Raw genomic sequence first — 126,857 nt, 5'->3', positions numbered from 1 at the left:
TCATTAAAATTTCAGGCTTGCTGCCCCTGAAATCTTCATGAGTTGGTTGTTCACACATGCTCAGGTGAGAGGTGGGCGGAGCCTCTGGAGGTGAGACGTGATCAACACAGAATTGGTGGATGGAGCAACAGCATCCACGCTCTTTTGTGGTGACGCTCTTTTTGCTTTTACTGTATATCAATGCCATGTGAAGTAAGACCCCAGAGATCCCACTGATGGCGCGCTGGACAGTCTATGGTCGTGCGCCGGTGTCAGGATATAAACATTTACGTGTCCTCCTGTTCGCTCGCCAGGCATTATCCTGAATATTTTCTGCTGCGTTCTCAGATGAAAACTCCCCCCAGCTTCACGCAGAGTCTAACTAGGGGGCTTGCAGGAACAAACTGGGTGAAGTCGATTGAAAAATCTGGCTGTTTGTGTTCACACATTGAAAATCTCAAGAAGTTTTCAGGATATTTGTGCAAGTGTGAAATACCGCCCCCCCCAAACCCCCTCCCCCCAAACAGACACACACTTTTCCTGAAATCACAACCCCCCCCCTCCCAACCCGTGTCTCCCTCAGAGAAGCATAAAGGGGCTCGATCTCAAGTTTCCGGTCTCTGAGATGTAAAAATTAGCGAGCACTCTTCAGGATCAGATGTCGTCTTCAGAGCCCCCCAGGTCCTTCAGGTCCCCCTCGCTCCCCCTCAAAGCGCCGTGCTGTGATGTGACAAACAGCTTTTTGGGGTAATTGGAGATCATCTTGACTCTGTACCTCTGTGTAACAATGATGGCAGGACCTGGACAGTTTTCAGTCGAATCAAAGGGGGAGACGGAGAGTGAAGTCATTGTCAGCTCTGGGAAACGTGTGTAAGGAGACACCTTGGGTCTGAGTGGCAAAGTTTCGGCAGGATGAAGGTGAGGAGGAGGCTTTGTCTGCCCACTGTATGATTGGACAATGGATGTGCAAATACATCATGATGATGGTGAGCTCATCACACAGCGTAGACTGCATGGGATCTGAACTTAGATCACACAGCGATAAAACTCATCTCGCTGCTAATTCATTTAAACCCACAAACAGTTCAGACATCAACTTTTAAAGAGGAAACATGTCAGCTTCATACAATCAGAAACATTCGACCCATCAACTGTCGCTAGGCCGAGCTTTCATTTGACGACGCGAGGTCGACGAATGCTGTTCACCCCAAGCAGCAACCTCCAGTGTGGGAGTGCAAAATCCTGCAGTTCCTCGAGTGTCCACTAGAGGCTGGCTGCAGAAGCACAGGAAGTCACATACACACCCATCAAAAAAGCCTGTTTTTACAGCTTAAATTAACATGTTTACAGCCTGGTACAAAAAAAATGAAATAGGTCTGATTAGCTCATGGCTCGATCAGCACACACTGTACGGGGGGTGAATGTTTTGACGACTCGTGATAAATGGACTTGAGCTTGTCTTGATACTCAAAGCGCTTTTACACCGCAGGTCACACCTACCCATTCACACACTGATGGCAGAGGTTGCCATGTAAAGTGAAGTAACTAATCCCATTCATACGCCCCCGACAAGGCAGCGGGGGCAACTTGGGGTTCGGTGTCTTGCCCAAGGACACATCGGAAATGTGGCTGCAGGACACGACCGACTCTGCCACTGAGCAACAGCCGCCCCTCACTCATTTTGATTTGGTGAAGGATAAGAGTTATTCACAATGTCTGACCTGATTGACAGGCGTGCACGACGGTTTGTCAAGAGAAGTGATACTCAACCCGAGGCTCTCGAGCCACATGTGGCCCATTTGGGACTAGTTGTGGCTCTTTTAGGTCCTACTTGGAAAAAAAAATCCTTAAAAAAGGGAAGTTTTTTCTTTGCAAGTCATGTCACCGTGTTTCCCACACACATTTGTGGCTCTTAAGTCTAACAAGGCTGAGTACCACTGGTCAAGAGGGTTAAAACCCTCCCCAGCTCTCAGTCTGTCATTAGGTTGACTGAAAGTTAGGGTGAGACAGCATTTCCAGTATGGAGACCGCCATCGATGGGACTCCAGCGCCCCCTGCAGGAACAGACGGGTGACGTCCCTCAGGCTTCAAACATTCATATTTACAAACTATCGTAAAAAGTTTTGAACTGCGATGCATGATGGTATATAAGATTTAAGATTTACTTTTATTGATTTCAGTTTTTACACTCTGTAAGTCATGAACACACACATAGGCTGAAATATATGCACACATGCAGAAACAGGATCCTGTGGACATGAACTAATGGAGAGAAGCCAGAGTGATGGAGCTGCCCACAGCGGGTGCTCCTGAGCTGATGGTGGGGAGGGCGTTTGGTGCCTTGCTCAGGGGCACCTTGGCAGTGCTCAGGAGGTGATCTGGCACCTCTCCAGCTACCAGACCAACTTCCACATTTGGTCTGCACTGGGACTTGAACCGGTGACCCTCTGGTTCCCAACCCAAGTCCCTACAGACTGAGCTACTGCCGCCCTAGATAGGCTGTATATATTGCTTGGATATTGACCATCGGTTGAACACTACTTTTCACAATGCAGTAAGGGATACAATGGCTCAGTGAGTGCAATAGATAGGGTATGAAGAACTGGGACACCACTACATATTCGTCTTTGCACCATAAAGTGATAAGTGTGATACGGACAGTCTGTGTGTTTGATGCTCGTGTTGAAGCTGTGATGTTGTGTTTTCATCCTTATGTTACAGCACTTTTATTCTTTGTGAGACCAGCTGAAGATTTGAGGCAGTTTTGATTCACTGAAGTATTTTTACATCACCCTGTTTTACAGTGTAATCTGTATTTTTTTCTAACAGAGCCTGTTGTTGCGTGTTGCTGCGTGTTGCTGCGTGTTGCTGCCTGCTGTTGCACGTTGATATGAGCTGAGTTTTTGTGTTTTTAATGCTCGCTGTGTTTTGCTCTTTCAGTCCTCTGAGTTGTAATTTTAGAGCATGTTGCTGCTAATGGACATTTCCAGAAGGTGAGATCATCCAGAGAGCGACAAGGCTATCGAGTGCAGCCGAAGCCTCACCTTACACCTGCTGAGGAACAAACAGTGCAGCTTTTATATCTCCTGTCTGCAGGGCTGTGTGTGTGACAATAAGAAACACTGTATCCTTAATGGACCATCGAGGAGCTACAGTATCAGCTACACATATTCCTGCTTCACTCCTGATGAGCAGTGACCTAATGGAAGTTGTTCAGTTTATCAATAACTATCATGTCAGTCATCACTTGTTGCTATTTTTTCATTGAGGAATCTTTTTGGTTTCCTGGAGATGTTTCTAAAAACGTTCTCTGTGTATCTCAGAGCTCTGAAGGCTCATCATCACTTATATAGAATCCCTTGTGGGACGCTCTTCTTTGTCCACACACAGATCACTGTTGTATTCTCCCTACATCAGTCAGGAACTTAAAATTGTTGGTCTCAGAAAAGTCTCCAAAAGTCAGAACTGAACTGGAGGAAAAAAGGTGTTTAAGTTTGCTCCCTCAACTAGGAACAAATTAGAAAAAGACCTAAAACTTAACAAGCGGCCTTCATTGGATTATTTTAAGAGTATGTTTAAAGACTTATAGGCAGACACATCTGGCTGTAGATGTTCTGCCTCTCAATACCAGAATAAGGACTTAACCCTGTTTCTGAAATCAGGATATGTTTTCTGCCTGCCCGCAGAAATGTCTGGGCCCCTGAAATCAATGTAGTACATAGGTACTGTTAGCGTTAGCCTCCTGGCTAAAATTAGCTCCCATCAGCCTTTGGAGCCGACTGAAATAAGTTTGTCCACGAGTTCTTGTCGGGGTCAAATGTCCAAGCCAGCGCCCTCCTCTTCTTCTTCTTTAATTTCTGGCATCCCCACTCTGTACAGGACCTGATTGGTTGCATTGTTTACAACATCACAAAACAGTTATGTTAACTGGGTGCGGACAAACACAAAACGAGATGCTCAAGTCCATGTCAACGCAATCATTTAGTATTTTTTATTCCATACACGCACAGCAGATGAAGACTTTAAAAACACTTTTGGGACTGACAAAACTCCTCTACAGTACAAATCTAGAGTCATTCAAATCAAGAAAAGTAAGAACTTCATATGCCATGAAAAACAATGTGCTAATGCAACATTCTGTTCAAGTTTTAAACCCTAAAACAGTCGAGCACAGTGATTAAAATGGTGTTTATTCTTGTCTCCCCCCTCCATAATAAGACGAGAGAGAGAAGGCGTGTGATCCTGCCTGTCTTTGTTTGACGAGGTTTTCTGAGCATTTCTCCTCTAACATCCTGCCTGAAAGAGAAGCACAGGTGTGTCTGCAGCACAGAGATTAACCTCTCTTTGACTGTTTGAGGCTTTTGACTGCACTGCACACATAAAGACAGACATCCAGCAGCAGAAGCGTTTCACAGCGTCAGGCCTCGGGACACTCGACTAAATGGACCTTTGTATTTTTCTATTTTGGTCTTTTTGAGCATGTTTACAGAAGAAGAATTTCTGCAGCGTTTCATGTGGCTTCCAGCCTCTCTTTGATGTGAACAACAAAACAAAAATGTCCCGCTCTTATGATTCATAGTAGAGGAAAAGGAAGATTAACACTTTGGGTTGAGGGCTTTATAACGTGGCTGTAACTAACAGAGACACAATAACATCGCAGTGAGATTTACTGCTGCTTGTTCTGGTCGGGATTGTTGCGCCTCTACTTCCTGACTTGTGATGTTTCATCTATAAACTTTAAGAGGGGAGCTCTGTCACCTTTTCAGACTCATGGGAACTTTGCAGGAAGAGTCTTTAGATTGTTGTGTTCAAAGACAAACAGTTGTCTCTGTAAATCTGAGACACCAGGATGTGTAGATCAATAGACATTTAATTATAGGTTTAGAGAGGTTTCAAAACCCTAAAGCAGAAATGTGTGAAGTCTAACTCACACAGGTAAGGATATTTTGTACCCACAAAGACCTCATCCTGACTCAACTTCAACGTCTGCCAACTCTGGAGTCCCTGCTGACACCTCAGCACTCCGCCTGTTGATCTCACAGTCTCACTAAACTTAAGAATCAAAGACAAGAGAGAACTCTGACAGAGGACAACATCCATTAGGAACATGTCAGAATTGATCTCGGAGGATTCAGGTTCTTCAGGGACTACGACCTTGAACCTCATAATTCCTCAGAACCCCCCACATGACCCCCAGGGGACACGATTGTAGGTCTTCTCCAGGTCCACAGACCACATGCAGACTACCACCACCACCACCTGAATGTAGTCCACAAGGGCGTTTTTAAGGTTTGGTTAAAACAAACTTTAGTCCGTTTGCCAAGTTAGTTCGGTTCATTTTGCGCCGGTGTGAGAGCTGTCAATCAAACCCTGGTGTGGACCAAACAACCGTACAGAGACCACTTGAAAAGGTGTACATTCATCCATCATCCATCTAATGATAAGTCCTCAGTGCACACCAAAGTTAGCCATGGAGTGCCACAAGGTTCAGTGCTTGGACCGATTCTTTTTACATTATATATGCTTCCTCTGGGTAATATTATGAGGAAACACTCCATACAGTTTCATTGTTATGCAGATGATACTCAGCTTTAAGTATCAATGAAGCCCGATGGCACCAGTCAGTTATGTAAACTAGAAACGTGCCTTAAGGACGTTAGGACCTGGATGACCAGAATGTTTTTGCTACTTAACTCAGACAAGACTGAAGTTATTGTGCTAGGCCCTAAAAACCTCAGAGAGACTTTTTCTAAAGATGTGACTGTCCTTAATGACATCAGCTTGGCATCTAGCACCACTGTTAGGAATCTAGGAGTTCTATTTGATCAAGACGTTTCCTTTAACTCTCACATCAATCAAATTTCAAGGACAGCCTATTTTCACCTTCATAATATATCTAAGATCAGGAATATCCTGTCGCAAAAATGATGCAGAAAAACTAGTTCATGCATTTGTTACCTCCATGTTGGATAATTGTAATTCTCTTTTGTCAGGGTGCTCTGGTAAGTCTCTAAAGACTCTTCAACTAGTCCAGAACGCTGCAGCTCGTGTACTGACCAGAACGAGGAAAAGGGACCACATTACTCCTGTGTTGTCTTCTCTGCACTGGCTCCCTATACAGTCTAGAATAGAATTTAAAATCCTCCTTCTCACTTACAAAGCTCTGAATGGCCAGGCACCATCTTATCTTAAGGAGCTACTAGTGCCGTACTGTCCCTCGAGAACATTACGGTCCCAGAATGCGGGCCTGCTCGTGGTACCTACAGTCTCTAAATGTACTATGGGAGGTAAAGCCTTCAGTTATCGGGCTCCTCTCCTTTGGAATCATCTTCCAGCCGGGGGCCGGGAGGCAGACACAGTCTGTATTTTTAAGAATAGACTTAAAAAATCCTTTTTGATAAATCTTATAGTTAGGGCTGGCAGCTCCTAGTTATGCTGCTATAGGCTTAGACTACCGGGGGAATTGGCACCTTGAGCTCCTCTCTCTCTCTCTCTCTCTCGCTCTCTCTCTCTCTCTCTCTCTATCTCTCTCTCGCTCTCTCTCTCTCTCGCTCTCTCGCTCTCTCTCTGTGCATATACAGTACATCATATTACTGCATGTATCTATCTGTAAATCTCAGTCACTAACCACCTATTTTCCTGGGAGCTCTTGAGCTCTCTTAGGCTCCTCGAGATCGTTGGTTGGCGGCCTGACCCCCCCCCCCCCCCACGGGATCGTTGATGGACCGCTTGCCTGAACAACTCAACGAGTTGACGCTATACAAATAAAAATTAATTGATTGAAATTGATCTATACATCCATCCGTCCATCCATCTATCCATCAATCCATCCATCCATCCATCCATCCGTAGGTACGTCCATCCATCCATCCAGCAGTTATTTTCTGCTACAATCACACATATCAAAGTTTGTCTCCTCCTGTTATTCAACATTCATGAACGTTTTGTTTTTAAACCTGTGGCACGTTTTTTTCACAGAGACCCATGTTCTCCCTCTCTCTCGTCTGCAGGTAACTTCCTGAATCTATTCACAGCTTTCAAAGTGACTAACATGAGCGGAAACAGGAGACAATGGAGGGTCTTAACATGTTACCGCAGCTGGAAGCCACCCAGCAGCCTGGAGGGGGGAAAGCTTCCCTTTCAAAATGAGACAAATTATGAAGAGCGGAGGTTTCCCTTTAAAACAAAAACACAGTATGAAAGACTGCTCCATTATGTTCCCGTTACATTTATGACACAAAAACAAACTCACAGACAATTTTCATTAAAATGTTTATTCATTAAAATGTCAAAAATATTAAAAGAATTTGAATTGTTCTGGTTAAAAAAATAGATTACATAACACTCGCTTTGAAAAAACCCATAAAAGTTTACCACCATATTCACACTATAGACTAAAGACGTCACTCTGATATGAAGAAACTTCACATTTATGAATCAATTCTAACTTGATATTTTACATTTATTTAATCTTAACTGTTAAGACTCTGAGTTAGGTTTTATTTTTTGTTTTTGTTTTACATGAAGATATTGAACAAAATACACAAAACAGCATTCTGTACAGACACAATCTGTCAGTAAAATGTTTCTTTTACAGTAAAAGTACTCGATTTAAACTTATGATATCATGTATCCTGCACTCTGTTTGACATGAAGAACAGTCTATTTTTTTTATATGTTTCCCCCTCTTCTTCTTGATAAAAACACTTCACTGACATAACATCATGCCAACACGATGCATCAATCAGAATCTTTCATGTTAAACCCGCAGACAGAATATTAGAGCATGTGGTCTTCAGACTCTGTGTTTCAGGTTCTGTGGTCGCTCCAGCTTGCAGGTTAATAAAATGAAGTCAACTACAGATACAGATGATTAAAAAACAAATCAACACATCCGGGACAAACATCTTTCACTGCATAATGTTTTACAAAATGTACATTTCAAAATAGAAAAAACCTTTGAACAGCTTCATAGGGGAGTAACGTGTCCATCAAAAACGTACAGGCAAACTCCCCGCACACTGTCTAACCTGCAAACACACATTCATTGGAAAACATTTCCGCACTAGACCTTCATCAGGGAAACTTGTGCGGGAGTTAAACCTGTACGTTTTTAATGGACGTAAAAATATATACATCACTGTTTCATATCAAAGTAATAGTTCAGGATCCTCTTTGCGGATGTGATTAGCCTAGCTTAGCATAAGACAGGAAGTGAGAGGATGAGTTCGCCTGGCTCTGTTTGACTATTTAAAAATGAAAAATTAAACTGAGCTTTTTGTTACTGTAATCTAAATCTGCAGAAACAATCTACTCAAACCCGCTCAAATTAAACAAGATAATATAATAAAAGAATAAAATGAAATATTAGTATAAGGAGTATCTGACTCCACTTGGATCACTCTGGCTCTTGGATAATAGAGATAGTTTCATTAAATATCATTTAGTTATTATTTTCACACCTAATTCATCCATAAACAGATGAAGACAGAATTGGCTGATGTCTTCTTACTACAGTTTACTACATTTTACGTCATTTTACTGCAGTTAAATACAGTTTACTTCAGTTTACAGCATTTACTGCAATTTACTAGTTTATGGCATTTACTATAGTTTACTACAGTTAACTAAATTTTACGACATTTTACTGCAGTTTACTACATTTCTCTTCTTTACTATGGTTTACTGCAGGGTGCGGTTTACTGTTTAATTTTACTACAGCTTACTACGGTTTACTGCAGGACTAAAAGTTTTAACAGGACAACAATTTACTCAGTTGACTCTATTTCACTGCAGTTTACTCAGGTTACTTTAATTTACTACAGTTCCTGTAGAACTTCCTGTAGTTCTCTAGTCTACAGGACTACAGATCTACAGTTAACTACAGTTCTATTCAGCAGTGGTTCCCAAACTGGGGGTTAGGACCCCCGGGGGGGCCGCGAGACAACAGAAGTGATTGAAAATGGCACATTATTGTAATAATATACACACAAGTACTTAAGGACTGAAGGACTTTAGGACTACAGGACTGGTTTAGTCTTGGTTGTCAGACAGTGTCTGTGCTTGATCTTCTGGGGTGGCAGCCTTCCTCTGACTCTTCCTCTTTTTGTGGACTGGCGTGTCTTTGTGTGCCGAGTGGTTGTGGTCTCTGGAGTACCTCTTGCACTTGCAGGATGTCACCACAGTGATCTTGTAGGTCCTGGAGGTGCCATCCTGGCACTCCAGCCGGATCCGCTGTGTCCTGCTGCGGTCTATAACGCAGCGCCACTCCTGGGCATCACTGCGGCTCCAGTATCTCCCTTTATAACCCCTGCCCCCGATCCAGTTTGGCAGCAGGTGGGCTGGCAGACACTCACCAGCACAGACCAGTTCTTTGATGGGGTTGCTGCTGGTGCACTGACCGTCTGAGATGTACTTTGTGGACCGGAGCTCCCTGCAGCCCACCTGGCTCTGGTCCGGACCTGAGAGACAAAAACAGTATTTAAGAGATGCAGAGTTACATGTTTATTCAAATAAATGTGAAGTTGTATCTTTGTATTCTAACTGAAATCAGCTCGAAGTGATGAAAGAGTTCTCAAACTAAAGACTTAGACCATAAACGCTGATCATTATTCATTTTCATCAAACTTGTTACCATGACTACGGCCTCCAAAAACTCATCAGCTGGCCCAAAATGCTGCTATACTGTACTGCCTAGAACTTGTAAATAAAGATCACCAGATTATCTTTCTCTGCACTAGCTCCCTATAACATAATAGATTAAATTCTTCTTCTCACTTACAAAGCTCTTCCTGATTTAGTCACCAACATATTTTAAAGAGCCCATATTCTGCCCTTTTTGGGGTTCGTATATTTAATCTATATACCTATTTTTGTACGTCACAATAGCTAAAGTCTGAAAAAAGTGTCTGTTTTCATGTACTGCTCCTCCTTGCTCCCTCTCCGCTCAGAGTCCGTCAGCTACACTCTGCTGAGCCCACACTGTTAGACCCCACGTGGGCCAAGTCTGCTCTGATTGGTCTGCCGATCCGCTCTGTCGTTATTGGTCAGTTGTTCAGCACGCGTCTCGGAAATTTCAACATGAGCTGCTGGGCTTGCCACAATGAGCCAATGGACTTAGATCAGTGATCTCACACTGACAATGACGTCACACTGACAAATTTTTATCGAAGGGGGCTAGAACCGAACGTTACATGCGGCTAATGCTACAGCTAACAGGAGGACGTAGGAGAAGCCGCGTTTCCGCGGACTTTGAATTTTTGCACATAGATGTGCCTAAACATACACAGGACACTTGGAAAACACACTAAAGAGCATATAAAACCAGAAAAAGCATAATATGGGACCTTTAAAGAGCTCATGGGGCCATTTATTACCCCTCCCAGAATGCAGGCCTGCTACCTATAGTCTCTAAATGTAGTACGGGAGGTAGAGCCTTCAGTTATCCAAATCCCTCTCCTTTGGACTCATTTACCAGTCAGGGTCTGGGAGGCAGAAACTAGTGTCCTGGTCTTGTCTTGGTCTCTGAGCAATCTGGTCTCGGTCAGCATGGTCTTCACTACAACACTAGCAGACACACTCTGCACTAAGAGTTGGCTCATAAGTTTCCTTTTTGATAAAGGTTAGGGCTGGGTCAGGCTTATAGCAAGGTATAGGCTTAGACTGCCAGACAGGACACAGTGAACTCCTCTCGCTCACTCTCTCTCTGTCTCTCTCTCTCTGTATGTCACACTAACTTTAACACTAACCTTAAAATAGTTTCACTACATTTAAAGACAATACGCTCTACCTCCAAACATTGACTCACCTAAAGAGAATCTGTAGTTATACTTAATACATTTGTAAAATGTAAAGCCAAATTTGATTTGTTAGGTTTTGTCATCATCATTAATCTTTCTGTCAGTTTTGTCCTCAGTGTTCTGCATCTGTTCCTGCAGGTGACCTCACCTGCTGTTAACTCTTAATAAAGCACACTTTTGTATAAATGATTTAATAATGAATTGATGTTATTGTTTCTTAATTTATATTTAAAATGAGAATTAATATTCTTAACAAAGGGATTACATTTCCTCCGCCTGTTTCACACTCAGAGTGACATCATTAATACTAATCCTGGAAATATGACGTATATGTTGTCCCCTGTGTCACAGTTTGGACCAAAGACTGTAAACATTATGGTTTGGACTCACCTGTTTGCACAGGGTCAGGTGACTGTCTCCCACCGTTCCGCGCCTGGTTCAAGTCTTCCTGGACCGGATCCTCCTGGGTCTCCTCGACCGGGTCAGAACTGACGGACTCTGTGGCGTCATTGTGAACAGCTGAGCTGCACGTGTTCAGCAGCAGCAAGAGCGCGACGAGCCAGAGTCCACCTGCAGGACTGAGCATGATGCACACCTGTCTCACACCTGTCTGATCTCAGAGGATCTCACCTGTCTGATCTCAGAGGATCTCACCTGCCTGATCTCAGAGGATCTCACCTGTCTGATCTCAGAGGATCTCACCTGTCTGATCTCAGAGGATCTCACCTGTCTGATCTCAGAGGATCTCACCTGTCTGATCTCAGAGGATCTCACCTGCCTGACCTGAGAGCTGCTGTCAGGGACAGAAAGACACCTGAAGAGTGACTCACCTGCTGCAGCTGCAGCTTTATATACTCTTCACTGTAAAGAGCTTTATGAATGAATCAGGGCGGGAACACAGGAGGTACACCTGGTCAGCACCTGAAGGTAGGTGGGGGTGGGGGAGCTTCAACTACTACATTCATTAAGATTTTTTTCTCTATATTCAGTCAGCTCTATAATTTTTTTAAATAATTAAAGTGTAATGTTCCTTATTTAAAGTTTTGATCCCATAACACACGTTACCAGAATAATTGACTTGTTCCACTGAGGGAATGATTATTGTTATGGTTCATTATTGATTAAAGAATCTGAGTGATAGAAACAGAAACAGTTATATCTTGATGTTTCTATTTGTGCCGCTCAGTCACAGTCAGGATTCAAACCTGTGGCGTCTTCATCCTCATGCCTGATTGTCCTCATGTTCCCCTCTTGCTCCTCCTCTTCATCAGAAACTGTGGATCAGATTAAACCTGTCTGTCTGCAGCTCACACAGGTGTGTGTGTGTGTGTGTGTGTGTGTGTCTCTGTGTGTGTGTGTGTGTGTGTGTGTGTGTGTGTGTGTGTGTGTGTGTGTGTGTGTGTGTGTGTGTGTGTGTGTGTGTGTGTGTGTGTGTGTGTGTCTGACTCCAACAGGAAACAGACGAGGGTGTTTGTCTCCACCTGGTGGCAGAATATGACCATGACTCATCCAGAATCTGTTCACTTTTGCAATGTTTGATCTGGAGGGCTTTTCCCATGTAAAAAAAAATGTAATTTTTTTAATCTTGTTGGCATACAGTTCGACAGGAGTGATTAAACACCTGCATGCAGCATCAGGTGAGCGGGTTTCATCAAACTAACAGAGTCCTGATCTGACCTCAACTGGACCTGAACGAGACATCATTGTTCCTCTAAATTAATGTACAATATGAAATTAATAAGAGGAGTCAACGTCAGCTTGAGTTGAAGGCCATGGAGAAGAGATGCGTCTTCAGTGACTGTTTTTAAAGACTTGTTCTCAGGACTTGAGCGGTTGGTTTGTTGACCTAAGGGATCTAACTCGTGAGTGTTGGTGCAGGAGATGACCAAGACAGGAAGGTGCTAATCCATTTAAAACCTTAAAAACAATCAAAAACACATTAAAACTAACCCTGAAACAGACAGGAAGCCAATGAAGAGAGGCCTGGGTGTAATGTCGTCAAATTTCCTTTTCCCAGTTATCAGACGTGCTGCAGCGGTTTGTACAAGTTGGAGACGTGGCAGGGACGATTGTTTGAAGAAGGATAACCAGCAGAATGTAAATCTTCAGTATTTGTAAGTTCATCATCTGATAAAAGAGGCAAAGTGCAGCTCAACATTCATCAAGTTAAAGTAGATAAAAACTCAGAAACAGGATTTATCTTAGGCCGCAGGAGGACTGATTGATTCTGAGTGGGAAGAAAAAAGGAATCTCGTCTGTTTAAGTCTGCTTAAATAGTTTCATCAGTCTGAATGTAAAGACTTCAAACTACCGTAAAACTTTAAATAAAAGTCTATTCCAATTTATGGCTAAATCTCTTTCACTAGCCTGGTGTTGCTGCACGTTTTGATCAATAAAAGCAGCTCTCAGTTAAAGGCCCCTGTGCATTTAGTGTGTATTAATTTGCAGATAACACGGTGTCTTACAAAGAAAGATCAAATCAGTGATTTGTAAGTTAATATTGTTCATCAGTATCCTCATTTTGTACATGTCTAGATATTCTTTCTGGTTTAGATGTACATTTTCATAGTCTTTACCATCTTTGCTGTGCACATGTTTTGTTTGAGAATTATTGAAGGCCCTCCTCATTTTGACGCCATGTCCCAAATAAAGGGAGGATCATCTGATGTACAGTAAATAAAAGTGGGACAGACAGAGATTGCTTAAATTCAGATGATTGATCTTAAACCTTCAAGTTAAGTCTCATATTTATGAATGTTAGGTCTAGGCGTCTATTTGCCCATATACTGTCTGGCTACATAAAGGCATTAGCCCTGTTCCTGCCTCTGGTACTCCCTCCCACCATGTCCACAACACTGAATCTCTCTATATTTTCTAATGTCATCTCAAAACACTTATTTTTAAACTGGCATATTCTACTTGACCATTATCCATCCTGTCTCTCAAATCATCTTCATAATGATTTTATAGCCTACACTATAAATTTGTATTATTAGGCTACTTTGTTGTTTTATCTCTGCTTTAAAAGCGCCTATGAATAAAATGTATTATTCTAATTATTGTTATAGGCCTGTTTAATACAGGATGTCAATACTCAGATGTCACGATCAGAAGAAATATAAAATAAAAATTAAAAAAATGTAAAAACATATAATAAACGATCAGAAACAGTTCCGCTCCGGGACACCAGGGGGCGCTGCGCTGTCTGCACACTTCCGTAAGTACACGTCATGCAAACAGCAGCCTTAACCTTCTGAGCATGCGCGGAACCAACTCCTTCAACGGCAGCGGTCTGAAGAGGAGCAGTGAACGGTAACTCTCTGTCCTTTTCTATGTGTTTAAACTGTAATTACTGCTGTAATGTGATGATTTTATGTGCTATAACTATGTACCCAAACACATCTGATTATTTAATGTACCTGTTTGTGACGTTATCGCTGTTTTTGAGGTTATTGTGAAGATAATTAACAGTAAATGTCAGTGAACTGTCCACGTCAGCGTCAAACAGAGAGCTGCTGATATCTAAATAACATTAAATATTATTGTTCATATCTGCTTATTAACACTGTTAAACTATAGATACGTGGGTATTATAAGTTAAATGTAAATTTAAAATATGAATTAAACGTGTTGTAATACTATCTCCGTTTGAAGCTAACTGTTAGCACTTAGCATTTTGACCTTTTCTTCACAGAGCAAAATGTAAATAATGTAAAATAAAAACGTATTCAATGTTACCTTTACGTGTTTATCACTGTAAAACATTTATATGAAAACTATACTCTTCACCTATACCTCTATACCTGACGGAGTCTCTGATCTGTGCTCTCTTTAATGTGGTCCATCTCTTCTCTTTGTTTCCAGATGATGAAGATGCTGAACGTGGTTCTGGTCCTGGCTCTGCTGGGTCTGGGTTCAGGAGAGGAAGGAGCTCGTCTGCTGGCCTCCAAGTCTCTGCTGAACCGATATGCTGTGGAGGGTCGAGACCTGACGCTGCAGTACAACATCTACAATGTGGGCTCCAGGTGAGAACTTCATTATAATGTTTTATCAACTTATAATAATATTCTAATAACATTATAACTTCATTATAATGTTTTATCAACTTATAATTATATTCTAATAACATTATAACTGTATTATAATGTTATATCAATAGAATTACTTTATTGATCCCAAACTGGGAAATTGTGGCGTTATAGCAGCAGGTTATCCAACACACAATATGAGTAAAAAACACAATGTTAGTAAATTTAAACACAATATAATATTAACTACAAAGTGAATAAGTACTAAAAATATCAAAACTAAGAATGTGAATATATACAACCAGGATTTAACTAAGTATTACTAGTCTTAAATAGGAAGATTAAATATGGAAGATTAAATGTAAAAGTGCAAAAAACAGAGTCGTAAATGGTTGTAAATTAAATATGTAAGATTGAATGTAAATGTGCTAAAACAGAGTTGTAAATGGACAGTATTGACATAAGTTAAAGTGCATGAGTGTAGACATATTATAAGCAGAAGCTATACAATATAACGGCGAGTAGACAGACACATGAAGTGAACTGGTAATTATATTCTAATAACATTATAAATTTATTGTAATGTATAAAGACTCAATGTTATTTTTTTTGCTTTCTCTGTATCCCGTCTGACTGTTATCTGTGTCTGTGTTACCTGTGTCTGTGTCGCCTGTCTGTGTTACCTGTCTGTGTCTGTCTGTTACCTGTGTCTGTGTCGCCTGTCTGTGTTACCTGTCGGTCTCTGTTGACTTTCTGTCTGTGTGTTATCTGTGTCTGTGTTACCGGTCTGTCTCTCAGTGCTGCTCTGGAGGTGGAGCTGTCTGATGACTCGTTTCCACCTGAGGACTTCGGGATTGTTTCAGGGATGTTGAACGTCAAGTGGGACAGAATCGCTCCGTATCCTTTTAAAATAAAGTCTTCTTAACTTCCTGTCACCTGTCAGGATCTGCAGGCGTGTTTGACTCACTGAAGGTAGTTTTAACTTTCAGACGGGTCATCGAGCACACCTCTCTCTCTGTTCCTCAGGGGGCTCAGGTGCTTCAGTGACGCAAACAGAACCCTCACAGCGTGAATACAGCTTTTAGTTTTTAAACTCCTGATGTTTGATTTAACTGATGACCTCAGAGCGAGTAACGTCTCTCACACCGTGGTGCTGCGCCCCCTAAAGGCCGGGTACTTCAACTTCACCTCCGCCTCTGTCAGCTACCTGGCCCAGGAGGGAGGGCAGGTTGTGGTAAGACCATATTATTAACCAGATTATTAACCACTTAGTTATTAAACAGAATCAGTGTAAAGGTGAAGCTGACTTCTCTGTTTGTCCTGCAGGTTGGATACACCAGCGCCCCCGGACAGGGAGGCATCCTGGCTCAGAGGGAGTTCGACCGCCGCTTCTCCCCCCATTACGTAAGTGTTTGATTCTCTCGCTGTGTTTGATTCACTCCCTCACGTGTGTCTTCATGTGTCAATCATTTAATCAGGACAACACCATTTTGACATGTGCAGAGCTGTCCCACTGCTCGTACCTGTCACCCGGAACTTCCACCAGATACGTTTGTGTTGTGTTGGTTGTCAGCTCCGCTCCGGTACGGCTCCGTGCTCCCTCGTCCGTCAACACCCACAGACTTCATTTTAAGTCAGAAACGGCAGAAGTAGAAGCTGTTCCTTCCTGTTAAGTCCTCTAACATGTGAGACTTTGATCTCACTTTGAATTGCGCTGGCATTGATAAAGTACGAAAAGTTCAGAAGTTTTTTCTGCCAATGGGCGCGCGTGTGTCAATAAAGCTTTTGTCCAGAGTGAGTTCAAGATGAACTGATGCCCTGCTGTGTGTTTATTCCCCCATCATTATTCTTCTGGCTTCTGCACGTGTTGTAAACAAACACCGCAGTCGTTGAACGTCTCCAGATGTTGCTCGTCCTCACTGTGTCAGAGACTTTGGATTTATTTTTTTCTCTTTCTTTCTTTAAACAGTTCCTACATAGTGTGCTGGAAGGGATTCTATTCACTGTTTCTCTAATCAAGCTCCAAGCTTAGCAGTTCATACTTGTCCAGAAATCTATAAATAGGGGGGTCGTGTAGGAGGGTCTCCAGACATGCTCACTGAAAGAGAGAGCGAGCGAGGCAGACATATACGCAGTGAGAATAGTTTTGCTTCAACCACACGGCCAAAGACAAGGCCACATCAAGTGTGTGCATGGATATTTATCGGAATAACAAATGCCATTATCCATCCCCTCGTTCAGAATGAACATGTCTTTCCGACTGGCACGGATTGTATCAGGTGTGTTTATATGAAGCAGTTTTATTCTGAATATTTGTGTCCATGTTTGATTCTCTGGCTGTGTCAGTGTTTGTTTCTGTTTCCTGTTAAGTCCTTGATGCAGCGGCCGTTAGTTGACCTTCTTCTCTCTCTCCTCCCCTCACTCCTCCCTTACTTCCTGTCTCTCTTCAGGGTTCAGTCAATAAAGACTTATAAGGAATAGGGACGGTTGTGTTTTACGTATTTTCTGACTGTTCCTCCATGTTTTATTGTCTCTGTGGTTTAGTTGGACTGGGCTGCGTTTGGCGTCATGACTCTGCCCTCCATCGGCATCCCGCTGCTCCTCTGGTACTCCAGCAAGAGAAAGTACGACTCCCCGAAGGCCAAGAAGAACTGATGTCACACACCTGAGGGGGGGGCGGGCTGAGGGATTTTGAGGGGGTTGGGTAGTGGGCTGAGGGTTGTGCGGGAGGGGGGTCTGCAAGGAGCTTAATAACCCATATTGGGGTGAAAGTTGAATTAAACACAGAGACCAATAAAGTGACGATTTGATTTAATGTGAACACATTCAGAGTTCAAATCAAACTTTGAACGCACACACTCACACACCTCTAGGTGTGTGTGTGTGTGTGTCGCTCCTTCACGTCTGTAAACAGAAACTGTTTATTACTCTAACACGTGATGATTATGTAGTGTTGTGTTACTTTAATAAAAAGTATCGTTTGTTTTGAACTCTGACGTCAGGAGTCAGGAGACGGTTTGTGGATCTTTGAGATAAACGAATAAAATCGAGGTGTTTTTTTCTAAAGTTGTCTGAGGTGACTTTGTGAAACTTTAGAAACATTTAACAAACGTCATGAATCCTCCCCTCATCACATTTTATGGTTTTTGGATTAGAGCTGTTATAGATGAGTTTGAGTTTTAGTTCAGATTAATTAATATTAACGTTTGTTTTTGTTTCCTAATGAACTTACAGCATCTTTAATTTCTTACACAAAGAGTGAAACACCATCAGACTGTATTTACTTATATAGAAACACCTGGAGGGAGCACAAGAGAGGCCAGGTATGCTCACACACACAAAGTAAACTGAGCTCTGTATGTGCAAAAGTATACCATAAAATATTAACAATGTAAATAAGACAATAGTGTGGTGGGTGAGTAATGCTGAAATTAACATGATAACAAAATATTTGATTATTATGATTAATAGAGATGGGTTTAATTAACATCAGTGTTTCTCAACTGGGTCGGGACCCAAAAGCGGGTCGTGGGGTCGTTCTCAGTGGGTCCTGAAAGTGTCAAAAAGTCTAAAAATCACTGATTTAAAGATTCATTTTCGAGATAGGATAGTGGACAGATCCGAAATTTAGGGAGAGAGAGAGAGAGAACGACATGTGGGAAAGGAGCCACAGGTCTTTTGTACATTCACAGTGTGTGTTTTGGTTTCAAGGCAAGGCAAGTTTATTTATACAGCACATTTCAACAACAAGGCAATTCAAAGTGCTTCACACAAGACATCTAAAGCATCATGACAGAGGAAAGAAAAGAAACACTAAAATTGAGAATTGAAAAATCACTGAAATTATTAAATCTGAAAATATGTTCAAATAAAAATAATTCAAATGAAATTAATTGAAATAAATAAAGTAAAAATATAAAAAGAGTTAAAAGTTACAGTGTTAAAGTTTAAAATCTTATTAAAGTTGTTTAATGAAAAGCAGCTGTAAACAGGTGAGTCTTCAACCTCGATTGAAAAGAGCTGAGAGTTTCAGGGTTATTTCACAGCCACAGTTCTGACACTCTGAGAAGAAATAAAGGCTTATATTAAAATGTTATTCTCACAAATTTGGCTTTTAGTTGATTTTACAATACTAATCATACAATTGTATTAAAGATCATTGGATTTTATGAATACAAATCAATATTTGACATAGTTCTTAGTTCTGACTGTTTCAGTGGTTTCTTACATTTTTATTTTACACATTTAAAAACAACAATAAACATGTATTATTTAATAATTCCGTTTTTGTTTAAGGCTGACCACGGCCCGGAAATCTTTTTTTATTTTTATTTTTTTTTACATTTATTAGTCAACGGTGATCATGTGGCGCATGCGCAGTTGTCTCGAACGTTGGAGTTGAGACTTGTGAAACAGGTGGAGGAATGACTGAAGAGGTGGGAGTTCCGTGAACGCATCTCCAGTCTGAAACTCTAAGCGGCGAATCGGACATGACATCAAAATGTGAGTCTGTTCCGCATTCCTCAAACACACACACACGGACACACACACACACACACACACACACACACACAGCAGCAGCACACGGACACACAGTCCGGACTGGGATCGGGAGCAGACCAGGATCACGTCCATGGGTTAAGTCTGCGGTTCATCGGAGCATCAGAACCGGAATGTGAGGTGACTTTCTCTTGTATTCACGCTTCCTCCTCCAACTTCACGTTCAGACCCCAGTTCTCCTTCAATGTCCGTGTATGTGCAGGCTCTACGTCCGCGCTTTCCCAGGATGTAATACCTGCGTTTTTCTCTCTGATGTCCGCGTTTTCCATACGCTGTACAACATCTGCATTTTCCATATAATACACACGTTTTCCTCTATGCAATATCCGCGTTTTCCTATTTAATATCCGTGTTTTCCCTTAGGCTATTTCACATCTGCGCTCCTCTATATTATATCTGCGTGTTCCCCATATCTGCTATAATATTCGCGTTTCCCTCTGATTTATATAGATGTTTTTCTGTCTTCATGTTCTCCCTCTGTGTTAAAGTTGTTTTGATTTTTCACATTCGTTGTTGCTGCATTGAACCCTGGGTTTATTCTAGTTTTGGGACTGTGTTAGAGAGCAGGTTTGTAAAAGCATTTCACAGTTTTGTTGAACTCTTAAAACGTCAGAGATGATGATGATGATGATGCTGTTGAAAGCGCAACGAACCAGATGTCTGTCTGTCCAGCCTGCTTATCCCTATACCCATAGGCACACTTAGGGACCGTCTCAAAAGCGCAATACAGCTCCTCAGCGGGGGGGAAAAAAATCGTTAATTTTCTCCGTAGCAAATTTGATAATTAGCCATGATATCGTAACCATCTGACCACGAGCTACCTGAGTGTGAAACGATCATTTATGCTCCTGTAGAAGTTTTACATGTGTGTACGACATTCCACCTTGTTTTAAGAAAGACACGGTTTATTCAGAAAATAAATACACTACCCACAATCCTAGAGTGTCACAGCGATGTCTCTGATTGCTGGAGCTCGCCTTGAAAAAGTGTTTACCCCCCCCCCCCTGTAAACATCTGCTGTCAGCTGTTACAATATATAAACACAAAGTACGAGATATGACAACATTATTATGAACAATAAAAACACGACACTAGGGATAAATATGGAAAGATGGTCGACATCCTAACGACAGGCTTAGATCCCGCCTGCCTGTCAATCGGGTCAGCTATACGCGCCTTAAAATAACTAATCAGACCTTTTCATTTTTTTGAACTAGGCTGTAAACATGTTAATTTCTGCTGTGAAAACTGGCTTTTTTGAATGAGTGTGTATGTGACTTCAGCCTCTAGTGGACACTCAAGGAACTGCAGGATAATTTTGAAACACTAGAGGTTGCTACTTGGCCCCGCCTCTTCCTTTGACAACAATTAAACCGTTTTAATTAGATCATCTTTTTAATGTCTAATCCCAACGTGACGGTTGGCGCTGAACAGCAGTGTGCCACAGATTTACAGATTAAAGTTTGTGAATTATTAAACTTCATTCAGGCTCAGGCGTCGGAATACATTTCTCATGAGCTGTAAGAGTTGATGAAGTTCAGCAGCTATGAGGAAATCTCAGTGATGACAGGTGGAGATGTACCTGTGTGTCAAGTCATGTCATCATAGTGAAAGCTCCGGTGGTGACACCGGTTTCACTATGCATGAGGGGAGTTTTGCTGAAGTTATTTTTAGAACAGAAATCTGTCAAATGAAGTTCAACTGAATGAAACCTTTATCGCCCAGAGAGCGTAAAGTCAAGAGCTCGACAACAATAAAGGACTTCACATAACCTCACACGATTACATTTAATTCAATAAAGTGCACTGTGCCAAGTTCATACTGTATGATCAGAGCTCCTCCCTCCTGTAGGTAATGAAAGACTCTCTTATGAAAAGCTTTAAAATAATCCATAAAATCGGCAGCAGCTGTCCTGACATCCAGATGATGGCAGAAATACTCCACACATATGCCGTGTTAGAAATACATTAAGATAAACAAGGGGTGTTCAAAACAAACATTAAGGAGCAATATGTAGTGAGTGAAATGACAAAGTGATCTTACTATATGATCAGACTTTAAGGAAACATGCTCTGTTGAAGTGCTGGCTTCTCTGACAACAATGCAGCAGCCAGTATGTCCTCCTTCTAACTTTAGATTCTGGTCCTGAATGCTCTGGATTTGTTTGGACCAGAGAAGGTAGGCGGTTTTAAGGCACCCCCCACACGGCCGTTTTGGACGCCCCTCGGTTTGCCAGATATGAGAGCAGTTATCAGGTCAACAGGTGTTGCAGCGATGGAAGCGGGCAAGAGAACTGGTTCAGATAGAAGTGATTGTACCCGACCTAAAATAAGTTTCTAATAAGCTCCACGAGCAGAAACGTGTCAAACTAGGATCAATATTGGAGATGCTTTTTGAAAAATGGAGAGAGGTTAGAACGCAGAAAGGTTTACAGACCGATGCAGAGCTGGATAAACACTGAAGCTTCAGAGTCCACCACATGGCGACCTGAGAGAGCATCGACTCTAGAGAGGAGGGGGCGGGGGGAGAGACAGCTCTCTACAATGTTTAGAATTTAGACACTAGGTGTCAGAGCTACATACTGCTCCTTTAACGACCAGACAAACTGAGCTCTCGTGTGCGTGTCAGCCGCAGTGCAGCACCACTGAGTCTGAGTCAGAAATTTAGGTAAATATGATCTTAAGCAAAAATGGAGGAGACAGGCGAGGAGAGTGACATGTCATGTTGTAATAATCGATATCTGTTTGAATCCATCATTTAATCCTGTAGATTTTAAAAGTATGAAGTGGAGCTGCAGACGTGTGAAGCTGGCTACACTCTAGACGATTTTAGGTTTGATTATTATTGAAGTATTTAAATCTAATTTTAATTTCAGGATAGAACCAATCACTAGATAGAATGGGTGCAGGGTGAGTCATCAGGCATTTCAAGATTTCAAAATACTCAGATAATGTTTGATCGGCAGATACATGAACATTTAAGAGGAACGCTGGATTCAAACTTTAAAAAAGTGTTTTTTATTTCATCGGGATTGAACATTAAAAAAAAATGTATTCGTCTCATTTACTTCTTTAAATAAATGTCTGGATTAAAAACTGTGTGGATTTTTCTGTCGTCCGTCTCTCAGGTCAAACTGAAGAGGATGAAGAGTCAAAGTTCTCATGATGATGACGAAAGAGTTAACGATCTGATGAGGATGAAGTCCAGCTTCAGATAATCTGTCGGGACCATTAGAGAGATCCAACATGGCTGCCTTCAAACCTGAAAATGTGGAAGACTTTTATGAGATGGGAGAAGTTCTGGGGAGGTGAGAACGACTCGGATGTGTTAAAAGAAAACTTTATTCATCTGTTTAGTTTTAACTGTGTGATCAGAACATTTCCGCTAATAATCAATATTCCGATTCTGACCCGATTCAGCGGGCACTTCGGTCAGGTCCGGCAGGTGCGGGAGCGCTCCACTGGGACTCTTTGGGCGGGAAAGTTCATGAAGATCAAGAAGAGTCCGTGCAGTCTCCTGGGTCTGGATCGGGGCGGCGTGGAGCGCGAGGTCGAGATCCTGCAGGCGGTTCAACACACGAACATCGTGACTCTCCGAGACGTGTTCGAGAGCCGAGCGGAGGTGGTGCTGATCCTGGAGCTGTGAGTGTGTGTGTGTGTGTGTGTGTGTATGTGTATGTGTGTGTGTGTGTATTGTTTGTCAACTTAAAATTCCCTATATTAATATTTAGTGGGGCTTTTTTTTACGATTACATTTTTAAATCATGATTAATCGCTGAATGTCAATAGTTAATCACATGTTTGAAAACAGTCTTTGTTATGCTTTTATTTTGAAATCCTTTATTTATAACCAAACAATACTTCCTGTTTGCATACAAACCTGCTTTTATTGTGAAATAAAATAAGGAGTCATAATGGTCGAGCAAAGGTTACGACATTAACTTCGTTAACGGATCGATAAGTAAATGAAACCAGCTCAAAGGAACGGTAACAAAGGTGTGATGTCATAGGTCAATGTGTGATGTCATAAGGTGGATATTACTTTGGACTCGTCAGCTGAGCTGTCTGAGAGTTTGTTAAAGTGAAATGAGACATTCAAAGATGCAGCAGTGTCCTTCTTTTACATCACTGAGACTACAGGGAGACACTGAGGACCACTATCTACGGTGAGCCTGAAGGGACAAAATTTGATGTCTATATTTATTGTAATGGTTTGTAATTTATTGTTTCAGAGTGAGCGGAGGAGAGCTGTTCGACTTCATCGCTGGGAAGGAGAATCTTCTAGAAAGTGAAGCCATCGAGTTCATGAAACAGATTCTGGAGGCTCTGCGGTTCATGCACAGCAAGAACATCGTTCACTTCGACCTGAAGGTGACCTGAAAACACTCACCTGACGACGAGAACACTGACCTGTGTTCACCTGAAGACTAGAACACTGACCTATGTTCACCTGAAGACTAGAACACTGACCTGTGTTCACCTGAAGACTAGACTCTGACCTGTGTTCACCTGTAGACTAGACTCTGACCTGTGTTCACCTGTAGACTAGACTCTGACCTGTGTTCACCTGAAGACTAGAACACTGACCTATGTTCACCTGTAGACTAGACTCTGACCTGTGTTCACCTGTAGACTAGACTCTGACCTGTGTTCACCTGTAGACCCTGACCTGTGTTCACCTGAAGACTAGACTCTGACCTGTGTTCACCTGAAGACTAGACCCTGACCTGTGTTCACCTGTAGACTCTGACCTGTGTTCACCTGAAGACTCTGACCTGTGTTCACCTGAAGACTCTGACCTGTGTTCACCTGTAGACTCTGACCTGTGTTCACCTGAAGACTCTGACCTGTGTTCACCTGTAGACTCTGACCTGTGTTCACCTGTAGACTAGACTCTGACCTGTGTTCACCTGTAGACTCTGACCTGTGTTCACCTGTAGACTCTGACCTGTGTTCACCTGTAGACTAGACTCTGACCTGTGTTCACCTGAAGACTCTGACCTGTGTTCACCTGTAGACTCTGACCTGTGTTCACCTGTAGACTAGACTCTGACCTGTATATATAATAACAGTGACTTGTGTTTTCAGCCGGAGAATGTGATGCTGTCGGACAACTCTTCTCATCCAGTCATCAAACTCATCGACTTCGGCCTCGCTCAGCGTCTCCGTCAGGGGGAGGAGTATATCAGCACGAGTGGAACGCCGCAGTACATCGGTGAGAATCGACAGCTCTTCATTTACGTTCACAACCAACAGTTAAACAGGAGAGAGAAATATTTATATATTTATAAATATCAAAAGAGGGTCACCACGGCAACGAACACACTCCCCCCCCCATACGTCCCACATCCACCACGCACCCCGCCGTGTTACACAGAACTCCCTGCTAATTCTATATGTGTTTAATAAAGATTTAATTTCATAGAAACATCTCAGTTTGAGCCTTTTTGTGGTGTGAGTTAAAAAGAGCCAATTAGAAACATCTATGACATCATCAGGTCCGTCTGCGTCTCTGTATTCACAGATTTATTAACTTGTAAAAATGATGTTGTTAAATTAGTGTTAGTTATTTTGAAGATATTTTAATGTGATGATAAATACGCTTAAATCATGTTAACGTTCTACCAAGGATTAAAACGTGTTTTTAAAGTTCTGTAAGAGATGGTCTGGGCGGTTTTTAAACTGAACTACCCCGATCTCTTTCAGCCCCCGAAGTGATCAACAGTGAACCTCTGAGTACAGCTGCAGATATGTGGTGAGACGCACACACACACACACACACACACACACACACACACACACACACACACACACACACACACACACACACACACACACACACACACAGACGGCGCAGAGTAAATTCTTCAGTCAGAGACGAGTTCAGACGTGTTCTGATGCAACACTAACGACACATTCAAACTGAACAGTCAGACTGTGTTTGTGTATTCAGTGTTTTAATCTTCTCCTGACTTCCTGTTTTGTGTTTGTTTCTTCGACAGGAGCATCGGAGTCATCACCTACATACTGTGAGTGTGTGTTTGTTTTCTGACATGCGTGTGAGCTGATTTACGATCAGCTCACACGCCTCCACGATAAAGAGATCTGATTAGTCAGTAGATTCGTACAGTTTGAGCTCTAACCCTCAAAACCTGCTCCGAGGCAGCTTAGGAGGATACTCCTCTAACCCCTTTAATTACATGAATACTCACTGACGCTCCCAGTGGCCACGCCCCAATAACAGATCACACATGTTTTTCCCTCTTTGTGTCCTCAGTCTGAGTGGTTTGTCACCGTTTCAAGGCTACACCGACGAAGAGACTCTGAGGAACATCCTCGCCATCGCTTACGAGTTCGATGATCAAGTTTTCAGCACGACGAGCTCGATGGCCAAAGACTTCATCCAGAAACTGTTTGTCAAAGATCCAAGGTGAGAAGGATGTTGAAGTAACCACACGTGATTCAATTTACAATGAGACAAAAATTAAACTCATCCAAACAAAGAATGTTGGGATCAGTCCATTTCTGATTGTTTTTGATATTAGACAGTTTCTGTTGTTAAAGGAGCAGTATGTAGCTCTGACACCTAGTGTTTAAAATGGGTACTGCCTCCTCTCTAGAGTGGATGCTCTCTCAGGTTGCCATGTGGTGGACACTGAAGCTTCAGTGTTTATCCAGCTCTGCATCAGTCTGTAAACCTTTCTGCGTTCTAACCTCTCTCCAGTTTTTCAAAAGCATCTCCAATATTGATCCTAGTTTGAGCACGTTTCTGCTCGTGGAGCTTATTAGAAACATGCAGAGGCTTTTTAGGTCGGGTACAATCACTTCTATCTGAACCACTTCTCTTGCCCGCTTCCATCGCTGCAACACCTGTTGACCTGATAACTGCTCTCATATCTGGCAAACTGAGGGGCGTCTAAAACGGGCCGTGTGGGGGGTGTCTTAAAACCGCCTACCTTCTCTGGTCCAAACAAATCCAGAGCATTCAGGACCAGAATGTAAAGTTAGAAGGAGGACATACTGGCTGCTGCATTGTTGTCAGAGAAGCCAGCACTTCAACAGAGCATGTTTCCTTAATGATCATATAGTAAGATCACTTTATCATTTCAGTCACTACACATCTTACTGATTGCTCATTTCAACTCCGTTTAACGCCTGCGTTAAAACGATGAAAGGGGAACCCTCAAAACCACAAAAGAGACCATTTCCTCCAGGTCAGTTTGGTTCTCGCGCCAGAAAAGCTCTAGTTTCTTGAAGTATCTTTTCAGGGTCCTGATACTCATGACCATATGACGCTGATGCAAAGTATTTCCTTATTTGGGAAACCTTTACTAAAGTTTAACTTCACAAGATGCTCCACGTTCCTCATTCTCGAGCAGCTGCTGCTCTTCTGAAATAATGACTTTCGATCTCGTAAATGTATGACTTTATTACTCTCTCTAAATCTTTAATGTGGCCCTGATACTTTTTTGTATAGACTGACTTGATGTGACTGGTTATATCTCGTTGTTGTGTGGATGTTTGCTCTCTTCATTTGTGTCTTGTTTGTGTTTCAGAGAGAGAATGACAGCCGACGAGAGTCTTCTTCATCCCTGGATCAAAGTAAAGACGACTTTTCTTCGTTTTAGACCTGCCGAATGTTTCCGAGCTTTAAATCCTGTTTTCTCTCACCCTGTGTAACCGACTCTGATTCCTCCTGTTTATTTGTCATTTCATTAGTTGTCTCTTGGTGCTGTTTGTTTTCAAACTGACATCAGATGTTTTGCGTTGGTTTCAGCCGATCACTCGTACTCAGGCGACCAAAAGGAATCGCTCATCCATCAACATGAAGAACTTCAAAAAGTTCAACGCCCGTAGGAAATGGAAGGTTTGTCTTCATGTTTAGGATTTGGCTTTGTGTATCCCAAAGAGCTATTTGGCAGCATTCCTTTGATTCTTCATAACAATATGAATCGTATTATTGGCTGTTTCCCCCTCAGATGTCCTATAACATGGTGTGGATGTGTAACCGCTTTGTCCGCCTGAAGCTACTGTGTAAAAGCGCCAACCCGGATCCCCTCCAGGTGAGACCTCGTCAGGCCCCAGGGCCACAAGTTTTAATAAACTGAATCTTTAAAACTTTACTCAGAGAAATAAATTCTTGTTAAACTTTAAAAATGATTTGAAGAGGAGACACTGAATCTAATGTTTTTATTTCTTCATCTAAAGAAAAACTACAAAAAGAGAAGTCACTTTCTCCCTGTGCTCATAAAATGTGCATTATTAACGTGACTTGATGCAGTTTGTAAGGATTGGGTTTCTTTTAAACTGAGCTGATGTTTTGGCGTCTGCAGAGGGACTGTGAAAGTGATGCCGAAGACACAGAAACCAAACCAGCTTCCCTGCTGCGACGACGACTCAGCAGCAGTTCGTAAAGGTGATGATGGAGAGCTGAGGAAGATGAAGAGCTGAGAGGAGGAAGAGCTGAGAGGAGGAAGAGCTGAGAGGAGGACGACGAGGGGCTGAGGATGATGAGCTCAGAGGATGAGATGGAGAGCAGTTTGGAGGACGCGCTGCCCCGTCTGATGAGACTCTTTACTAAAGAACTTCAACAAACTTCTATTTTCTATAAAGTCTTCCGTCACTAAACATAATAATATTTTTGTAAATGTCGTCCTGTGTTTGTGATACGTCGGTCAGTGAGTAAATATCTGTAAAGTACACAAACATATAAACAACCATGAAACAAAAAAAAACAAGAATCTGCGTCACTGAAGTTTTAACTTAAAGGAACATTTTTGGTGCTTTCACACTCGTACAAAAACTCCTGAAAACTCCCGAAATTTTCAGGTTGAGCTGCATGTGTGGACGCAAACAGACTTCATTTTTTTTCCCTGCCAGCCTCGTTTTAATTTTTGTTGCATGTGAGCCGGGGGGGGGGGGGGGGGGGGTGAGATGATGTGTGATCGCCGCGGGGAAAAACCCAGGGATATTCATCTCCAGCGAGTGGAAGGGGGGTGAAGATGTTTATTCCCCGACGCAGGCGCATGACCATAGACTGCATGCAAGCAATCTAGGATAGTCTTCGCTTTGAGGTGCATGTGTGAACGAACAACTCAGGAAGATTTCAGGGGCAGGGAAATTGTCAAGACATTTGCACGTGTGGAAACGGTTGATGTGTTACTACCTCTGTCTCACATTAAGAGCTCTCGCTGTTCATTGTTATAATAAAGTCGAAGTTACTTCAGATCTGGGAAGAAAGATGTTTTAGTTTTATTTGGGTGGTTTGTTAATGTGACCTTACTTTCTTTATCATCTGTTTACAGTTCAATCACAGGATGAAGCACAGAGCAGTGAATCTAACGGGATGCAGCTGCAGCATCTTTGATGACTGTCACGGGTTAAGACAATATCAGAAAATATTTTATGTACGTTACCTGGTTTAAAGTGGTGTTTTAATAAATGGTGTTTTGGATTGATATGAAAGTGACTTGGTTCATGTGTCTCTCTCTCTGCCTAACGTGATCTTCTATCACAACATTTTGCAAGGGAGCACCAAAAAGTATCTTGTTCACATGCAGGGGTGTGTCCAGAGGGGCGGCCCTTTGACATCTGATCTGCCAACCCAGAATCCAAATCTATGATTGGCTGTTTGGCTAATCAGAGGCGGGACTTCAGATGAAATCAGCTACTCTGGCTGTTTTTAACAGGCTGCTGATAGTTTTCCTTACAAGTTAATTTTGTCTTTGTTTCTGTGCTTTCAGTTGTAAATTAATATTTTTCCCTTCACATACGAATTTCCAAGGAAAAGATTGTTGCACGCGGTTTAACTTGCGATGGACTATAAATGTATTTCTGCAAGTTAGACAGCTCACAAGAGTTTGAGTTCAAAGTACTGTAAATTATTATAAATTATGTCGAGTCCCTAAAGCATCCAGCTTAGACATGTTGCCAAATTGTGTTACTTACAAGGACATATCATTAGTGGGGTTTGCCCCCTTTAACTCCATGCCACCCCTGCTTAAGGCAGTGCCATCTTTAATCTGACCAGCACAAATAGTCTCTGTGATTGTCGTACTATATATGGAAAGTTGCTACACGTACAAACAGCTACATTTTTCATGATTTTGAAGCTTAATTTTGTAAACTTATGTTTTTTTCGTTGCTGAAATTTGGCCCGGTGGTTAATAATACATTCTTCTTTTGTATAAAAAACTAATATATTTTTTTGGTTTACAGGGACTTTAATACATTTTTTGTTTGTGTATATAGTGACTATATTGTAACAGCCCTACATGCAGGAAGGTTCTGCAAGAATAGCATATTTTGGATGCCCAGGAATCCTTTTACAGGGAACTGAAAAATAGGAAGCATCATTTTTACATGCTGGGGGAAAAAAAAGGTCAGTGTAAAGTTCAAATGTGGGCCTATTGTTTTTTTTGTTTAACACATTATTATGAAACACTAAGTTATCATATTATTACTACAAACCTTTCATGATAAGATGCCTGATCAGGATTGTGCATATACAACTCTTAATAGTGAAGAAAGCAAGATGGGTCAGTGTGAGATATTTCTACCATCAGCTCTGGGAAAGCATAAAGTTTTTTTTAGAAAGTTATTGAGACTTTGTGTTGTAACATTTTCAGATTTAATGTTGTTTGTTTTACTTTCTTTGGCTGACTGCAATATACTGCAAACTTGTCTTTGATTGTTTATGTTTTGACTTTTGTTTAACTGTGTTGAAAATGTATATCATATCAGAATATAAGATGACACATTTACTTACTGAGATTTTGAGCAAATGGGATCTTGAGAAGTGCTTTAATAACAGTCGTTATGCCTTTTTACAGCGGCAAGTATCCATATGGCTTTATTAGACTTGATTATATCCTTGCAGCTTTAACTGCCAGATTATCATGCTAAACTAATTTTATAAATGCATCCATGATACTCACAACCAGCTACTTAGGAGAGTAGAACTGGGCAAAACTTCAGACTTCACATTCTGAGAATCCTCTGAGAGAGCTCCTAATTTAGCTTACAAAATCCTAGCAGGATTTTTTTAGCCTAGAAGTGACTAAGGAACATTCTCAGAGCAACTCTGAGCAAGGTAGAGACAGAAACATTTATCTTATTGACAGGGCGTAGTTGATCCTGTTGCTAGGTATGACACATTGTTTGAAATCACATGTCCACTGGTGCAGCAGCTTCTTCACATGCTGATCGTTACATCATCATGTGAAGAGCCTTAACTAGTCTTAACTAGTGACTGGATGCACCTGTAAAGGTAACCACATTCAGAGAAGTCAACATGCATGTCTCACTTTGCACATTAAAAAAATCGTTGTTGGCTTGAAATGCCTGCACAAATCTTTTTTTTTGGCTGTTTGGCACAACTATGATTCAATAATATTCTTTATGTCCTGTTTTTAAGAACATTTCTCTGTTTTCTCCTCAGCTTGAGAAACTCTTAAGTCTGTTAAAAGGCCTCCTCACTACTCCTCACAGTTTTACACCTGAGGAGCTCTCTTTGTGAATAACTTTAATCAAGTCAATAAGAGCAACTCTTAGTACTTAGGAGGCTTCATGAATACAGCTCCAGATGCTGTGGATAGTCTGTGTTTTGCAATAGACTGTACTTAAATAATACATTTTCTAGTCTTCTGACCATTTAGAGCACTGTGCACTTAAGAATTTAATACTCACTTACACTAAAGACTACGCCTTGTGAAGCGATTTGGGGTTCAGTATCATTCCACACTGATGGGTGGAGAACAAGCTCAGAACAGCCTGGGATCTTAACTTAAAAAAATCAAGGTAACACTTAAATCAAACATCAGATCTTGATAAACTAATCATTCAATTTGAAAATCTTTACTGGTGTACTTTGTAGAATATTTGTCCAGAAAATGACATGACAAATCATTGATTGATTACAATGACTTGTGATTTCTAAATGGACAGATTGATATCCATGAAGTTTAAGTGACTTGGTGTTATACTGTGATGAATAAGTAGTATAGTTGATTATACTGAGCCACAGTAGGTAAAGTTACAGTTTACACAGTGTGAGAGTGCCATTACATCTTTACGCGTCAACATAAGATAGATTGGGGAAATATGATATCCTTCACTGTGGTGCTCAAATGTTAGGCAACAATAACTTAGAGGCTAGAAGTTTTCTTGAATAATACTCAATATATGGGTTTATGTTATGAATCAGTACAGAACAGAACCTGTGAGAAAGCAGGAAAAGGGTCAATTGGCTAATTTGATATAGTTAAGATTTATTTTTCTATTTTATAATCGGGTGTGTACTCTGGAGCAGAATGTTTACGCTTACCGGAAATGGACTTGAGCTTGTTAGACACTTATCTACTGTAGTCTTCTGACTACTCAGAGCACTTTAACTCCGCAGCTACCACCTACCCATTCACACACTGATGGTAGAGGTTGCTATGGAAAGTTACCATCAAAAGTAACTAATCCCATACATACACAATCACATGCCACTTGGGGTGAAGTGTCTTCCCCAGCGACACATGGGACATGTAGATATGGGGATCAAAACTTCCAACCTTCAGGTTTGGAGTTACCGCCAACCCACTGAGCCACAGTTTGTTGTTTGGTTTTCCCTTTTAAACTGAGAAGGTGCTTATGAAAATACAATTATGAAATACAACTCACTAAATACACAAGTATAAATAAAAAGGCAACTTTGAATATTTATCTGAGATCTTCAATGTTTCATAGTTAATGATATCAAATGTCTGACAGAAACTGATTTTAATTTACCACTTCACCATTAGTGTTGCCAATGCCTCCAAAGGTATCTATGTAGTTTCTATGTGTGTTTATTTTCCCATAAAGTATGTTTTTATAGATCACTACTCTGGAAGTAGGCAAGCCTTTTTAGGCCCCGTTTTGAGCACATGTAACCGTTATCAAAGAGATCCCTCGTTATATACGTCTCGTTCTCTCTGAACTAGATGCCTTAGGGTATATTGAGCAGAAAACGAAGGCCAAACACAGTCAAAACAGTACTTCATAATGCCAGCTATGTTCAACCAAAAGTGTGTTTATATGTGCAGAACAACATAACTGCTGTAAAACAACAAGGAAATCATATTCTATTGTGAGTTACTGCATTTTTTTATACACAATTACAAAGAAACCAAAATAGAAAACTTGGCACCTGCTTTGCTTTTCAGATACACAAAGGAATACTGTGTGTGGCATATCAGCGTGTAAAAAGAAGCTACCTTGGGAAATAGTTGCTAATTCATGTATTGTAGGGTTGGTTATACAAGATACCTATCAGTAAAGAGCGTACTATGTACGAGTAGATGATTGTGATTATGGCCATTTGGAGAGGAGTCAAAATCAACAAATCCTGTGTAAAGTCTTTCAAACCATCACAGTTTCAAGGGTCTAGAGTAAGCCCTGTGATGAGACTTCAAAGCCCAGACATTGTGAGACACTTAAGGAGGGCTTGCAGATGTGTTTGTCAAAAGCTAAAAAAAACACTATTCAAAGACCACACCAACAGCTCCAAATACCCAAGTGTCAATAAATCCGTGTTGAATTGTTGTGGATAGGCAAAAGTGAATATAAAAAAGATCATATTTATATTATTAATTTGTTGGTTTTTTTCAGTTTGCCCTTGATGATGTGTATGTGGCAGGATGTCCATTCTACTGTAAACAGCGGTTTACAGAAGGGGGGGGGGGTCGGCTGTTCTAGTTAGCAGAGTTGAAGAGGTCAGTGATGCTTTCATCCTTAGCCAGGCTCAGGAAATACTCCTTTCCATCAAGAGAGAAGGCTAGAGGTGAAGTAAGACAGACAAAACTTTGTTCACCCTCAGATGGGGAGAGATGAGGTACGGTCATTGTGTCAACAGGGCGCTCAGAGACTGGTGATGAGTGTTTTGTTGTCTCGGACAGCGGGTTGCAGATACTACTGACTCCAGAGGTAGAGTAGGCAGTGCCTGAAACATAATGGAAACGTAGATAAAGAGACACAGGGGGGAATTAAAAGAGCATAATAAACTTTAAAAATCTTAAATTAGGGTTTTAACAGAGTATTTCATTGTTCCTGTTTAAAAAAAACACTAGGTGCTTCTCAGGTTATCTTACGCAGTTTAGCAAGACCAGCCTGATTGAGGTGCCACAAGTGATTGTAAAGTGGAAGATGCACCTCTGCAAGACACCTGCTCAAAAGGATGAGGAAGGCAAGAAGGGGGCAGAGCGGTTACCGTCGGTCGAGCTTAAGCTGCTGCAGTTCACTAAAGGGCCGAGTGTGTCTTCCATCGGTACGGCGGGGTCGTCAGAGCAGAGGAATACTTCAATGGGCCCTTGTGTGCTGCAAAGGTGGACCTGTAGGCTCTGAACATAAGAAGCAAAAGGAGTGTTTTACATCATGGTCTCTGATTATGCGTAAACAGTAGACTTGGAGCAAGAAAATGTCATTAGGATATTTGAAAAAAATTAAATAAATAAATAGCTGAAGTCAATGCTGCACTATTTAAAAAAAAAAAAAAAAAACATTAAATCAGCCCATTGTCAGTGACAGATGTGTTTTTTTTTTTTTATGTCCGAGATACTTTACAGAAAATAAAAAGTAAAAAAATAAGTTAACTATGTATTAAAGTTTACCTCTTCTGGGTGTGGCACCGCCAGTTTGGTCTCTGCAGGGGCTTTGATCACAATCACAGTCTGTTCTTCCAGATTTGGTAATCTTCGGACATCCTCATAAGTCAAATATGCAAATGTGATCATTGATGTTAAGGAATACACAATTAATAATGGAGGATTAAAGATTAAACCTGAAACTGTCATTTTAAGTAAAACCGTTTTGGAGGACAGCAGAGGAAATCATTTGTCATATGCCCAACAAAATCTTAACCCTGGCGTTGGTGATTGGCCAATAGATGCCTCAGTAATAGTTTTGACAACCCACTTGGGGAACACCTGTTTGACCTAACTGAATCAATTGTCCAAAGTTAAACAGAATTTACAAAATAAAAAGGATATCTTTGACCTTGATGGTTCTCACACATCTGGTGAACCTGCCACGTACAGCTTTGTATCAACTCGTCCAGCTTCTTCTCCTCCTCATTTAGATCATTCAGTTCCTGATCCATTTGAGCACTGGTCTGACCGCCCCTGGTTGGCAAACCAAAGCAGCAATACACAGGAGAAAAACACAACTCAACACATCAAGCATGAAATAAATATATACAATAGTCTGAACTGAGAAACAAACAACAGAACACAGTTTACAAATTCACCCCGAGTTCATTTACTGCTTTTATCAATATGCCTGCAGCAAACACATGTGTCCTTATGCAAGACACTTATCCCCAAAGTTGCTCCCCCTGCTTCATTGGTGGCCTATAAATGTGTATGAATAGGATAAGCTAATTGATTTATACTTAGTAGCCTTTCCCGTCAAGGTTTGAATGGGTGTGACCTGCAGTGTAAAAGCACTTTGAGTAGCCAGAATACTAGAAGATCCCTATAAAAGCTAAAGGCCATTTAACATTTACTTTGTTTGCAACATCAACATTCTTTATCAAGGTCTTTTAACGAATGCCCGAAAACACTGCTAGTTGCATTTTAAGTTTTAAGCTGCATTTTAGGTCACAACAGTTGCAACAAAATCTTGAAAAACGCAAGGACGAGCTATTGATAAAAACAGTGTCACTAATGCCAAATCCAGGTACAACTTTGTTCTCATGATTCTGGTAAAAAACAAAAAAACAGAGATACAAATTAAACATGCCAACAAAGCTAATTGGCCATAATTTGAATATAAGCTTTGCACTACAAGCTTCATCCACTCATACTTACATCCACTGAATGTAGTTTTTAGACTTCTTCTTGATTAGCTGGATTCCTTCGAGGACATTAGTGACATCATAGACACGCCTCTTTGGGGCATTAAGCTCCTGGGCCACCAGGTTAAGGTCCAACACGCCATCAGAGGATCTTCTCAGCAGCTCTGCGAATCTCCTCGTCAAGAAACCAAGTGAAGTGTCATAGCGGGATTTCTCCCACGTGGATTTTGGTGTCATCGAATCGGTAGCGGAAGCTGGAAAAAAAAAGGGCGAGCATGGTCAAGTTTTGAGCTGTGTGCTTCGGCAAAGAAGAAAACTTCCCCAACTCTTGAGTTTGACAGTCTTGGGGGGAACTAGAGGCTGCACTTCGATCTCCCTAGTCTCAAGACTGAACTGACGGTCAAACTTGGAGGGAAGGAGCTCAGCGGACCTGCTTCATTTCCGTACACAGAAGGAGCTGACTGAGAGCACGCAGCAGGTTTATGGTGTTGACCATCCCTGTATCCACCTCTTCCGTTTGAGCGGATTTTCCCGGCCCTCAAGCGCATCAAGACGCACGCCAGAAACACAACAGGACAGGATCGACTCGGAGCCTTGGCACTGATATCGATCGAGAAAAAAAAAGGACTTCTCTTGGAGCGGAAATCTAAGGACGAACTTTATGACAACCCTACCATTGCCCCATTTTACCTGCTGAGTCGAGAGGGGAGGTTTTTCATCTGGTGTGTACACAGCATAACAGTGACAGAGGGATAAAATATGGGACCAATATAAAATAAATTCCTTCTCACTTCCTTATTATCATTAACTAATTTAAATACATCGCCTCACTCTTCCCCATGAGCTCGGGGGTTTTTCATGCATGAGTGTTCAAGTTTTCTGTGATCTTACAGAAGTAATCCTGGCCATTAAAATCCCTTTAAGTATTTCAAGTTCTCAGCACCTAGTAATGTGTAGACATGCTTACAGGCTGTTTGAAAAAAAAAAAAACAATGATGGAAAAAACTGTATTTTTCACTGTAAAATATTAGCAAGCTGTGGTTGCCAGAGCCTCAGCATAAACAATATGGTACAAGTTGTTCTACTATTACAGTAAAAGGATATCAGTACTGTTGTTTTTGTAGGGTTAAGGTTTGAGTTGCATTGTGTTCACCATCGAAAGAAACATTGTCTTACTCTTACCTCCATCGTGTGCTTGAGGGGCCATTGGCTCCTTGGCATTTGAGAGTCCGCCATCGTGGTGAGGTTCCTGGGGATCACTGCCTTCCAGCTCCAGCCTGAGTCAAAGAAACCAGCATGAACATCCAAATCACAAGCCAGGCTTTCAGCTTGCAGCTTGCAATGTGAAGAAGAGAAGTGGCAATGCTCCAGTATGAACTATGAACCCACTGTGCAAAGTGCAAAGACAGAAAACATAGAAAACCTGCATGTATTTAGAAAGAATTAATTGCATTTTACATGTTTTGGATATTTGGGGTAACCCACCCCCCCCCACATGCTCACTCATGGTCATATTTACTAACTCTATATCTGTAGATTGCACAGTGGAAAACAAATAACAATACCTTCTTGCAAGTTGCAGTTTCAGTCCGTTGAACTGTCGATGACTTCGATGCCAAAGAGCTTGAAGAGAAACACTTCTTTTTCTTCTTCGTTTGAGAAACACTTATTTTTCTTCTTCGTTTGAAAGTTTCTTTTACTTCTTCCTTTCGAGTTTTATGGCGGTTTGCAAACCAGCTTATTGGTGCATTACCGCCACCTGCTGAACCGGAGTGTGGATCAAAACTTCTGGCTGAGATAAACAATAATAATATTTATATTTTTATGTATTCCTACACACGCAAATGAGGAATAATAATAAAAAAAAACTAAAAAAAAAACACTAAATTCTGCCTATCAATCCTATATTAATTGTGTTTCTCCATACTTGGAGAACGCTGATGTTTAAAAGGAGATATAATGAAAGGTAGTTTGTATACACAACTTTTCTGTGACCTAGTCCATAAATATAAAACATTTTCTGGAAACAGAGTTTTAAAAAAAGAAGATCTGTCCAGATGAGCATTTTAGCATCACTTAAATGTTCTCTCTCCTAAGTCTACCTTTTATCTAGCCCCTGTAATGAACTGTATTGGACTTTATAAATCAAACTTTGTACCATCTGTTACAGACACAGAGCGTGGATCTGTACAAGGAATGGGTTCTCAAACATTCACTCGACATCTCGCATGCTGCAAAAGAATTTGGGTAAAAAGCTAAATCAGGTGAGGCTTTTTCTAAAACGAGTTCTTACTTAACTGTTCTCTCATTCGTTTGCATTCTAAATATTATATTTTCACATGTTCAAACTGAATAAGAACATTTCCCAGCAGCACGTGCTCTCATCTTGTAGTTAGGCTGAGGCACTGAAAGACCAATCATCAGTCATGGCCTGCATGAACCACTTCTGGTATTTCTCCAAACAGGCAACAGCAGAAGAGAAGTTCAAGGTTTGTTGGTTTTTGTGTAGCACCAAACCCAACTTTATTTGTTGGTATGCTCATGCTGAAATGCAAAAATAATGTGTTTCAAAAACTTTATAATAAGTGTATAATGATAATTGAAAATATATATTTCGCCTTCATCACCTTCCAGTCATGCAAATGCTTGTATTTGTAATTTATACAAACAAGTTTTCACATCGACACTGACTGCATGATGCATCACTGTTATTTAGAACCTAATATTTGAAATGGCACACTGCATTTATATTGTGACTTGTTATATCTCTCCAGCTGATTTTCAAGCTGAGGACTCTGCTCACCTTGATGTTATTTGGTGCAGGATGAAGTGGAAGTGAGACGTATGTCACTTTCTGCCTGTCTGTATCTACAGCTGTGCATCATCAGAGCTCAGGTCCATCACCACAAAGCTCCAGGATAGTGTAGAAATTGGTCTGATGAGTTACTGTCCTCGTGGACACACCCTGTAAGGGGGGGTGGATTTTTTTTATTTTTATCAAGCACCCGCTTTGATTTTATGAATGATACGTGTTATCCATAGTTAGCCGTTTAGCTGACCTGATGGAACAATTCCTAAAAAAGCAGCAAGACAAGAAAGATACAGCAACATACTAATTCAACAAAACGTTTATTCAATCTTCAGGTGATCACCTGAACAAGACCTCTGGTTAAAACATTTTGAAATAATGAACATCATTGACATTCCTGATTCATTTTATAAACACATCAATTGAGTTAATATCTTAACTTTACAATTCTTCACCAGTTTCTAACACAAAGGGCAAATTCAGTTTTCCTTACACAACACCACAGTGTTAATCATAAATACAAAAAAAAACACAGAATATTTGGTGATGCATTTTACAGTTTACAATTCAACAATATTTTGGAATGAGAGTAATTTAACGTTTTATATTTAATCTCTTTTCCAGCCATAGGGATGAAAAAGCTCTTTACACTTGAGAAAACATCTCAAGTAGACAGAGATAACCACTTGTTTTGAACATCTATCAAAAATAAGTAAAGCTGACTTGAAGCACGATGTAAGACTCTTAATGAATAATGGATAAACAAAACAAGGTTTAGTCATCATCATCAAACTTGATCTTCTTTCCTTGGAAAGCCAAGATTTGTCCTTGCTGCTCCTTTCTTTTCTTACTGGCCTCCCAGGATGGATGCAGGGTCTGATTTTGTGCCTGATGGTAAGGGGCGGCTCCGTCATAGCGCGACTTTGGCTTAATAACGTCCCCTTTCCCTTGACCCCCCCATCTGCTCTGAGAAGGAAAGACCCTCTGTTGTGATTCAGGCTGGCCGCCCTTATGGCAGGGCTTTTTGTACTTGGACCCTGAATTGTATTGTGTTCCTTTCCCCTGATGTTGGTACTTGGATTTTTTAAACTCACTTACCGGACTTGTCTCTTGGGCCCTTAACGTATCCCCATCTCTCCCTCTGGTTGCACCTTCCCTCGCTGCAGGCTTGGGCGCAGCGAGGGAAGAACAGAAGACAGACTGAAGCGAGGCCTTTTTTGCCTTCAACCTGGACTCAACAACTCCAGGTTCTGTTGGGCCACCTTTTACGTCCCTCTTCTTTTTCTTGAATTTTCTCACCTTTCCAATAAAGAAGTCATCATCGTCATTGCTCTCTTCGGATGGCGAGGACTGCCTGAGGAAACGTTCCTCTGTGCTGTCATCGAAGTACTCTCTGTCTTCATCTTTAAGAGACTCTAAATCACTCTCTTCCTCGTCTCTCTTCTGCTGAGGCACCTTAAGATCGGGTTTCTTTCCTGCATCCTGACCTAGAAGATTATTTTTCACAGTTTCCACACTTCTTTTTATCGATGGTGGCCTTGCACACTTATATTCTGGCGTTTCTTTTCTTTGACTATCAGTTGTGTCAGCCAGATGAGTTGCTTTACTCCCTTTCCTCTCAGGTTTAGCAACAGTTGCATCTTTCACGTCTTTACGCACACCGTCTCCTTCCTCGTCACCTTTGATTTCCTCTCGCCTCGATGTTATCTCCTTTCCACCGGGTCTTTCTCTCGGTTTGTCCGGCAAACCTGGAGTTGTGTTTCCAGGTTTGTTTTGCCCTTCCAACTTCCCTTTCTGCTTTCCAGTCTTCATCCTCTCTTCTTTGAAGGCTTTTAAAGCCATTTTTATGTCTCCAATCTTTTTGTTAAATTGCGGGTGGGTGGCGATGCGTGCCACAGCCCGGTCAGAAATAGTAGACATGGGGTTTTTACACACCTGTTCGAAATTTAGATTCTTTTGCAAGGCCTTCTTTGTCACCTGGAAAATTGGGAAAGTCGTATTTCAGATAGTGTTTTTACCTTTTCAGGAAAAAGTCATTTATTTGAGTAAATGTTTGTGGAATTAAATGATTTATTAGAAGTTTTTACAAAACCTACCAGGTCGGGTGCGAGTACTTTCATGGCATGGATCTCCTCCAGCAGTCTGGTCGCTCTCCTTTGATTCCTCTCAGTTTCTGTGTCTTTACCCTTCTTCTTCTTCAGGGCCCCCATCTGTCGTGTCATCTTCCTGATGACCAAAGCTCTCACCCTCTTCACCTCCTTTCTCATCTTAACCACTTCATTGTTAAGGTTCAGGCCTTCAGCCGGCTTTTTGACGACCGGCTGAACAGGTAACAGGGTTTTTTCCTCAATTTCATCTGCAGCCCGTGGCTTCTCTTCTCCCATCTCTTCCACATCTTTACATTTCTGTACACTTTCTTCTTCCTCATCTTTAGTTTCCTCTTCTTCCACATCTTTACATTTCAGGACACTTTCTTCTTCCTCATCTTTAGTTTCCTCTTCTTTCATATCTTCACATTTCAGGACACTTTCTTCTTCCTCATCTTTAGTTTCATCTTCTCCTTGTTTATTCTCAAACTCCACCTGAGACTTTTCTTTTTCCTCAGCAGATAGCAACTCTTTCCCCAACATGTCCATGGTGATCTAAAAAAGATACATAAATCAGTTATTACTGTTTTTAACGAACAAACACTAGAAAAGTTAAACAAACAAATAACAACACATCACATTAATTAAGCTTTATAGAGTTACTCCACTATATTTCAACTAAAGGTCTACCACAGGGGTGGGCAACTGGCGGCCCGGGGGCCACATGCGGCCCCCATCAACCCTCAACGTGGCCCTCAGGTCAATTTGTACATATCAATGAATTAGAAACATGAAGAAAATGTGACAAAATCTGCCATGAAATCATGAAAACCAGAAATACATCCAAAATAATATTTGATCACTGGCATATGTTGAGTTAAATTTGAGACATAATTGATTTTTTTAAATAATTGATTCATAATTGATCGTTTTTGTATACTACAATTTGGCCCTTTGGCAGGGAGAATCAATTGAATGTGGCCCTTTCTTTATTGTAAATATTACTGTTTTCTTCTGTGCTGAGTATCTTCAGGGTGGACGTGGTCTTCAGTAGGGTCAGTAGTGACCAAAGTTGCCCTTCCCTGGTCTACCACAACCCTTCTGGTGACCAGAAAACAAGTTATTTAAAAGTAGGCTAATAATAATTCGTCACATCACAAACCCTCCCCAAAACATATTCGTATTTAACCCACATATTACTTGTGGAAATGCTTTTCCACTTTAAAATGTAACGTGATCAGATCGGATACATTTATGTTACTAGAAAGAAGACTTTGTAAAATGACTCCCAAACAAACGTGGTAGAGGCAGCATGGATGTTTGACCAGGTAACATCATGAAGGTGAGCTTATTTTGAATACGAACCAGAAGTGTTGTCATATCAAACGGAAGAGATAAAGCAGGTCATCAGTATAACAAAACTTACCGTAATAATGTGAAAGTTAAACAGTTATAATTGACGGAAATGCCTCGATCCGCAGGGCGCAGCCATATTTCTTTTCGCTCCTCGCAGCGCCGACTGTCGTGTGACGTCACACCGCCAGCAAAGAAGCGACGTAATGTCGCGAAAAGGGGGGAGGGCCTTCCGCGGGTGTTTTTATTTATTTCTTTGTTCATGTGCTTAAAACAACAACAATGGTGGATAATTGAAGTGTTAACTTTAGGGCAAGCGAATTGCATTTCTTGTTCCATTTCCAAGACCGATATAAAAGCTAAACCAACAGGGGGAGGATGAAGCGGCGCAATGCGGACTGCAGCAAACTCCGACGGCCCTTGAAACGGAACCGAATCACCGAGGGTATATACAGCAGGTAGGAGAGGAACAATGACCGAGGAAAGTCTGCGAGCCTCTGCTGGTTATGTTTTACCCGCTTAGGGTTTTAGCACAAGAAGCAGCTGAAATGCATACTGTCAAACCAAAGGCCTTTTAACGTTACTTGTGTGTGTGTGCAATAATAAATCCCTTCCTAGTTGATAAAATTCAAATGTTTGCAATATTGCAATGACACGAAAGTCATTAAGAATGTAGTTTAAATTGTGACACATTTTTTAATGGAAACTCTTGCAGCTAAAACACATGCAGCTGAATTTGTGACAAAAGCATACTGATTCACTAGAAGCACTCGTTTTTATTTCGGGGTAACGCCGACGGCGGTGTTCTAGTGTCCTTTTTATTTTGGAGAGGTCTTTCTTCCTTTAAGTTAGACTTACTGCTACAGGCCAGCAGAGGAAACTAACTGTGACTTACATTTTACATGCCAGCTACCTTTCTCTCCCCACCTCTTTTTAAACCTGTTACAGCTTTTCACTGCTCCTAAATTAAGTGAAAGTCTATATTCTTATTTTATACATTTGAATATTAGATTATGTCTTGATTATTATTGTTTACATTCATATGAGTTATTTCCATTCGTTTATTTTGCTACTTGGGGCATAAGGGTGGAGTCTGTACATGGGTGTGTCTATGTAGACAGGTAGCCAGGTGAGACTCAGGTAGGCACCTAATGGGTTTTTTTTACCAGGAAGCCAGGGCGCAATGACAGGATGACAGGGCAAGAGAGACAGCAGTGTTTTTTGTAGTTTGTTGCCTGCTTGATGTCTCTGGATAAAATAAACCACCCTAAAACCTTCAATGATCACCTGGACAATGGACTTATTAATATATCCTCTAGGTGCCTCAGTGGCTTTATTATGACTTTGTGTTTGTGAATTTTTGTTATTTATAGACTATAGGTATCGCCACTACGATTCCTGTTATCTTCTAATAAATCAAAATTGAGTCGTGATCCTTATTAAGCACCGACTGCTGTTTAAATCTGAAGTCTGTACGTTTAATGTCTACCCCATTCAGTATCCCATAACTGTTTATTAATGTTTTTCCTCCATATAGTCATTTCTTTATCTCGCCTTCTTCAACAGTACCTTCCTGTACCTGAAGTTTCTGCTGGTGTGGGTGTTAGTTTTGCTGGCGGACTTTGTGCTGGAGTTCCGGTTTGAGTATCTGTGGCCCTTCTGGCTCTTCATTCGTAGTGTCTACGACTCCTTCAGATATCAGGGATTGGTAAGAACTTTTTTTTTTTTTTTGTAACTACCTGTAAAGTTTTAATTGTGAATGTTAGAGAGGTATTCATTTGACTTGACTAGTAAAAGCCCCTGGCATCAAGTGTCCCTGGCCTGAAAGAAGTGACGTTTTTGTGTGTGTTTGAGTGCATTATGTATTCTAAAATTACGACAAATGACGATGTCTTTGGAAATTTCTAATCGTGGAGGTGATTACAAAACATTAAATTCCCCATTAAATGGAACTTCGAGAGTATTTAAATGCCGTATAGTGACGTATTTCCAACTTCGGGGGCGGCAGTAGCTCAGTCTGTAGGGACTTGGGTTGGGAACCGGAGGGTCGCCGGTTCAAGTCCCGGTGCGGACCAAACATGGAAATTGGTCTGGTAGCTGGAGAGGTGCCAGATTACTTCCTGAGCACTGCCTATCCACCACCAGCTCAGGAGCGCCTGCCGGGGGCGGCTCCGTCTCTCCATCAGTGCATGTCCACAGGATCCTGTTTGTGCATGTGTGTGTTCATGACTTACAGAGTGTAAAAACAGAATTTCCCCTCAATAAAAGTAAAATCTTTATCTTAATCTTAAATAGTTTAGAACCAATCACAAGATAGAAGGCTCTATATTTTGGGTAACTTAAATATGTAATCAATTATCACTTCTGTCAGGCCGGGGTCTGGGTCAGGCCGGGGTCTTGTGCTCCGGGGCTGCAGCTGGATAGTGTTGACTTGTCTGCATTGATGTGTCTGTGTAGCTCTGAAGTACTCCACCTACGAACACTAGTTGGCAGTCCAATTTCCATGATTATTATTTTGCCACTTTCTGGTTCTGCCACATTCTCTGCTTTGTGTACAGAAAACCATGGCAACTGAAAGCGGTCTGTTTATGTTTCAGGTGATGAATATTAAGCGGCAGTTGATTACACTGCCGGTGTTTTTTAAAAATATTTTTCTGATACACTTGTCCACATGTATTTGTTTGTCTTTTCCTCCTACAATTAGGCATTCTCTGTCTTCTTCGTATGTGTGGCATTTACATCAGACACCATCTGCCTTCTCTTCATCCCCGTCCAATGGCTTTTTTTTGCTGCCAGCACCTATGTATGGGTCCAGTATGTCTGGCACACAGGCAAGTTAAAGTTTTCTATGGACTGTTATATATACCTACTAGGAAAAACAGTTATTTTCACCTTGTAAAGACTTCAGGAAATCCATGGTTGACACTTTCCCTGTTAGACCCAACAGTGCTCATGTTTTCTTCCTTATTGTCTCCTAACACAGAAAGGGGAGTCTGTCTACCCACTGTATCCCTGTGGATCCTGTTTGTATACATTGAGGCTGCCATACGGTTCAAAGACCTGAAGAACTTCCATGTAGATCTATGCCGACCCTTTGCCGCTCACTGGTAGTGTCACCGTAAAGTCTTATATCAAGGCCCTTTATTGTGTTTTGATATGTAAATTATAGGTAGCTACATATCATAATCAAATAGCAGTTACAGATTACCTAAAATTATAAGGATAGCCTTTCATTCAACGCTAATTTTTTCTCCTCTCCTCACAGTATTGGCTATCCTGTGGTGACTCTGGGCTTTGGCTTTAAGAGCTACGTTAGCTACAAGATGCGGCTGAGAAAACAGAAGGAAGTGCAGAAGGAGAATGAATTCTACATGCAGCTACTACAGCAGGCGTTACCACCTGAGCAACAGATGCTGCAGAGACAGGAGAGGGAGGCAGAGGAGGGTAAGACAGACACATGAAATACACAACTTCTTCAAAAAATATAAAAGATTTCTAAACATTTTGTATTAGTTAAATGTAGTGAGCTAAGCTACTAGTTACCCTTCATACAGCTAAGCTTCACTACCTCAAAGCTATACCAAAGAGAAATGTTGCAAGCTCGGCTATAGCAACCCAGCTAAAGTAGCTAGCTATATAATGATAGATATAATTTCATTTATCATTATATTTTCATTTTATTTATTATTATTATTATTATTATTATAATAATAATAAATAAAATATCTTCTTTCACTTCTTGTTCTTATTATTATTACTAAAATGTTATCAAACCAATTTTAGTAAAAGTCAATGCTCTTTCTGTAAGTTTAGTTAGACAGCTCTGTACTGAAATAAAGAGCTTTTTCTACATACATTTCAAGCAAATAGTTTTGGCCAGCTACTGAAAATGAACCTCTTTCCCTACGATTGAGGAAGCTAAACAACTCTCTGCACGTTCACTAGCAACAGGGACATCATGAGCATCAAGTATTAGACGATGATGTCACTGTCAACCAGAAATGTGTCTGCTGCATCTTCTACTCATTTTGAATTCAGACCAGACCGGCTTTTTTATTCAGAATACACAGATGCTACTGAAAAATGTAGTTTAACTACTAACACTGGTATTTGTAGTTCCCTTACTGCCTTACACTGCATTATACAACAACAAGACAAAAAATAAAAAAAAATAAAGAAATGCAAAATGAAATTCTTAACATTTTAACTTCTAAAACACTGAGGGGAAGGGACTAAGGATGACTAGGATTTCCACTATCAGTATTATGGTGTGAAAACATCAACATGAAAATGACAAGCTGAGGTAACATACATTAAACTTTGCATTTGCTGTGTGAAATGACATATAGTGTTATAGGTCAAAAATGTTTCTCCTATCATCAAGGTGTTTTAAGTTGACCAAATATTTTAAATTTTGATGATATAATTTGTTTTTATGAATAAATAATTTATTTAACATACATACAGAAATATCCTAAATATTATTTCCTCCAGCAGATATTTATCTATACTTGAGTTCTGCTGTCCACAGGTAAAAATACCCAAACCAACGAGGGTCAAGAGTTTCTCTTTCTTTAAGCAGACTGTAGTTCAATCCATTGTATGGTCAAATGTTCTTTGGAATATGGTTAATGATTATTCATTATAATTCATTATAAATAATTTACATTCTATTAATTATAATTTCACGTCTTCTAACACTGTCCACATTTATCTTTTTTTCAGCAGCTTTAACTAAAGGACTCTCAGAAGTAGAACCCTCATTGATATCCCAAAATGGAGCACCTCCTGGAAAGAGAACTACCTCAGTGCCCTTGCCAGAACTGGAGTACCGGGAAAAAGTAAAGGACTGTACTGTTAAAGAGCGTGAGGGGAAAAAACAAAACACTATTGGAATCAATAACAACAGTATCATACTGGACTCCAAACCACAGGAGACAGAGTATATAGAGAGCTATGTTGGGGTGAAGAGACTGAATAATGACCTAGCAGGAGACAATACAGATAACGATATCAACACACACTCTACTTCCAGAGATGATTTGGGGGGGACGGGGAAAAACTACAGAAATGCAAGTGGGTTCGTGGGTAATTTGTCTCCAAGGAATCACTGTTCTTCAAATGGCGGTGTGCCACCAGTTTCTTCAAGCAGTAAGAATGAAAAGAAGCAGAAGGGCACAGGGAAGGGGCAAAAGGACCCTACAGAGAACTGCATTCCCAACAATCAGTTGTGTAAATCCGACGCTTTAATTCGGTAAGATAAACGCTTTTCTACCGTTCAGATTTTTCAATCTTATTGCCTTTGTTGTCTTGGGTCTGGTAGCCTCCTTCTGATGCTCCTTTCTGTTGTTGTTTTTTTTTTTTTTTTTGGAAGTCTGGAGCAGGATGTGAAGCGTCTGAAGGTAGATCTGCAGACTAATAGGCAGCTGGAATCAGAGCTGCGGAGTCAGCTTTCTTCTCTGAGCAGTCAGGACCGCAGCCTTCGCTCTGAGTTGGGCCAGCTCCGTCAGGACAATGAGCTGCTAGAGAACAAGTAGGTACACGTGAAGTATACTGTTTAGCTTCCAATGAGGAACTTTATTTTAAACTGGGCAACGTTACAATCGTCATGAGTGCCGTGACATGTGTTCCCTTGGTCTCCATGAACAGTTTCTTCCTTCAGTTCGTAAAACCTGGTGCGCATACAGTACGTGCATGACTCAGCCATCATAGAGGTAAACACGATCTCCATCCAGACTCAAGCTGCCTCAGTAGCTCCTTGAATTGGCGGTTCAGTGTTTCCCCTACGATGGAGTTGTAGCAGCGGAGGTGAAGATGAACAATGTTTTAGTTACATTTTTACAATTAAAAAAAAAAAAAGTATTTTCTTTAAAATAATTATTTTACTCTTTTTTTTTGACAGAATAGTCAACCAACAACCACCCAATACAGTAAAATTACATAACCCAATCAGTAAAATCCCAAAGATCTGTGCCTTCAGCCCATGCAAGAAGTAGCCCACTTGGGGGGGGTCGGGGGGCATGCACCCCCGGAGAACATTTTTGGCTGTAAAAGCCCAAATCATGTGGCACATTTTAATACCACTATTCCCTCAAACTAATCTTAAATGTTTCATGAGGTAAAACATCTGCCTACTCGATTGTTAACATGTAGCCTAGTGAATTGTTGTAAAGGAGAATTAGGCTTCTTTTCTTTTGAACCAGTGTTTGACCCCCTCAGCATGCAGAGGTTTCACTTAGCAGAGAGAAAATAAAGCCTACGACGACACTTCCTCAGACCCCCTCTGTAATCCTCTGACCGAACATCATGATGCTGCACTGTTGAATACAGATGTCAGTGCTTTGGGAAAGTTTGTTTTGTCAATTCAATTGTTCTCTTCACTAACTGCCAATTAAAAAAATAATAATAATAATAAAGCCCATCCTATGACGCAAACAGACTAATAAGAATAGTCTCACATTCAGGCTTTCTGGTGCCATTATCTTAGTCATCTTCCTCTTTAGTGGATCAGATCTGGGTAATTGTCATACTTTTTACAGCTTGTCTTTATCCCAAGGGTTAGGGTTCAGTTAGGGCAAAGCCACTCAACATTACTTGTTGCAGTGACAACATTTCCTCCCTAGTCTCAAACTCGGCAGTAGTCACATGCACAAAAATCGCTTGTTTAGCATAAAGATAAACTTTATTGATCCCCATGGGGGAAATGTTTTTGCTCAAGAAACAGGAAACAGGAATATAATTATCAAAAATAAGAAGTTAAAAATCAAACATATGTACATCAGCTAAATAAAGGGAGAAAAAATACAATAATAGAATAATACAAGGTATGTAAATGGTAAATGGACTTGAGCTTATATAGCGCTTTTCTAGTCTTCCAACTACTCAAAGCGCTTTTACACCACCTGTCACACCCACCCATTCACACCCTGATGGTAGTGATCGCTATGTAGTATCATCCATCAGAAGTAACTAATCCCATTCATGCACCGCCACCGAAGCAGCGGGAGCAATTCAGGGTTAAATGTCTTGCCCAAGGACACATCGGACATGTTGCTCAGCTGGGGATCGAACCCTTGACCTTCCGGTTGAGGAGCAACGACTCTACCAACTGAGCCACAGCCGCCCTTTATGTACACTTCCACTTGTGGAATTTCTTATGTCTGTAGTTTTGTGGCAGGCAAGGAAGAAGAACTTGACATTTCTTGCAGTGCCCTTCTGCCATATCAGTAACCCAATCTTCGACGGTTCTTCAAGACAAACTTAAACTTTGAAACAATTTGACTTTATCCGTTGCTCTGGGGCAGCAACAAGGCGCTCCTTTACAAATTCTACCTTTTTACGTTACCTATTAGCTAGCTCGGCACAAAAATCACCTGCAAAACATTGTTTCTGCCTCGTCTCTTACTTCCACAAAAAAAAAAAAAAATGGTTCCTCCATTTCCCTTGAAAAGTGTGACATTCTGCATCTACTTCTCTTTTCTTGACAACTGTCATGAAGCTTGTTAGCGGCATGTGTTGTGTTGAAGTTTGCTCCCATGTCAGATAGCGCCCCCTCCCCTCCCCCCTGAGATTTTCCTGGAGCGATCTCTCTGAAAAACTTTATTTGTGTTTTATTGTTTCTGTGTCCTCAATTGAATTTATGAATTGCCTTGTGGGTCACACTTAACGGTCTTTGGGCCATATATTGCCCGGAGGCTGGATGTTCCCTCTCTATACTAGTGTGGCTTTGTTCAGGAAGAATTTATCAAAATTGTATACTGGCTGTATTTTAAGGAAAGTGTTAGTTTTGGTTTGCATTTGAATATATAACTAGTGTAAAACACTGACTTCTGGTATGTGCCTAGCTTGGACACAAAGGGGTCAGTGTGAGTCTACTGAAGCACTTCTTGGATGGTTTGAATGCCGTCAAAGAGAGACTTTAAAGATGTCAACCTCTTGTATGTGCAATCTATGACAACGTGGTAGCAAAATAATACCAACGAGACCTTCAAACTTTACGGAGACTACTAACTCCATGGAAGACTCAGAGGTCAAACTACAGTACCTCCTGCAAAGCTTTAAGAATCCACAATCCATTCATGGTGACTTGTAAACATTTAAACTGTTAGACTGATTTTATACTGAACATTCAATTTGATCCAGGAACAGGTTGAACTAAATACTTGAAGAGTCAGAACACCTATAGAAAGGAGAAGACATCCCACAAACTATGTTCTTCTGTATACTGTATCTCAGTATAAGGGTTTTGAAAAGCATTGAGTCAATGACCTTTTATCTGTAGTTGTGAGCTTTTGCAATAACAGTAGCTGGCACCTTCTTTTGAGGTTGTGGATTGAGAGACTGTTTCCAAGAGTGGAAGTGGCAATTCAGTTCACCTCCTGATCAAACCAGATGGCTTTGTTCTACACATTTCAGGCTCCACAGTGCCATCCAAGCCAAGCAGAAGGATAAGCAGACCATGGCCCAGCTGGAGAAGAGGTTGAAGATTGAGCAGGAGGCTCGTGCCCAAGCAGAGAAACAGCTGGCTGAGGAGAGAAAAAGAAAAAAGATGGAGGAGGCCACTGCTGCCAGAGCAATAGCATTAGCTGCAGCCACCAGGTACTCACTAGATAAGTGTATGAAAGAGCAGCTTTGCAATTTCTACTTTGAATAAACAAGCATGTACAATAATGACAAACTGAATCAGCAAATATTAAAAAGGGAATTAAAAGATGTTCCTGTTCTTTTTATCAGTTGCATGGCTTCAGTGATGCATCTGAACATTTTCATTGTGCCTGTTCTCTTGTCATTAAGCACGGCATAAAAAGATGAACTGGGTTGATCTACAGCAACAAAAGTATGCTAACAGTAACACAGTCACACTGGTGAATGGAAAATTAGACAAAGTTCTCTGCACAGCAGGTGAAACCAATGTGCAAAGGAACTGACGAGGAAAGAGCCTCCTTAAAATGTGTTATTGGGTGCACCTAGTTCACCAAGGGAAATAGTGAGTTGCACCTGTACCACCAACAATGAAAGTGAGTCTATAGTCCTGTTGACTTCAGAACATTTTTGCTTTTCTCATCTTTTTAATTTGCTGTTAATTCTCTTTTTTTTCTAGAGTTGAGTCCACCGACTCTCTGCGTGGACGCATCAGAGAGCTGGAAACGGAGTGTAAGAAGATAAGCCTGGATGTGAAACTGAAAGAGGAGCAGCTGAGGGATCTGGAGGGCAAATGTCAGGTCAGAGGAAGGGGCACAGCTGTTTAATAATATAATAATTTGAGTGATTAATATTAACTTGTTATCTCAATAAAGGGACTGTCAAACACAGTATGTGTGTTGTGAGTGCAGTGAATGTGACTAGGTGATGCAGTGCATATTTTTCAAAACTTTAATTTTCATGTATTCTCCAGTAACTTGACGTCCTGTTTTATTTCCCCGCAGACTTTTCAGGCAAAGTCCCTCCTCAGTTGCTTCAGGCAAACAAACTCAACTCACCAGTCACTCGCAGGTGACACAACTAACTGATATTTTCAGAGTAAAACAAGGCAAAAGAAAGAAGGTAACGGGGGGGGAAAAAAAGCTAACATGGGCCATACATTAGTGAAAAAACAAAAAAGACAAATCAGAGTTTTTCAGTTAAGGCGCAGAATATAGTCCATTTCTTCCAAATATTATTTAAATCTTAATCGGCATGACTGATTACTACTAAGTGTCACCTGCGAGTGACTGTTGAGTTTGCGTTTGTTTGCCTGAAGCGTCTGTGTGGCAATAAAAGTAACATTGAAGTTGTTAGAATGCTGTCCATTAGTATTTTTGTCATACACATGACTGAGGGTGAGCGTGTACTGCTTGGCCAGAACTGTCATTACCGATTGAATTTCTATTTTCCTCTTGTCACATGCAGGAGCTGGAGAAGTATAAAGAAAATGAGAAGGACACAGAGGTGTTGATGTCGGCCTTGTCGGCGATGCAGGAGAAGACCCAGCATCTGGAGAACAGCTTGAGCGCCGAGACCAGAATCAAACTGGACCTCTTCTCTGCGCTCGGGGATGCCAAGAGACAACTGGAAATAGCACAAGGTAGCGTTTGACTTTCACAGTGTAGTAAGTAATTGATGCTATGACTGGCCAGTATCTTCTAAAATACAGAATATGTTAGTGCATTGTGTTCAAGCACTGGTCTAATGAATGAGTAGTCATGCTTTTTTCATTTAAGAAATGTCAGTAAGCTGAGAACATTAGTGTCTTTCACAGAACTTGAGATGGTTTTGCACGCCTTTGTCTCATCTCGTATCGATTACTGTAATGCTCTTTTCACCTCACTTAGCACGTCCGCCCTAAACCGTCTCCAGTCAATCCAGAATGCTGCTTGCTCGATTACTCACCAGGTCAAACAAACGGTCTCACATCACTCCCATACTGAAAACACTGCGCTGGCTCCCTGTGGCATATATAGGATTGAGTTTAAAATTCTCATTCTCACCTTCAGAGCCATTCACGGTCAGGCCCCAGATTATCTGTCAGAACTCATTCACCCGTATTCGCCCACCCGTTCACTGAGGTCAAACACCCTACACCTGCTGTCTGTCCCGCAGACACATTTTAAGACTCGTGGGGATCGTGCGTTTCAGTCCACAGCACCAATCCTCTGGAATTCTCTACGATTAAAAACGTTAATGTTTAGACAGGCTTATGGGTAATCAGGTCCAACCAGTGTACCTACTCATCTATGTTTTATTGTTCCTGGTTATAGCAGGATTTTATAATGTTGTCCATGACATACTCATTTTTTCTTTTTCTTCTTTCATTGTATAAATGCTGTTTTTGTGTTTTTTGTTGATGTAAAGCACTTTGTGACCTTTGTCTGTGAAAAGCGCTATATAAATAAACTCCATTATTATTATTATAGTCACCCATTGTAGTTATTGTTTTGGGGTAACTTGTATTTTCAGGGAATAATCTTAGAAAGACGTACATGAGTCAAATATCTCATGACCATAGGTGAGGGTTGGGACGAAAATCGAGCGCGACATCCCTTCTAAATGTAGTAGCCTGCTGTTGTGCCTTTCTCACCAGCTTTCATCAGACTGTGAAGATTCTTATCCATAAACGATATAACAGACGGGCTGTCCGATCATACAGAGGTCCGCTGGTTTAACCGCGGAGCAGCGGAGTTACGCACGGAGATGGCACAGATTCATGGCGCGTAAAAAGTCAGTGACAGAGTTAGATTACGCTAGTATCCACACGAAGAATATCGGACTGCCAGGCTCTCTTACTAAAAGTCGTTTTACTGAGTTTAAAGAACATAGGAGCTGATCAGACTGCAGTGCGCAACACTGAAGGATAAATTCACCACTGTTCGTTTGGAAACATCTGATCATTTTATAATTCCTGGCACCGAAATACCCGAAGATGACTGTTTGCATCAAATACACTCTGTGTGTTTGTGACAACATATTCATGTGAACACACACACACACACACACACACACACACGTCTCTCTCTCGCTCTCTCTCTCTCTCTCTAATAATGCACTGATTCCAGGGAGATCAATTATAGTTGAATAACTACAGGGCCTTTGTCTCCTTCATTTCTTCCAGGCCAGATCCACCAGAGGGAGCAGGAGGTCGCAGAGCTAAAGCAGAAGATAGCAGAGGTGATGGCAGTGATGCCGAGCCTGTCTTACTCTTCGGACAGCAGCAACCACAGCCCTGTCACTCCGCACTACTCGTCAAAGTTCATGGACAATAGTCCCTCCTCCCTGGATCCAAATGCCTCTGTCTACCAGCCCCTCAAAAAGTGACTCTGACCTCATTTTAGACAGAACTTTGTCTTTCTTTGTTTTGGTGAAGCTTAGATCCAGTTTTGTTCAATTTTGAATATACCAGCCCCTGACAGTTCTTGCACTCTAAATGTACCACATAATGACAAACACAGAGTACATGCAACCCCTGAATACATATCTTGATTTGACTCACTTTTTTAATTATACTTTGACAAACATCTTTTTTTTGTTTGATGGGGGTTGTGCAGAAAATATTTTTGGTTGAGTTTTGAGCCCTAGCAGCATGATCTTTTTACAAAAAGAAACACACTTTGTGATTTGCCCAGAAGATGCAAACATTGTTTTTTTTGTTTATTTGTTAACAATATCTGTAAAGTCAATCCCTGAGAGTTGTAAAAAAAAAAAATCCAGTTTTAATTGAATTGAATCATTGTGCTCTTTGGTTATGTTTCAGAATAGTTATCATAGTGTACATTTATTCTAAAACAATGATTACAAAGATGGATTTTGTGTTCAGATGTTCTGGTTTGTTAATACTAACATGGTCAGGTCTCCAGGATTATACGTTGATAAAGCTTCTATGTCCTAGGATAAGTGCCAGCTCTGGATTTGACCTGGTACTGAAATAAATGTTCATCTTGCTGTAGACACCTTTCCTCTTCATCTGGACCAAATTAGAACCTGTAAGGCAATATTATTTATTATATTTTATATTGTCAAGGTAACTGATCTCAGCCATTATTTGCAGACTTTGCAGTATTCTTTCTAAGTACAAACACCACAAACTTTGCAATCCTGAGATACAAGGCAAGGCAGGCCTCACAGCTTCAATACAACACACCTGTTCAAGTTTTGTTTTCAAAGGCTGAACAATAACTCTTTACCTCAGACATGTTCCATGTTTTTTTTATAACCAGTTGTTCACAAAATGACATACTTGGAAATTGAAAATATTGCACTGGTCATCAAAATGATTGTCTATCATGCCCTTTATTTGGCATTACGTTGTTTACAACAATGTACATTAACTTACAAAGGAATGTTATCTTACTTAATTTAATTTCAGTTTAATCACCAAGTGTGATCCTGTTTCAACCCATATTTTGATCCCTCTAACTAAGAGTGCCGTTATTTTTATGTCATTGCATTTTACTGGACTTAGAATATGTGAGGACTTTAGCTGTTAGTTCATATTTCCAATCAAATTCAGTTGATTTCCTATGCTTTATACCAAGGAGAATACTGTGAATGTGACGTGTTGGAAAAGGTTATCCTCAACCATATAACTAAGTTGTACTGTCATGTTGCCTATCTGGAAAAAGTAATATTTATGAATCGCTCTTATGTTGTAAATTCAGTTCTCAAGTTGCTTTTAAATGGTTTGTGTAAAAGGCAAACAAGTGGTTTGTTTCATCTTTTTGTTGTTCCACCAAGATTATTTTCTAACTCAAAGACAGTGGCGTTTTCACACTTTTCACTTTGACCTACACTATTAAAGAAAGTCTTGCTGTTGGGAATACAAACTGTTGATAGTGTGTATGTACATTATCATGTCTTCTTACAACAACCACAAGAAGCCAACTATTGTACTCACAATAGACCACAGAATAGTCACAGTGTTTTTCTTACAGTGTTGAAAAAAATAGTAATACCAGAGTACAAAAAAAACCCTGCAGGGTTCAAATTTAATTAAAAGGCAAACATTTAAGTGAAGCCAACAATTCAGCATGCTTCAAGCATTTGGGTTATCCTGTTGTCCCCACCCTGCAAGCCTGTTTTGTTGATATTCTGATAATATGTTGCTCTACCAGTAGTTTCAGTCCCAAAATATTGGGAGGTTTGATGGTTTAATGCTTCCATAAGATGAAGAAGAAGTGGTCCGGTTTGGTTCAGTAAGCCTACAGTTTGGGTGCATCAATTTGATCTTGGAAGTCAGAAATTTCGAGTTGTCTGAAAATGCATATACAGACAACATGGCTTTGACTTTTCTGCCAAGAAATATAAGGGCACAAGTGAAAATGCAAGACAGTTAGACAAACAAAAAGACATAATGAAATAATTAGAATCAATTAAAACAGCTGCTTCAGTGGTGTCTCAAGCTGTTTTCACATATGCACTCCTGAACATAGGTAGATCATTCTAGGAGGACTGCTCTGGTTTTTCTCCTGACCTGGCTGTTCACACATGCACCACACAGCTGAAGACAACTCCTGTCAGACAAGAGGGGGGGCAGTGGGTCTCCTGAGGTAAGAACTTTAATGTGAACTCCAGCAGAGTTTAGATTTTTTTATTTAAACATCTGATGTGTAACTTATAAAGTCTGCCAAACTGGGGCCAGTTGTTTTGTCAGAGGGGACGAGGGGAACATTAAACCATGGTGAAAAATGGACAAAGATAATCACTTTAATATATATATATATATATATATTATGCCAAATAATAGTGCACATCATTAAATACCATGATTTACATTTGTTTCAGTTAATATCACAGTAGATTGTGAGTCCGGTTGTTGAGTCAAATACAGTGTATGTGTTATTAGGGGTGGCCACAGGGGGGACCAAGCTCAGTGTTACTGGCCCCTGTTGGCCCCTGCCTAGAACCGCCCATGGTGAATGGTTCTTCTAACTACATTTTTTTCAATCAAAATGTTGTTTGTAACAGTAGAGGGAGTAACTGAGTGTTAATGGCATACTGATGTGTTAATTGGTGTTATAGGTGTTAATATTATAATTCTGATTAAATATTAAATTAATAGACTTCATTTCATTACGCACTGATACGAGCAGCTGTTTTCTCTTACACCTCTTTTCTCTCCTTTGCTGCAGCAGTGTTCCTTTTTTCCTTCTTAAAACCTGTTCATATTCGCCGTATGTCCACATGAAGCTATACTAGGCCTATATTTCGAAATGGTTAAAGTAGGAGGATCTCTTTTTGTCACCTGTAGCCATGGTGAATCGTAGAATCGGGGCTCCATTCATGTTGGCTTTTTATCGTCGTGGTGCACGCGCTGAACACCGAGTGGACCTACTCAGAGATGAATTAACAAATTGAAATCTGCTGATCTGGAACCGAATACTCAGTTTCCCATCTGAGAGTAAATCAACTCAGAGCTCAGGGTTAGACTGAGAGTGTGTTGAACCTTCTTTCAGAAAGAGGAGGCCCCTGGACAGCTCCCTGTCAATACTGTTCATTTACAATCTTTCATATTTAAGACTAGAAGTAATGCTAAGTTAAATCCTGGATGTATATATTCTCATTCTTAGTTTTTGTACTTTTAGCGCTTATTTACTTTGTATTTAATATTATATCATGTTTATTTGCTAATATTGTGTGTTTGGATAACCTGCTGCTATAACGCCACAATTTCCCAGTTTGGGATCAATAAAGTAATTCTATAAACCCCCCACTTCCCTCTATTGAATATCTTTTTTAATACGCCTTCAGGGGGAGAGCGAACAGACAGATTATCTCCAAAAATCAAGATAAAAAAATGACAGTAAACATGTAATCTCACTACATTTATTTGCTTTTGTTGTGCAAGTTATAAGACATTTTTAAATTGGAAAAAAAGGTAAATTAATGTCTTTTCTTAAAGATATAAAGGGTCAGTGGAGCTTAAATGTTTCACCTTTAGAGTAACTATGCAGACATTTAAAAAAAAACTGACCAGCAATATCTGTATGTACAAAACACGATTTACATAGAAGCATAAAAATGTTTAAAAGCCGGTATCAGTGGCCACCAATCAAGGCCCTGAGAATATAGAAAAGTATTTTAGATTTTTGGTACAGGTTGGCAGTACTGTTCAGTGTACCAAACAATACAAGTTAAAGACATAAAGAAAGGAGGATGATGGTCAAAAAGAGTAAGAACAGTTTGTTAACAGGATGTCTCTATTTTCTGTTGGCACTGGCGGTCCCAATGACACAGTCGTTCACCTGTAGAACGAGAAAAAACACAATTTCACATCAGACTGAAAGACGCAATCATATAATCATTAAGACGGTGTTATACTTGAATCTGTGTTGAATACAGTCCAGGAGTCTTTTTGTTTAAAAGCAAATCAAAACATTTGAATGAATATCAGTGGACAAAGGCTGAAGGTCGTGGAAACAGTTAGCTTAAGTTTATGGGGTGGTGTGAAAGCTCAAATTAACTCTTGTTCGCTTGAAAACGGGTGCACTTCTAATTGCACCAGAGTTCGGTTCGCTGTAGGTGAGAACGCTTTCCAATCTTAACAAGGGAAATGAACCAAACAGCAGTGCAAAAGTCCACTGGACTTCATATGTTCTTCCATATTTAATAGATGAAGTCTTGTGGGAGAATCCTTATAACTGTATAAGACGAGACAATATGGGTTGCTAGGTAAAATGTTCAGCATTTGCAGTTTATTTAACTTGATAATAAAGTTCATTCAGAGATCCCATCATCCTACTGACCTTGCTGGCAAACCTCAAAGAGTTGAGGGTTTCTCCAAAGCTGTCTTGCTCCGGGGCGATGTTCACAAACATCAGGCTGAAAGGAGAAAAGCACATTTATATAAGATCAACCAGAAAGATGCTTTTTCTAATTTGATTTACTTGGTGGAGAATCTAAAACTGGTGAAGCGATGCATAAGTCATCATTTTTATATTCATGAAGTGAGAAGTGATCTGCCCATGATGGAAGCTGTCAGATTAGCACACACACATTTTGGATAACAATTGCAGAAAGATCTCAAGAGAAACAACACAACAGAGGTTCTTCAGGAATCTGGCTTCTTGACGATGTGTTGATAAAGAACTCACGTTTTGCTGTTTCCTCCCAAGCAGCCCTGCAGGAGGTAGGTCAGCTTGGAGTTCCTGTATGGAACGTAGCTTTCCTAGAACCAAACAAAAATAAATAATGTCAAAAAAAACCAAACAAACAAAAAACTACTTCATGGAGATGAGACAGAATATTAAAGGTATAACATGTGACTTTCAGAGAAGATGTCCAGTAGATGTCACACTTTAGCACCAGGTTTTATATCCAGGATTGAATCCTGCTCACACACCTTGTTGGCCAGCGCTGTGATGACGATGCCCAGGTTGGACAGGGAGCCGTTGATGGCCGTCATCTCTTTGAAGCGCTCGCCCTGAGACTGACTCTTCAACATCCGCTCACTGCCTGCCAGGTCCACCAGGCACAGAGTGGCTGTATGCAGAAAAACAATCAAAAATCATTCTTATCAAAAGGGATGTACAGCTAAATAAACAACACTTCATTATATATCTCAGCTTTTTATAAACTCATTTTATTTATATTAACCGCATTTTAAATTTTGGATATTTTTATCCAATAACACATTATGGATAATGATGTCATCAGTGGGATTATACTCACACTTGCACTTGATGTCTCTGCCAGCATTCACTCCCTCGATGTCCAGCTGAAAGACTGAATGCGAGCGTGAGGAGCGGTCGTTCTGGGCTGTCTGAGCTGTGGAGCGATTCTGATTGGCCAATGCAATCAGGCCAAGAACCTGCCAGGCGGAGCAGAGCGTATTAATCATCTACCTCTAGGAAACGTATGAATAGGCAGCCAATGACTGCAAACTTGAGTACTGGGTAATAAGTCATGTTGCTGAATGGTGACGTAGATCATCCGCCTGGCTTACGTGATCCTCGTTGGAGACTTTTTCGTAGGTGAGGTTGGTGATGGTCACGTCGTTGTTGGTCAACTTTCTGACCTCATGCTCGGGCCTCTTGCTGGCCTTCCCGGTGTACAGGAGGTCCCGCAGGGTCTCGTTGTAAATCTCAACAAAGCTTGCTGTGAAGTTGAACTGTAATGAAACAGAAACCGTTCTAAAGGTGAATACTATATCTCCATCTCCTCTACAAACGTGAACAGTCTGCCACAGACCCTGGTTACAAAGGAGGCGTCCCTTGGTTTGTTTCAGTGGTGGGTGGTCTGATGGGACACTAGGTTGAGCATTACAACAGCTTCTCTGTTTGACTATTTTGTTCTCTCTGTGATTGAAAGTTAAGACAACTAAAAAGTGAGTAAAGTTTTTTTTTTTTTTTTTTACTGCTCCAGGAGAAAAATAAAATCACTCCAGTGTGAAATTTCAGGACATTTTCAGGAGTTTTGTGTAAGTGTGAATGCACAATTAGTGACACAAAAAAAAGTTATTGCGGATTCAATGCGCTTTCCCTTTAGATTTTTTTTTTTCCAGTTAAAGCTCCTCTGAGGAGTTTTAAATTTTTCATAAAACAGACTTAAATTAATACTGAATCCTTCGTATGACCAACAAAGCAAACCAGACCACTGGCAACAAGATTGGATATTTCTCTATAGGCATTTTTAATACCTAAAGTTGCTGCAGTGGAGTAGGTGTTAGACAACGTGATTGACAGCCCTCTGCTAAACTGACTATTAAACATGAAAAATAAAACATTTTTCATAGCAAAGATTCTCAAAGAGTGATACGTTTAACTGTTGAGAGAAAGCAGGAAGAGATGCACATGTACTGGTCAGGATCAGCAAAGTCCACAGAGGAAACCTAAATCAACAAACTGAACGTTCCTCACAGAAGCTTTAACTCTTCTGAGCATCATTTTACAAATTGACAATTCGCCCACTGCACGATTTACACACTTACCTCCCAGCCTTGAGATCCCAGTTTCTCTGCGGCTTTGAAGATTTGCTGCACGGCTCTGGGAATGACTCCTCTGGTCACATCAACCTCGTCTCCCTCCATGGTGTACGTCTTTCCGCTCCCTGTCTGGCCGTAGGCAAAGCAGCAGACGTTGTAGCCGTCCAAAGCAGACTGCACCAACAGCGAGATCTCTTCAAAGACCTGAAAACAAACACAAGAGTTCCTACTTTGTAAGAAACTGCCGCCAAATGATCATGTAGTATTCTAAAAACATGACGTTTATTCAGATGTAGATGATGCTTCACGACGACGTTTACCTCCTGCTGTGAAGCCTGGGGGCCAAACACGCGGTCAAAACTGAAGTTGTAGTTTTTCTGAGTGTCTGCAGTTTTTCCCGTGTGAGACTGAAAAGTAGCAACAGCAGAGATTAGTTTGTAGTTTTGAATATCTTTACAAACTCAACAAACATTTTCATCAAGGCAGATTTGTGATGAGGACACTCCATACACGTTTCTTATACGGACTCTGATGTCCAACTGATTTAGATGATCGTAGAAACTACATACCATACTTTCTATCACAGTCTACAGAAGACAAAACAAACTGTTTCCTTAGAGAGTTTGCACGATGAGGGATTCTCACCTCCTCAGTTTTGGCCAGAGTTATCGTCTTGTCGTCACTGGACGGGAGCTGGATGTGTTTGCTGATTCCTCCGTCCACCGTAGGGCGCACTCTGCAAAACACCCTGATGTTACCCTGCAGGAAACGGAAAACACACACATGGACATATTAGTGAGAGCAAATATTAAGAACTTATGGTTGGGTGTTAGGTGAATTTGGATGTAAGAAAAGAAAAAAAGGGAAACAGATTTCCACGCGTTAAGATAACTCAGCTCCTGGATCAGCTGAAATACTTCTACTGGCGCTACACTGCCACCCACCTTGAGCTCCTGGATGGAGTTGTGGAGCCGCCTGCGCTCCATCTCCCCAGCGTGGAGCTCATCCTTCTGTTCGGCCACAGTCTCTTTGAGGGTGCGGACCTCTTCCTCCGTGTCTCTGAGGGTCGTCTGCACGCGGGCCAGAGTCGACTCCTGCACTGAAAGCTTCATCTGGAAACAAACACACAACAATAAAATCCTGGTCTTTTCTGAAATCGGATCACCATTTAGACCCTTTAGGAGGTTAAATAACCAGTACTGGCTGATATCCAGCAGCAGGCTTCATACCTTCAGAGTTTGCAGCTCGGTCTCTTGGCTGTTTTGGAGAGTCTCCATGACTTTATATTTCACCTCTAGGTTGGAGAGCTCCTTTTCAAGCGTGCTCTTCTCACTACAGACTTGCTCCAGCTCAGCCTGGACTCCTGACAAAGCCTGCAGCTTCTCCTCGTACTCGCTGATGCGATGAAAAGAAAGGACCGTTAGTGACGTAAAAAACGGAAACATCAGGAACACTTTGAACACGACGTTGTGAAATGAGTGGATTTTTGCACCTGATCTGTTTCCTCTGCGTCAGAAGCTCTCTCTGCATTTCCGTCACTTTGGATTGGCTCTGGACCATGGTGCCTTTTAGAACCTCGTTCTCCTGGTTGGCAGATTTAACCTTGGTCTGGTAGTTTCGGAGCTTGTCCTCCATGTCGCTGACCTTGGCCTTCAGGTCCCATTTATTCCGCTTGACGACTACGCCGCCACCTGTGCACGGCAGCATCATAAACATGTGAGACAATCAGAACTCAGAGTTTGTCCCAGTTTTCATTTCAGGTGATTGCAAAACAGAATGAATCCTCACAGCAGAAAAAGAAAGGTGTGTATAACCAAATTAAAGACAGCTGTATTCTGTTTGGCTGCTTCAGGTACAGGGGTTTATCATTGATCCTACAGTAGATCAGAGGAATGGTTCTTTTTGTTATTAGAAACACATCAGCCACTTTTAAATTGCCAGTTCAAAGGGGGATATTTAAAGGTGTGGTGTAGTGTGTGTGTGTGTGTGTGTGTGTGTGTGTGGGGGACCCTCTGCCTGCATCTGAGGTGTTACAGGGGTGAGAGTGTGAAGCAGCAGGGGCGAACAGTGCTGCATTCATGTACCTGCTGAGTGTGTGTGTGAAACTCCTGCTGTGTTTACAAGTCATGCCTCTTGTGCTTCTGCAGCGTCATAAGACAAAGTAAAAGTCCGACACTGGGACACCAACATCACCCTATCACAGAGCCTATGTAGAGCTTTGTTACAGCACATTTACTCACTCACTTAGAGATCACTATCATTTGTTTTTAGTGACTGATTTGTAAATACATTTTTTTTCCCCCAGGAATAGACTTGATTGGTTATAATGTTTTAGGTGAAAAGAAACCGGTGGAATAGATGCATCACCTGCTTTTGTGGCTGGTGGTGCGGCAGTTTGTCTCACGTTGACTCCCCTTGCTGTGGTTGAAGCGATGGATTGTTTCAGGACACCTGATGAAATGAGAGAGGACAAAGTCAGACATGACACATGAGAAGCATTCTAGTACGACCTCTCATGTTCATGCTGGTTCAATTCATTTACAAAAAAAAAAAAGAGATAAAACTGCAGATAATAATAAACTAAAATGTAAATGACTAAATGTGCAAGTTATGTGACTATTACAACATGTTTCAGGTTCATGTGTGTTTCAATTTATATGATTCTGTGCTCTTTTACTGAAGAAAAATGTAAGCCGTAGGCCAACAATAAAAAAAAATAGACATAACCCATTAAAATGTAAATTAACACAAACATGAATAAGAATAAACCCTTTATACTATTTAAATCACAGAAAACTTTGACAGAAAAAGCTCACCTCTGGAAGGAGCAACGGCCACAGTGGCAGCTCCCGCACTTCTGACTGGCTTAGCTGTACGATGGACAAAGTGAGAGTTACAAAATGAAACACGCAGAGACGCAGACAAGTCATTCACTTCAGTGAATAATTCTCCTCATTGATCTCAAGCAAAAGACCCTTAGAGCTCAGATTAAAGCAGTATACTCACAAATGGGGGCCCTGGTTGCTGCAACAGGAGCCCGCCGGCCGCCGATGACCGTAGCTGCTGCCTGCGGTCTGACCGCTTCTGGATCCTTACGGACCCGTTTCTGTAAATACACACACAGATGTGTACTATAAGGGACAACGCTTGATGCTCGAAAGCATTCGGGCAGAAAGCTGCAAACAATGATACGGAGTGATAATAAATACACTGTTTTCATCTTCTCCCTTCCGTTCACGGGTTGTTAATGCGTACGTAATAAGCTGCCATAAATGTCAAGTGAACATCAAATTAAAGAATAGTAGTAATAAAAACTCCTGACACTAGACAGTGTAGGTCTGAATAAGGATCCAGACATATTTCAGTCAAAGCGGCACCTAATCTAATGTACTCTTATTTAAGGATCTGTTGGAGCCCTGTATGGGTGTAAGGTCAGAGACATGTTAAAGTACAAACCTGAGCAGGCCCCTGGTCTTGGCCATTCTCTGAGCTGCTGCTGCCGCTGCTGCCTGGTAAGGCCCTCTTGCTGATTGGCAAGCGGGACATTTTCTGCTGAGGTCAGAAACAGGAACATGTTCAAACTTAGAGCGTGCCATCATGTATTACACGCTTAGTCTTAAACAGTTATTTGACAACCAGGGCTGCAGAGGCGGACGTTATTTTACCTTTAATCGATCTGCACGACAAATCAGATTTAAATATGTTTCAGGCACTATCAGAGACACCCCAACACCCAACTCTCTTCAAAAGGAGACTTAAACACATCTGCACATTGCTGCTGGATTTTGTTTGTAATGGTCATAGATGTTTCAGTAGACTGGATTATGTGTTTCACAGAACCATTGTGCACTTTGATGGCCTGTGCTTGCACCTATCTGCTTGTTTTGTTCTTATTAAGATTAAGATTTACTTTATTGATCCCTGCAAGGGGAAATTTCTGTTTTTACACTCTGTAAGTCATGCAACACACACACATGCTCAAACAGGATCCTATGGACATGCACTAATGGAGAGACGGAGCAGCCCACAGCTGAGGGGGTTTGGCTTGCTCAAGGGCACCTCGGCAGTGCTCAGGAAGTGATCTGGCACCTCTCCAGCGACCAGACCAACTTCCATATTTGGAGCTACTGCCGCCCTTATATACATGTAAGAAGAACATAAAATAGGAAACATAATATTTTATATTTTCAAACATGTTTGTGCTCTGGGAAGGACATTGTTTTTTGTAATCATCGTTTCATTTGGGATGGGTAAACAACGATCAACAAACTGTACACAGAATGTCAGTATATCCCTTCCCTCCACCAACATGAACACATACATACATGCATGTCTGCATACACTGAAAAACAATCCTAACAGTAATACTAATAATACTCTAATACTCAAAAAAAATGGGGGAATTAAATCTAAATAATTAGATAGGGGGAAGGACATTGTGTTGCTTTCTGTGCTCACTAAATAAATATTATAACTATTACTTCAATGTCCTATACAGACAGCAAGACTGGCATCTATTGTTTTCTGTAAATAAAAAACAACTAAAATAAGTATTATTAATTGGGGAACAGAGGGAGATAGCAGATTGAGCAGCAGGATGTTTTTTAAGGTCGCATCATCCTCTATGGAGACAAAGAAACGGAGCTCTGTGACTTTAGACCAGTTTATCAACACGACTGAGGATGAAGCTAACCTCACAACGTTGGCACATTAGAAACGTAGAAATGTAGTATTAACTGTGTTATTCAAGGCGCTGAGTAACACAGGCAAACGTTGGATCTCACATGTCGTAAATAGACAATAGACAACAAGTTATCAGACATCATAAAGGACAGTAAATCACTATTTCGTCTTCAGCTAACCAGCACATCACTGTTTAGTCTGGGTTGCGTTCACGTTACAATAGTTTCAAGTTAGCAAATATTAAACAACATTTCAGTACCTGATGACAGTAAAGCGTGAACTATAGCTTATAACTTTGGATTAAGACACAAACTGGGTCATTAAACTATCAAATAATCTTCAACTGTTATTATGACGACTCACTGGCGCTTTCATGCATTAACGTTAGCAGTTAGCCCGACCAGACAAAACAAACTTACCTTAAATTAAATTAACGACCGGCTTTGTACGGATCTTTAAATATTACTTGATTTAAAAAAAAAAAGAGCATTTCTTTTTGGAAATATTTACCTTAACTTTGATTCCGTCAACAGAAATGATCCCTCAGCCGCTAGTCCACCGTCTCTCCGGCCGTTTGAATTTCAAATTGAAATGTTTTGGTGGGTACCTCAGATAAGCTGCTGTGATTGGTTGAGCCAGAGTAAACCCCGCCTCTTTCTTGGGATGTGCTTGATATGTTATCCGGAGTGTCCTGCGTGGGCGGTATACACGATGTTACAGCTGCAGTCCGCGCCTAATGCAAAATGTATGTAAATGTAATTACATTTAATCAACATCTTGATAAGTCATGGATAAATAACCAGTATGTTTATTTTTTTGCTATATTTGTATATTTTAATCACCAAACATAGTTTTTAAATGGAATTTTTATAATCATTTATTCTCTTTCCTTCAACGTGAGGTGCTTTATGGAGCAACTATTGAGGCATGACCATTGATTTAATGTCATGTCATGTCTTGTTTTGGGACTATTGAGTTGTTTGTTGTTTCATTTGTTGTGTGTTGAGCTCTATCTGTTATTTGTTCTATGTCTGGACCCCCTTCTAAAAGCTTTGAGAAGCTTATCCAGGGTCCTTTTCATGCGTCGTTGTTGTATTATGGTTGTACTTGTTGCGGTAACATGTTTTTTGTTGTATGAAATAAATCAAAATCAAATCCCTAATTGTAATGCTGGTGATGAAGTCACTAAGGTGTGAACAAAAAAGTACAAAGACAGCTTTAACAGCTCCAACTCAACAAAACATCATCAGGAACATGAATGAATTTGAATTAATAATAAACAAATCAGACAATGACGGGTTTATTTTCATCATAGTTTGTTTTGAAACTTTATTCTCCTTACGGGAAGAAACAGTCTGTTCAGATGAGCAAGAGGTGTAACTGTGCGTACAGTATGCGAGAGTGTAGCATAAGAGGGCAGATGAAGAACGTATTATTTCTATCAGGAGCATCAGTAATAACATTAACATGAGTATTGAGAAGGTGTTATCTTCCATAAAAAGACACAATGAAATACAAGGAGTATACATGAAGACTGTCAGCCAGTGGAACGGGCTGCTTGAACATTTTGAATGAGAACAAACAGCTTGTGTACAAAAACATGTCTGCCGTGTTCCAGGTCACCCAGGTCAGCCACGTCACAGTCTGGTTTTCAAACCATGAATCATTGATATAAACCTTCAGATCAAAACGGTCTGTGTTGGTTTTTTAAACTGATTGTTTTAAATGATAGTATCCTCTCCCAAAGTTTGCAGGCGACTGTGTTTAATAAAGAAAATACAGAAGTATGGCAGCAGACTTTGTGATATCAGTATAAACGTTGAATTGTGGAATTCTTCGAAGAATTCTTGAAGGTTTTGTATCCTGATGACCTTGTGACCTCTTCATGAAAGGCTTTTCTCTTTTAATTAAACATACAGTCACTAAGGTCGAACCCTTTCCGGTTGATTCATAATTAGAGTATCACCTTGTTACATGATAACCACGGTTCTCTGAGTGAAGCGATGAGCCCTTTTTTCAGATTGTGATTCAGCAACACCGTCACAATGGGCCGCTTACAGACTGCTAGGTGAAGGCGGGAAACTTAGACCCCTGCCATGCGTCCCGTGCTATGTTTAACGCATAGATGCAGAAAGGTGATGCAAAGTCGTTCCGCCTCTGATCCGCCATCGGAGGTTGTAACAGGCGTAAAGGGGGGGGGGGGGGGGGGGTTTGTGCATATCTGAGTACGTGTGTATGTGAAGATCCTGCTGTGTTCCCTGTGCCGCTTGGTTTTCCACAATGCCGTAACGCAATGTGAATTCCCACACTGGGACACCAATGATGGTAGAACTTTGTTATGGTAAAGAGCTGTCGTTTCCACAGCAGCATCATATTGGAGTCTCAGGCTGTTATCTAACATTGCAGTGAAAACAAGAAACAGAGAGGGCTCCAAACGCAAACGCACACACGTCGCCGATTTCCCCCACACGCTCCCCCGTTTGACAATGATACCTTCTCGCCCCTGTAACGCCTCTGTTACTACCTCAGAGGCAGGCACACAAGTGGGTCGACTCAGTCCCGCTGTTACGCCTCTGGGACGTTCACGCTAAAGACGAGACATCACCGGGGTGTAAAGAATGCGCCTCGAACTGGCAATATGAGAAGGACAACACTGTGTCCACTTGTACAGGGAAGGCCTCTCTGAGCAGCCTCTGCAGTCCTCATTTTTGTCTCCTACAAAACATGTAGATCATCTGGACAAAGAAAAAAATACTCCTGAGCACTCTGAAGTTTCAGGAAATGATGCACAGCTTGTCACTTAAAGAGAGAAACACGTTGTCCAGTAAGAAATCAAAAGGTCTTCAGCGAGGGTCCGTCAGCTCTAAAGGTGACCTGGGACACAGCCGGTGATTTTAAACATGTCAGATTGAGTTCCTTTAGTTTCCATATAAGCTTTACATGAGACAAACTTCCCTTTTAAGGATGAAAAAGTATTTTCTATCTATTTTATGTACAGCATACTGCAATACAATAATGCCTCGGATTGATAATAATGTGGATAACATTTGCAATACAGTAATAATGAGAGTAGTAATAATATGTATGAAAAGTTCTTTAAAAAAAAAAGATTGATAACAGTACCTGTCAGCCATTTTTTCACACAATCAATATTCCCCCAAAAACCGCCCTGAAACGATGAGTCGGGCTGTACCCATTGGAGGATAGTAAACTGTCTCTCTTTGTATAATAACACAAATAAGGGGGGGGGGGGACTCTCTGTTTTCTCTGTTCCCTTCACATTCATGCGTTCACTTTGCTTTCTCTCCGAGTTTGTTCACGTGTTCCTCTGTTGGTAGAAAAATACATACATGATATATAAAAAAAAGTAAAATGATGACAAACAGGCGTGAAGTACGAGCTTCATCAAGTGCTTTCTTTAGGACCCCTCCCGCCCCCCTTTTCTCTCCTGTTTCCATCTCGTTCTGCTGCAGATTCCTCAAATTTAGTGCATTCTTGAAGCTCTTTCATCCCAAACTTTGGGCTCCGATAAAGATCCTCGTCGCCTCGCTGTCTGAAGGGAGGTGGGTGTAAGTAAGGAGATGTCAAATGCACTCGTTGAGATTCAGGTCCAGGTTTCACCCTAAAAAGCATCTCATCCTTTTCTGTCTGCTGAGCTTCCCCTCCTGTTGTCTTCACTCAGGCACACACTCGGCCTTTCTCCTCCTCGGCACGTCGATGGTGTCATTCAAAAGCCATTTAAACGTTTTTTTTATTGAGTCATTTCTCCGTTTTGAAACAATACATCTGCCCGTCCTTCTCCGCTGACATTTTAAAAACGCCACAGTTTCTCATCTCTGACTCCTCGTTGTGTTTCTCTCTCTTGTTTTGGCTTGAACTAAATAGCGGAGAATGTTCAGGTTAATATGATCTAAATATGTTGAAAATAACGCCGTCCTCTGGATCATTGATGTGCAGAGAAAAGTGTCATTTTTTTTACTCTACAGATATTTTACATCTTCATCCTCCAGTGATGCCCACTGCAAACAACGCAGTCAAAAGAGACACGAGCGAGCCTCGTTTGATTCCCAGAGAAGAGCTGCTGGTTAGACTCAAGATTCTTAGGAGAAGTTCAGGTATGAATATATTCTAATTCACAATCATATAAAAGCTCAAACTGAATTTGGCTGCATGCTGAAGATTTGAACGACTTACGCTACCCGGAGCAGTTTTTAGTCTGAGAGATACTTGGCACGAGTGGGCTCAGGAATCAAGAAGCACGTTGTAAAATATCTGTTATGACAAGTAATTTCGCGCTGCATTCAGCATTAAAACATCTTCAAACAAAAGAAAAAAAACGGACCCTTGGGGGAATTTGACTTTTGCTTGTATCGTTGAAAATGATCGTACAATTGGGTGTATAAGACGCATTTCTCCACCTCAAAGGTAAGCTGCGTCCTACGTACCGTTACCCCCAACAAACCAGTAGAAAATGCTGAGACATGCACCGCCATGACTCCAAGTGCAGCCTCCACCATGACTCACTGCACACGCCCTGACCCGATTGAAAACTCACCCCAATCATCGTGTACCGTAAGCCGCCGCTACACTGTGCAAAGTGTGCTGGGATACAGAACGACCTGGACCTAGGTTATAAACCTGCACTTAAAGAAAGCAGAGGTATACTGTTCAACAATATACCCGGTGAAGTGCTGGTTTGATTGAAAGGCTCCCATTACAGAGAACAAGAGATCAGCGGAGGGGAGCAGTCGAGGGCTGTGAGTCTGTACTTCACAACCCGAGGCGCAGAGCTCATCATGGCGGAAGCTCAGGTCTGTGGGATTTATAATTGGGGTTTTAAGGTCCTCTGTTTGCTCATCTTAGAGTCAGAAGGAAGAGAGTCTGAACTGATTCCACTTAATAAAGCGGATGGTTTGAATATTTTCTCAGACTTTTTTCTTTCTTTCTTCAGACGACTAAAATACTGAATGCAGTTTAATTACTTGCTCATATGGACCTTTTTTTTTTTTTTTTTTTTTACACTTCAGACACGATTAGTTATCTCTCAAACAGAGTAGGAAAACGCAGTCTATGAGTTCATGTGCTCCACCTGTATGGCTGATGTGGAGACAGTGAGGCAGAGGTCTTTGTGGGTCACTGGCAGGTCTCCCACACTGACTGGTTTGTACTGGATCTCGCCGGCAGCCACCGTCTTGTACTGGTGAAGGTCAAACGGGCACTGAACCACAGCTTCCGAGTGCTGCTGGGGGTAGCCTCCTGGGGGTCCAGGGTTAGGGTTCTGGTTGGTGTTGTTAGGGTTGGTCTGGTTTTGGAGCTGCCCCGCTCTGCCCCCGCCACCTCCTCTCCCTCGACCACGTCCTCGGCCCCTGCCTGGCGTGAGGCCCTGCGCCTGCTGAGCAGCGACTGTTGCTGCCACTGTTAGCGGGTCGGGGTTGTGCTTCCTCATGTGTTTCATTAAATATGTCTCCTGGAGTCAGAGAGAGAGAGAGAAAACATGACGGCAGGGAAGAAAAAGAGGAGGGTAGGTCTGGATCAGTCAAGGTCGTGAAAAAAATGTCAGGTTGTTTTCCTGCCATAACTTTGGATATTAAATATCAAGGAGATCTGTCAATTTGTTTTACATGAATTCCTTAACGGATAAAAGTTTGAGTGATAAGGAGAAATGTCTTAAAGACTAATAATTACTGTCCAAAGACATTTGTGCTGTGTGACATTTCTATGATCCTTAGATTATGTAATGTTGAACGTTTGCTTTTATTTTTATCTGCAGCAATTTAAAGACCACCACTGAAAGATGTAAGGACATGACATTGCAAGTCAATAATGAATCTCTTTGTTCTTCAGTATAATCATTAGAAAAATCCTGAAGACAGATGTAAAAATAATGATTCAACCAGCTGCAAAGAGAATTCCCTTTGTGTCGTTTATTTTCAACATTTCTTTTTTGAGGGGGGGGGGGGGCTGTTCAGGATACAGTCATAAATCAGGAGAGAGAGAGAGAGAGAGAGTGGGGAGAATGACATGCAGGGCAGGAGCCGCAGGTCGGACTTGAACCTGGGCCGCCCGCCTCGATACATGCCTCCATAAACTGGACAAGTTACCTCTTTGCTGATAGTGTTCATGAGTGTTTAGTATCCTGCAGACTTTTAACTCGCTTACTAACGACTCATTAGGGCGGTCACAACACCAGACTTTAAACATTTGAGAGGATTCTGGTAAAAAAATCAAAAGGATATCTGTGCCTGTTTCAATACCACAGAAAAAAAAAACCAATCACGAGAATCACAGAGAATGAGTCGATTCAAAACATGTGGTGTCGAAATTATCGAACATTTTGACCACCTTACTATCCGATCCAGTGATAGCTGTGAGAGGTAGTAAAAAAGAAAACATTTAAAATCTTCTCACTGTACACTGTAATTCAAAATATGCTTTGAAATATCCATATTGTTCATAAGATTTCTGTAAAGCTTCATTAACATATGAAGTATTATCATAGACTGTCATAGTTGAAGTAACAGAGCTCAGCTAACTCTCTCTCTTTCTGATCTTCTCTGTGGAAGTTAAGAGTCGGTGCGTAGTGTAAACGTGGCTGATGTTCGATCGACAGGTCTGAGGGCCTACCGAGGTGTACGACCGGTTACAAAGGCCACAGGAGAACAGCTTGGCGTGTTTGACGGTGTGCGTGGACAGGTGCACCTCCAGGCTGGCAGCATCCGTGTAACCACGGTTACAGTTGTGGCACTTGTACGGCTTGTCTTTGTTGTGCTGCCGACGGTGAGACTGTGCAGAAGAAGAAGGAGGTAAACAAATCGTAGACTAATCAATGACGTTTTCCAAATACTGTTACTAAAAGAACAACATTTACTATACAGAGAAATTAGACTTTTTATTCTTTAAGACGTTTTATTCTCCTTGACCTGTAAAAAACAGTGAAAAGTTTTCATTTCAATGACACATTAATAAAAGTCCCTTTATTGTGTTTCATGTGACATCGGGAACAATAACTTGATGTTCATGTTTTAGCCAACAAAGAAGAAAAACAAACAGGTAGGCATACTGCAGAAAGTCAACAGTTCAGTGCTGTCGAGGATGAAACCTGTGAATTAATTTACCTGCAGGTTGGACAGCTGAGTGAAAGCTTTTTCACAGCCGGGATGGCTACACTTGTACGGTCGGTCACCGGTGTGAATCCTGAAAAACAACATCAGTTTGTTAGAGTCCATCTCTTACACTTTAAGACTGCACTGCAAAAAAGAGTTACATTGAGAGACGAATGCCTCATTCCAAGTTCCTTGCTTTCTTATACTTAAAGGAGCAGTATGTAACTCTGCCACCTAGTGTTTAAAATGGGTACTGCAGTCCAGATTCTTAACATTAGAGAGAGCTGTCTTCCCCCGCCCCCTCCTCTCTAGAGTCGATGCTCTCTCAGGTCACCATGTGGTGGACTCTGAAGCTTCAGTGTTTAGCCAGCTCTACATCGGTCTGTAAACCTTTCTGAGTTCTAACCTCTCTCCATTTTTCAAAAGCATCTCCAATATTGATCCTAGTTTGAGCACGTTTCTGCTCGTGGAGCTTATTAGAAACATGCAGAGGCTTTTTAGGTCGGGTATAATCACTTCTATCTGAACCACTTCTCTTGCCTGCTTCCATCGCTGCAACACCTGTTGACCTGATAACTGGTCTCATATCTGGCAAACCGAGGGGCGTCCAAAACGGCCGTGTGGGGGTGCCTTAAAACCGCCCACCTTCTCTGGTCATAGTTCTGAAGCTCACTCTGCTTTATTGTCTGTTTTACTGTAGAAAGGACGATAACTTACATAATTTACATCATGATGTTTAGAAGCAGATGTGAAAGAAACAATAGAGACCATAGATTCATAAGAAAATGATTCCTGAGGTAATAAATCAAGAGAGACGTTGTGTCAGTTTCTGGTCTACTAACAGACTATAACAGTGCAGCTGCCTCCTGCTGGCCATTAAAGAGAATGCACACATTCTTTACTTATAAACAGTTTATAGATAAAACTCCCTGACGACACAGCATGCCTCCAGAATATTTAAGTTAAAAAAGGCTAAAACAAACATTATGCCTAAACTCATCACACTACGGAAGCCTGGGGCAGACATACATTATAAGTTTACGTTTTACGTTTACGTTTTTTTTGAGTAATTACTGATTGTTTTTTCTCAAGATCTCGACTAATTTATCTCGTCTTCTAGGGATAACAACGCTGGCTTTCCTGATATAACAAGCGTTGTTATCCAAAGATACTTATTATCACAGGAAAACGGATTAGAAAAATTGGGGGCATGTCTGCTCAGGGCTTCCGTACCACACACCTGCTCCCATACAGTACTGTACATGCACACACATCCAGCTGTTGAAACCCGCCCCGCCCAGCCCGGCCCCGCCCAGCCCAGTACCGTGTGTGCTGCTGGAGGTGACTGAGCTGCCTGAATGTTTTCTGGCAGTAGGAGCAGGAGTAGGGCTTGGCCCCGGTGTGGATGCGGATGTGCTGGGACAGGTAGCTGGAGTTGGAAAACGACTTGGAGCAGTGGGGACACTTGTGGGGCTTGGCCTCAGTGTGGTTTCTAACACGGGACACGGGATTGGAGGGGGTGAGGAGGTGGAGAGAGAGAAACAAAGAGAGAGACAGCGAGAGATTTTTCAGCTACAGCATGACCAAACTTCACGATAAACTGAAGACCAAATCATGCGTGTAAGTGAAATAGGTCTACGATGAGTTGTGTAGATCGTAGATCATTAGGTTTGACAGTGTGCTCTTTGTGCTGTGTCTGAGTCGTGAAAACACAGAACAAATACATACAGCAAGCACAGTCACGCTTTTCTCTCTCTCTCTCTCTCTCTCTCTCACAGTCTCTCCATTGGTATGCCCTGCATTTAGTGCACTCTGAGTGTGTCTATGACTGTCTGGCTCTGCTGCAGTCAGATTGTAAAGTACATTTAATACGAGTGGAAAACCTCCTGCTGTTTAAAATAGATGTCCTGCAGCCCAGAAAGAAAACCAAGCGGGTGGCAATGAGAGAAATGAAAACATGAAGGTGAATGACAAGGTCAAACAGAAAACTGATGACAGCATGAAGGGGAGACTTTGATCACCAAGTAATACATGTCAAACTATTATCAGAGAGTATGTGTAAAACATGCAGGAACAGGCAAAAAAAAAAAAAGACGAGTGTTGATTGTATTAAAGGGGTGAATAGTTATAAGGGTTAAGGCCATTGCACACTGACTTTCTGCATTTTTTCACATCCATCCCTGTGTGTGTGTAGTGTGTGTCCCTACCTCAAACCTCGGATTACAGACCTCAAAAACCCATTAAAAAAAACCTGACTCAGTGTGAAAAGTTTGAGTGATTAAAATAACAGGTTGTCTTTACTGCCATCTGCAGTTTGAATGTCTGATCATCAGTCTTGTCTTTTGTAAACCTAATCAGCGCCTGAACCTCCACAAATTCAGTTTTTACCCCAAAAATATTTTTTTTAAGTCTTTTTAATTGAAGTGGATATTTGAACACTGCAAGTTGCTTCTATGACAGTGAAAGAAACAGAAGGTGCATGCAGCCTAAAAGAAGGATGTATGAAGGATTAGTGTGAAAGCAGACGAAATAAAACAGAGTAACTCAGAATCATGCAGGACCATGCCAGGCTTCTGATAGTACTAACAGCAGGGTTAACCCTAACCCTAACTCTCAGTATACAACCATTGAAGTTTTGATGGTTCGATTATAGTCTGAGGAATAATCATGGTGTCACAGATCACGATTATTATGCATTACTGTAAAATCCTGATTGTAAATAAGACGTACCATGGATAGTTTGCTCTCACACTGCTGACTTCACTCCTTGTAGGTGTCACTTTGCTTTTGCATTGTGCAGCTTGACTACAGATGTAGCGGAGCCTTTACGGTTGAGTAGTTAATGACGTTTTGAAGCGTGGTCAATAGTCAAACTGGTAATCGCTGCATCCCTGCTGCTAAAGGAAGATACCAAACTCTATCGCATGCTCTCCTTTAACCCAGGCTTTACATATGTGACGTGACAAATCAAGCTGCTAATTAATTAAAGCAACTGTTAAAATGTAATGAGGAGGCTGTCTTTCTTCCCTGATTATTAAATCAGTCGACAGCTAATATTAATCGATAAACTTTCAAGACACCAAGATTAAACCCAGGATTTAATTTACAATAGATTCAAGTGTTGCACCTTGTAAGGTAACGCTAAGACGCGGCAAAAAGAGCTTTACACTGTCAACACTGTCCCAAAAGACCCCTGAACATCCCCAACACAAGCCCACACACACTTTCCCAACAGAGACCCCCCCCCCCACACACACACACACAGGACTCCACAAAGCACTCATTGCAGTACCGTGTGTGCTGCTGGAGGTGACTGAGCTGCCTGAATGTTTTCTGGCAGTAGGTGCAGGAGTAGGGCTTGGCCCCGCTGTGGATGCGGATGTGCTGGGACAGGTAGCTGGAGTTGGCAAACGACTTGGAGCAGTGGGGGCACTTGTGGGGCTTGGCCTCAGTGTGCGACTTGGCGTGGATCTGCATGTCGGACTTGCTGAAGAATGTCAATGCACACATCCGACACCTTGTCAAGTGAGGAGTGAGAGAGAGAAGAGAACCTTTATGGCACAGAGAGCGGGCAAGTAAAGTTAAACGCTGCAGCTGTTCAATCACATCTGGAAGGCCACGGACGTTTATCATTATTTCTCATTTAAATATGGTTCACCACCTGTAGGATTTGGGTCCGTCTTTGCTGGGATGATCATCTTCATCATTGGATATATCGTACGGATCCACAGAGTGATGCTGGAACACAATAACAATAAATCAGGTATAAAGAAAATATGACACACTGACACATTGTAGAAAAAAACAGTATCAGAAAAATGAGAAAACATTCAACTCACCTGTCCTCCAGCAGCGAGGTGAGCCAATATCAACGCATCGCTTCCCGGAGGGAGGACCCCTCCCACTCCCGCCAACCTTCCCATCAGCTGTTTGCTCTTCCTGCCTCGCTTTGATGGCGTCGGCATGACAACAGCAGAAGGGTTTCCCATGTTTTCCTTCTTGTCTGGAAACAAGAGAAAAGTAAAAAAAAAAAAAAAGAACTGAGGGAGAGTCATGTCGTCTTGTGTGAGGACAGCTGGAAACAGGTGAGGTCATCAGTCCCACACATCACCTACATGATGCAGGAGTCTGCCGCCTCGTCACAAGCAATAACAACTCTTACAAAACGTGTGTGTTCCTGTGAGTGGACGCACAAAAAAATCGCAGAAGAATAAATGGTGGGTCGAGACATTTCCAAGACACTGTAATTAGTGGCTGTTTTAGTCTTGATTTACTTTTATCTCAACATAACTAGAATCTTTTGTTTTAAACATCAAGCTAATAATAAATTGTTGATTTTTGTGGTGGTGCTGCTGAGCTTAAGGGCCCAGTCAGTCTTCTGCTCTACGATCATCACAGCTGGTCGGTAAACAGGCTTTCTAAATCCTCCTGACCAGTACAAGTTAGAAAAGAAGATTATAAAGTCTGACAACACTCTAACACTTTCATCGGATGGTATAAAGTTTACATTAAAGGCTTACTATGCGACTTTCAGAGCAGATTTTCAGACCAAAAGAAATGCTCTCTTTGGACACACCTCCTTCATCCATCAGCTACCTCCTTCCCTCCTGCCTCCACCTGTTTCACCAGCAAGTGTCAATAAACATCTGAAAACAAGATTCTGCCATCAATTTCAAGTGACGATATGCATTTTAAAGTTGACTCGGGGGTTATCTGTTTGTCTTTTTTTAGACTCCTGCTGATTGAACGACACACCCTGAGTGGGCGGGGCCACATGTCTAACGGTTAGACAGCGAGGGGTTCACGCAGAAAAAAAGAAACACGTCTGAGTGAAACATAAACGAGATGTAGGAAGCGCCGTCCTGTCCGTGTGAACACAGAGCGGAGAACAACAAACCCAGAGGGAGTTTGACTTCACTCTCTTTTTAGAAAGTCATCACTACACAATGTATTTACTTTGTGGACTTTTTCTTCATTACTATTCAGGATTCACAGTGTTGAAAGGCTGACGTTACAGTGACTGGTTTCTGTGTCTTACCCGTATTCGACTGGTGCAGCGCAGACACTATCATGGTGGTGGCAGCGGGGTGTCCGGTTACAAACGACTGTGTGGAGGACGTGGGCAGCAGCGTGCCTTGAGGGGTGGTGATCACTAACCCCGCTAAGAGACAAAGAGAAGCTTTCATCTCCGGGTCCATTTAATCAAAACAAACTTTTTAAAAATCGTTATTCCATAGGACTTTAAGTATTCATAATGAGAGTGGTTAAACATGTGCACATAAAACTGTCGGACAAACACCTGCTAACAAGTTTTTCTGACTCCCATGCACACATCTTGAAGTGACAAAAAAAGAAAATAAGACTAACAGAGAGAAGAGCGTCATGAAAGGCGGTCCACTCACCTGCGGTCATGATACCCGTGGAGGAAACAGGCACAACGGTGATGTTCTGCGAGGGGTGCGACTGGTGCAGGTGTCCTCCGACTAAACTGTTGCCACCCCCTCCTCCTCCTGCAGCGCCCCCACCTCCTTCCTGCTTGGGGACCACTCGCGCTCCCGCCCCTGCGTCCACTGAGCCGGGGATGGCGAGCACGGCCATGGGGTAGTGTGGGGAGGAGGTGGAAGACGCAGAGGAGTGAGGGAAGGAGGCCGCATTGGCCTTCTCTTGACCCAGCTGCTCCTTCGCCTTGTTCAGGAACATGGCGTTCTCGATCTAGACCGGGACGAGTGGAGGGAAGGGTTGGTGGCAGGAGGAAGGAAAAAAAAAGGAAGGGTGAAGAGGTAAAGGACGCAGGATGGGGGAGGAAGATTTTACGAGGACAGAAGACATGAGGAAGACAAGTGGAGGGTGAGGAAAGGTGATGGGGAGGTCAATTGGGAGACAAAAAAAGGAGGATGATGAAGGAAGTGAAAGGTGGCAGAGGAGTGATTTGAGTTGTTAGATTAGGAAAGAGGAGGATGAGAGATGACGATGGGTAAGATCCATGTAGGGAGAAAAAGAAGGCAATGGGAGAGATCAGAGAACGAAGACATGATGAGATGCAAGAAGTAAATGAAAAAGAGCGGGGTCGAGGAGATGAGAGAGGAGAGGGACAGGAGTGATCATGTAATCCAGAGAACCCTTTTTATGTCAAGAATTGATATTCAAACATCGTCAATGTGAACTTCAAGTCAACTTCACCGACTAATTTAACATTTTCTTATGTGTTCTTATGAACATGTTCAGGGTGAAACTGTGTAATCTAACATGTCCACACCACTGCTGGTTATTCTTTACACATAGCAGTACACAAGACAATTCCAACAATAAGGTTGTCTCTACCTGTCCTTGTACAGTGGGGACGGGAGACCAAAAGTACGATGAGTTGAAATGGGAATCGTCCATTATTTCTGTAATTAAAAAGCAACACACTTAGAAACCACCCGTCCTCCTCCTCCTCTTCCTCCTCACTGTGCTCTTCTTCTTAAGACTTTCATGTGAAACGAGACCATGCAAGGAAGGCTGCGTTTCAAACATCTTAGACTGCTTTCTTTCCAATGCATCCTCTCCTCCATCAGCTGATCACAGCTGAGTGCTAACACTGTGGAGCATTGTGGAGTAGTGGTCCCTTTAGTATTTTGAGGGGTCCCATTTCAAAAGCGCTGGTTTAAAAGGGAGAGCTTTGAATTCTTTTTTTTTTTTTAGTTCCTTTAATGAATCGAATCAGATTTACGGAGAAGAGGATGTTAAAGGAATCATGGAAAGATGTTCAATCTTTGGAGAGATTGATATTTAAAAAACCTACAGGAGGACAGAAGAGGCGAGAGCTGAGAAAACGCTCGTCTAGTTTCGTTACACAGGTGATGAACGTCCTCACTAGTCCCTTACACCGGTGGTGCCCCCCCCCCCCCCCGCGCTCTTTGCTGATAAACACTGTACATTAAAGGATTATCTTATCTTATTACAACTCTGCGACATTCAGATTGAAGGCGAAACATCACAGGGATGTAAATATCGCGCCTTTAAACGGCAGTCTGAACAGAAGCTGGAGAGACGGAACAAATCAAACTTGTTTGAGAAGCGTCTCGTAGACTTACGGACACAATTCTTTTTCAAGGCACACGATCGAGACCCACAGAAAATTGCTCCACGACCCACTTTTGGGTCCCGAACCCACCAGTTGAGAACCAATGCCTTAGACGGTGCTTTTACTCTAAAAATGAATACGGTCTCAAAGTCACTCGGCCTAGTTTTGGAAAGCAACTTGATGCTGTATCAAAACTTAGAAGCTATTTACTGCAGAGAAAAGTAACCCACCCGACGTATTGTCTCTGTTCAACATGTGTAAATAACATCTGTCCTTTAGTGAGGACAAAACTCACTGTCTGAAAGACCTCTGTCTATCTTTTCATTATTAAACCTCAGATCTTCCGTTTCCTGATCAGCTCCCACTGTGTGCAAACGCCACATGTTTTCTTTTGCACAAAGCAGGAAGTGTCATAGTTCCATTTTTCTGTTTGTGCATGCATCTGCACTTTATTTCCAACATACATTACTTCTGTGTTAGCGCAATAGTAAAAGTTTGTTAGGAGGTTTTCTAGCAGTGGTAGTTTATTTCAGTCAGAATTAAAACCTCCTCCCTACCCATAAACACAAAGGACTTATAGGATAAGTACACATAAATGTATTTAGGGATCAAGTTAACTGAAGAGGTGCGGGCTGAAGCTCTGGCTTTATTGTGCCCGACCTTTTTACAGAACACGCTCTGTTTGGTAACTCTTCAACTACACTACGAAACAAAACGATGTTCCTCATGGTTCATAGGAAAAGAAAGAAAAACTAAAAATGAAGCTCCAGCGTTTGATCCTCAAAGAGTCAGAATCAAAACAAAACACAAATCATTTCAAAAATATGAAACATGTTTTATCTGTTTATCACTATTTTAAACATTTGTAAAAATGTACTCTGTAAACAACACATTTTAAAGCTATCCACAGGTTTACTGCACGGCTCTGCTTTGTTTTTGTCCTTTGTTTTTAATATATCATGTTAAGTGGCTAGTGGTCTAGCCTCAGGGATCCACCACCTGCTCCTTCATGAAAAGTCGCGACCTGAATTTCAGATATTTCTCAACCTATCAGATTTGTCCAACGTGAAATAGTGCAGCTTGGATCTGAACAAAGAAACAAAACATGTTGGAAAAGCGTTTCATAGACTTTTTGACAGAATATTTTTTTTCCCAGGCAAACCCACTGAAAATAGCTCTGCGACCCACTTTTGGGATGCGACCCACCAGTTGAGAAACACCGCTTTACTTCACACTGGCTCTCTCTAACTTCAAACAACCTCTGAATACATTTTGATGGAACATTTTCAGCCCTTTGTGGATTATCTGATCTGTGTTAAGGTCATCTAAATCCTAACATTTTAAAAATAATTTAAATGAATAAACAGTGAGTTGGTGAGGCTCACAGCAGTCTCATCATGTCACTGCTTCCTGTGTGCATGTGGAGACTGTGATTGCATAAACATTTTTGCACAAATACTAACAAAAGCAGGCACCTATTTGCATGCTAGTTAAACAGGAGTGTAATTAACATGCTTTTGAGGGATGTAAAGGCTCATGAAAAAGCTGCAAGTAAACAAGCTCAAAGACATATTTCATGCAAAACACTGGTAACGTGTTTTAGGTTGTTTTTCATGAACTCTCCCTCCTGCAGATACACAACCTATAAATACATAAAACAAGTTGTAAGAGCAAATTACTTCAGATCCCACAGGCTGCTGCTGCTGCTGCTGTCTGGAAAGTTAAAAGTGCATCAAAAAGTCAACGTTTCAGTGCCCTGAGAGCCATTTTTAGACAAGCTGCCTCCAAACTGTGGCATTGCTAGCAGCTAGCTGACGATAGCAGGGGGTTGATAAAAATGTTTAAAATGCTAGTTTGGTATATATCTGTTAAAGTAAGGTGTCCCTTCATTACTCTGCGTGTGTCACACCGCACCTTAACCAGCTGTCAACAGCTTCGTGGGGCTGTAAACAAACATGGCTAACGCAAACAAGACAAGGGGGAGCTAGCTTCACTCGCCTCCATTAATTTTTCTCCTTTTGTTCGCTTGGCTTTGCTTTAGCTACAAAGGAGGCCTGAGATATTCATACGCTAAACTAGCTGGTAAGCTCGGTAAACACCAAAACATCGTCGCTGCCTACGCCTCCATCCCTCACCCCCCTGCTCATCTCGCTGCGAGAAAATAAAAAAAAAAACCCAGAAAAAAAAAAAAGTCTCGGATAAAAAAAAAACGAAGACAGAAAAAAAACCCCGGTCGACGGCGCTGCCTCTGTGGGAGACGCAGCTTCATGCAGACTTCCGGCGGCTGGGCTCTCAGACACACTGAAAACATCAGATCATTAACAACCAACTGCTTAATTACCGGTCAAATCGATTCCCCGTCGACCCCCCCCGGAGCTTCCTCGGGTCGGGACAGTTGGGAAACTTTGTCAAATCCGCCCCTCAAACCCCTCAGAGCAGCCTTTTTTTTTTTTTTTTTTTTTTTTCCTTTTTTTTTCTTCCCTCCAGCCCACCTCGCGCAGAGTCAGGCTAGACCGTTGCACTGTCGCGTTTCCGGTCATTCCTGTCAAAATAAAAGTCAGTATCCATTGCGGTTTAATCAGCAATATTGATGTGTTATGTTATAAAGATAAAGATAAGATAAGATAAGATATACTTTATTCATCCCAGCAGGGAAATGTAGGTGTTCCAGCAGCCAGCATACATACAAACACACAACACAGCACATATATACATACATATATAGTGAGGTCTTTTACCTGCTTTTTGTAACATAACTGAGTAAGGTCTTTTACCTGCTTTTTGTAACATGACAATAAGTAAGGTCTTTTACCCGCTTTTTGTAACATAACAATAAGTAAGGTCTTTTTACCTGCTCTTTTGTAATGTTAACAGACAAAGAGTAAGGTATTCTACCTGCTTTTTGTAAAGTGTCTCGAGATAACACTTGTTATGAGTTGACGCTATACAAATAAAAATTGATTGATTGATTGATATCCCACCCATACAAAAAAAAACATGAGCCCACAATACAGTTTGATATATGATATATGCAACTCAGGCTAAAGTTTAAAAGTTTAGTATGTACATGTATAACAGGGATGGGCAACTTTGGTCACAGCAAGGGCCGCATTCATTTAATTCTAAATGCTAGGGGGCCAAATTGTAGGATACAAAAACGATAACAGTCAATTATGTCTCAAATTGAACTCAACATATACCAGTGATCAAATATTATTATGGAAATATTTCTGTTTTTCATGATTTCATGGCAGATTTTGTCATGTTTTCTTCATGTTTTGATATATAAAAATTGACCTGAGGGCCACATTGAGGGTTGACGAGGGCCGCATGTGGCCCCCGGGCCGCCAGTTGCCCACCCCTGATGTATAATGTTCAATTCACTTAGCAGACGCTTTTATACCAAAGCGAAGCACACCCCAGTTCTTGCCTCCTTACGCTGGCTGCCAGTCAAGCTCAGGATTGATTTTAAAATACTTCTGACTGTGTTTAAGGCATTAAATGGACTTGCCCCCTGCCTACCTCTCAGAACTCCTATCCCCGTATAAACCGGTGAGAGATCTTAGGTCATCTGCATAAAACCTTCTGTCACTGGCTAGATCGAGGACAAGGTGCAATGGGGATCGGGCCTTTTCTATTGCAGGACCAAAACTATGGAACTCTTTGCCCCCAGACATCCGTCTCTCTCCCACTATTGGTGTTTTTAAAACTCGCCTTAAAACATATTTTTACTCAATTGCTTTTAATGTTCAGTAACCCATTTTTTTTTTGTTTTTGTTTTTTAATTGTTGTTATTCTTGTCTGTTACTTTTTAATGCTTTGTTTCTGCAATGTTCAGCACTTTGGATCAATCAATGTTGTGTTTAAAGTGCTATATAAATAAAGTTGATTTGATTTGATTTGATCAGAGAGTACAACACCAATCCAGTCATACACCGCCACCGAAGCAGCGGGAGCAATGCGGGGTTAAGTGTCTTGCCCAAGGACACATCGGACATGTTGCCCAGCTGGGGATCGGACCCTCGACCTTCGGTTGAAAGGCGATTACTCTACCAACTGAGCCACAGCCGCCCCCTTGACATGGTAAATGGACTTGAGATTGTATCGCGCTTTTCTAGCTTTTACACCGCAGGTCACACCTACCAAATCAGTGTGTAAAGTTTCTATCTGTGTTAAGTCATCCAATCCATACACATTCGCACGGTGTGAATGTCATGCCCAAGGACACATCGGCCATGGCGTAGCTGGGAATCGAACCCCTGACCTTCCTGTTGAGACATGACGGACTCTACCAGTGAACCACATCTGCCACATCCAGCCGATTAATTGCGTCGGCTCATATCTGGATACAACAGAAGTTGAAAACGTAAAGTTTTTCATACAGAATTAGACATATCTGATTAGGACAGACCCTGAATTCACCAAAAGTAAAAATAAATTATTATCTTGTACAAACAGCATAGGTATCTTGTGCATACAAGTTAAATGATTACTTGTGTGCACAAGATAATTATTATTTGTGAACAACAAGATGGTTTTGTTGTTCCCACAAGTTATCATCTAACGCGTGAACGTGTTAAACTCGTTCTCACAAGATTTTTATCTATTACAAGTTTTCCCAAGTTATTGTCGTGTTTGCACAGGTAACCATCTAACTTGTCTTAACACTTCACCCCAAGTTTCTCCCACTGCTTCATATGAATGTGTATGAATGAAAGTAGTTACCTCTGATGGTCACTTTAAACAGCAGCCTCTACCATCAGTGTGTGAATGTCTAGATATGATCTGTGGTCTAAAAGCGCTTTGAGTAGTCAGAAGACGAGAAAATAAATATACAAGTAGGAGTCCGTTTACCATTCGCTGATGCTGCTTATCATGAGTAACAAAAATGCTCTACAAGTGTCCTCCCTGTGGTTTGCTTTATTTTGAAGACAAACATTCTCTTACTTCCTGTACTAGCTCCCTTATATGTATCTAACTTGACACAACTGCCAAGGACCGTGCAGTGTCTTCCGGTGAGTTTGTTATCCATGTCAGTGAGAGGTTTTTGCACCAATGTCAGAGTAAATCCAACATTTGACTTTAGCATCAGCGTGAGAGAGAGAGAGAGAGAGAGAGAGAGAAGGCCTAGTGTTGAGAGGAAATACTTGTTTGAATCTCATGACAAAATCATCAAATGGCTTCATCTAGACTCCAGAGGACCAGCTGAGTGCAACATGCGGAGAAAACCAGTTTATTGGGTGCCAACTGTACATGTGAAAAACATGAAAAAGCTATGCAGTCAAAAAAAGAGCAACACAGCCTGTCCACTGACGGAAAAACCAAAACTGGACAAAAAAAAACAGACAAGTCAAAACATGCAAAAATGACATGTGAACCCAAATAATACAGCAAGGCATGTGGAACATGGATTAAATTGGATATAAGAGGTTTTCCCTTCTGCATGTTTTTGAGTGCTGCCTCCTAATTTGGCAGAAATTCAGCAGCAAACTAAAAAACTGAAAACTCGACTTATCGGACCATAAACACATTTATAAAGAAACACAGAGGAGAGAGTTAGTCGAGGTGTTGACGGTGAAGCAAGCAGTGCTGCTGTATCAAATATATACTGTATAAATGCATCTGTAACTGTATGTAGTGCCCCTTCATAGTATCATTACACTGAACAATAACAGGAGAATAAATAACACATTTCCTTTTCTAAAGATCACCAACAGTTGACTCCCGCCTACTTTGGTAATAGAATAGTTGTAGTATAAGTCTGAGCGGTATCGTTTCACACACACTAACAGTAGTTATCGTCTTTAAATAAATACAATTATCCTAATAAAGCTATCTCAATAAGTTAGACAGTCACATATTCAGCAGTGCAGAGGAAACAGTCAGCGACAGACTAATAAATAAAAACATGACAACTCTAGTGTTCTCGTAGGGATGCTCAAATGTTCCAAGTTCTTGATGCCTTAAAAGTTTAAATGACAAGAGTAAGATAAAGTGTGAAGCATGTTTTGAATATCCAGCCCCGGGAGGTGATGGTGAGGTAGAGGGTGGTGGTGACGGCGTGTGTGAGGGGGGGTTTCGCGTATAAGGCGAGGTTAAGTGCTTCTTTTTTTTTAGGGACTGACGCATCAAAACAAGCTCGGGTACCTCAACCAACTTTTCAATCATCATTGGTTGTAAGATGAGAAACGGTCCGGATAACGTTCAGCGGAGGAGACACCGCTTCCTTCCATCAAACACAAACTCTTTAAAACACAATTTTCCTGAAGCTGAAGACACGCGGCGATGAAACGTTTCATTCCTCAAATTACTTTCTGTGATATAAATAAAACAATAAAGATAAATAACTACTCAATGCAGTTTCCTCTCTGCTACAATAGAAGGCTACATCTTTACTTAACTCCACATTTACCAGGAGGTGAACAAGCTACATTTTCACGAGAGCTGCTACATAACCGGCTGTAATAAAAACTCAAACATTTAGCATAACGTTGACGTAAAGTGACGAGTATGTAATACTTTTCTGAAGCAGGGATGTGAGTGATTAGTTTGTCACCTGAATGACTAGACAGTTACACTAACTATTAACATGATTATTTATTCATGTTGTGTCCAACCTGTAACGCAGCTATCCGCCACTAGGTGGGGTTGCTGCTCTGGTCGATTGCTAAGTTTTGAAATAAGTCGCCTAGGAACACCTCGAGTCTGCAGGGACGAGTTGAATTTATATATTTCTCTGCCGAAAACGCAGAGCATCACATCCTAATTCCTTTAACCCCCGACAGTTAAGTGAAGAGTGAGCTGAAGTCCCTGATCTGATGTAATGCCCTGATTAAAGTTGTAAATATGAACACAGAGGTGCACTCTGGGTTAGAGTTACTCAACATCCACAACGTTAGCTTATTTCTTTTTCACAAATGCACAGAGAGAATAATCGTGCGGTAGGACTCCCGCTCTCATTTTGGAGGTTTTGATAATATATTACAGATGTTCACGTCAAGCTGAGGGTCGTCGAGCACCTCAGCACGGACGAAAACATGAAAAAGAAATCGATTGCAAATGAAAACAATAAAAATAAGTCGTGACGCTGTACAGTTTTGCAGATGATCTCTCATTTTGATTCCCTTCATCACCCCTCCTCGATAAATAAACACGACTTCTGCAACACATGCGGTGGTTGGAGCCGTGTAATGTTAGACTACAGGTGTGTAAGTATCGTTAGTTAATGAAGGTTTCGAATGTATGTTAGAGTTAAACTCTCGTGTTAAGATGCACTTAAGGTTTGGCAGCAAGGCAGAGCACAGGCAGTAACATTACATGTAAACACAGACGGGGGGGGGGGGGGCTTGAAGTAGTAAAGGACAGAAGGACTGTTCAGACAGCATCTTTAGCTAATCTAAGCTTTAGCACATCTAAAGCTGTGGATTGTTTTTAAATCTGCTCAAACCAAAACCCCGTCATGAGCATGAACACTGAAAAACGTCGGCTGTAATGTGATTCGATGCTTTCTGCTCGTCATGTACAAACAACTGTAACTTTAGCCTGTGTGGTTCAATACTTCAGCCCAGACAGTGCTGCACATTAGACACAGGAAACGTGAAAAAAACAAGATCGTTCAGAGGAGAAAGTTTTGTCACTTTCACCACACGGAGACATCAGAGCAGAGTGTGGACAGAGCCACAGGAGGGAGACATGTTAACACACGATGTAAGACAGATGAGGCCGTTTCCTGTTTGCAGGAACTCGTGCAGGAGTCCAGGCAGCTGATAAGACGGAGAGGAGAGTGGATCTGCCTGGTCACCAGAGTGGATGATTCTCCTCACTGTGTAAGAGAGCCCACCTGCAGAACAGAGGGAGGGAGAGGGGGAGAGAGAGAGGGAGAGAGAGGGAGAAAGAGGGAGGGAGAGAGAGAGAGGGAGAGAGAGACAGAGAGAGGGGGGAGAGAGAGAGGGAGAGAGAGACAGAGAGAGGGGGGAGAGAGGGAGAGAGAGAGAGACAGAGAGAGAAAGAGGGAGGGAGAGAGAGGGAGAAAGAGAGAGACAGAGAGACAGAGGGAGAGAGAGGGAGGGAGAGAGAAAGAGGGAGAGAGGGAGAAAGAGGGAGGGAGAGAGGGAGAGAGAGAGGGAGAGAGAGAGAGGGAGAAAGAGGGAGGGAGAGAGAGAGGGAGAGAGAGGGAGAGAGAAAGAGGGAGAGAGGGAGAGAGAGGGAGGGAGAGAGGGAGAGAGAGGGAGGGAGAGAGAGAGAGAGAGAAAGAGGGAGAGAGGGAGAGAGAGGGAGGGAGAGAGAGAGAGGGAGAGAGAGTGAGAGAGAGAGAAAGAGAGAGAGAGGGAGAAAGAGACAGAGAGAGGGGGGAGAGAGAGAGGGAGAGAGAGAGAGAGAGAGGGGGGAGAGAGAGGGAGAGAGAGAGGGAGAGAGAGAGAGACAGAGAGCGATAGGGGGGAGAGAGAGGGAGCGAGAGTGAGAGAGAGAGAAAGAGAGAGGGGGGAGAGAGAGAGGGAGAGGGAGAGAGAGTGAGAGAGAAAGAGAGAGAGAGGGAGAGAGAGAAAGAGGGAGAGAGGGAGAGAGAGAGGGGGGAGGGAGAGAGAGGGAGAAAAAGAGAGAAAGAGGGAGAGAGAGAGAGAGAGAGAGAGAGAGAGAGAGATGGACAGGTAAATATAGGAGAGGAGATTTGTACGATTTTTGCAGCCAGCCTCAAGTGGACACTGAAGGAACTGCAGTTTTTTGTACTCCTGCATTGGCTTCATTTTCACAGCTGCTCAGTTCATTCAACAACCAGTCAAGTTCTTCCACTAGCCTGTAGTAGTTGTACTCTCACACGAATGATAGTACAAATAAACAGGTGTAATTAAATTCCCTCCAGGTGTTAAATAGATGGACATGGACATGAGGTCCAGTGACTCCTTGAACCATCTTAATGTGGTCAGTTATTTCCTACAGGACCTTCATGAGAAGTTCAAAGTTATCACCACGATGCATTCCTTAAATACACCCTTCACTCAAATGAGACGGACGGATCGACAGAGACCACCGTCAAGCAGCAAACGAATGCATGTTGAGTATCAGTATATTATTGTGTCCTCAGAGACAGCAGGTCTAGTAAAAGAAATGTGAGATATTCTGCATGTGTGTATGTTTGTGTTACCCGGGAGATGCTGACTCCGGTCAGTTTCTCCACAGCCTCGGGCAGGCGGGTCATGATTTCCAGCACCTCTCCGGACAGTTTGGCTGCTCCCACCTCTCCTCCTCCACTGGACACCATGGTGATCTTGTGGGCTTCACACAGAGGCTTGCTGATCTCTTCTGCCATCTGGTGGAAGAAAACAGACATGACACAGTTAACAGAGTATTCCTTAATATGTTTTTAAAGGAGAATAGATGGAGCCCAGGGCGCATATTCAGCAGCGACGCAAACTTCAGCAGAACCCTGATTATAACGGTAACGGGTCTGATACGGACTGGAGGGTGTCTCGTCTCTCACCAGAGGCAGCTGCTCCAGCAGCATGTCCACCATGGCTCCGTCCTTGTACTGCTGGAAGGCCTCCGCCTTCTTCGCCATCTGCTCGGCATCAGCACGACCCCGGGCCTCCACCGCAAACGCCTCAGCCTCCCCTTTAATCTGGAGGAGGGAGAAAGTATGGCTTTTCATTTAACCATGAAACACGGACCCAAAAAAAGAGCAAGAGATGCACAAAAAACCCTGAAAGAGTAAAAGAGCTGAGTTTAGACTCGATGACTCACCCTGATGGACTCGGCCTCAGCCTCTGCTTCCATTATCAACTTCAGACTGGAGAGAGAGAGAGGGTAAGACGGACAGCTCAGCCACATGGATCATACTTTAATACAATTACACTATGAACAATAATACAACATGAGGCAGCACTTCTGATCTTCCTTTATTTGCTCACTTACCGCTGGGCCTCGGCCAGTTTCTCCAGCCGGTACCTCTCAGCGTCTGCGGGTTTCATCACCTTGGCCTCCAGCTCCTTCTCCCTGCGTGTGATCTCCTGCTCCTGCAGCATGATCTGCTGCGTCCGCTCCACCACCTGGACCTGCATTTTCTCCTCCTCGATGCGCTGCTTTGTCTTCGCTACCTGGTGAAGGATGATACAGAGTAAAACATACCACATACATTTTGTCACTGTCGCACGCTAACTGAATCCGAAGTGGGAGACAGCAAAATCTCCATCAGGCTCTGACTGAAACCTGGACTCTGTTTGGTTAGCGGGCCTAATGCAGCTGATCTGAGGGGCCTTCTATGATTTTCCTTCTATGAGGCTCAGTGATGTATTCTGGTGCCAGGTCATACACGCGTCCCTGCTTTGTGGATTCCGTCCACATCCTGCTTCCTGATCATCTGTGTGCAGGCGTGTCTGCCTCACACTCCTCAATCCCGTGCACAGCACTGATGCACGACCTCATGATTCTAAAAAAAAAACATCCAGCTCACACGTCAGATAACAACATCACCCCCCGGTGTGTTTTTCCACTCTCGTGTACCTGCAGCTGGTAGGCCATCTCGGACTCAGCTTTCTTAGTGTTAACCTCGATGTCATAAGCCGCCTTCTTCAGCTCGTAGTCCCTCTGAGCCTTCGCCATGTCGATCTCATTCTTGTACTGAGCGGAGACTTTCTCCTGCATGGCGTGGGCTTCCTGCAGACACGGGAGAGAGAGAGTGGAGAGAAATGTGGATCAGTGGGAATCACTGGATGAAAATGGGATAATCGGGATGATGGTTATAAAAATATGGAGAAGACTTTAGATGAATGTCTAAAGTGACTAAAGAAAGGATGCCATGGACAACATCAGTCTTAGTGCATCTTAAAATAACAGAAAGATCCCAGAGAGTGAGACACTTATCAACCTCTGACAGTAATGTGCAGGATGGACACAATGCTTCAAGTCTCACCCTGATCACAGCATCTCTCTTGTTCTTGGCCTCACCGATGCGAGCGTCTTTCTGAACCTGAGCTGTCCGAGCCTTCCCCAGCGAGTGCAGATAATCCTGCAAACAAAAACAGAAGACAGTGAATCCAACATGCACAGACACTTTCTTTCTCATGTCTGTGGTTTCATATCGTAGCCAAGGCAACGTTTCCTGTCATCAAAAGAAAGATAAAGACGAAACAATACAAAAATAAACACTACATAATAAAGATTTGAGAATGAACACATTGATGGCCTGTGTGATTATTTTATGTACTGCGTTTTTCAGATGGTTATTTATTCATTTAAATGATTTCCTCTTGAATCCAATAATCAAATCAGAAATGATGAATAAATCTATTTGAAAAGTTAGACCGTATCTCTTCTTTGAAATATATCTGGAAAAGTGTGATCGCCTTAAATTCAGGTCAAGACTTTGAAATGCCAATATATGTTCCCAACAGTAGAGGGCGCCACTTATCGGTATGGCGAGTGTAAAGCTTTGACTCGAGGATTGAAACATGCTCTGATAACGTCGTTAAAAATGTGTTTTAAAAGGAAAAAGTCCAATCTAAAGATTTGTCTTTAAAAAAAGGGGGCGTGTCTTATAATAAAGGCTGACTTATAAACTCACCAATACAGTACAATGATGGAGATTTAAGGATGAGAGATGTCGATACCTGGTCGTCGTGAACGTCTTTGAGCGTGTAGCTGACCACGCTGATGCCCATGTTGACCAGGTCAGAGGAGGCCACCTTAAAAACCTGCTCGGAGAACTTCTTCCTGTCCCTGTAGATCTCCTGAAAGAGGAAGATGAGGTCGTGGATCCAAGTTTGACTCGCGGCCTCTTTATTGTCAGAACGCTAACAATCCTTAAACATGAATCTGTTTAGTGTTTCTGTCAAATAATCAACAGTCAGATATTAGTGATGGAATAAATCTGTGAAGAACACGGCAGGAAGAATGACGACACCGTTTCAGGGTAAGATTATTTTGTTAAGGACTTAAAGGAAGAACGTGCGACTTTTTGATCCACTAGATGTCGCCCTTGAGCACCCCGCATGAAACCAAAACAAACTCGACACACCTCCAACCCCCCTCCACTGGCGTTCACAAGGAGGAGTTTACAGCGAGTGGCAAGTGCTCCGACAACAACACAGCCAGCGGGACTCGAGCTTCTCTCTCATTGTAGACAGTCGTGACTCAGAGAGATTTACACAGGAGATACTGTATATGTCTGATATATTTCGGTGTAACATGTCGCACGTTCTTCCGTTAAAACCCTGAAATTAAACTCCAGTAGATCCAACTGTCAAACAAACAACCGTCAGTTTCTCACCTCGACAGTCAGGTGGGCGATGATGGCCCGCTGGTGTCCCTCCAGCGTTTCCAAGGCGATCCGAGCGATCTCTGCGTCTGATTTCCCCATGAACATCTGGCAGGCTGCAGCCAGCATCTGTTTGTTCTGACCCTGGATCTTCATCTGCAGGAAACAGCGGCAGGTTTAGTGTGACGTGAACAGCGAAGCACCAAACCACGTTCACAACGATTATCTACAGAACGAACAGAACGGCGGCTAGTTTGTAAAACAAACCCACAAATAACACTCTGCTTCTTTAATCACTGACGCTGAGGTTTTGTTATTCCACCGCAGCCTGTTTGGTTCATCACTCTCATGGATATCTGAATGGCAGACGTGCTTTGTCTGGTAAACGCTCAGAGACAAGGAGCAGCTGTGGAGGAGGCGTTGAAAGGCCATTAGCAGAAACAACCTCTCCCACCGAGCGTGCACACTCACCTGAGCGATCCCCGTGACAGAGATGGGCACCCCGTGGCGGGTGTAGACCTTGTCGCTCTTCACGTTCAGAGTCAGAGTGTTCAGAGAAATCCTGCAGGGAAGCAGAGTGAGACACGCAAAAGGACAAGAGGATTATTGATTGATGGACCCGCTGCTCTAATGATAAACATTAAAACTGTAGCCATTACCGCTGAAGTGTTTGTGCTGAGCCGCGAGAACTGAGTGCAGGACGTTATGAGATCAGGATCAAGGCCGGCTACGGCACTCTGCTAAAACAAACATTCAGTCTGGAACTTTGTGATGAACTACAAAATAAATATAGGAGGAGCAGCGTTCACATTGGAGGATCAGAAAGTGTCCTGGATCGTGGCGAGCATGGAAGTGAAATGTGTTTTATTTTGAAGGGGGGGTGACGAGATCAAAGCGCTTTTACAAGGTGGTTGTTTACTTCCATGTAGGCACAGATTATGTACCAAAAGAAAAGAAAAAAAAAGATTCTGAATCTTCCTTGCTGCAAGGTGCTGCAGTGGTTAGCGCTGTCGCCTCACAGCGAGGAGGTTCCTGGTTTGAATCCCCGTCCGGGTGGAGTCTGCGTCCCACAGTCCAAAGACATGCTGGTTAGGTTAATTGGTGACTCTTAATTCCCCGAAAGTGTGAATGTGAGTGTGGCTGGTTGTCTGTCTCTATATGTCAGCCCTGTGATTGACAGGGTGTAACCCCGCCTCTCGCCCAATGACAGCTCAGCTCCAACCCCCCTGCGACCCCGAAAGAGAAAAGCGGTATAGAGAACGGTTGGATCATTCTTATTAAGCAGGGGGATGTCCTATCTCTATAACAGCATATTATTATGATATAATGTTATATTATTGTGATTCTTAAACATCCTCCTCCGTTTGAATGCGGATTATTTTATCTACAGGTGCACGGCCCTGGCCCTCAAAAAAAAACAGAGCGTAAAGCAGAATCACGAGGAGTGAAACTAAAAGGTCCGCAGACAGCAGCGCCAACCTCTGTATCTGCTGAATGCACGGGATGACGAACACTCGGCCTCCGGGGATCATCAGAGGAGGAGAGCGACAGAAACCTGCGGGATGAGAGCAAGAAGAGCCTTCAGTCTGGAGTTCAATAAGAAGTCACGTCGGAGGAAGAGCTAATATCAAGAGTCACTACTTCATCATATTTCCTTAAAATAAAAAAAAAGGTTGGTAGCATTAAAGTCGAAGTAAACAACTAGCTGCAGCATGTAAACAAATTCTTAATTCAGGACGTTTGTTTACAAAATGAAGCTCTGAAAACCAAACAGTGGTGGACGGTGATGAAGTCAACTTGAGTACATTTTCAGAGTATCTGTACTCTTTTTTTCCTTTGACTCCACTACATCCGAAAGACAGACATTGAACTTTTAAAGTCCTCTACGTTTCTATGAATGTTCTCGTTTACTCGCTTGCTTTAACTCTGACGTCAGCGGATGAACATTGCCTTTTCTAAAATCGGATCCCACAGACGATCAACTGTGTTCGTGCAGTTCTGTGTGTGGTTCGTCCATGTGGTGTATAAATCTGTGTCATGTGAGTTTTAAAAAAAACAAAAAGCAGGTACTTCACGACTTTAACTGAAGCGATAATTTGACTGAACAACTTTCACATGTAATGGAAAAATATTTGACTGGGAGGATCTATACCCGAGTCATGAAGTTGTGTACGTTGTCCACCACTATTTGGGTCAGTTTTGTCTCTATATATGTGTGTGTGTGTGTCTGTGTGTGTGTGTGTGTGTGTGTGTGTGTGTGTGTGTGTGTGTGTGTGTGTGTGTGTGTGTGTTTCTTTCTGCATTCAAATGAAAGTGGATGTTATTATGTAGGTCATCATCTTACCTGACACCACCATAGCCTCGTTAGGACCACAGGTGTAGAACATGTTCGCTGATCCTCCTCCAGACTGAAAACCAAAGCAAAGAGCAGAATGATAAACACAAGTCATCGATCTTTGCAGCTCCTACATCTGGAATATTCTCTATTTCACGGAGGGATTGTTTGTCCAGCAGCAATCAGAGAGGTTTACCTTTGAGCATCACTGGATATACTCATATTCTATGTAAGCCTAAAAATCTGTTATTTCCCCGTTATTAAAAAAAAAAAGAATCCTCCAAATAGATGTTTGTAGTTAATGTAGGAACAGATAGAGGAGGGAGGGGTTTGTGGGGGGCAGCAGGCAGCACAGCACACCAGCAGGGCTTCTCAAATCTAATTTACACAAATTATGCGCAGTGATATTTACAGACTGAATAAAAACCTGCAAGAAAAGATGCAGGAAAATCAGAAAATCAAACGAGAAGCTTCCAAAAAAAAAATGTTTGAGCTACAGGCTGCGCTAAGAAAAACTGCAAGCGGATAATATCTGTGCAACCGTGATCAATTGTGCGTTCAAATTTGTGTTTACAATCGCCAGCTGACGTGAATAAAGACGAATATAATCCCTCACTTACCGGTTTGTGTAGAAAGGAAGATTTATGTGGAGTAGGGTGAAAATGGCGGAACAAGAAGCGGTCTGCTTGGGTGTGAAAAATAATGTAATTTTATCACAAGTGACGAATATTCCCCTTTAGACAGCAGCTGATGCGGCCAGGCAAGCACAACAGTGTGACTGCAGCTCAGCGGCTTGTACTGAGCATGCGCACCATTCAGACTGTGTTCGTTCGCCATCTAGTGGACTGGTGGAGAACTGACACGAATACATGAACTTGACCATGAAGCTCCTGATTTCCCCTAACTGCCCATGAAGATTTAGTTTAAAGTTACTCCAAATGTTGTAGCATTTAAAAATGACTTGACATTCTATGAAAAGGTTGGATTAAAATAAGTCTTTAGACCCTGAATTACTTAGGTTTAACATTGAGTCCCCCACCCCAGTTATGTTTTTTTTTTTCAACTCAGGTTCAATGGCCTGAAAAAAAGAAGGGAGACCACACAGTTTTGAACTAACTGAAACAACAGTTTATTGATAACTCAGGCAAAAGTTCTTAATAAAAGAATATGCAGTCTGTAAATCAGTGGTGGTCACATGGTGAATGTGTGTGGTGGTGCAGAGGCAACGAAAATAAACATCTTGAATTCAATATTTTCCAATGTCCCCAATGTCGGCATATAGGCACATTTCAGGGGACCCCCCTGTCCCTTGAGGTGGTTAAGGTGTACAAATAGGCCTATCCAAACACTGGTAACACAAAAAAATACAACAGCCTAGAAACCAAACAATTGTTATAATATAGATGCATAAATAAAAATGTGCTTTTATAGTGGACATACAAAACTTCATAAACATACAGGTGTGTTCATCTTTGTGTGTGAAGAGCAGCAGACGTTTAGTCTACATGTGCAAACTTACTTTTTAAGTATTTTTAAACATTAATTTAATTTTCTTTAAACTTCAAGATATGGTTTTATTTGAAATTGAACTTGTGTTTCTACTCTCATGTTATTTTTATTTATAGTTTTTAGCAATGTTTCGTCATAAGGTGTTGCTTGTGCCCTTAATATTGACAGTCTATGCTTGCTTATTACTGTTTCCCCTTTCCTGTTTTAGTTTGTTGTTTTTAGGGAGCCTCTTCTAAAATCTGACCAGGGACTACAGCTGGAAACTAGCATTTTGACATATTCAAAGACATGTTATTAATTATGCACTGTCCCTGTTTGAAATAAAAATACAAATTAATTAAAATAATTCATTTTCAATCCCTATGTTTTCAACTTTCTGTAATAGTTTGACTGTCAGTAAAAACCGTTCATTTATTTTTTTTAATAAAGTTAATACAAAGTGATTAAGACCTCTTTGTACCTCGATGTTATTATTATTTTCGTTGTTGATGTTTTGTGAAGCTCCAACGGGGCAGTGATGACAAACCCGGCACTCCCTCTCTTCTTCCGGTCCTTGCCTGTGAGCCCAGGAAACCCCTCCGGAAAAAGAAAAACCGTCGTTTCAGCCAATCACCGGCGGAGTGACAGCGAGAACAGCAAATCGTAAAGCGCTTAGCCCCGCCTTCAGGATTGAGAGGAGCCCGGACGGTCATCAGTCCGTCACTTCTGTCTGCGTCCAGCCAGTCAGTAGGTCATTGTTTTAAAGTTCTCCAACACTTCACTCTCAACAATAACAACCGTCCATCATGAGGGAGATTGTTCACCTCCAGGCCGGCCAGTGCGGAAACCAGATCGGTGCCAAGGTAAGACGACCTGTTGAAAACAACTTTGATTTTTTTTTAATGTGAATTTCATCCTTAAAACTTTTTCTGGAGGCTCTTTTTTTGTTTTGATGCTGTAACAATAATAGAAAAACCCTAAATTCAAAAATAAAATCGACAAGGTTTCACATTTTGTATTTTACAGAACAAAACACACAAATGGTAAACATTTATTGTTTTGTATAAATAAATTAAATGACCAGACAGCATGAAGCCCTTTTGTCTGCAGATGAGCCCTCTGAGCCAAAGACACAGAAAACTATTTCCAGTGGTGATCCTATAGAGTCTGTTGGGGCCTTAGGCAAAAATCAATTGGGGGCCCCTCGAACCAGCGTTCATCAGCATCCTGGCACTCCTCTCTTCCTCTTCTTTTTCTCCTGTAGACGGATAGCTCCTCTTCATATTTATTTTTTTCCATTGCAGTAATGCGTGCAACGCTTGGCAGGGCAATGAGAGTGAGTGCTGTCAGATGGGGCCCCCTTAGGGAGGTTTCCTACCGTCATTACAAAATTTGCACATTTTAGCGCCACTGCTTCGGTTTAATCTTCAGCCCTCTGGAGCCCCAAGCAGTTGCCTGCCTTGCCTGTTGACAAGCAGCTCCTCTGACTATTTCATCACTCAACTCAAAAACTGTGGGGCCCCTGAAGTCCCAAAAAGTAAAACAAGAAAAAAAAATCTATTATGCCCACAAGATCATTACATATTAAGATATTACAACATAATTCTATATTGCACAGAAGATACTTAGATGTTCTCAAAAGTTGTCATCTAAATGCACAAAATGAAAGTTTTACATTTTTGGTACCTCAGGGGCTCCGCAGATTTATTTATCCAAAATGTCCATAAAAAAGTTTGTTTTGGGAGAAAGTGTAATTTATCTCTAGTGTGGTGCTCATGGTCACATCATACCCTTTATCCTGCAGAAACACTGTGGGTGTAGTTTGTTTTCTGGCCTTACTAGCACCATAATCTGTGTTTTTTTCCCCCATCAGCACCTAACCCAACATTAAAATAAATTAAAGAAACTTTACCTTCTTTTGTAAATAAGTCTGAAAAAATAAATGAAGAAGTATTCAAAGTAAGATACAGACGCAGTAAATCTCTGTTGAAACATCTCAGGTGACGGTTTTAAAGTTACCACAGAGTACAGTAAAGTTAAATAATGTATTGTTTTAGTGTGATTCTAAACAAACCTCATAAAGCCACTATCTGATCCCAAACAGTCTGAGGACTCTTGTTTTGATATTGTGTCTGTGGGATAATTCTACAGTAATCCTCTTATTGTGTTTATGCACATTGTGAAAACAGTGTCAATTCACAGATTTGGAACTGTTGACAAAACAGACACTCGGGTCATTGACCTGTGATTAATGAAGCAGACACGCGGGACCAGCTGCCGTCTTGGCCGCCTGGTGAGCCGGACTCTTTGTCGTTCAGAAAAAGAGAAAGGGGGAACGTAAGAGGAGAGGGCGGAAAGAAAGGGGAAGTTTGCTGAGGCAGAGGAGAGGAACGCAGCCGGAGGGGGGGAGAGGGGGAGAGGGGGGGGTGACACGATAACAAGTGTCTCAGTGTCTGCTCTCACAGAACAGACGAGGTTATTTAAAATATCTGCTTTTCCAGTCAGGGGGATCACATGCAAACGCCGCTGGCACCCGATTCATCAGCGACACGTGAACATGAAGTGATGATCTGTGTTTTTCTCCTGAATCAGCAGTTGAGCAGCTGTGCTTTAAATGTCCTTTGGTGTTTGTGCAACACATTTCCAAAGAGATAAAGAGTTCCCACTGCAGCTACAAACTGATCATTATAAATTCATTTCTCACATCGTGCAGGCTGATCTGTCTGTGGAAAACATAAACAAAGGCACCTTCTGTCTGTGCGCTATGAACCGCTCGCTTCGTCTGACACCAACATGGAGGCGGAGTCGACAGGCTTTGAAATGTTTTAGTTATAATCAATCTTTCTGATGATATTTAAAGAGGTGTTGGTATTCATTTCTGTCTGTTTTATTACAAAAAAACTTGTTAAATAATTTCTGTCTGGCAGTTGTTTGCCCTCACCTGATAATGTAACCGACAAAATGTGTTTTTGGACCTCAAGAACCTTTTTATAGTTCTAGGAACTGTTTGAACCCCCACACTTTTTATTGATTCTGCACCGCAGGAAGTATGAACTATTTTTAGTTCCTAGAGGAACCTTTTTAGCTCCTGCTTCAGAGTAGGTGCTCTCCCATCGCCATGGCGGTGCGAATGCAGATTGGAAAAAAAAAAAATCCCCCCCATGGCCGTGTCGTTCTCAGGGAACTCCCTTGTGGAAAGTTCCTCCTAAAAAAAAGTCCAAAGAACAGTTTGGTCCAAAAAACACCTACAATGTCAAAACACTCCCGACATCCTGAAGAGACATCTTGAAGCGTTTTAATGAATTCAGACTTTTGCGATGCGTTATTGCAATAACGATAAAATATGATTTTAATGTGCAGCCTTCACTCGGGGGGGGGGGGGGGGGGGGGGGGGGGGGGTGTGGACGATATGAGATGAGTTGTGGCAGCAGCATATGGGTTAACTGTGAGTCCACTTCTGGATGGTCCTGATCAGTGAAGACGAAGTGTATTTACAGCGGACTCAGTCAGGCCGAGGTCATCCTCATTTAACAATGGATTAACTCTGCGGGAACTCGCTCGCTTACACAACTCCATCAAACTAAACTCTGTGTCTGTCGGTCTCTTATGTTGCTTCATGACTGATAGAAATGACACAGAGGAGGAGATCAGCTTTCACAGCCGAGGTTTCAGTGACTGTCTGCTCCATGTTATGGTGACTCTCAGCCTTTTGACATTTTCTATTTCTTTAATATCAAGTATCGTAACCCGCCACACATCACAATGAGCGCTTCATCAGAATGTGTTAGTGTAAGGGATACCACTTGTAAAATGATGGTGTAATTGGAGCGTCTAGCCTCACACGATGTGGAAGGTGAAGGTTGAGCTATGTTCCCCAAATCCGCTCGACTGAACTTGTCACCTTGTTGCCATGGTGACCACAGGAGGTGAAACCAAGGACAGAGTCAAAGATGGTGAGGGAGGTGACAGCAGTGAAGATGAATAAAATGAGATTGCCTTGCCCACCGAGCTCGCTCTCTTTCCCTTTAACACACACACACACACGCACACACACACACACGCACACACACACACACACACACACACAGTCCCTGGCACAGATTAGGGTCAGTCGACTGAGCCGGTGTGGCAGTCTGTGTGCTGGTGTCTTAACTGAATTTGGCGTTAAAGTCTCGGTCTGTAAAAAACGGCCTGACTGAATGACCCTCACTCAGACTGCGAGTGGACACGGGAGCTGAAGTTGTCGACAAAGTTTGTGTTTATATGTGTTATTATATATTCTATCTGTAGATTAATCCAAGCAGACAATCCCCCTACAAGCTCTGTTATATTTATTATCAATCTAAAAAATTCTGTGACCTGTAAAGAAAACACAGCAGCCGTATGGGTGAAGAGACTTCTCCAACACAAACTAAACCTGCTACATTAATGTCATTCTAATCATGATTATACTACCATCTACTTTAGTGGTCTGTTTCTCATTCTGTGTTGGAGGATGTTGAGTTTAGTTTTTTAATCCAGCACATGTTTTAAATCAGATGCAGACTGTCTCGTCTCGCTGGTTTCGACACGTCAGCTGTGATCTGGATTAAAGATACAGTCCATTTTATTTCCAGCTTTGGGTTGGAAAGAACAAGTTGATTGTCTCCGTGTGCTTTGTGCATTTTAACACAGATTTTAATCTGTTTAAAACTGATGGACACCAAAACAGAGACAAGGTGACTTGTCAGCTGCAGAAAACTTTCTATTAAAAGGACGATTTCTGAGCAGAACATGTTTCTTTTTTTAGGCGATCTTGTGACTGTAGCAGGTAATCAGATGTTGGTGTGTTGTGTGTTAAGCACAGAGCGGTGATTGTGTGAACCGTTCTCCTCTTTCAGCCCGCAGTCATGCTCTTAATCTGTGCACAAAGACACGTCTCTGTGAGACATGTTTGCAGAACTGTGACTGAATAACCAGAAATATTTATCAAGGCTGAAGCTGCAAAGTCGGATGTTTCAGGTTTCAAGCTCAGTGAGAGGTGTATTATTTTTACCATCAAGACTTTAATATGAATGTTAAATTTATCAAGCTTTCGATCTGTTAACATTAATAGCAGATTAGTTGCACCCCCCCCCCCCCCCGTTACGGTGAGCAGCTTCTTTACTGATGATGTCATGACCTGTGTGTTTGTGTGTTCAGTTCTGGGAGGTGATCAGCGACGAGCACGGCATCGACCCAACAGGAAGCTACCATGGAGACAGCGACCTGCAGCTGGACAGGATCAGTGTGTATTACAACGAGGCGAGTGGTGAGTACGTCCTGACACACACTCACACACACACACACACACACACACACACACACACACACACACACACACACACACACACACACACACACACACTGAGGGCTGTGTGTGTGTGTGTGTGTGTGTGTGTGTGTGTGTGTGTGGTTAAAATGAGACGTCCCCCCTGTGGAGACACTGACTCACTGCAGCAGAAAGACACAAGACAGATAAATATACAAACACAGAACCATTAAAGCGGAGTACAAGTCACATCAGTCCAGGTTTAGGTCTGACCTGAGTCATACCAGCCCCCCCCCCCCCCCCCCCCCCCCCTTGTCTCCATCCTTACGCTCAAACTTAAACTAATATAACGTCCCCAAAATACTTTAAAAAAAAAGAGCCTCCTCTGTCAAACTTTAATACCTTTAAAACCCTGGTACAGAAGTTTGACTCCATCTAGTGGCCACATCCGGGAACTACACCCTCAAAGCACCAGTCATAATCTGAGTTTTTCCCCTCACATTAAACTGAAGCCTTGATGGTATTATTTATTTTCAAAACTACTGAATGAGAATCTCACAGCATTTACTCTTCTAAATCAAATATTTATCAGTCAAATAGAGGAACATTGTAGCCAAGGATGGATCTTCTTGATGTTCTGTTTGAACTTGTACCCGCTGGTGTTGCAGTAGTTAAACCTTGTCGTGTGAAAGAACAGTAACAGTTAACGTTTGGTTTTGTCTCCGTGTTCAGGTGGGAAGTATGTACCAAGAGCCATCCTTGTTGACCTGGAACCAGGCACCATGGACTCGGTCCGCTCGGGACCATTTGGACAAATCTTCAGGCCGGACAACTTTGTCTTTGGTGAGAAAGAACCCCGACAGGAGGAGATTTTGAATCTTATCTTTGCCCCAGGAGGTCAGAGGTCAGGGTGGGATACATATCCTGGAGGTCTCTGGGTTGTCACAATACCAGATCTCTTCAAATGTAACAGCATCAATATAAGGAGTCCTACACACCTGATGCTCTCTCTCTCTCTCTCTCTCTCTCTCTCTCTCTCTACCATTCTTGCTCAAAAGTTTCTTTTAATGCATTTTTGTGGTCATGTTTATCGGTGTTAGTAGTTCCTTTTTTTTTTAAATTTCCACAGGTCAGAGCGGAGCAGGAAACAACTGGGCCAAAGGTCACTACACAGAGGGGGCGGAGCTTGTGGATTCCGTCCTGGATGTGGTGAGGAAGGAGGCGGAGAGCTGCGAGTGCCTGCAGGGTTTCCAGCTCACCCACTCCCTGGGAGGAGGCACGGGCTCCGGCATGGGCACCCTGCTCATCAGCAAGATCAGGGAGGAGTACCCGGACCGCATCATGAACACCTTCAGCGTGGTGCCCTCCCCCAAGGTAACCACAGACACCCAGCTGATGTCCCCAAAGTCTTCCATGTTAATAACCATTATTTGTAGAGTATAAAGACTGAACATCAGCCAGCTGTTGACGCTCCTGGTCTCTGTGTCTTCAGGTGTCGGACACGGTGGTGGAGCCGTACAACGCCACGCTGTCCGTCCACCAGCTGGTCGAAAACACGGATGAGACGTACTGCATCGACAACGAAGCGCTTTACGACATTTGCTTCCGCACTCTCAAACTCACAACGCCCACCTACGGTGACCTCAACCACCTGGTGTCAGCCACCATGAGCGGCGTGACCACCTGCCTGCGTTTCCCCGGCCAGCTCAACGCCGATCTGAGGAAACTGGCCGTCAACATGGTCCCCTTCCCTCGTCTGCACTTCTTCATGCCCGGCTTTGCTCCTCTGACCAGCAGGGGGAGCCAGCAGTACCGCGCCCTGACCGTCCCCGAGCTCACCCAGCAGGTGTTTGACGCCAAAAACATGATGGCGGCCTGCGACCCTCGTCACGGGCGCTACCTGACGGTGGCCGCAGTGTTCCGCGGGCGCATGTCGATGAAGGAGGTGGACGAGCAGATGCTGAACGTGCAGAACAAGAACAGCAGCTACTTCGTGGAGTGGATCCCAAACAACGTGAAGACGGCCGTGTGCGACATCCCGCCGCGTGGCCTCAAGATGGCCGTCACCTTCATCGGCAACAGCACGGCCATCCAGGAGCTGTTCAAGCGCATCTCTGAGCAGTTCACCGCCATGTTCCGCCGCAAGGCCTTCCTCCACTGGTACACCGGCGAGGGAATGGACGAGATGGAGTTCACGGAGGCGGAGAGCAACATGAACGACCTGGTGTCCGAGTACCAGCAGTACCAGGACGCCACGGCGGAGGAGGAGGGAGAGTTTGAGGAGGAGGCGGAAGAAGATGCCTGAAGAAGAGTCACTGCAACGCGTGACGGAGAAGTAAGCGACCAAAACGAAACAAAAAAAATCTCAAAAAATGTGAAAGAGAAATGAAGGAGCGAAGCAGAGAGGGAAACGACGAAGACTTCCCGAAGAATTTGTAAAGACGGATCGAAACAATAACGCAAGAAAATTCCTGAAAGAGAAGCGTGATGAAACGAAAGAGAGAGAGAGAGAGAGAGAGAGAGAGAGAGAGAGAGAGAGATAAGAGAAACCAAATTAATGTGCCATCGTTCAGGACGCTTTGAAAAAAACTATCTCCACAAATTCTCAAACCAAAAAAAATTCAGCTTCACTTCCTTTTCTCCACATGTTGTCCGCTTGGACATTTCTCTGGATCCTGTCTGAGGGCAGGAGTCCACTGATTTATATTTTTGCAAACAGAAACAAGTATTCAAGTTGTAGTTTTGGTTGCAGGGTCTGAATTGGATACTTCTGCAACCGTCGATCAGAACAGGTGATTTTTCTTTGAAAAAGCAGGAGCCTCCTCAGACGCCAGCCAACGTCATGAGGAGGGTCACACGCTGCAGAACACAGGTCAGAGACGCGTGTTAGCATGTTAGCATTAGCCTCACCTGTTGTGGTAGCCAGATCTTATCTTGACAAGAAGCATCCCTGCTGCTGTCGGATTAGAGCAAAGTATGTTTTAAATTCACAGTTTTCCAATCACTACCAAAAACTGACAGAACATAAATTATTATAAGAACGTGAACAAAGTCATTTGATGTTCAACTCTGAGGAGGACAGGTTGACATTTGACGTCTTTAAATAAAAGTGCTAAAACTCACTTGGAAAAAAAAAAAGTGTGTCATCACAGTGAAGATCTACACAGCAGTCTTTAGTCATTAGAGAAGCTCGACACTACATTTCTGTTTATATCTGATCAGTATTTCATCCGCTAACTTGTTTCGTCCTGTGAATAAATGCACGAGTATACACTCTGAGCCACAGCGTTAAGCATTTTTAATCAGTATATGTGATGTGTAGCCATGTTGTCTTTGTGTCTTGTGTGTTTTACTTGATTCTTTGTTTACTTTTTTCTATTCCCATAGAACAAATTGAACTGGAGCTCCAGTGACTGTGAAACATTTGTGAGAAATAAAAAGTCATTTGTAGGAAAAAAAAAACTACACGAGTAGTATTTATTTATAAATGTATTGATGACCTGCTTTTAGTGTAGGGCTGCATGGGGGGTGCAGTGGTTAGTGCTGTCGCCTCACAGCGAGGAGGTTCCTGGTTTGAATCCCCGTCTGACAGGAGTCTCTCTGTGTGGACTCTGCATGTTCTCCCCGTGCAGGTGTTGGTTCTCTCCGGGTACTCCTGCTTCCTCCCGCAGTCCAAAGACATTCTGGTTAGGTTCATTAGTGACTCTTAATTGTCTGTAGATGTGAATGTGAGTGTGGCTGGTTGTCTGTCTCTTCATGTCAGCGTGATGTGATTGGCTGGTGAATAGTCGATGGTGACAGCTGGGATCGGCTCCTGATCCCAGTTAATCACATCAATCATATTAACTAACTTAATCATATTAACTGGTTATCATATTTCTGTGATATTTAACTTTAGTGCTGAATAAGAATGAGTACAAAGTAACATGATTTTAATGAAGCAGACCATCGCACAACTATATTAATTTTTTATCGGTATGAAACACAAAAGCAGCAGCAGTTTGAGGGCTCCAAGATTCAGGACCTCGGACAGCGTCAGCACCACATGTGGAGGGGTTCAGCTCTAAGATTCAGGACCTCGGACAGCTGCACCAAGAAGGACCAGGAACCATCTTGTGTGATATGAATCAGGTTATAAGGAAAGAAAGGCATTTAAACCTGCACATAAATGAATGTGCTTTAGAATTATTATGGACTGGTTGTGAAGAGAACACGCTGGACTCAACTTCGCTTTTTTTTCCTGCAGAGATTTTGTCTTCACAGGAGCCAGTAGATACCTTAACCAGAATCAAAGTTAATAAAACATAATGAAAAGGCCACTGATGCATCATGGGAATGTGATGTCCATTGTTCTGTCATGAATTCCTTCCCTTGTGTTTGCTGTTTCTGTTTTATCCCTGAGTTCATGGCCTACCGTGTTTCCTGTTTTAATTTGTATTTCTTCACCCCAGTATTTCCTGTTTTATTTTGGAGTTCTTTACCCTAGTGTTTCTTGTTTTATTTTGTAGTTCTCCGGTGTTTCCTGTCTTCCTGCCCTTGTGTATTTTCCCTCCTGTTTGATTGCCCTCATCACTTTCACCTGTGTCAGTTTGTCATGTCTAACCTTCTCCGTGTTGCCTGGTGAATTTTTTTGTGCTCTAGTGTCTGCTTGTTTCTCCAGAGTTTGGACTTTTTTGTTGTGCCTTGTTAATTCTTGTAATTTGGACTTTGTTAAGAAAGTAAGTTTTTGTTTTGCCTTTTTTTGGGGTACTTGACATGTTTTTTCAACGACATGTTCATGCAAAATGTTCTGCATCTCTGATGGTTTCTATTGCAATAAGCAAACAAGTGAACTAAAGAACAAAAAAAATCATGTTTCCTGCTGGTAAAAAACAAACAAACTAGTCATAGTTAATCAAAAACAAAGAGGAGGACCCACGTGCAAATAAGAAAACTAATTATTTTAAAGCAAAAGCTGAAAGAAAAATCCACAAAAGGGAACAACAAGCCTCAGAGAGCCTTAAAGAGAAAAACAGATAATACAGGTAGGTAGACTGACACAGAAGGGTCGAAAGACTTAATACAGGGGCCAATCAGACAGATGAAAGCAGTCAAAAAAGTTAGGGAAACACACAAACGGAGGAAGTAAGACGACATGATCCACAGGGGCAAGAACTTCAAAATAAAACGGGAAAACAAAGAAGTAAACCAGTAAGAAATAATACAAAAATGAAAATGAGCAAAATTACAACCAGGCAACGAAACGAGGAATAAACTAAACAAGCGTAAACCATGACAAAGAAAACATAGGCCCACCCAGGTGCATGCTGGTCCTACACCTGCCTTCTTACCTGAATGACCTCAGGTGCTCATATGTTACCCAAACATGAAACAAAACAAAAATAGGCCTACTTATTATGCATAACTAAATTTACAAAAAAATATTTATCCAAAAAAAATAGGATAAAAAAATCTATTCTAAACGTCCTACCAAACTAAATTCTAAAAAAAAATTAAATTATTTTCCTTCAGTAAATATTATGAACACACAAATACGTCAAAGTAAGAATTATGAATAAATGTAAAGTATCGAGAAAAATCGTGCATGTCCTGAAACAAACTGCAGAGAGCCCCTTCTTGTGGCTCCCAGCCAGACGAGTTTTACCGAAGCTTCCCGAGAGCCTCCGAGTTCAAACGGTCCACAAAGCCGACATCAGCCGAAACTCGCCAGTTACTCCCGAGCCAGTCCCATTGAAGTGTGTTGTTGGGGGTGATGGGGAGGACGAGATTCATGAAATAAATAGGGCTTAAAAAAAAAAAAAAAAGACTATTTCCAGAAAGCTTCCCTCCTGAGCCCCTCCCTCTCCGCTGCTTTTCGGCTTTTCGGCTTGGCAAAGGTAATTACCATCATCCAATTACTTGTGTATTACAGCTTTTTTAGCCCTTTTTTCACAGTATTTGCTTGAAAACAGGGAGGTAGTGGGTTAAATTCAGCAGCTTTCCTTTCATGTTTTGACTATTTGCTGGTGCTGAGTGGTCCCATATCGGATGATTTAGGGCGTGTAGCCATCAGCACAGCAGCGAAGGCGTGTGGGATGGCAGCTATTACATATCCCCACTCAATATTACACAAATTAACCTTTTCCTAGCACAAAAATGATTAAAAAAAAAACACGGAATCCCTCGAAAGAATAGCGATAAATGGCACGAGATTCAGACAGGAATGCAATAATTGCTCAGGTGTTTCATGGTACCGGACTTGTGCACTGAATGTCCTCCTTTCTTTTATCCTTTTATATGGTTAATACTGGAAATTCACTTATCGATCTGCCGGTGTCTCGGACAATGAACACTGTAGCCTAAGGCTTAAACTGGGATCACCAAGGGTTTTTTTTTAGCACGGTGTGTTAGTTGGTAATACATGTGTGTTTGTTGGTTAAGCTGTGGTGCATTATCCTGTGTGCGGGATATACCAGTCTGTATTGGGGTATTTTCTGGTGGTTACGCAATGCTGTTATGCGCTACAGCACGCTGAGTAAGTGTTTGTCACAGAGAAGAGTCTTTTAAATGAGTGCACTGTGGATCCAGGAATCTTCTTGTTACCAGTAAATGTAGTTTAAATGTTCTTAAAATGATTTCCATTGCATATTTTCATGTCTTTGATTGCATGCCAAGACACAAAAAAATATCTTGGAATTAGAGTGTCTGTCATATCCAAACCACATCCTCCTGTCTTCATTACTCATTCATTGTCTTTCCTCCATCTTCCATCCGGACATCCCCGAAACGGGACTGCCCCCATTCATGCCAGTCGTGACACACCCTTGGTGCACCAGCAGCTGCTCCGGGCTGTGTGTGTGGGCTGCGTAAAGAGGGTGAGGAGGGGGAGAGTGGGTGCAGGTGCAGGAAGGTGCAAGGGATGAGTTCATCCAGCAAGAGGGACACACTTTTAATGTGGCTGTACTCTCTGTAGGTGTAAGATTCAACTATTGAGATCATGATTTGACCATTTTTTCAAGAAAAAGAAGGCTCACAAACGAGTTAAAACACACCTGATTGAGTCAAAAGATGCAGAAAGTCACATTATCTGTATTCAAAACAAATGGAAATGATGCTAAATACCTGAGCTGTGGGTCAGCTGGTAGAGTCGGTCGCCTCTTAAACGAAAGGTCAGGGGTTTGATCCCCAGCCACATGTCTGATGTGTCCCTAGGCAAGACCCCTAGCTGCTTCGTCTGCGGCGTGTGAATGTGTTTGGGATTAGCTACTTCTGATGGACTCTTTACATAGCAGCCTCTACCATCAGTGTGTGAATGTGACCTGCAGTGTAAAAGAGCTCTGAGTAGTCAGAAGACGAGAAAAAGTCCAACTAGATAGATTTGTTACCAGTGATAGCAAGAAATAATAGTGTTCATTTTTGATCTGAAACTTCTAAAACTTGTAAAGAAGAGGGTGAGAAGGAGTGAATAGAGCTATACATACGCTCTAATGTCAAATAACTGTACAAGTAGAAACCATGATGTCAGCTTTGGGAGGAATTTGACTTCAAATAGGACTCAGTATCAGAGCCGTTAGCCCACTACATCCTCTAACCAGTGTTTGGGTCTGACTGAGCCTGATAGGAATTAGTCAGAAGGATAATTAGGGACGGAGAGAGGAGATTACAAGGCAAAGACATGTCAGAACAAGGCCGAATTGTTTCAGAGGAAGAATAGAAAGATGAGACAAAGACAGGAAAGCAGAGACGGAGAGCAGCAGCAGCAGCAGCTCTGAAGAGGAGGATGGAGGCAGGATGCTTCCACCCTCCTGACTCGTGTGGGAGAGAGCAGAGAGGAGGCAAAAAGGCTCTCAAGTCCGTCAGTCAGGACTGTCCGGATGTCGGCGCTGAAGAGATCCCATCAAGGAGGCCGCTGGTTGTGTCACAAGCACTCCTCGTCATGGCTCTGATTGGTCCAGAGACACCAGAGCAGGGATCTCCTGTAAGAGTCTGAGTTTTTGAACGGACATCACACCGTCAGCCAAAATAGCATCTTTATCTCATGCATGTTGTGAGAGAACCACTGGCCTCCGTCCAGGACGTGCGCAGGTACAGGGGCAGGAAAGTGGGCGGGTAACATCACTGCAGACCTCTCTCACAACCCAGGCACAAACTCGGACGGGTCGCTGTGAGAACCTCCTCGCTAACCGCCGCAACCACCGTGCAGCCCTGTAACATCACTGCACAGCTCTGATGGCAGCCTTAAACAGCAAGCCTTTTCAGACTGAATCTATTCTAACACCCCTCTGAGGATGTCTGTGTGGTGTTTGTAGATGCAAGAAAGACAGAAACATGCATCTCACTCCTGAAAGTGCAGCAGGTATCGACCTCTTTTGTAACCTTCTTACACAGCCGAAGGTGTTGTATAACTACAACTTTGCCGGCACTTTTCTGAATATACATTTTCATCCCTCAGTCTTGAATATATTAGCTACTTAAAAGTGATTCGTCTCAATACGGCCTTGATAAAAACAGCACTTCTCCTGCAGATGTAGATCTCTCCATCAGTGATTCCACCCTGTAATTTATGTCTCTTAGCACCCCAGCACAAACACTCACACATGCAAATAGCTAATGGCTCAGTCGAACATTAAAGCGAGACGATGCTGACCGGCTCCACTAGGCACTAATAGGAGAAATATGCCCTGATTAGTGTTTCACTTCATGACTAAGAGCATTTTGAACGGTTTTTGTGGCTGCTTTAGAGCTCGGCTGTCATTAAGAAGTGACATGGTGTCTGTGGATGTGCAGAGGGAAAGTAGATGGGCTTCTCACTCCCTCCTCTGAGGCAGCTGGCAGGAGTTCACTGGCTTTTTTTTATTTTATTTTTATTGTTTCCTTTCAAAGTCTAAAGATGCAGTGATTCTATAACTCTGCACATTATGCTGCAGGGGATACAAACAGCAACGCAAGTCTGTTTCAGTGCAGATCTCTAACATTTTCTAACAAAAATAACTCAAAACGTTTTTTAGTGAAAACCTATAGCATGTACATATGGTTGAGTCAGTGTTTATGTTTCAGCTGCTGCTCTAGCCCTGCAGAGTTTTTCAAAATGGGGGTCCTGAGCCGCCCTGGGGATGGCCAGGGGCGCTCGAGAACTTGGAATGGAACAAGAATAAAAATCAACTATAACCTTATTGGGGACAATAACAGTTCAGGGTCGTACCAATTGGTACGCTTGGGACCCCAACAGAAGGGTAGCAAAACAGTAGATCGGTTATTTTGGTACAATTCCCAACGTTTGACTGTGGAAACGCCAATAAATAGGCACCACCAAACGGCGGTATAGTGCCTGTGGTTTGAAAAGATTGATTACACCCAGTGTGAGGAGGCATTGTTCTCTCAGTTGAGGGGGCGGTCCTTAATGCTGCCTAGGATGCCTGAGTATTTACACTGTGGATAAATGTGTTCCAGACCACCTCCGTACTGTATGTGGTCTGAGCTGATTGATCTTGATCCGTCCTAAGGATGCATTTGGGTGAGTTCCCACCTTTCATTAAGGCTTTCCACTTGTTACCAGATCACCCAGGATGAATATTTCTACTAAAGGTGTCAACAGAGCCATCCATAGTTATATTTCCATGCTTTCAGAACAGAGTTGTGTGAGAAGAGTTAGCAGCTGTTTATTTTTTATTTTTATCTTCCCTTCTCTTCCCTTTTAGAGCTGCTTCTTTCGGTCTCTTCCATTATCTGTCCAATCGAATTACCCCGCCCTGATAACTCTGCTGCCGCCACTGCTTAGTCTAATCCAGTTCAGTAGTCGTGAAAGGTCAAAGAGTCGTCTCGCGCCAGCTGGATCCCGTCCATGTCCTCGTCCCAGCGGGATGGCCTCTTCATCTTGCCTCTGTCTCTCTCGTCATTTCTTCATTGCTTTTGCTTCTTCCCTCTCTTTTTTACTTGGCTAGGCTTTTGGTCACATGTTGCTCTTTAGCTCACCACTGTCTCGAGGCCTCTTTTCCCCTTAAATCTCCGCCTGATCGTATATCTGTCTGTAGCAGCGTAGATTTTACTGTCAGGGACTTTTGGCAGAGCTCTCTCTCTCAATTATTTGCAGAGCTAATTTGTGAGATGGGGTTCAGTGAGGCATGATGGTGCAGAGCTCAGTCTGATCACACAGATTTAAGTTGGCATGCTTCTTCCTTGCAGAGTTGTTTCTCAGTTAAGCACCCAACCCAAATAAAATGAAATAAATATTTACCTTGAGCAAACTGACCTCTTCAGGCTGATATTCTCATTATGTCAAATAAGATGATGTCATCATGATACAATTATAGGTAGAATAAATCTTTTTTTTTTAGGAAGTTTATATTTGATTCTTTGGAGTCCCCGTCATGCTGTAAAAAGTTTCTCTTTGTTTGTTGTTCATTATGTGGCTTCCCTTTTTTCCAGAGACGCACTCTTCAGGATGAAAGCAATCAGCTCTGCAGTGCTCAGCGCCCTGTTCTGCACCGGTAAGCACTAACATAACCAGTCACTGGGGATTGGGTTTGGATTAATGAACAGCTGAAAAAGGCTTCCTGCAAAAACCGAAAGTGTTTCAGCGCCACAGAAAACGAAAGCTACATTTAATATATCAGTTATATTCTATTTTTCCTTTGTTTGCTTTCCTTTCGTTCCTTGCAACAAAGCCAGCTTGTGTTTACATCTGGTCTATTTTCAGTGGTCATTATGTGGGGCATTAACATTTCAAACACTTCTTAGGAAAGTGTGTTTTTTTTTTTCCTCCAATAAGAACAAAGAACCCTTTTTGAAGATCTTTGAACGAATCAGCGGATCTCTAAAATAAGATATTTTAAGAATAAGCTCTGATCTGTTTTTTTCTTTCACAGTTGTGTCAGCATCTTCAAAAGGTAAAACTGCATGCTGCTTTGGATTGCAGTGCATGACTTGTGTTAGGTGGGGGTGTTTCTGCTGTAAATGTTCGATTGGCCGAGGTCAGAGAGTAAAGCAACAGAACACAAGTGGCTGAACAACTTTTCATGTTTACAGTCTTGCTTTTGTTCTGTTTGCAGGCACAGCCTACAAAATCCTTTCTATTTTGGGTAATCTTCTAAAAGGCTAGAGAGAAGACATTACCTTCACTTGTAAATGTCAGACATGTACAAGCAAACCTTGTCTCCTTTTCAGCTCACATCATACACTTGTCTCTAAACAAATATAGATCTGCTGCTATGAGAATCTTATACTGTTACATACATAAAAGAAGAATTACCCTTTGATGCTAGACTGATTAAATATGATATATCCACAAAATTATCCAAATGCATGAATGTGAAAATATTACAACTTGGAAAAAGTTATTCATGTGCATGAGGAATGCTTCAGTGATAACATGATCAGTTTAGAAACTAGGAAGAGAGAGAGAGAGTAAATGAACTATTTCATGACACACCTTGATTGTTTTTACCAGTCAAAGAGGAGCACAGGACAGCCTTCTTTGGGGAGGACATTCACATCGCTGTCCCGCCTGGGAACGTCGGCGAGGTGGTGTTCAAGCCCAGAACAGATGTCCTCGCTGAGGTGGATCTGATGCGAGAAGGAAAGGTGGTGAATCCCCGGTGCCGCATCAACTCTCTGGGCCACCTGGTGCTGGAGGACGTGAAGGAGGAGGACGAGGGCGTGTATGTCATCAAGACCACCAACAACTCCAACACAGCCAAGCACCTCATCCTCATTGTCCGAGGTAAGCAGCCTCCTTAAAACTTATAAGGACGCGGGGAGACGGGTGAAACGCTTCTCACGGTTAATCTTTGGGGAAAACAGACTTTGGTTTATTTCTGGTGAAATACGGGAAAACTAACGTGGCCTAGACAGAATTTATGCACTCAAAAAACATCACTTTTATTTGTCATTATGAATTGATGTAACAGATGAACAGAAGCCCTGATCATTTGGAGCTTTGGAAAAAACAAGAAAATGCTATTAAACAAGCTAGCTTGAATTTGATCATCAGCAGTAAGAAAACCATCAGCAGCTGAATCATTAGCAAAGACGCTGGCTGTTTTCGAAAACCTCCTACAAAATACTGCCATCAAACCCAATTTGCAGTATGTACTGTGTACTGCGTTCAACAGTAGTACGTAGTCTGACTGCCAGTCGGTGGTTATTTTGCAGTATCCTGGTTTACAGTTTTGGAATGAGGAAGTTAACAACAGACAAGCTAATGGCAAATGCAGCGACAGTGTAGCATCCACTTACAGTCTAAAAAAAGCTGACAGGTGATTCATTTTGAATATTTTAGAGTCCTCGCATCAAGATTATTAGCAAGCTTTAATCTCAGCCGTATGATATTATAACAGCTTTTCAGGTACTCCTCCTCAGTGTGATGTGTGATCATAAAAAAAATGCTGCCGGGTGAAAACTGAACAATGTGTGATCATTTCAAGAAAATTAGTGTGCTGTGTTTATTTTGTCTTGTTGATCAGACTGCGCAGTGGAACAAGTGGTGAAGTACGGAGAAACTTACACCATCCATCTCAACCAAGTGGAGGGCCCCATCACCCTGGAGTTCAGGTAGTGAAAGTAGAAAAACAACGATTCAGTACTTCACACAGAGTCATGACTGTCACATAGCAGTCATTCATTTTGAAGCCTGTATGAAAGGGAAACATGTTCACTGTGCTGGCTGCATGTGTTTCCTAGTGTTAGTTAACATATATGCTGCTAATGTATATTTGTTTGTTTTGTTCATTTTAAGGCCAAGTCTGGTTCAGCCCAATCAGACTGAGGTCCATCATGCAATGGATGAGTCTCCATCCGTGGTGCTGTACAACCAGACGGCGGTGACTGCAGAGGAGTATGTGAGGCGCCTCAGCGTGTCAGAGAAACGGGTGACACTGCACCCTGTCAGGATGACGGACGAGGGGAGCTTTACGGTGCTGGACCGGGAGGGCAAAGTGAGGAGGAGGAACTGTCTGAACGTCAGAGGTGAGGAGAGATCTGCACTTAGCTTCCTGTATCCTCTCAGCTTTAATTGGGGGATTCATCAATCTCATGTGCCTGGTTTGTTGGCCTCGGAGGGTAGCTCATTGAAATTCAGTGCTGCTGTCTGGGCAATACATATGCGCTGTGAAATGTGAAGTGCTATTCAAGATCTTCGATATTAACCTAATAAGGTTTCATGCAGTAATGTTAGCCTTTTTGTGTTTCCTGTATTAAACATTTTAATCACTGTCCACAGTTTCTTGTTCCTTGGCTTATAATAATATCCTCATGCCTTTATCTCAGAAAAGGTCATACGAAAAATGTATTTAAAATGAACTTTACTCGCCTGCAGGGAAACTGAGCTGCTGTAGCATTAGAGAAAAATCATGTCGCTGAAACAAAGAGCACATTTAATGAAGGTTAGGGAACAAAACATAATAACTGCCAACAGTGACATAATTGCTTCTGTATTCTATAAAAAACTCACTCAGCAAAGAACAAGCCAGGGTCTCTAAAGCGACACTCATGGCTCTTTGTGGCTGTTTATATCGCTGGTTTGAGCAAAATGCTAAAATAAACGTGCAGACAATAGCAAGATATACATGCTGATGTTACAGGTTTTGCTTATTATTTGAGTACCATTGTTTTAATTACCATTACCACACAATCATCCCGGACATGTTAGTCAGCAAGCTGCTTGATGTTGGCCTCTCCTCCCATTTCTGAACCTGGATCAGGGACTTCCTAACGCATCACCACCCAGATTGTCAAGCTTGGCCCTCCTCCATTTTCTCCTCCACCACACTGAGCTCTGGTGCACCTCAAGGCTGTGTGCCGAGTCCACTTCTATTCTCCCTGTACACCTCCTCCACCACACTGAGTTCTGGTGCCACTTTTTGAGGGTCTCAGTCTCCTCTCGGAATTGAAAGCATTTTTACTCTGCCCCAGACTGGGAGATTTTAAATCAAGACCACCACAGATAGCCTATTTTCCCACGTCATTACTATGTTGAGAAGGAAAACGCTGCTTTCTAATACAGCCCCCCCCCCCCCCCCCCCTCGGTTACGGCTACAACCTTCCTGGTGTGACGGTCTAGGGCTGATGATATTTAATTGATATTTACTGTCTTGTCTTGGTCTTGTCTTGGTCTCGGTTATGTCTTGATCTTGGTTAGTGTGGTCTTGACTACAACACTTCACTGAACTCTTTAAAGACCAAAGAGGTGACGACTTTACAGCCAACAACACCACGCAGATAGTATGTCTGAAAATTGTACCTTGAGTTGTTTTTATCAATGTCACTGCCAGCTGTACTGAAGACCTCTTAAACTGCTTTAACATTTTTCAACTGTGTATCCTATAACCCTGCAGGAGCATACTACTCCCAGCGTCTAATGTTTCCCGGCTCGATATCCTCTGACATGATGCATTAAGTAGATCTTCAATACTTCTATGTTCACTGCAGTGTTTTTTAATATGGATGAATCACACACTTGCATCCTTACTGATGTTATAACCTTTGAAACCTGAAGCCCTTAAAGTTGCAGGTGAGATAGTTTTATAGACTTTAGTCTCTGATATCGTCTCCACAGTGGCTTGACAGATTTTAACCGCTCAAACTGCACCGGAAACATCCGTATCCCCTCATCCGCTCACAATTTAATTTACAAAGATAGACCGTGTCAATCTCTGACAAAAGCTGCTTTCACATATGCACTCCGGAAAATGTGCAGAAAATATCAGCCAGGATGCTCCTGAAATGTTCATGTTCCTGAGTTGTTTGTTCAAACATGAACCTCACAGCGGGAGACTATCCCCGTCAGACAGCATAGGCTACATATGATACGATAGATACATTTCTTGTCGAGCTCGGCATAAACTGTAACGTCTCTGTGTTTTACCTCCACAGCGCACCAGATCTTCATGAAACTCGCCTATGGAGCAAACCTGAATATGAAACTCTACCTTCATTACTCCAACCTTAACATCGTCTACATGCCCAAATCAGACAACCGGCCCCGTGTCATCCTGGACCAGGGGGTTCTGGTGACCCATCTGGACCCCATGCTGGAGGGCAGGCTGACCGTGGAGGGATCGGAGCTCATGATGAAGAAACTCCATGTGGCCGACATCGGTGTCTTCATGGTGACCGACCTGGATGGGTTGCTTGTGGCTCATGTTTACGTCGAGGTGGAATGTAAGAGAAAAGGACTTATTTAAATTTTCAACAATGCGTTTGTATGTATTTGTTTGTGATCCAGCTTTTGTATTGAAAACCAGCTCAAAATTTGGGATGCTAGTAACAAAGCTAAAACAGCTGTTTTTGTGTGCTTATAAAAACAGAACTATTAAACACACAGTATGTAGATTCCACCACTTGGGGGCTCTCAGTCAAAAGATGACGTGAGGCTGGCGGGGAATCATGGGAGTGATTCTTTGTGATATTCCCCCCCCCCATCAAACTGTGGATTGATTATAAATAAAAAAACACACTAAAGTATGTGCACTCTCAGATGTTGACTCTGCTGTACTGCGTGCCATTAGATCTATTATCTTTTTTAATGTGTGCCTTGTAACAGAAAAAAGCAAACATCAGCGTAGAAGTAACCACAGGAACATGTCATAAGTCTGTTTAACATTTCAGCCTATCACGATAAGGCTTCTGACTGAGACAATGGAAACAGTGAATGGTTGGCATTTCTAAACCGATGACCTTTCCAGAGCTTTACTTTATCCGTCACAAATACGATTTTAATGCAGAATTAAACAAAATCCACTTCTAAGAAGAAGCTGGGATGAAAGATGAAGGAGCTACACAGCAGAGTCCGTTTGAAGCAACATTTGTGCGGCCACAGAAGACTCATTATTTTCCTCTGTGCATGTTTCTGTCTCAGCCTATAAGCTGCCTCCGCTGACTGTAGCCATACTCTCCCTGCTGGGCCTGATCGCCTTCATGCTGCTGGTCTGCCTGCTGTCCTGTCTCTTTAAAATGCACAAAAGGAACGAGAAGAACAAGAAGCTGATGCTCCTCGCTCAGCAGGGCAGCAAGGGAGACGGCGATGCTTTCAGACAGGTAACACCCACCCAGTGCTTAACCATTGTTCTGCATTTTGTCAGAAGGAGGGAGGAGGAATACTGTAGGATCACAGAAACAAGAACAAGAAAGGCCGTCAGGAGGTTGGGCCTGGAGGCAAAATAAACCCTGCTTCATGTTTCGTAAGAGTTAGGTTTATGTGTTGGTATAAAGGCAGAGGAGGGTTCTGTTCCTGCTGTGGGAGTCAGGATAGTCAGCTGGTCCACTTCCTCCCCCTGCGGAGCTGGAACTGGCTGAGGACATCTCACAGTAACACAGTATTTCTATTCAGCTCCCTTGATCTCTTTGTGTGTGTGTACATTAAACCCCAAAGATAGAGTCATATCTGTTAGTCATAAACCTCCTGCATAAGCCTTAAACCACACAGAGAAGAAGAACACAGAAAAGCATGAGCAATTTAAAAGTGATATAAAAGTACACATCTACAAATTCTATCCAAAAAGTGAAACCTCATACGCTGTTGTGCACACATTGACGGTCATTGCTTAGGAATTTCAGAACCCCTTCACTATCGTCTGACAACATTTGATGTCTGGGAGCCACAGACCATTTTTTCGGGGCCTCCAATGATAAAGGATTTCCTGGTCTAGTCTTTATTTTTCTTTCACCTTTAATTGTCTGCAGCCCGCCAAACAACTTCAGATGCTCGAATGGAGCCGGAGTGGAGAGACGATATGACAGAATAGTTACCAGATGATTGTGTGCCAGCTCCTGAAATCCTCTTCTGTTAGATTTTATCAGCTGACATAAAAAAAAAAGGCTTTTTATGCTTTTATTGCCAAAGACTTAAAAGCAGCCTTCGACTCAGTTTAGTAACAAAAATATATTTCTTTTGTTATCCTGCATATTTAATTATTGTAAATCAAAACTATTGATCAGCTCTGGAGTCTTAAATGGATGATTGATTACAAGAAAAAAGCCCCCTGAAGCACCTTTTATTACCCCTCTTAAAATGTCAATATTAAATTAAACTTTTCAAATTAGAATGAATTGTGCAGACGGAGGACGCTGCAGAGCCCGTTTGAACATAAAAGAAGCAGAAGAAGAAGAAGAAGCATTGATTGTCTTCTTAATGATGTTTTCTAAGCTCTGCTCTCAGCTGATCAATACGAGGAGATGAAGTGACCGATGGGATGATTCAGAGTAAGGAGTTAACCCTTTAGCCTCCACTCAGTGTGTCAACATCCGGGGGTTAAACTGGAATTATAGACTAATTAAAAACCCATTACATAAACAACCTGAGGCGGAGTGCTTCTGGAATAATTTAAAAAAAAGTCTGCAACAAAAAACAAACTGGTGCATGAAAGACGTCCAGACGTCGATCGAATCAGAGTTTAATTACTTTTATTGTTTTTTGTACACGTATTTTTCTGCAATGTTTCCTCTGATGGTTGATTGACAGTTAACTCCTCCTTCTCAAACAACATCCATTTAACTAATTAGTCCGTTACAGGTCAGATCAGTATGAACAGCCAGGTCAGGATGCGTGCTGACATGACAGGCGGGAGCGAGGACTATAAACCCAGGCGATCACGTTAGCAGATCGTTATGTTTCACAAACTCAGAGTGAACTATGATTTAGTTAAACACATAGGCCAGACTAAAATTGTTAGAGTTTCCATAGTTGATCCTGGAAATCTGTACGACATGACAACTAGATTTGTTCCATTAATTTAAGTATATTAGCAAAATTAATCAGATTTAAAGGTCACATATTATGCAAAAAAACACACTTTACCATGTTTTTCTAACACTAATATGTGTCTCTAGTCTGTCTACAGACCCCCCAATGAAGAGAAAAGTCCATCCTCTCCGTCTTCTGCCTGCTCCACTTTTCATAAAACGTGTGCTCAAACAGGCTGTTATAGGACATGGAGCGAGAGAGCCCGAGACACCCGAGCCCTTCTAGAGAGGGGGCGTGGTCAGACACCGCTCATTTACATATTTAAAGGTACAGACACAGAAACAGCCTGTTCTCAGCAGGGCTGAAATAGAGCGGTTTATAGGCATGATCAAATACAGGATCAGAGTGGATTTAGAACAAGACACTTCAGACATGTTTTGGGGAGCTCTGAGACTTATTTAAACTGATTGAAAATTATGATAATATGTGACCTTTAAGCCATTCTTAAATAACTTTCATCCACTTGTTAACCTGGTTTTCAGCTTTCTTGTGATGTTTGTATGTTTGTATTTGAATCTCAGGTGAAATCTGGTAACATGATGATGATAATTGTTTGTCCAGTTCATGTTGTGCCTCTCTGGTACAGTTTGAGTTTTGAACGTTGGGTGAGTATAAATCTGAGCTGTGACGGAGGCCTTTGTGCTCACAGCTGATTGTGTCTGAACCGAGGCCCAGCTAACGCTGTCGCCTTGTGCGTTACGTTTCTCCCTCTGACTTTAAGGAGCCTCAAACGGAGCCTCTGCTCGGTGAGAGAAATGTCTACTGCTTATTTTTGGCAAATAAGTCCTTCAATCATCCTGCTGTTTGTGAGTCATTGGTGACACTTTGAGAAAATCACTGCTCAGTATTTTGTAAACTTCGGTGCATTGAACATTTTAGCACTAGCTCACAATAAAAGAGGAAACTGCCATCAGTGTGAACGAACAGGAAGAGGATGATTGAAGATCTCATTTGACAAACAGTCAATGAATCACATCAGGTTGATCGTGCACCACCACTTGAGACAATCTGTCTCTGAGATCCTTTTAGACCTTTCAATACTCCGCTGACTGAGCTGTGCACAAATGTCCATTTCTATGTGGACTTCAAGTATTTAGATTTAGACTTGTATGTTTAAAATCGATCTAAAGATTCATGGCATGATTATAAAAGGATTGGCTGTCGTGAATACTTTCAGAGGGCTTAAAATTTTGGAAACACGAGCATCGTCCCTTAACAAAAACAAAATAAGAATTTACAGTCAGACGGGGGTTAAATATGAGGATGAATGCTTTTAAAGTCAAAGAAATCTTTTTAGAACACCATGTTGGTTTGAGGAGCTCAGTCAGGAGTGAGATCCGTCTTCCTGGATCTTAGTTTCAGTTTTGTACCAGGTTTTGGTGCACAGTGCAATAAAAAAAAAGAGTCCATTTGAACGAGTCATTTAATCGAATATCTACTCTTAAAATCGGATGTTTCTGAAACAAGTGTACATCTCAGCGGCGGCGGACGAGAGCTGCCTCGAGAGCGGAGGGCCTTCTTTGTCCACTTGCTTTGAGAAACAAGATTTTAAAGTTAAATAAAGCGACTAAATGACCTGTTGAGATGGCGTTTAACTCCTTTAGTATAAGTGTGTGTAAACTGCAGCTGAGCAACAACATACGAGAAAGTCACACTCAAGTCATCACTTGTGACTTTCTGTCCGACGTATTCGAGCCGTTCCTCTGCTTTATATTTTCTCTCTTCCCTTCCGTTCTTTTACTCTCGCCTGTTAAGCGCCTCAGATCGAGCTCCGCAGTTACTCATGAACACAAACGTTATGATAACTGCCGGCGTGTAGCTTCACCGCCGCGTTGAGCTCTCAGTTTGTGGTGATGACTCAGCTCGCTTAGCGCACACGTACCTCAGTGTTGTTTGGCTGTGTGGGGTGAAGTACAAGGTAAATATCTGATGTGTATGTGTGGGTATCCGTGCTGATTCTGTGCGTGCCGTTGTGTAAAGGTCAGTAGTGATTAAACGTGCGAGTCTTTGATCAAACAGTGGATTTGCTTTGAGGTTCCCCCCCCCCCCACAGAATCGTCTCTGTGTAATCAACAACTCGCCCAGGACGTCTGTGGAGGGTGCTGTCATGTGTCTGTGTGTTTGTCCAGTGAATGTCTCAATGTTTTGTCGTAATATTGTAGTTTTTTAAATGTGCATAGAAGTACATCTCCATGAAACATCACATTGAGACAGTCCCCTTCTGGCATGCTGCTTTTACATACTGAATATACCAACGTCACAAATCACCAAACACTCCATCCAGTCATATAAAGACTCTGTTAGGGATCCATTTACCTCTCTAATCAGGATTAGATTTTAACGAGAGATGACATTTGACTTACCTACCTTTCATCAGGATCAGGGTCATGGTGAGAGGATTACTAAAGTCAGGAACTGGCACGAAAAAACGAGGGGTTTGCACGTTTAGTCAACTTAAGGGTTAAACTTCATCACCCCTGCTGGTCAGCACCGGAATTACAAGTCGATTAAACAAATTATTCATGTTTTTATATGATAGCCCTCGATGCCGGTCAAATGTTGTGCTCAAGCTGCTACACAGCCAACGGCCACTAGGCGGGGCTGCAGCCATAAGCTGGATGTGTTTAAAGGGCCTGCTCTCAACGCTCTACTACCGCGATGTAAACGTGCACAGGAAATATGGAGAGCATCTCATAGGAGGAGTGAGGTTTGTCAGTGTTTTGATCTAGAACATGGAGAGAAAAAGTGTCTGAAGGCTGTGTCCTGTTTTTATTTTGTATTCTTTATTTAGAGATAAGATGGAGGATAGTGTCAGAAATCAGAGAGAGAGAGAGAGCAAGGGTTTGGACTTAAATCGCTTAGTCGTCAAATTGCACACATCCCAAATCATGAAACATTATCTCTGTTTTGCTAGACGCTAAAAGGTGACGATGCTTCACATCCAGTTTTTATTCAACACAGAAACGAGCAGGACATTTTTTTTTTCCAACTTTACATTTAAATGAAATCAACATTTTAAAGAATCACAGTTTATAAGTGTTCGACTGAAGAGAAAAGATGGATGTTGAATCAGCAGCCATGAATCTGTCACTCACTCCCTGTTGTCTGTCAGTACACGTGTTGTCACAGCCTGTTTGTGTGTACTTGTGTGTTCGTATATCAATATGTGCTCATTGTGTGCCTTTTAAATGTTCTCGTGTGTGCGGAGTATTGACTATGTGGAGGTTGAGATGACAGCAGATGCCCTTGATGACGGTCACTCTGACTTGTTATATACGTTATGGATTTCCTCATAGATCCGAGAAGACCGAGTCAGAGAACCCAAGAGACCGGCGTGAAACTGAGATCAATCACAGCTCTCTACCTGACTCATTCTCTCCTCCATCAGTCCCTCCCTCTCTCTCTCTCTTTCTCTCTCTGTGTCTCTCTCTCTCTCTCTCCTCCATCAGTCTCTCTCTCTCTCTCTCTCTACCTGACTCATTCTCTCCTCCATCAGTCTCTCTCTCTCTCTCTCTATCTCCGTCTCTCCACCTGACTCATTCTCTCCTCCATCAGTCCCTCCCTCTCTCTCTCTCTTTCTCTCTCTGTGTCTCTCTCTCTCTCTCTCCTCCATCAGTCTCTCTCTCTCTCTCTCTCTACCTGACTCATTCTCTCCTCCATCAGTCCCTCTCTCTTTCTCTCTCTGTGTCTCTTTCTCTCTCTCTCTCTCTCTCTCTCTCTCTCTCTCCACCTGACTCGTTCTCTCCTCCATCTCCCTCTCTCCCTCTCTCTCTCTCTCTCCACTTCAGTGTTTATTCATCCTACATATGTTTTATAAAAGTATCATACACTTCTCTCACCTCCATGCCTCCTTCCCTCTTCTCTTTATCATCCATCTAGTTTCCTTTCTCTCTTCCATGACCTATGACCCTTCTATTGGGCGTACACTGTGCGATTGTAAATCTGTCGTGTAGGAACGTCACCTCATCCCTCTGTACGGCTGAGTCATTTACGACCCACGACTCACGACCAAAACCTCATGAATTATGTCCTCACTCTGTGCGGCCCCGTCGTTGGGCACGACGTGAGTCCTCACGCTGCACGACCTAAATCATAATGACGCATTGAAGCACTGAGTTTTTTAAGCTTCCTCCCCTCACTCACTTCCTTCGAGAAGTCCCTAAAAACTCACCTCTTCAACATCGCCTACAACCACTAACAACCTCAACCCTCATCCTCCTCCTTTTACATGATTTCTAAGTTTGAGTGCTCGCACGCTGAGGTCAGATCAGTGTGTATCTCAGTTGTCTCATATCCAAACACAGAGATATACTGACATGTCTGTGTGTGTTGTCGAGGCTTTTTCTCCACAATCCATCCCATAATTAACACCGCCCGCCCCAGCTCTCTCACAGCTGCCTCCTGTTCCCTCATTCCCTCAGCCTCTCACAGCTCTCTCATTTCACTCCCTCTGCAAATCCATCTCAATGAACCAACTTCACCACATATTTAACGGGGCGTCCTCTCTCTCTCTCTCTCTTCCTCTCCCACGTTAACCTTTTTTTTTTTACCTCCTCCTCCTCTTTTATTCACTGTCCCTCATTCTTTCTCCCTTATATGCACGTCAATGTCACTGGCTCGGTTTCCTCTCAACCTCCAGACAAATTAATGAACTCATCCTCTGTCCAGTCACACAAGCGTCCTGTTCAGTAAGTTGTGTGTGTGTGTTTTTAAGAGCTTTCTGTGCTGTTACACGTTTAGTGTGTGTGTGTGTGTGTTTCTGTCCCCTCTTACAGTGTTTATATATTTCTGACGATCAGTGTTATAAGTCGCTCTAACATCATGACATTGTTGTGTCCATATTCTGACATGCTTCCTCTATGTGTGTGTGTGTGTGTGTGTGTCCATTGGTGCAGGTGGTCCATGAAGCATACACAAGGTTTGCTGAGGAGTCTCTGATGCAGTCTGTGAGTGATAAGACCCCGGACACCACAGAGGTCACCATCAAGGTCAGTTCAAAGCCCAAACAAAACACATCGTCAGCGCATGTTTTAAACATGTGACTAAAAGTATAAAGACCATAAAGCACATTCAAAATGTCACTTTGTATCTGGTATCACATTCGTCACACTGGCCTGACGCGGCTGGAAATTTGGACGGAGACCACGCCGCCTCACTCCCTCATCAGGTCGTGAACGTACATTCAGTAAATAGAACTTGGAGAGAGCGCTGAATTGATTTGAAGACTCCTCAGTAAAAGTCAACGAGTGACCAGCGGAGGCGGGCAGTGTGACTCGCAGCTTGGGGGCGGGCACTTCACAGCTTTTCACCGCCGGCTGAGAGCTCAACTACCGCAGTGCAGCTATAGTACGAGTGCAAACTGTTTTCTTTGTGCTACACTTTATTTTTTAAACGACGACTCTTCTCAGTTTCAACATTTGACATGTTGTGCTATTTAGAATCAAATATGGGGGTTCTATGTTTTGCAAATTATCACATCCTGTTTTTGATTTAATTTTAACCCAACTTTTCAAGCTCAAATATTGAATCCTTTTGAGAACGAGGCACGAGGTCACTTCAACACCTTGGATGACAGGTGTTCAGCTTCAGATCTCTGTAACAGAAACAAAAGCTAATGCTTGACTTAAGCAGCTGCTCTTTTAATTTATGACTGTCCGTCTAAATAATGAAATGTGGTCTTCATATTTAACAGAGAAGGCAGATGTATCCTCTCATCTATGACCTACATTTCACACTGTTTACTTTTGAATCAGATCTGATTCCTTTCAACACACTGACATCCGTCCCTGCAGATTGTTGCACACGGAACAAGGACATTAAGAAGTGTTGTTTGCATGCTGGTGGAAGGTAAAGCTATAAATAAGGTCCCTGAAACATGTGCATAAATTATTCACGTCGCTTTTCCACTGACCTCGATTTTTTACCACTTCCCTTTCCTTCCATTCCTCTATCCTACACCAGCGTCCTTCCTCCAGCGTTTGCCCTCTGATTTCTACCCGTCTTATTCGATCGCTCTTTTTCCTTGAGACTCGCTCCCCCTGCTCCATATATCTTTTAGGGATTAGCTACTTCCCCCTTTCCCCCCTCTTTATGGTTTCTTTTCTCTTGTCCTCGGCTTCATGATCTCATATTAACAAAGTCTCTATTCTCCTTCGACCCTCACCCCTTCTCCTCCTCTCCTGTCCCTCCTCTCTCCTTCTCCGTAGGGCCTCGAGGTGTCCAAACCAGGACGCTACCAGGCTCTGACCTCGGACAACTTCCTGGAGATGAGCGACTCTGGGGTGGAGTTCAGTCACTCGGGCCTCCCGCTGGACAGCGACACTGACGGTGCCATGACCTACGCCTCCCACAAGCCCCTTCTGAACGCCATCTCCCCGACAGCCGTGACGGCGGGAGTTTTCTCGGACAGCCTGGAGGCCACCCTGACCACCCACGGCGATCTCACCGCCAGCCGGACCCCCGACTCCGTCCTCAGTGCCAGCCCTGCCTCAAATCCTCGCTCGCTCGCCGCTGCCACCCCAGACGGCAGCATCGGCGGGGCCGCGTCGCCCGGAGCCGCCTCTAGGGGCACCGCGGGGTCGGATTCAACCAAGACAGAAGGAGGGGCTGAGGGTGAAGAGGCGGGGCAGAAGGAGGAGGGATCATCTCCGAGCACCTGAGAGGATTCACCGGTCTATTTTTTTAATCTCGTTGCCCTAACCCTATACAGATAGACATCTACACCCTCTCTGGCTCTGCGTTCCCAGGAACTCCACCATATCCAAACATCACCAAGTCCTCGATCACTGCATCTGAAACACAATCACAGACTAAATACTCACGCTTGGATCAGTTAAGATTCAGTTAAGCCCAAAAGAAAATAACAAAAATGGGGCGGCTGCACAAAATGTATGGCACTAAACGGGATGCAAAAGACAAACCCCCCGCTCAGTCAAAAGAAGAACAAAGCAATTCTGTGCATCTGGAAACATGCATGCATTTAAATTAGCGTAGTTATTGTAGTTCAGATCTGCAGAAAATGCTGACCTTAGAGTAGATCGACTGCATGCAGGCTTCTGTTGGTCCAAGAAGTCACGGTGTGGAAAGTGTAAACACACTCAGCACTTTTAGGAAAACACTTGAAGGAGATCAAATGGTTTAAGCCCCCGTTGAAAGGTTGTCAAAAACGATTACACGAGTTTGACGGCAGAGTGAAGACGCTGCAGGAACCGGACAGAAGCTACCACCAACAACGGCAGATAGGATCTCCTGTTTTGGAAGCGGATCTCGGGTGTGTTGCCCCTGACAGCACTTTTGTCTGCTCTCGCTTGCATCAGACAAAACACTGCGATGATTGCATTTCATCCCGCCCACTCGCAGACTCTATTATTAACAGAACAAGTCTGTCAGGAAGCGTCTCCGCCTCTCAGGAAGAGCTGCTTGTCTCAGCACTTGTTCAATACCGCCCGTGAGAAGAAAAAAAAACCTGGACTTACACTTCCTGAAAAACGCCCTGCAAGCTGAAACAAGCGCTATAGATTTAATCCCCTGACTTAAGCGCCGTTATTGTTGTGATTGTTTTCCTGTCTGCTACATCTCGGGTGTCAGATCTGCCACATTCGAAGGCGTCATGTAAAGAAATCCAATCAAAACTTCCACCACTTCTTCCTCCTGCTAATGATGAATGATAAAACCCCACAGCAGCGACAGCTAACTATAGACTCGTTCTCGTTTGTGTTTGTTTCGTCCCCCCTGTGGAGTTGTCACGAGCCCTGTCAGAGCAGCATGAATTCAGCTTCCCCACACATCTTGGGACTTCTGGATCCGCTCCGTAATTGGATTCCTGGTCTCCTCGCGTATAGGGACGGATTCACGGACGCTGTGGAGTGAGGAGCGGTGATAAAAGAGACGACAGAGATGGAACAGGGTTACTATTTTGGGGAGCAGATAAATGACATGCATGATTTAAAGCCCTTCTATTTTCATCTCAGCCCCCCTTTTACGATGGACGGAGCGCTGATGGTCGGAGCCCAGTTGTTTGGCAAAATGAAGTGAGCGGGGAAAACGCAGTCGGATCAATCTCTGATAACGCTGCAGCGCCGACGGAGAGAGACTGAATAACAGTGATTATAACTGCTGTGTGTGTGTGTGTGTGAGTGTGTGTGTGTGTGTGTGTGTGTGAGGATTAAGGGCTCACACAAAGCAAGACATTCACTTCACCGCACGGAAATGATGCCTTTCAATCCACAAAACATCCGATGTCAACATCCCTCAATTGATAGTTCAAGTAACCGTTTCTGAGTCCACACAGATCCTGCTGGTGCTTCGTCACTTTGGTGCTTCTACCAACAGCACCAGGAATAGTAATACAAAGATAAATCTCACACTACATTTAAGAAAATGAGAAAGTTCAAATGTTCAGCTGCAGGTAACGCCTCTTCTTCAGTCAAGGGCGTTCAAATATTCAACAAAAAGGAAAGTTCAAGTTCTTAATTAGTTTAATTTATGAGTTTTAGCGAGTAGGGAGGGAGCTTTAAGATGACAGACGTTGATTTAAATCTGCAGTTCCACATTTTTTTTTAATGATATTTCAGTGATATTTATGGTCTCTCGGTCTTGGAGCTCTCGGGTATGTCTCGGTCTCGCTGAGTGTGGTCTTGACTACAACACTACGAAGAGTCAGCAGATATAGCCACACGTTTGCATCAGTACACACAGCAACATCGGTAACCACGATCTTTCATTCGTGCTGAAGCTGAAATTACGTCGACGTGGAAAGCCTCCTTTGAAGCGGCAACATAGACGTTTAAGAGTCAGGACGAGAAAAGCACAAAATCGATCATGTTTTCAAAGAGGTTGAAGCACGTATATGGATCTGCAAAGAAATCTCGACCCTAAAGAGCTCCTTTAATAGTCAGGAAAATGCAGTTTGTATTGAGTTATTTACTGCAGAGGTTAGCTGGGCATCATGAGTGTGTGGAAGACTTGCACACTCTTCTTACATGTCATTGAATTATTGATTTGTGTGGCTGCTTTATGGGGGCAAGTGCTGCAGAGATTTCTTGACTTGATCAGATATTTATATTACACAGAGAGTCCCGATCAGGCTTCTTAAAGGGACT

General features: G+C 42.3%; 11 protein-coding genes across 18 annotated transcripts; 5 read left to right on the top strand and 6 right to left on the bottom strand.

Moving 5' to 3' along the window:
• Window positions 1–8,923: 8,923 nt before the first annotated feature.
• LOC132990950 (sclerostin domain-containing protein 1-like) lies at window positions 8,924–11,745 on the bottom strand. Its single transcript, XM_061059496.1, has 2 exons — window positions 11,169–11,745; window positions 8,924–9,440 (listed from the first exon to the last, which is right to left on the bottom strand). The coding sequence occupies exons 1-2, from the start codon at window positions 11,362–11,364 to the stop codon at window positions 9,013–9,015; spliced, it is 624 nt and encodes a 207-aa protein (XP_060915479.1). The 5' UTR covers window positions 11,365–11,745; the 3' UTR covers window positions 8,924–9,012.
• A 2,232-nt stretch (window positions 11,746–13,977) lies between these two features.
• ssr2 (signal sequence receptor, beta) lies at window positions 13,978–17,872 on the top strand. The gene is made up of 6 exons (XM_061059812.1): window positions 13,978–14,090; window positions 14,643–14,803; window positions 15,605–15,703; window positions 15,932–16,040; window positions 16,133–16,210; window positions 17,351–17,872. The coding sequence occupies exons 2-6, from the start codon at window positions 14,643–14,645 to the stop codon at window positions 17,459–17,461; spliced, it is 558 nt and encodes a 185-aa protein (XP_060915795.1). The 5' UTR covers window positions 13,978–14,090; the 3' UTR covers window positions 17,462–17,872.
• Window positions 17,873–19,235: 1,363 nt separating this feature from the next.
• si:dkey-240h12.4 (death-associated protein kinase 2) lies at window positions 19,236–28,834 on the top strand. 2 transcript variants are annotated; one of them, XM_061059546.1, is made up of 12 exons: window positions 19,236–19,481; window positions 22,494–22,673; window positions 22,786–23,007; window positions 23,598–23,736; window positions 24,454–24,580; window positions 25,072–25,120; window positions 25,368–25,394; window positions 25,643–25,795; window positions 26,922–26,967; window positions 27,143–27,232; window positions 27,345–27,428; window positions 27,699–28,834. In XM_061059546.1, the coding sequence occupies exons 2-12, from the start codon at window positions 22,612–22,614 to the stop codon at window positions 27,777–27,779; spliced, it is 1,080 nt and encodes a 359-aa protein (XP_060915529.1). In that variant the 5' UTR covers window positions 19,236–19,481; window positions 22,494–22,611; the 3' UTR covers window positions 27,780–28,834. The 2 variants fall into 2 exon arrangements, with proteins under 2 accessions (XP_060915529.1, XP_060915528.1); XM_061059545.1 differs by having other exon boundaries at window positions 19,236–19,486.
• Window positions 28,835–32,405: 3,571 nt separating this feature from the next.
• LOC132991379 (transcription factor E2F3-like) lies at window positions 32,406–36,498 on the bottom strand. Its single transcript, XM_061060145.1, has 6 exons — window positions 36,368–36,498; window positions 35,199–35,439; window positions 34,380–34,511; window positions 34,002–34,116; window positions 33,602–33,731; window positions 32,406–33,334 (listed from the first exon to the last, which is right to left on the bottom strand). Exons 1-6 carry the CDS (start codon window positions 36,390–36,392, stop codon window positions 33,087–33,089), a joined length of 891 nt encoding a protein of 296 aa, XP_060916128.1. The 5' UTR covers window positions 36,393–36,498; the 3' UTR covers window positions 32,406–33,086.
• A 1,799-nt stretch (window positions 36,499–38,297) lies between these two features.
• On the bottom strand, window positions 38,298–41,524 carry srfbp1 (serum response factor binding protein 1). Its single transcript, XM_061059846.1, has 3 exons — window positions 41,508–41,524; window positions 40,091–40,636; window positions 38,298–39,971 (listed from the first exon to the last, which is right to left on the bottom strand). The coding sequence occupies exons 2-3, from the start codon at window positions 40,628–40,630 to the stop codon at window positions 38,769–38,771; spliced, it is 1,743 nt and encodes a 580-aa protein (XP_060915829.1). The 5' UTR covers window positions 40,631–40,636; window positions 41,508–41,524; the 3' UTR covers window positions 38,298–38,768.
• A 144-nt stretch (window positions 41,525–41,668) lies between these two features.
• LOC132990674 (macoilin-1-like) lies at window positions 41,669–54,729 on the top strand. 2 transcript variants are annotated; one of them, XM_061059031.1, is made up of 11 exons: window positions 41,669–41,892; window positions 43,001–43,142; window positions 44,139–44,265; window positions 44,418–44,541; window positions 44,700–44,878; window positions 46,163–46,688; window positions 46,809–46,967; window positions 49,850–50,032; window positions 50,535–50,655; window positions 51,323–51,497; window positions 53,022–54,729. In XM_061059031.1, exons 1-11 carry the CDS (start codon window positions 41,813–41,815, stop codon window positions 53,222–53,224), a joined length of 2,019 nt encoding a protein of 672 aa, XP_060915014.1. In that variant the 5' UTR covers window positions 41,669–41,812; the 3' UTR covers window positions 53,225–54,729. The 2 variants fall into 2 exon arrangements, with proteins under 2 accessions (XP_060915014.1, XP_060915013.1); XM_061059030.1 differs by having other exon boundaries at window positions 46,160–46,688.
• Window positions 54,730–56,714: 1,985 nt separating this feature from the next.
• kifc1 (kinesin family member C1) lies at window positions 56,715–65,124 on the bottom strand. Of its 3 annotated transcripts, XM_061059883.1 has the most exons (18): window positions 65,019–65,124; window positions 63,282–63,374; window positions 62,832–62,931; window positions 62,642–62,695; window positions 62,193–62,276; window positions 61,318–61,516; window positions 61,055–61,220; window positions 60,770–60,937; window positions 60,471–60,584; window positions 60,146–60,232; window positions 59,832–60,029; window positions 58,848–59,012; window positions 58,574–58,712; window positions 58,245–58,384; window positions 57,997–58,070; window positions 57,649–57,724; window positions 57,094–57,147; window positions 56,715–56,962 (listed from the first exon to the last, which is right to left on the bottom strand). In XM_061059883.1, the coding sequence occupies exons 2-17, from the start codon at window positions 63,369–63,371 to the stop codon at window positions 57,103–57,105; spliced, it is 1,899 nt and encodes a 632-aa protein (XP_060915866.1). In that variant the 5' UTR covers window positions 63,372–63,374; window positions 65,019–65,124; the 3' UTR covers window positions 56,715–56,962; window positions 57,094–57,102. The 3 variants fall into 3 exon arrangements, with proteins under 3 accessions (XP_060915866.1, XP_060915865.1, XP_060915867.1); XM_061059882.1 differs by having other exon boundaries at window positions 56,715–57,147; XM_061059884.1 differs by lacking the exons at window positions 56,715–56,962; window positions 57,094–57,147; window positions 57,649–57,724; window positions 57,997–58,070; window positions 58,245–58,384 and adding an exon at window positions 58,421–58,462 and having other exon boundaries at window positions 58,536–58,712.
• A 683-nt stretch (window positions 65,125–65,807) lies between these two features.
• Window positions 65,808–81,170, bottom strand: znf384a (zinc finger protein 384 a). 4 transcript variants are annotated; one of them, XM_061058888.1, is made up of 11 exons: window positions 81,019–81,170; window positions 77,933–78,000; window positions 77,014–77,323; window positions 76,650–76,772; window positions 75,451–75,614; window positions 75,273–75,349; window positions 74,904–75,128; window positions 72,936–73,103; window positions 71,624–71,702; window positions 71,133–71,291; window positions 65,808–69,975 (listed from the first exon to the last, which is right to left on the bottom strand). In XM_061058888.1, the coding sequence occupies exons 2-11, from the start codon at window positions 77,993–77,995 to the stop codon at window positions 69,577–69,579; spliced, it is 1,767 nt and encodes a 588-aa protein (XP_060914871.1). In that variant the 5' UTR covers window positions 77,996–78,000; window positions 81,019–81,170; the 3' UTR covers window positions 65,808–69,576. The 4 variants fall into 4 exon arrangements, with proteins under 4 accessions (XP_060914871.1, XP_060914872.1, XP_060914874.1 ...); XM_061058889.1 differs by lacking the exon at window positions 81,019–81,170 and adding an exon at window positions 80,357–80,774; XM_061058891.1 differs by lacking the exon at window positions 72,936–73,103.
• A 4,926-nt stretch (window positions 81,171–86,096) lies between these two features.
• flot1a (flotillin 1a) lies at window positions 86,097–94,044 on the bottom strand. Its single transcript, XM_061060185.1, has 13 exons — window positions 93,883–94,044; window positions 93,272–93,335; window positions 92,407–92,482; window positions 91,399–91,489; window positions 90,940–91,083; window positions 90,281–90,400; window positions 89,584–89,679; window positions 89,175–89,327; window positions 88,587–88,768; window positions 88,416–88,461; window positions 88,156–88,293; window positions 87,820–87,984; window positions 86,097–86,517 (listed from the first exon to the last, which is right to left on the bottom strand). The coding sequence occupies exons 2-13, from the start codon at window positions 93,312–93,314 to the stop codon at window positions 86,497–86,499; spliced, it is 1,275 nt and encodes a 424-aa protein (XP_060916168.1). The 5' UTR covers window positions 93,315–93,335; window positions 93,883–94,044; the 3' UTR covers window positions 86,097–86,496.
• Window positions 94,045–95,448: 1,404 nt separating this feature from the next.
• Window positions 95,449–103,502, top strand: LOC132990982 (tubulin beta chain-like). The gene is made up of 6 exons (XM_061059534.1): window positions 95,449–95,613; window positions 99,932–100,040; window positions 100,773–100,883; window positions 101,170–101,414; window positions 101,533–102,776; window positions 102,833–103,502. The coding sequence occupies exons 1-5, from the start codon at window positions 95,557–95,559 to the stop codon at window positions 102,343–102,345; spliced, it is 1,335 nt and encodes a 444-aa protein (XP_060915517.1). The 5' UTR covers window positions 95,449–95,556; the 3' UTR covers window positions 102,346–102,776; window positions 102,833–103,502.
• A 2,173-nt stretch (window positions 103,503–105,675) lies between these two features.
• Window positions 105,676–124,821, top strand: LOC132991334 (uncharacterized). Its single transcript, XM_061060078.1, has 10 exons — window positions 105,676–105,916; window positions 110,445–110,506; window positions 110,885–110,905; window positions 111,466–111,738; window positions 112,481–112,568; window positions 112,753–112,982; window positions 114,888–115,175; window positions 115,873–116,051; window positions 122,652–122,744; window positions 123,963–124,821. Exons 2-10 carry the CDS (start codon window positions 110,461–110,463, stop codon window positions 124,413–124,415), a joined length of 1,671 nt encoding a protein of 556 aa, XP_060916061.1. The 5' UTR covers window positions 105,676–105,916; window positions 110,445–110,460; the 3' UTR covers window positions 124,416–124,821.
• The last annotated feature ends 2,036 nt before the right edge of the window (window positions 124,822–126,857 follow it).

The sequence above is a fragment of the Labrus mixtus genome, chromosome 16 (assembly GCF_963584025.1).
Source record: "Labrus mixtus chromosome 16, fLabMix1.1, whole genome shotgun sequence".
Classification (NCBI taxonomy): Eukaryota; Metazoa; Chordata; class Actinopteri; order Labriformes; family Labridae; genus Labrus; species Labrus mixtus.
The sequence above is the reverse complement of the archived record's forward strand: the minus strand, read 5'-3'. Positions and strand labels throughout refer to the sequence as shown.

Excerpts from the sequence above, each read along its gene's own strand:
- LOC132990950 (XM_061059496.1), bottom strand. The coding sequence starts at position 11,364 with ATGCTCAGTCCTGCAGGTGGACTCTGGCTCGTCGCGCTCTTGCTGCTG. Across the intron at positions 9,441-11,168 it reads ACCTGACCCTGTGCAAACAG|GTCCGGACCAGAGCCAGGTG; the intron begins GTGAGTCCAAAC and ends TTTGTCTCTCAG.
- ssr2 (XM_061059812.1), top strand. The coding sequence starts at position 14,643 with ATGATGAAGATGCTGAACGTGGTTCTGGTCCTGGCTCTGCTGGGTCTG. Across the intron at positions 14,804-15,604 it reads ATCTACAATGTGGGCTCCAG|TGCTGCTCTGGAGGTGGAGC; the intron begins GTGAGAACTTCA and ends TCTGTCTCTCAG. Across the intron at positions 16,041-16,132 it reads AGGAGGGAGGGCAGGTTGTG|GTTGGATACACCAGCGCCCC; the intron begins GTAAGACCATAT and ends TTTGTCCTGCAG.
- si:dkey-240h12.4 (XM_061059546.1), top strand. The coding sequence starts at position 22,612 with ATGGCTGCCTTCAAACCTGAAAATGTGGAAGACTTTTATGAGATGGGA. Across the intron at positions 25,121-25,367 it reads AGTACAGCTGCAGATATGTG|GAGCATCGGAGTCATCACCT; the intron begins GTGAGACGCACA and ends TTTCTTCGACAG. Across the intron at positions 27,429-27,698 it reads CCAACCCGGATCCCCTCCAG|AGGGACTGTGAAAGTGATGC; the intron begins GTGAGACCTCGT and ends TGGCGTCTGCAG.
- LOC132991379 (XM_061060145.1), bottom strand. The coding sequence starts at position 36,392 with ATGGCCCCTCAAGCACACGATGGAG. Across the intron at positions 34,117-34,379 it reads GAGAACCATCAAGGTCAAAG|ATTTGCATATTTGACTTATG; the intron begins ATATCCTTTTTA and ends ATCAATGATCAC. Across the intron at positions 33,335-33,601 it reads CAGCTTAAGCTCGACCGACG|GCACTGCCTACTCTACCTCT; the intron begins GTAACCGCTCTG and ends ATTATGTTTCAG.
- srfbp1 (XM_061059846.1), bottom strand. The coding sequence starts at position 40,630 with ATGGACATGTTGGGGAAAGAGTTGCTATCTGCTGAGGAAAAAGAAAAG. Across the intron at positions 39,972-40,090 it reads AAGTACTCGCACCCGACCTG|GTGACAAAGAAGGCCTTGCA; the intron begins GTAGGTTTTGTA and ends CCAATTTTCCAG.
- LOC132990674 (XM_061059030.1), top strand. The coding sequence starts at position 41,813 with ATGAAGCGGCGCAATGCGGACTGCAGCAAACTCCGACGGCCCTTGAAA. Across the intron at positions 46,968-49,849 it reads AATGAGCTGCTAGAGAACAA|GCTCCACAGTGCCATCCAAG; the intron begins GTAGGTACACGT and ends TACACATTTCAG. Across the intron at positions 50,033-50,534 it reads GCATTAGCTGCAGCCACCAG|AGTTGAGTCCACCGACTCTC; the intron begins GTACTCACTAGA and ends TTTTTTTTCTAG.
- kifc1 (XM_061059882.1), bottom strand. The coding sequence starts at position 63,371 with ATGTCCCGCTTGCCAATCAGCAAGAGGGCCTTACCAGGCAGCAGCGGC. Across the intron at positions 61,221-61,317 it reads ACGCAGAGGAAACAGATCAG|CGAGTACGAGGAGAAGCTGC; the intron begins GTGCAAAAATCC and ends TCATCGCATCAG. Across the intron at positions 57,725-57,996 it reads TTGGGAGGAAACAGCAAAAC|CCTGATGTTTGTGAACATCG; the intron begins GTGAGTTCTTTA and ends TTCTCCTTTCAG.
- znf384a (XM_061058888.1), bottom strand. The coding sequence starts at position 77,995 with ATGGACGATTCCCATTTCAACTCATCGTACTTTTGGTCTCCCGTCCCC. Across the intron at positions 75,129-75,272 it reads GACGGACCCAAATCCTACAG|GTGTCGGATGTGTGCATTGA; the intron begins GTGGTGAACCAT and ends TCACTTGACAAG. Across the intron at positions 73,104-74,903 it reads CACCTCCAGCAGCACACACG|AAACCACACTGAGGCCAAGC; the intron begins GTACTGCAATGA and ends GTCCCGTGTTAG.
- flot1a (XM_061060185.1), bottom strand. The coding sequence starts at position 93,314 with ATGTTCTACACCTGTGGTCCTAACGAGGCTATGGTGGTGTCAG. Across the intron at positions 91,084-91,398 it reads CTGTCACGGGGATCGCTCAG|ATGAAGATCCAGGGTCAGAA; the intron begins GTGAGTGTGCAC and ends TGTTTCCTGCAG. Across the intron at positions 86,518-87,819 it reads CCGGAGTCAGCATCTCCCGG|GTGGGCTCTCTTACACAGTG; the intron begins GTAACACAAACA and ends TCTGTTCTGCAG.
- LOC132990982 (XM_061059534.1), top strand. The coding sequence starts at position 95,557 with ATGAGGGAGATTGTTCACCTCCAGGCCGGCCAGTGCGGAAACCAGATC. Across the intron at positions 100,041-100,772 it reads GTATTACAACGAGGCGAGTG|GTGGGAAGTATGTACCAAGA; the intron begins GTGAGTACGTCC and ends CTCCGTGTTCAG. Across the intron at positions 100,884-101,169 it reads GCCGGACAACTTTGTCTTTG|GTCAGAGCGGAGCAGGAAAC; the intron begins GTGAGAAAGAAC and ends AAATTTCCACAG.
- LOC132991334 (XM_061060078.1), top strand. The coding sequence starts at position 110,461 with ATGAAAGCAATCAGCTCTGCAGTGCTCAGCGCCCTGTTCTGCACCG. Across the intron at positions 112,983-114,887 it reads GAACTGTCTGAACGTCAGAG|CGCACCAGATCTTCATGAAA; the intron begins GTGAGGAGAGAT and ends TTACCTCCACAG. Across the intron at positions 116,052-122,651 it reads ACGGCGATGCTTTCAGACAG|GTGGTCCATGAAGCATACAC; the intron begins GTAACACCCACC and ends CCATTGGTGCAG.